At 43.8% G+C, this 122505-nt stretch overlaps 1 protein-coding gene and 1 long non-coding RNA gene across 3 annotated transcripts; both read left to right on the top strand.

The window, feature by feature from the left end:
- The first annotated feature begins 25385 nt into the window (after window positions 1-25385).
- Window positions 25386-27595, top strand: LOC142069944 (uncharacterized). Its single transcript, XR_012665906.1, has 2 exons — window positions 25386-25866; window positions 27238-27595. It is a non-coding gene; the product is annotated as an uncharacterized LOC142069944 (long non-coding RNA).
- Window positions 27596-33207: 5612 nt separating this feature from the next.
- OTUD7B (OTU deubiquitinase 7B) lies at window positions 33208-104122 on the top strand. Of its 2 annotated transcripts, XM_048827989.2 has the most exons (12): window positions 33210-33373; window positions 66691-66841; window positions 74626-74796; window positions 75871-76086; window positions 85750-85851; window positions 88566-88693; window positions 91369-91481; window positions 92850-92977; window positions 93650-93799; window positions 94706-94820; window positions 96649-96733; window positions 98218-104122. In XM_048827989.2, exons 2-12 carry the CDS (start codon window positions 66757-66759, stop codon window positions 99544-99546), a joined length of 2622 nt encoding a protein of 873 aa, XP_048683946.1. In that variant the 5' UTR covers window positions 33210-33373; window positions 66691-66756; the 3' UTR covers window positions 99547-104122. The 2 variants fall into 2 exon arrangements, with proteins under 2 accessions (XP_048683947.1, XP_048683946.1); XM_048827990.2 differs by lacking the exon at window positions 66691-66841 and having other exon boundaries at window positions 33208-33373.
- The last annotated feature ends 18383 nt before the right edge of the window (window positions 104123-122505 follow it).

Below are 122505 nucleotides of genomic sequence, written 5' to 3'. Positions count from 1 at the left end.
CCATAGGCTGTTCCTGCCCCCCCATGCAATCCCCCACCGCTCCTGTAGCCCCCCAGTGCCAAGCCCCCTCATAGGCTGCTACTGCCCCCCTGCTTCTCCTGCACCCCGTGCCAATTCCCCCTCCCCAGTGCCAAGCCCCCCCAGGCTGCTCCTGCCCCCCCCGTGCAATCCCCCTGCTGCTCCTGCCCCCCAGTGCCAAGCCCTCCCCAGGCTGCTCCTGCCCCCCCCCGTGCAATCCCCCTGCTGCTCCTGCCCCCCAGTGCCAAGCCCCCCCAGGCTGCTCCTGCCCCCCCCGTGCAATCCCCCTGCTGCTCCTGCCCCCCAGTGCCAAGCCCTCCCCAGGCTGCTCCTGCCCCCCCCCCGTGCAATCCCCCTGCTGCTCCTGCCCCCCAGTGCCAAGCCCCCCCAGGCTGTTCCTGCCCCCCCCGTGCAATCCCCCTGCTGCTCCTGCCCCCCAGTGCCAAGCCCCCCCAGGCTGCTCCTGCCCCCCCCCGTGCAATCCCCCTCCCCAGTGCCAATCCCCCCCATAGGCTGCTCCTGCCCCCCCCGTGCAATCCCGCTGCCTCTCCTGTAGCCCCCCAGTGCCAAGCCCCCCATAGGCTGCTCCTGCCCCCCCGCTTCTCCTGCACCCCGTGCCAATCCCCCTCCCCAGTGCCAATCCCCCCCATAGGCTGCTCCTGCCCCACCCCCGCTTCTCCTGCCCCCCGTGCCAGTCCCCCCTCCTCAGTGCCAAGCCCCCCCCCGCGCTACAGCCCCCTCCCCCCCGCGGCCTCGCCCTCCCCCCAGTTCCAGCCCGGGCCGTTGGAACCGGCGCCTCGAGCGCGGAGCGGCCGTTGCAGAGCGAAGCTCCGCCGCCTGGGCCGGGTGGGTGCGGGGCGTAGGGCGGGAAGAGACAGGCCTGGGGGGGGGGGGGTGGATATGGGGATTTTCACTATGCCCCCCCCAAATCCCTGGGGTGAATGAGGGAGCTTTGGGAAGCCCCCAAGTCCCTGGGGTGCATGGGGGTGTATGGGGAGCCCCCAAATTCCAGGGGAAGCTCTGGGGAGCCCCCAAATTCCAGGGGTGCATGGGGGCGTGGGGGTTTCACTATAGCCCCCAAATTCCTGGGTGAATGGGGGAGCTGTCAATGCCTCCCAAATTCATGGGGGTGAATGGGGGGATATGGGGAGCCCCTGAAATTCCTGGGGCGTGTGGGGCAGCTATGGGGGTTTCACTGTAACCCCTTAGGAGATAACTAAAGTGGGGGTTGTGAAGGAGTCTCATTATAACCCCTGAAATTATTGGGGTGCAGTGGGGTTTTGCTTAAGCTACTCCCCAGATTCCTGGTTACGAATAAGAGGGGGGGCTGTGAAGGTTTTACTATGCCCCTCCCAAATCTCTGAGTGTGGTTAAGGGGGAGATTGGGGATGTTTCATCCCCACCCATTACATGGGAGGAATTCATGTGAGATCCTCCTGTTGCCACCCCACAAATTACAGGGAGGTAAAGAAGGATGGGGTGAGCTTGTCTTACAGCTTCCTCCACTCCAAATTCCAGGATGAAGACCAGGGTGGGGAATTGGGGTTCTCCCTTTAGCACCCCACCCCCCAAGTTCATGAGGAGTTCTGGTCATCTAGCTCAACTAGTTAGCTCAGCTCCTGGAAAGTGAAGCTATGGACTACCCCCACAAGTACTTATCCAAGGGTCCAGGAGGGTTTGGAAATCCCACACCAAAGCTGATCTATGGATTTTGTTTTACTTAGCTCTTAGAAAAGGACCTGATAGGGTATGAAGGTTAAAAATTGTAGCATCCCTACAAGGAAGGAATAACTGTAGATTGTAGCCTAAACTCATCTCTGTTTCTGATTTCAGGTTCCACTCTCAAAATGCCATTACTTGAAAAACAGGGTAAGTTCAAATCCTTGGATCTATTTATGTAAGGTGTCTCAAACGGCAAGGCGCCAGGCCAAAATGATAGTTGTTAAAATCACTCTTCAGGAATGACAAAATAATCAGTACTTTCCAATCAGTAATTTATTTCCAACATAATATTAGTCAACAAGCAACTACGGATGAGAATTTAGGGTCCAATTCTGCAAGGTGCTGAGCATCCTCAACTCCCACTGAAGGCAGTCTCAGAAGAGGTATTCAACATCCCAAAGGATCAAGCCCTTAAGAAGCCTTAGACCTGATTCTCCATTCACTCACATTGTTGTACATTAGGAATGATTGCATTTAAATAATTGGGGATACATCAGTGTGAGTGAAATCTGAACTCAGGCCCTTGGCTACATAAGTCTCCAGGTCAGTTGAAAGACAAGTTTAAAACAAGCAGTTCATTGTACTGCTTTGACATTGTCTTCCTGCAGACTGTGGCCCTGCTCCTGGAAATTGAGCCACATGGACAGATCTCTGTTCCCACATGGCGCCCCACTGAAGTGAATGTTAGGGTGCAGGGGTCAACCTGCGTTGAACAACTTGCAGGATTGAGCCCTATATAGTTTTTGCTTTAAAGCCGTGGGTCTGTGTGACACTTATTCTGCTGCTATTGTTATTCCTGATGATGACAGTTTTGGAAAAGAGCTATTATGTTCATTAAAGTGTAATAATATAATGTGTGCATGTTTCATACAGAAAATGGTGAGCAGGTGCTGGTGAAAAATGAAACCTATTTGCAAATCTTGTAAGTACCTTTTCTGAGAAGCTGAGCTCTTTCATATGCCGTGCCTTTGTACTTCTAGTTCACTTTTTATTCTGTTTGATTTACACTTAATGTTCATCAAAGTACATTTAAAAATGTGACAATAGTCTAAAATTCCTGTATTTTGTAGGAAAAATAAGGATCAGAGAAAGAGACTTGTCCATGAAATCTGTTCCTTTTTAGACAGCAGTCAGTCTGTAAGTAATACATAACAAACAAACAAAAGGTTCCTGAAGACATTTACATATACATTATTAATGTTCAGTCTGTGAAAACTGAGGTTCGTGTATGTAGCTCAGACTCTGTGAGGTCTGGTCTACACACTGTTTTCAGATTGGTATAACTATGTCTATTCGTGGTGTTATTTTTTTACTAATATAGTTATATTGTACAATCACTAGTGTGAACGCTCTTTTACTAGTATAAAGGTGCCTTATATTTCTATAGCTTATTCCCCTTCCCATATGGTATAACTGTTAAAATAATAATAATAATAATAGTAATAATAATACTGTAATTAATAACAAATACAAATAATAAAGCAATATAACCTTTGTGTGTAGGCAAGGCCGCCTTTTGCTAAAAATGATTCCTCTATTCACCAGATAATGCAACATAAACAATCAGAACCAACAGGAAAGTAATTCTTCTACATGTGAAGGGACACAATCATAGAATACCAGGGTTGGAAGGGACCTCAGGAGGTATCTAGTCCAACCCCCTGCTCAAAGCAGGACCAATCCCCAATTTTTGCCCCAGATCCCAAATGGCCCCTTCAAGGATTGAACTCAGAACCCTGAGTTTAGCAGGCCAATGCTCAAACCACTGAGCTATCAATCTCCCCCTCTGCTGAGTGCAATGAAAGTGCTCAAGCCAGAAAAGTCTCCTTCCCCACTTTCCTTCTGTAAACATGGCATATTCCACTTAGACGCACAGGGAGCAGATAGTAGAGGAGAATCCAGTAGTATCTCCAGAGTGAGACAGATTGTAACAGTCTTAAAATCCCAGTGTATAGTTTGAACAACCAACTAAATCAGACAAGGGCACCTTAGTTGGGAATCAGGGGGGTCAGAAGTTCCCTGTGAATGAGGTCAAGGGATAGGAGGGGGAGTGAGGGGAAGTATTGAGACTTAGGCAGCCAGCTCTTGGCTGGGAAGGTGGGTTCCAGGGGTTGCAAACTTCTCCCAAGCATGTTCCAGCTTCTCTGATTCCCATTCCCTGCTCCCTAGCCTGACCCCGGACCCTGCAGCGACAGCTCCAGCCCCCTGGATCCACCTCTCCCCCTCTGCCCCAGATGCATGCAAGTTTACACAGGGGTGGAGTTCCCACAATATTTCCATTGCAGGGGTGCTAGTCCCCCCTACTTCCCTTCATTCCATCGCCCCTGACCTGGGTCTCTCCTGTTCTCTGACTGTGGCACACAACTATTTAGTCTAACTCAAGTTATTGGGCTCAACAGAGGGGTAGCTGGGTGAAATTGAATGGCCCATGGTACACAGTCGGTCGGACAAGATGATCCAGTGGTCCGTTCTGGTCATAAACTCTATGAAATCTGGATTTGTTGGTAACATGGTTTGACTGTGTGTGTGACATTGAGGAAGGAGTAAACCTCACAATAGTCATTATATCTTTCACTGGCTTCATTTTTGTGATCCATCTGGGTAGTAACATTCTGCTAAATTACATTATACTTTTAAAACAATGGCCCTGTTCCTGGAATATACTCTCTGTGTAGAATCCTGCTCTTGCATGGAGCACCAATGAAGTCACATCGCAGGATCAGAGCCTGTGTGATTACAATATTTATTAGCCTAATGTGATTATCATATTTATTCAGTATCAGTAAACGAGTTAACTTTCTTAAAGTTGTTTACAGCATATACCTAACATATAGAATTAAAAACAGTATTACAGCTGTTCTAAAATTTGACAAGTATATTGTAATAAGACCTGAAAAAGCTGACATTAATTTCAAGATCTACAAAGGTGACACAGATGGTAAAATTTTCCCAACACAATGATTGATATATTTATTTTTCTTTCTTAGGTCCAAGAAATTGATGCTTTGAGGACAGAAAATAGGAAGCTAAAAAATGCGGTATATATTTTACATAATGTATTTCAATTTTTAGGTGGTTAAATGTATGACAGCTCTCTGCAGTTGCTCAGGGAATAATTATAGAAATCACTTTAGCTAATTCTGTTTTTTCAATATACAGAGATTTCAATGTTAATGTTTCTATATTTGTGCCTAATCCCATTTTCATTCTGTTTTGTTTTCATTAGAACTCAAGGCTGCGTTATAAAACTAAAGGTACATAATCTAAAAAGAACCTAGAAGTTTCCCAGCTGGATCATTATAGATATTAGAAACAGAATTGAAGATTAAATGTGTGGGTTTGAAAAGGTTTAGATGCAATATTATGGTAGAAAAATTATGAAAATGAAGAAATTGGATATGTATTGTAAAATTAACCACTGATAAAATGAGTTAGACTCTAAGGTATATATTCTGGCCAAAATGTTTAAACTTAGATTACTTAAATTTAGCATCTAATATGTGTCCTGAGCTTCAGAGGTGCTGAGCACCCACCTTTCACCTTTAAGTCAATAGAACTTTGCATAGAAATCCATGGGCAAGGTATGGCTGTCTTAGACCCCAATGCTGCAACATGTAGCATGTAGACAGAGGACTGCACCTGCATTGAACCACATAGAAAACAACATGTTTCACACCACATTTTACAAGATCAGGGCCCTAAATTGTTTGTAAACAGACTTCGTGAAAGACAAAAACGTCCACAAAAAAGAAATTATCTGTGGGAAAATTTGCATGGATCTTTTAATGTTGGAAAGTAATGGGGACTTGTATGGAGTTTGGTAAACAGAACTTCACCTTTTTTTTTTTGTGTGGAAAAATTAATGACTCCTTTTTTCTCCCTTCTCTTCTTAGATTGGGCATTAAAGAAAGAAGAATATGAAAAGTAAGGTTGATGCACTAGTATTTTCTTACAGAGGGTTTAAAATGGTCCACAACGGTGCTAAAATGTATTTGCTTTCAATAGCACTTCCAAATTTTGCAAAAGGTGGATTCATTCCTGTCAGAGTTCATTTAGAAAAATCGGCTCACTTTTGTGCCTGTTTTCCATCTGAATTCTCCTTGAACCACAGTTTTTGCTTGTTTTCCTTTTTCCTACATGGGATGAAATTAAACAAATGCAAATTTAGGGTGAATAGCAGGAAAACATGGATCAATGGTTGGCAGCCGGTATCAAGTGGAGTCCCCAAGGGTCGGTCCTGGGGCCGGTTTTGTTTAATATCTTCATAAATGATCTGGAGGATGGTGTGGATTGCACCCTCAACAAGTTTGCAGATGACACTAAACTGGGAGGAGAGGTAGAAACGCTGGAGGGTAGGGATAGGATACAGAGGGACCTAGACAAATTGGAGGATTGGGCCAAAAGAAATCTGATGAGGTTCAACAAGGACAAGTGCAGAGTCCTGCACTTAGGACGGAAGAATCCCATGCACCGCTACAGACTAGGGACCAAATGGCTCAGCAGCAGTTCTGCAGAAAAGGACCTAGGGGTTACAGTGGACGAGAAGCTGGATCTGAATCAACAGTATGCCCTTGTTGCCAAGAAGGCCAATGGCATTTTGGGATGTATAAGTAGGGGCATTGCCAGCAGATCAAGGAACGTGATCGTTCCCCTCTATTCGACATTGGTGAGGCCTCATCTGGAGTACTGTGTCCAGTTTTGGGCCCCACACTACAAGAAGGATGTGGAAAAATTGGAAAGAGTCCAGCGGAGGGCAACAAAAATGATTAGGGGACTGGAACACATGACTTATGAGGAGAGGCTGAGGGAACTGGGGATGTTTAGTCGTCAGAAGAGAAGAATGAGGGGGGATTTGATAGCTGCTTTCAACTTCCTGAAAGGGGGTTCTAAAGAGGATGGCTCTAGACTGTTCTCAGTGGTAGCAGATGACAGAACGAGGAGTAATGGTCTCAAGTTGCAGTGGCAGAGATTTAGGTTGGATATTAGGAAAAACTTTTTCACTAGGAGGGTGGTGAAACACTGGAATGAGTTACCTAGGGAGGTGGTGGAATCTCCTTCCTTAGAAGTTTTTAAAGTCAGGCTTGACAAAGCCCTGGCTGGGATGATTTAATTGGGGATTGGTCCTGCTTGGAGCGGGGGGTTGGACTAGATGACCTCGTGAGGTCCCTTCCAACCCTGATATTCTATGATTCTATGAAAACCTCTCAACAATGAGTTCTGGTATACTGTGGAACAACTAAGGCCATTGTTTAAGTCACTGAAAACTAGACATGAGAAACCATTGGAGAACATAAGCCCATCTGACTTAATTGGGACTTAAGCACATGCTTAAAATTAAGAATGTACTTAAGTGCTCTGATAAATTAGGGCCACAGGAAACATCTCTGCATTGGCTGGGGTGAGATGATAGATTAAATTCCCCCAGTACAGATGAGCCAGCTAAAGTTCTATAGCCCATTTAAGCCCTTAGTATGAAACTTAAATGGACTTGTAATTCTGCTGCACAGGGGTGAACGAATTTCAGTTAGATAAATAAATCTTCCCAACTTCTAGCTGCTATGATTCCAATAAACTGATGTAAGTTAATTTTATAAATTAAAATAGTTCTGGTGAGTGACACATCTACTTGCATTTTGCTTTGTTTTCAAAGTGAGATTGAGAGGCTTTCTGGTGAGATATCTAATTACTTAAATGTCACCAATTTCTGGGTGAGTATATCTGTATTACTAACAGTTCGGGGGAGGTCGTTGATGGGATTACCCCTCTTGAGGATGTTGTTGTGCTGTCAGCTAGTGTGATATAAAAATAGTCAGACCAAAGAAAAGAAGCCCAGGGACATTAACTATTCCAATGATTGGAGTTCATTCCATTTGTTTAGAGGGAATAGAAGACTATCAGAGACAGAAAAATTATGAATCCCAAAATGAAGCAAAGAAAGAAAGCAATTATAAATCTTTGTTTTACTTTCTCTGCCTGCATTAGGGAAACAGATGCTAGTGATGCATTTAGGAATGCAGTACTTCTGGTTATGTCCCAAAGTGGATTTTTTCACAAAAATGCCTGACTTTTTCTGATTGACTGAAATGAACTGTCTCTCCTTTAGTATGAAGAGTCAGAGCTTTTGAATGGCTCAGGTATGTTATTTTTAGAGATCTCAAAGAACATTTAAGATAGTTATAAAAGTACTTTCCTCTGTCTGGCTGTCATGTTTATTTGTTTGTTACAAGGCTACTGTAGTGTGTACCTCAGCTATCTTATATCCTGCCATAATTTTCACTGGTTTGTACTGAAAACATTGATCCAATATTAGAGCATGAACAGCAGCATGCTAATTTAAAATACATCACAAAGCAAATAACTTGAGTGCGGTGTTAAGGCTGAGAAATCAAGCCTTAATCAGGAAATTCTAACGTTAGAGAGACCATAATACATTTGTATGTTTAACAGATAAGAGAGCACCGAGGGAATCGACCAAACATGTGAGGTGAGCAATGGAACAGGTGGCATTTACTAGCTACCGTTTGAAAGGAAATGATAACATGAGATAATACCAGGATGTCATCACTCCGCAGACTGTGGAGTTTGACCTGAATAACTCTCAGGTGAACTTTCTGAAAATAGACTGTCTGATTTGCAGAGGTGCTGAGCACTCACAACTCCCATGGACTTCATTCAATGTGCTGGGTGATGAGCATCACTGCAGGTCAGGTCTGTGCTGTCTCAGGACCAGCACCCCAAATTGATAGTCACAGTTGAACCTTTTATCTTTGGCTTTAAAATGTTCAGATGTAGGCTGTAAAATGCATTTTGTGTCTTAAAAGGAACTCTTTCAAAGAAAGTTGCAATTCCACTTCAACATTATTTAACTACACATTTTAATTTTGAAGTACCTACATTTAGCAATAAATTTGTAGGAGCCAAGGGCAAATAGCAAGTTAAACATAAACAGTCTGGGGTTTTGAATATTATAAATACCCAAAAGCTGCAGTTTAAAGGGCTAATCCTGAATGATCAATGGCTTTTTGAAATGATTGTACTTGCATTTGAACTTCTACAGCACTCAGACAGAGGGCGCTCTTGGATCGGAGAAAAGGTAACAGCTGTTCTCTCTATTAATTCATTAGATTGCAGTTCATTAGATATAAACTAATTTAAATGTTGTGTTTTTGTGGTACTTACACTACTGGGATGGTTTCCGTGTTGAATTAAGTGGCCACAGCCTTCCATCCACTGGAGGGATGCTGTAAAGGGCCAGCATTGCCCATAGAGTGGATGATGCTCGCCAGGGCATCCCCTTAGCAGCTTTTGGGAGGATTGGTGAGTAACTCCTAGTGGGATTTAAAACTAGTAAGTACCACAAGCAGTGTCACTACCATGCCCCTCCCTTTGGGTAAATCCCTTATGAAAGAGAAGGGTGTGTCATTTTCATCTCCCCTTGCACTTGGTTTAATGAAGATCTATAGGAGGGAATAATAAGAAAAGGTGAATTTCAAGTTGGTAAATATAATGAGAAGATCTGCTAGACAGAGTCTTTTGGAAATGTTTGGGCAGGATTAGCCAGTCTCAGAGTCCTTTATATATAGCTGTGGTATATGGGTCCCTAAATCTGTGTGTGCATTGAAATAGCAATAAATTGTGAAGGATTCTGCAGCCAACTGTAGTCTTTAGATCTCTTAAGGTGTGAAATTTCAGTGTGGCGTGTTGTGAGTCCAGCCTTCCAGCTGCTTTTACTGTTTGAAAGTTGCATAGCTAAATCTCTGTGCATCTTGCTAAAAATGTTTCTAAGTGTACAACCAGTTCTCCGTATGAGAGTGGTCTATAAATTAGAACCTGGCACTGGGATTCAGGAGTTCTTATTTCTCTCCCTGACTCTGCGCCCCACTCACTGTGTGACACAGGTCAAACCACTTAACTTTCTCATGTCTCATTTTTCCTATCTACAAAATAGGAATAATAATACTAAGCCACCTTTCTAAAGTGCTTTGAGATCCTCTGATGAAAATGGCTATATACATGTCTTTATTGTTAATTTGTCACTAAGACATCTAGTGAATTATCTGGTGATTTATCAGCATCCAACCTTTTTGCCTCCCCATAGATGTGCAAAAGAAAATTTACATCCAGAATAAGATCTACATTGCAAATATCTCAGTTGCATTGATCTGAGGGACCGTTATTAAATAAATGGGGATGGTTTAGTGGTCTGGACATTTGACTTGCACTTACAAAACTCCCTGTCAACACAGATTCAGGTTTTGGCAGGGTTCATACCTGCAAATACTTAGGACTTAGGTGACTGGAGTTAAATTCCCTGCTCTGCAACAGACTCATTATGTGACCTTGGGCAAGTCACTTAATGTCTCTGTGCTTCAATTCCCCATCTGTAAAATGGAGTTAATAGCACTTCCCTGCCTCACAGGAAAATTGCAAGGATATTGCATTAAAGACTTTGTGGCACTCAGTTGGGGGTCATGTAAGTACCTATGACAGACAAGTATCAGAGGGGTAGCCATGTTAGTCTGGATCTGTAAAAGTGGCAAAGAGTCCTGTGGCACCTTATAGACTAACAGACGTATTGGAGCATAAGCTTTTGTGGGTGAATACCCACTTCGTCGGATTCATAAGATGCCACAGGACTCTTTGTCGCTATGACAGATAGAGATAGCTCTTCATTTTTGTAAGCAGGGGTGGGTGTTTTGCTAAATGTGTGATAAAGAAATAAATGACCACAGTTGCTCAGGACCTCAGTTTTTCTAACTATTGGTATCATTTCTGTTCTTCTCTATGGATCTTATTTAAGGAGTGTGTTTGGAAGCATCCCTAGCTTTTATTACTTGCTTTATCTAATTGCTATAGCTATGCTTGGTCTCAGTGGAGTTATTTGCAGCTACATTTGGCCTTAAAATGAATGTGAATCAGTGAAGGGAGTGGGAGTAACCATTGAGCACACACCCTGGGTGTCAAGTGGCAAAGGCATTGGCTGGCACCCTTCTCTAAGCATTTGGCAATGAGGGTTGTCACCTGCTACTTTCCTAATTAATTCTTCAAGAGTGTAAATGTAGGAGCAGCTATAGATGCGACCCTAGCCCAAATGCCATTCTAGTTAGGTATTTCCTGTGCTGAGGATACAGGTAATAAATAGGACTCCACAGTTGGAGGGGGCTTATCAATTTGCTCAGATATCTTGTATAACCAGTTACTGAGACGTCATGCCTAATGAGTATTTCAGCTTGTGCATAAAGGTTCTTCATAAGAGGCAGTAAGCAGAGACTTATCTTGAAACCCAAAGCGAACATTAAACCTAGTGTGAGGAGGATGGGCCTTGAGACGTGTGGAACAAAGGAAAACTCGCCACCGCTGGAACTGGCCCATTGTATCTGTCAGGCAGCCAGCACATACACAAGATTGGTTACCATGTCATAGGAGGAGTCTCTCAAGGAACAGAGTGGAAGAAATCCAAATGTATTTTGAGTAGAGTAGAGACATCCTGAAATCCTTTTCAGCGTCTCTCTTCAGTGTTGTTAAAAAGCAGATTTCTGGGAGCATTCTAGTGTTGTTTCAAAAAGCTATGACATTTCCTTTTGGCCATCAGACATGATGTAAATGAGTAAATCCCTATCAGACAGAAACTTGTACTTTAAAATCAATGGGAATTAGGTGCCTAAATACCTTTTGAGGTTCTGGGCCTAAGTCCAGTTTTTATAGGTGGCAAGGGACTATTGTACTGACTGGTCCACTTATTTCTTTCCTTTGTCAGTTTCTAGTATTCAAGGATGCCTTTTTTGTCCTGTGCTACCTATTGCATCTCATCTGTTCAGTGGTTCCTGGTCAGAACACAAACCATAAGAAAGATAGCATTACAACTTTGTTTTTCTAAGCCACCTGTTGTTTGTTTTTTTATAATTCGTATGTTTTAAAAGCTTTCTCACTCTCTTCTTTTCTGTGCTTCCCTTTCTCACCTCCTCCAACTTCTCTGTTCCTTCTGCCCCTAATTTGAGAGTGGTGCATTCAAACAGCTGCAGAGATATTTTCCTTCTAACCCCTGGAAGTGGCTTTGGCTTCAAACTGTCACCAAAGTGGTTTGTATCAAACCTGAGTGATCAGATTGTTTTGTATGGGGAAGTGGCATGTTCAGCATTGTAACTTCTGTATTACAGGCCTTTATAACTGTCTAAGAACCAAGTGTCTCTGTTACTCAGAACTAAACATGGACGTTAGCGCCTGGAAAATCAGACTGTTGTAGCCCTTGGTTTGGAGTACCAGAAAGGTTTCTGTTTTTACAGGAAAGAAGCTAATACTACTTTTAAAGAATATCAGCTCTGATTCGTTAATGTTGAAGAATAGAGAACAGCTCTTGGTCCTGTTAATCTCAGTGAGAATAGCATTTGGGATTAGAAGCTATTCCTAGCATGAGAGAGCTAAGAAAAGAGGTTAAACATAGTCAATCCAGTGCACCTCCACTATAATGTCACTATTTATAATATAATTTTGAATGGATAAATCCTGCCTTTCAGCTCCAATTAAGCAATTCTCCTTATCTTCATCTTGTAAAATACTTATTTGTTGCCTTTTTAAGCACAGGTGTGATTGTGTTTTATTTCACTTTGCTGATTTATGAGCTCTCGGATATATTCCTGTAAGAACTATTGCAGGCCAAGAAGCTACACACACTTAGAGATCTTTATACTGTACTGTTTTGTATGTTTTTAAAAGATCTAAGCTTTTTCCATAAGAAGGTATTTTCTAAGGACCGATTTTTGCCACTCATACTCCCTTACTCTAGGAGTCAATGGGACGGCACATGGCATAAAGTACTACTCATCATAGCACCAGATTGTAAAATCAGGTCTTAAATTAGGGTTTAATTGCATTTTGTTGTTTTCTGGGCCTGTTTTGGTTTAAAATGCTTTGATAATGTCAGGAAAGCACTTATTTAATTATTTGTTCTGTTTCTGTGGAAATGCTTTCGTAATGATGTCAGCGATGTTACTTTTGACTAAATAAGCCAAGTATGTTGTCTACTCTTTAGAAATTCGTCTTTGTAATCATCCTTGAAAGAATAAGAAATGTCTTTCTGTTCATTCACCGGCTTGTATTGTGTTGGATTTGCCAAAGTGAATTTTAAAAGCTTAAAGTAGATTTGATTTTCTGATCTTAAAACTAATATCTTACTAAAGAAGGATGCAAAAGACATGTAATTAATCTCCTTTTGTTTGTTTTTGCAACACAGGACTGTTGCAACTCAGACTGGTGATGATAGCTCAAGGTACCATATGATTAAACTGATATTTCTTAAAAACATTGCACTTCAGGTGTTAGCAAAGTACTTTGTTTCTTTACATAAGCTCATTGTACATAGGTTTTTACTTAATTTCACATTTAAAGGCTGTGAAATACACCCAAACACTCAAGTTCAAGTTTTTGCTGTTAAAGTATCTTAATCTGGGGCTGGACGACATGGGATGGATCACTCAGTAATTGCCCTGTTCTGTCCAATCCCTCTGAAGCATCTGACACTTGCCACTGTCAGAAGGCAAGATCCTGGGCTCAGTGGACCATTAGCCTGACCCAGTATGGCTGTTCTTATGTAACCACGTCATTGGTATCAAAGGATTTGGTTGCTTCTTTGTATTTTTGGATGCCCAACTTGAGACACCTAGGGCCAGTTTTTCAGAGGTGCTAAGCATCCATAACTCCACTTGAAAGCAACAGGAGCTGCAGGTGTTCAGCACCTCTGAAAATCAAGACTAACGGCGAAACCTTGGCTTTGCTGAAATCACTGGCAAAGCTCCCATTCACTTCAGTGAAGCCAGGATTTCACCCTACATGTTTAAAATCAGACACTCAAAAATGGAGACACCCCAAATTAGTTTTAAATTGTGGCCTGAGCCTTGAGCCTAGCTTATAAATCAACAGTGGCATGATTGGTTTCAGAGGAACAGCCGTGTTAGTCTGTATTCGCAAAAAGAAAAGGAGTACTTGTGGCACCTTAGAGACTAACCAATTTATTTGAGCATGGCATGATTGTGTCTTTTTATGTGTCCTGAAAGCTCTTTGGTCAGGGAATGCCTTTTTGTTTTCTGTGGTGTACAGCACTTAGTAAATGTGGCGCTGGGGCTCCTCCAGGCTACTGCAGTACAAATAAAAATATTTTAAAGTATCTAGCACTCTTTTGGTGCAATACAAATACATAGTCGTATTGATTATAGATTAGAGTCTTACTGAAAAATGTAAGATACGGTAGCAATAATTGTGTTTTGAAAGGAGTGGCATAGTAGTTCAATTAACTAGTTTAGTAGTTGAATAAAAAGGTGGCGTAGATCTCATGCTGGAGATATTGATATCTTGTTTAATTTGTTTTTTTCTTCTAAACCCAGGTGCATAGTTGAAGAGCCCTTGGCAAAGGTAATCAAGATCTCTTGGCTTTACCTCACTTGAATCCAGCAGACTGTAGGCAGGTGCTACGCAAACTTCCTCTTACCGAGTTTTGTCAATGCCCCTCGCTCCTGACCTTCAAAGTAGTCCTGAGCCTGTGCTGTTCAGATAGCATCAGTCAGGCCAAATATCAGTAATATCTGTGGACATACGTTTCAGAGTAGCAGCTGTGTTAGTCTGTATCCGCAAAAAGAAAAGGAGGACTTGTGGCACCTTAGAGACTAATAAATTTGTTTGAGCATAAGCTTATGCTCAAATAAATTTGTTAGTCTCTAAGGTGCCACAAGTACTCCTTTTCTTTTTGTGGACATATGGGAACTAGAGTGAGACCACAAAATTAATTCCTTTGTTACCTCAACTGGAATTTGAACTGAAATCTCCAGAACTTCAAGGCTGCTTTGGTAGGGTCAGTGCTGCAACCCATAGTCGCTCTCGCAAGTAGTCCCATTGAAGCCAACAGACCTACTGTAGTCACTAAAGATTTCTAGAAAAGAATTCCAAGATCAGGCCCTGGGTTTTCCTTAAATACTTTTCCACTGTGGCATTTTTCTAACTGTAGAAGACCGATATCTTAATGCCATTATTGCTTTGAGGAAGAATCAACAAAAACATTATCTAGCTTTTGTGATAAACCAAAGTCCTGCTTAGACTTCCACGGCATAGAAACTAACCATGTTTTATTAACTGGAATTGGTTTATTCTGATCTACTGATTTTCCAAATTAGTTAATAAAGAATATGATAAAAACTTTCCACTGCTACCAGAAATGAAGTGGTCCAAGTTAAAAATAGCTCAGATGGTTCTTTTATTAAACATGCAGAGTGAAAATTTTCATGTACCCTTATAGGAAGTTAATCTTGTTATTTTTAGAAAAGACATTTCCAGCAACTGTTTTGTATTTCGAAGAAATGATAACCATCTTGCCTTCTCTTCACAGGATGAGTCTGAATGGTAGAAGAGCAATTTCACTTTAATATGTCTGGCTGCCGGACAACATGTTTGACATTGTTTCACATTTAACTCTTACTGAACAAATTATTCAAATATATATATATTAAAAATAAAAACCTATTCTAATCCCACTGATGCTTTATTTTAGTTCGGTTACTTTTAAAACATTCTGATGACAAAAGGATTTCTTAGAGCCAGATTTTATACCTTTATTTTGAATGGCACCCTCTCCAATCCCAGTAAAATCAATGAGATTACTGGTGCAGTAAAATGCTATTCAATGTGAATAAACTGATCAGAATCAGGCCCTTGTTATTTAAGAATAAATAGATTTACCTTTACTCATTTTGAAAGGAAGGATGACAGAGGCAGATTCTGCATGGATAAGGGGATTTACTGTTATTTTCTTCAAATAACTTTATTAAATTCTCACTTAAGATAATCGCCTTCCACTAGCTGTACCTTAGCATATAATCCTGGTCCAGTTTTTATAGCTGGTCCATCTCATTAGGTTACAGATTTCTATGCCAACCATTCACAGCAACAAGTTTCCAGATACTGACACAGCAAAGCCTAAGGGATTGGCTTGGGGGTGGTTTCTCCTGATAAGACTGAGACTCCACAAAGTCATTCTTTACATGACATTTATTTTCTTTGAGTAACTTACTTGACCTGTATCAAATAGCTTTCTGCAGCTATAAAATTTACACCATAGATTTTAGTCATACCTTTACTTGTGACATTCATATATAACTGCTCCAGTTGGCTTGTTTGGGAAGTCGTTTATAGGTTTCTGATTAAAGGCAAGAGGTAGTACTGCAAACTATATCTGGGAGGACAAGAAACCATTCTGCACAAAACAAAAACACAGTTACGGAATAACTTTCCATGTTATGTTTATATGTTGCCACTTGAGATGTCATAAACACTGGGATTCACTGTTAGAAAAAAAATTGGATATGCCCACTTGAACCAGCTGTCTCAGTTGTTCTGACATGAGTGTCTGTTTTCCGCTAATATCACATCTGCATGATGAACTGGTTAGCAAATGTACAACATTTCAGCTATCAAGCTCCCATGCCTGCGGGTGGGAAGTACCAGAACTGCAGTGAGACACAGAAGATAATCCTTCCATACATTCTGTCATTGTGTCATGTGCAAAGCTTCTGTTGAAAGCAATGACAGCACGGCATATGAAAGGATTGCAGGATCAGATGTGTGTGTAATCATGCCACACCCAGCATGTTAACCCTGTTGTCAGACTGCTATATGTTAGGAGTGAAATGGGGTGAGTTTCATCTCTGTGAATGATAGAATAATTTTTAAAAGCAGCAGAGTCTTATGATGAGAAATGCATGTTGGAAATGTTTCCTTGGATCTCATTACTGCCTGTCTGTGTGTGTCATGGGAGACTAACCACATTCTAAATATGCAGGTCTCTACATGTCATCAGAAAATATATTTCAGCTCTTGTACTTCTTAGTTTGACATCATGGGCCAAATTCATCTTTGGTGTAACAGGATATAGCTCTGGAGTTCCACTCGCACCAGGTCTGGATCTGGTCCTGTAAATTAATATTTTCAGTGCACAAACAAAATTATTTTCCTGTGATATCACTACGCGGGGGGGGGAGGGGTAATAAGCTACAGTGGATGTAACAGATCACCAGCAAAAGTAACAACTTGTTCAAAGAGCTGCTAATGGAATGGAGCTATAGCTCATGGAAAACTGATACATACAGTAGGTGCTTATCGACAGTAATGTCTCTATGTCCCCTTCTTTGTGATATTTCTCCTTCCTCTGGTTGTCTAGAATATTTACTAGGAAACTTTCTAGTATATTTAATGGGTTCATTTTCCTTAGCTATCTGTCTAAGGTACTCTGATGGGATAGAGCACTGGACTGGGACTCAGGAGACATAGGTTCTAATCCTGGCTCTGCTGCTGGATCCCTCAGTTTCTCCATCTGTAAAATGGGAATAATGATATTGACTTCCTTTGTAAATTGCTTCGAGGACCACTGATGAAAAGTGCTAGATATTATTACATGGCCCCCAGTGGTGTAGTGTCTGTCACCTCTCAATCATTAATGTATTTATCCTCACAGCACCCAGGGGAGAGAACGATTACTATTATCCCCGTTTCCAGATGGGGAACCGAGACACAGTAGCTAAGTGATTTGTCCAAGGTCACACAGGAAGTCTGTGGCAAAGCAAGGATTTGAACCCAGTTTTCAGGTAGTGCAATTACCATCCGATCATACTTATTTCTCTACTGAGCTCCTCATCACAAGGCTGATCCAACTCCCATTAATGTCAGTGGCTAGACTCCTGTTCACTACAATGGGACTTAGATCAAACCCCATCTTTGGAGAGCTGCTGGTCCATAAAGCCATAATATGATTTGTCTTGATATGATGTATTAGATGTCATCTGCCCTTTAAGCCTCTCGTTTTCTGATCTAGTAAATGCATTCGTCGTACCATGAGTACGCATGTTTTTTTTTCCTACCCAGTTATATGTCATTAGTAAATATGAATATCTGTATTCAACTGCCTTGGGGATAGTCTGCATTTATTGAACAGACCTACAGTAAAGTGCGTTTTATGGTTTCCTGCTGGTCATTTGGAAAATGTGCATACTTCATTATCTGGAATGGGCTGCATCACTTCATTATTTTTTTCATAATCTAATTCTTGCTTCCTCTTTTACAGAGAGGAAAAACAAACAAACAAAAGGTCTTTTTCTATCCAGAATGTTATCAAATGCCTTTTGGAAGCCACATAGATATGTCAATTGTATCAAGTTAATTACCCACTCCATGAGCTGTTTGGAAAAAGTCAAGTAAGTTTTAAGGCAAGAAAAGCTTTCACTAACCCAAGTGCATTCCGGTTAGCTAAGGTCCTTATCATCAAGTCACTTCTCATTGTCTTCTTCACAAATCAGTCCAGTATTAACTGCTCGATTCTAATTCAAGCTGAAAAGGCTTCATGGTCCCAACCCCGGTGCTTTGCTGTGATCTTTTTCCCTCCACTGAAATATTTTCTATCCAAAGCACAGACAATAGCAGTCCTAGCTTAACAAATGTCTTCCCTCACCTAGGTTAGTATGTTGGCACACAGACCATCTGTTCCTGTGTCTTTATCCCATTTTACTCAAATCCCTTATCCTCTTCATTGTGCTGTTCTTATACTAATGTCCCCTAACATATCCATGTGATCTCCCACTAGTCATAGCATTGACTCAGGACCTGCAGCTTAATCTCCCTTAATATCCATAAAGGTTCCTGTTTGCCTTGGTGTCAGCCTCTTGTGAAGGTGGTAAGGACAGAAACACCACGCCCTGGGACAGACCACTGGGCCACCAGTACAGTACTTCTGCCAATAGGCAATCCCTGGTGCTCCAAAGGAAGCTGGAAATCTCTATGCTGGGCCTGTTCCATGGAACCTGAGCTTTGAATCTTTATTGCCTGTGGAGCCATGGAATATTGTTATTGAGCAGAGCCTGTTTACATAGCGTCTTAGTAACTGGGAGAATCGAGCTAAAAAGCTTGACTGCAATAAAAAATAGCGGGGGTAACAGCGGGAAGGCTAGGTTGAGATTTGGATATTCAGGGCCAGATCCACAAAGCTATGTAGGCACCTACCTGCAGTTGATTTCAATGGAAGTTAAGAGCCTAAATACCTTTGAGGATCTGGGCCTCAGTTCTCATTAATATTAATAGGAATGGGGCATTCTAAATCCCCTAGGTCACTTGAAATACTGAATCCTACAGTATAAGCAAAAAGCATTTTACGCATACTGACCAATCTCTATTTGCCTTGCTTCTTCTGTATCTACAATGACAACTGAGTCAGATTATCCCTTATAACTCACTCCTCATTCGAGTCCATTTCAAACCCCATTTCTTCAAGGAGCCTTATGAACTACATTTATATCTCATAGATGAAACAGACGTAGTTACCCTCGAGCGGCATTCATTAGTCTCTGAAGTGACCATCTTGTCGGGGCCTCCTGCACTTCCTTCTCCACCCCATATTATTTTCAATATAGATTGCAGACAATCTGGAGCAGGGATTCCATTGTCATCTGCTTTAATTAGTGCCATACATAGAGATCTACAGTGCTGCAGAACTACTAAAAAATAATAGCGTTACCCCCTGGCCCAGTTACAATGTTTAGTGTAGATGGGAATTTAACCAGATTGTGTAGCTGACCTAAAGTCCCAGAAAGTGGCTAAGGTCCCAGATACTCTGCTAATTGGAACTGTGCTGTTACTTAATCTCCTGAATCAGCTGCAAAGCCACAAAGACCTCCTCTTAAGGACAGGGATATAGCCCTCTTGGAAATTAACTGAAACCTACAACTTGTTTCACATCAGATGGGAACAACTTTTAGTAAATACCAACCTGGATTGTAGTTGAACTGGCGACATGGAGACGAGAGGCTCCACATCCCATTACCCACCCCCTGAATTCATCCAGGCAAACTTTTTAACCTGCTGTTATAATATTCAAGGCCACTATGTAATGTACCATATATGAACACTGGGGATTCTCAATCTTATGTCCTTAATTCCCTGAGACCTGCAGTGACCCAAAGGGGAAAGTCCATATGCAGACAGACAGACGAGAGACTAGATTCTCAACTGGAGTAAACCAATGGATGTCCATTGAGCTATGCTGATTTACATCAGCTGTGGATCTGACCCAAAAAGTTATTAACTTCATGCACACACACACCTTCTCTTTTTGTCTAGCTGTGGCTTATAGCAGACAAAGACAGTAGGTCCAATATACCCAAATAAATGCAAACTTGGTGTTTTAGTTCAAAGAACATACTGTTCTTGTGTGTTCTTCATTTTTTTGCTTCCAAGGCATTAAAACTGAAACAAACAGCACCAGCTGTAGCCCAGTTAAACTTAACAGTTCACAGGTGAGCAAGATTTATCCAAATAGATCCGCTGTAGTCTAACATTCGCTTCTCCTTTAGGGGGGTTTGCAAAGAAAAGATCATATGCCAGGATGCTCCTGCTCCGGCAAAACCACCCCAGGCTTCCCCCAGGGTGGCATAACCACCTTGGAGAACTGTAATCTGGCATTTGCCAGGGCAGCCACACCCGGGCATTTTCCATCTTTCTCCCTTGATCTGTGAGGACAATCCAGTTAAAACTAACCAGATGAAGGGTCCAATCTCACCCCAAAGGGCTGGAGACAAGTGAAGATGGAGCGTTGCTTTTAGAACCAGCTGCTTGGCTCCTTCATTTAGTTCGACTCTCCAAAGGGGTTGAAACCTTCTTTTCCAACTGCAGTCACTCTGTTCTTCAGGCAGCATTTCTGTACTTTGTGCCCTGCTTGGGAGAAGCAGGGGAGCAAAGTCCCTGTGGTCGGCCACAAAACCACCTCATTGTCCTCCCTCAAATTCTCCTTTGCTGTGATGCCTGCAAAAAACTTGACACCAGTTGGACAGCTGGTGGGCTGAGACCACTGCCTGTCATGCTAACCAATATCGTCTCATTCTTTTGCTGTAATCCCCGATCTGTCAGTATCCACCTGTTGTTTCTCATCTTTTACTTAGATTGTAAACTCTTTGGGGGTAAGGATAGTCTTTTTGTTCTGTATTTTGTACAGCACCTAGCACTGTGGGTCCTGGTCCGTGACTGGGACTCCTGTGTTACCATAATACAAATAATAATAATGTTTTTCAGCACACCGGCACATTTAGCCTCTAAGCCCCAGTATATCCAGTTCTTTGCCTCTTGATTGAGACTCGATGTCATATGCTGCGCTCCTCTTACAGAGATTACTGTACCATTCATTTTCACATGAGTGATGCTCAGACTATGCAAACCCAAGGGACACAACCAGCCTCTGGTTCTGGCTACGTGGAATTTGGAGAATCAGGGTTGTACTCTTCCAATTTTTAGAGCTTAGAATAAGGCACTGGAAATCAGGACGCCTGGGTTCTCTTCCCAGCTGTGCCACTGACTCACTGTGTAACTTGGGTAAGTCACTTAACCTTGCTGTGCTGCAGGTTCCTCCCCCTGCATCTGTAAAATTGATATAATAAAATGTACTTAGGCAGCATTGAGAGGGTTAATCCATTAACATTTGTAAAGTGCGTGAGATCCTCAGATGAAAGGCCCTTTAGAAGTGAAAAGTATTGTGATCTGGTGGCTACTGAGATGTTTCCAACCAGGAAGCTCCAAAAAAGCTTTCATCTGAATACAAAAATCCATAAAGAATCTTGGCAGGAAAGGAGCAGCCCATTCAGAGCTGGTGTTAGTAAGCGAAACTGTTGAAGACGATGGAGTTGTGCTGACTTACGTCAGGTCAGAATTTGGCCTGGCACGACTGATGGCATCGTGTTGTGTGGTAAGAAGTGACTGATGCAAGCTCTTAAGGAACTCCAGTGCCTTTCATCAGAGACAGCATTGTGCTTCCTGATATCAATAATTTTTCAAGGCAGCTCCATGCCTAGGTGGAGTGTAGGGAGACAGGCATGGATCCTCATTTGTGCTGTCCCTTTCCCGCAACCTTGGTTTCAAGTCCACGGAGGGAGGGGCTGACCTGGAGGGCCTGGTCTTAGTTACTCTATTTTGACACTGGGACCGGGATGGCAGGGTGGGGGGAGTGAAGGTGGTTTTAAGACACATTTGCACTCCATGTACTCTGGGAGGCCCCTGGTGTAAGGTAGCCTTGAGGCTGCACTAACTTATGCTTTGCACCCCGTGGCCCCCTGGAAGCAGAGAATAGTCATAGTATAGTGTTCTCTGGCCATGTCCTTGACCCAGCCTTTTGCTGGGGGCTGGAAGCAAGGCCTTTACATTAACTGCACACCCTCACAGGGGGATCTTCAAAAGGCTCTTTTCACTTCAAGGCCCCTTTATTCTGCCAGAGCAGAAAGGGGCCCACGGGTGACTGAGCGTCAGGCCTGGAGAGTTTAGTGCTTCATGAGTGTCACCCTTTGGGCTGCAACAACACGCCCCTTTTTTTTGGTTACAATTTCCCATCTCTGGTGGCAGCAACAGCGGGCGCTCCCACAACTGCACCAGGGTTGTGCGCGTGACGGTGTCTAGCCCTGCTCACCAGCCCGCCTGCCGTTGGTGCCTCTATTGGGCTGGCAAATGAGAAGGTCCCGCTACTGCACCAAGAAGGGGACTTGCTACTTGAGGTTGTTGTAATGTGACACTTCTGCAAGCAGCAGCAGGGAGCAGTGGGCCAGGCCCATCAAGAGAAATTTGGGGCCCGGTACACCATGTTTACTAGCACCCCAACCCCTCCCATTTCACTTTATTTACACAGATGTTGGGGCGGGGGAGGCCCGGTACAGTTGTCCCCTCTTTATGATTCTCTCAGCAGCCTTGCAGAGCACTACGCTGAGTGGGAGGGAGAGGTTTATAGTGGGATGATGTATGCAGTGGTCAGAGACTGGTCTCAACTGATTAGGGCATTGATTTGCTTCGCTGAATTCTCATTATGGGAGATGCTGGTAGCACACGTTACAGGCTGGTCTGGTAAATACAGTATTGTTATGCCTTGTTATTATTACTAATATTTCCGTAACACCGCCACCTAGAGGCCCCAAGCAAGGTCGGGTCCTCCCTGTGCTGGGCACTGCACAGACAGTCTCTGCCCCGATGAAACTTCCACTGTAAGTGGACAAAGGGTGGGAGAGGGGAAGTGACTTTCCCAAAGTCACGCAGCAGGTTAGTAGCAGAACCAGGACTAGACCCCAGGACTGCAACACGCCAGGTTACTGTGCTGCCCTGCCCTCACTGGCTCCCACTGCACCCTCTCACTGCTTCTTTGGTGAAACAGTGGAAATCAGTCACCAGGTTTGTCATCTGTTTCCAGCCCCAGAATTGATGCAAACACATTTTGGAAAGGGGAACCAACAGAAAATACCTCCTTGGAGGCGCTGTGCATTGAATATTGTGAGAATATTGCCTCCCGCACATTGGACTGCAGTGCCTGAGCTTTTGTTCCTCTGCCATCCCAGCTTGCTCAGGCAGCCCAATTCACCTGGCGTCTCCTGTTAGTTCTGGATTCCAAAAAATCGTTCCCTGGCTCTTGAAATTTACAAACAGGCCCCTTTTCTGCCGAGCCACCAAAGGTGCGAAGATGTATTTTAGGAACCATTCTGCTTCCAGGTTGGCCTCAGTACTGCCAGAGTATCCTCTGACGGGAATGATTGTGATTGCTAGACGTCTACCCGAATCCCAAGACGAGGCTACGTCACCGAAGGGCTTGAATTGCAGTGACAGAACCACAAAGTTGCAGAGCTCCAGACGAAATTGAAGGCGACACCCCGAAGTGTAAATTCACTGGATTGGAGCAGCAGCACTGATGAGATGCACATAGGTAGGTGAAATACGTGCACAGCTGCCGGGGGATGCAGCTCACAGCTTTGCTTCCTGAGCTTAGTCTTCGAACTCTCAGCAGTCTGATTATTAGAGCTAGACATGAGGGGAGCTGCAAAGTTGGCTCCTGGGTGCGCATGTCATTATTACTCTGTGTTATAGGAGGCAGTGTGTAGTGGATAGAGCACTAGATGGAGACCTGGGTTCTAGTTCTGGCTCTGCTGCTGGGTGACTTTGGGCAAGTCACTTTCCCCTCTCTGTGCCTCAGTTTCCCCATCTGTAAAATGGGGACAATAAGACTGACCTCCTGTTCAAAGTGTTTTTAAATCGATAGACGAAAAGGGCTAGGTGTTGTTTGCACTGGAGTAGCGTTTAGGAGCCCCAGACAGGGACCAGGTCCCCAGAGTGCTCGGTGAACAAAGATGCTCTCTGTCCCAAACAGCTTACAGTCTAAGGAGAAGACAAGAGACAACAGGTGGCTAGAAACAGACAGGGAAGCACAAGGAAGCGATGAGACAGTATTGGCCAGCATGGTGGGCTGTAGTTTCAGCATACAAGCAGTCTAACTGTTGTAAAGTTTTTTGTAGGCATCATGGAAAAGGAGAGTTTTAAGGAGGGATTTGAAGGAGGACAAAGAGGTGACTTTGTGGGTGTCTATGGGAAGCTCCTTTTGAGCTTGAGGGGCAGCCTGGGAGAAGCCACAAAGGGGCCTGTTTGCAAGGTCACCCCAAATTCAAGTGGATTGGGGTTAGCAGTTTGGGTCAGCCCATCTGAAAGAGCTATGTTTCTTGGGAACAGTGTTGCACTCAACTGTTCAAATCCTGAAGCTCTTTACACTGTTTGCATCTAGCCAGACGCACATTCGAGTCACCGAAGGGCCTGATTCTCTGTTCCCTTGCATGTTGCACAATCATTTACACCAGGGAAAAATAGATCTAAATGCTACCAGGTCAGAATGGGCAGCATCTTTCACTCACTTTACACCAGTGCAAATGACTGTGCAAGGTGCAGGCCAGCAAAGCCGAGTATGAATTTGCCCTTGTTTCTCAATAGCTATTATTAAAGATTGGTTGGTGATACAGAGACTGGGGCGGGCAGTGCTACAAAACCAGAGTCCCATAAAGCATCAGCTAACAGGGATAGTGACAAGGTGAAAACTGTGCTGGCCGAGTGAAAGTTCAGCATAAAGCTGGTTCCTGCAGGGTTCCCATGCTTGTGCTGACAGCCCTGCTGTGTCATATATTGGAGAGAGCTGCATTAGCAGCAGCTTGACTTCACCTGCCACATATGGCTGAATATTGACCTGCAGCTCCATCACGCTAGATCGCGCCAGAGTGAGACACATGGTGTTGGGAAACAAATGGAGGAAGCTTAGCTGCACTGTGTGCATCTCTGTGTGTGTGTCTCCTCCTGGAACCAATTCAAGGTCTCTCATATTCACTGTGTCACTTGGCCTGGTGCTGTCTCATCTCTTGTGATTCTACCTGACCCAACACGCTAAGCTAGGGTGGGCTTGTTCCCCGTGTGTAAAATGACCTTGCCATCAGTGAGAATCAGGGAGTGATTGATGATGATGATGATGTGTGTGCCGTCACAACAGCTGCTGCGTTTCAGCCCAGAAGTGGCTGCATTTCAGCGGCAGAGTGGAGACGTCCCTCTGTGTGGCCCCTTTAAGTTTGTCAATCTCTTTGGAATGAAAGGGGCTTGGAAATGTAAGCCGATTTTATCTGAACTGGGAGGATGCCCTTTTTCTCTGCTCCCGCTGTGGTGTTGGCGGAGGTGAGTTCATTGACAAAATAATTTCTCCCGGGCTATGCAATCAGAGGGCCTTAAATAAGAACTGGCAGAAAAGGGACAAGCAGACTTTTTATTTTTTCTTACACTCTGAGCCTCTCGCGTTGATCTGTGCGCTCCAGGCTGCTGGAAAGAAGCAAAACCTGCAAGCACTGAGAAAGGAAAATCACACAAAACGCACTAGTGATGGGGAGCTGGGACCATCTGAAATTCTGTTGATTTCTATAAAGTCACTGTCACTTGGGAAGATCTGCCCTTTGCTTAAACACCGCAGTGAAAATCGAACCCGGCCTCACAGGGGCCAGCCTTGAGGGCACAGCCTTTCCTTTCTTTGCTGGACTTTTCTATGCCTCCAACACGATAAACAATCCTTTTGTGTCCGACATAAACAACACCAGGCTGCTGGACAAGAACAAAAGCCGCGATTCATTCCCTGGGTCAGCTGAGCTGTCCACATGACGAGCCCCATCCTGCCTCGACTGCCGTGGATGGTTGCCGCTGAAACAGGCCTGAGAGCAACAGCTCCTCTGATTAGAAGAGCAGCCTTGGATTGGAGAAGGGGGCCCCTCTCTGCATACAATGAGGGTAACATGTTCGTGGGCTTGAAACCGAGGGGGACTGAGAGGGGAGGGTTGATAGAAACCGGAAATATATGGCACAAAGCTAAGAAGCAAAGCTTCACCCCCCATCCTGCAAAGGCGGCATAATGGGCAAAGCTGGTGGGCCTTGTGGGCCTTTGCAGCAAGGCAAAGTGGGGGTGGAAACGCTTTCAGCCAAAATCATGGCGTTTTGCACGCGTGTTGGGCAGGGCCAATAGGCAGTTCTGTGGCTTCCGTGAGACTGCACACGGGAGCAGGGATCAGCCTGTGCAGCCTGTACAGTCAGGTCCCTGGACTGTAAAGCCTAGATCCTCAAAGGTAGTTCGGGACCTAATTCCCATCGACTTCAGTGGACGGTAGGAACCTAAATATCTTTGAGGCTCAGGGTCTACGTTCTTTGGGGGCAGGATGTCACAGCATGGCTGGCCCTTTAAGGGAAGTTGCATCCAACCACAGGTGTGAGGGCTCAGCTATCTCACAGCTGGGGCTGATCAACTAGGGATCAGGTGATTAGAAAAGCCTGCAAGGGGCTCAGTCTGGGGAGCCAGTGACAGGCAGTCCATAGGGGAAGTGCGGGAGAACGATAGCAAGCAGGTTGATGCTAGTGGGAGCCTGGAGCAGGTAACTTTCAGGCAGCCTGTCCAGTGGAAACTAGGAATAGCCAGGCCTCTGCAGAAGACCCCGGATTGGGGGAAGGGGCAGCTGATGTGCTGTGTGAGCTCTATGGAGAAGAAATAGAGCTAAAGCCCTAAGCAAAGGGCCCAAACCGGGCTCTGGGGGGAAGGCTCAGCTCCAGAAGCCTCATGGGCACTGAATGGGTGTATGGTGCCCAATGCAATGGGGCTCCAGTCCAGAAGTGGGCACCTAAGGCTACCTCAACGCTGCATGGCAAAGCTAGGTCCGGGAGAACCTGCACGTGAGGACTTGGTATTTTCGAGTGTCAGCACCTACGCTGCATTGTAAATCTGGGTTTACATGCTAACACATCCACACAGAGCTTCTGATTGGGCATTGTGGCTTGAACCGTTTCCCTGCTGCAAAATGACAGGACTTGAATCACAGTCTCAGTGAGGTTTGGACTCCCCTCCCCCGGTGGGTCCTAAGACCTGGGTCCTGAGCGCTTGCTGACCGGAGTCAGACAGATTTGTGTAGGCATGGGAGTGGGGTTGGGCTCAAACCTGAGTCTGAGTCTACCTTGCAGTGTAGACATACCCTCATGTAATAGAAAATGGAACTGTGCTGGATAGAGCTCTCTGTCTGAAAGACAGCTTTCCCCCTTTATTAATGTTATGAAGGGTCTATTCAGTCCTCAGTCAAGCGGCTGGCAAGGGAGCTGATCTGTTTCTTTGGCCCATAGAAACTGAAACCCATCAAAGCATCCCTGAGATGGTTCCAGCCTCTCGTCACTACTGAGCTGGATTGGACTAGGTGACCTCTGTATCCTGGCTTTCCAGCCCCTTGAACAATACAAGTCTGGCAGCTTTGTTTTGGCTTTCTACAGCAATATGACTGGACTGGAACGTTGACACTGGCATAACGGTGAGGCCCAGTGGCTACGGGGCTCATCCAGGAGTCAAGATAACTGCGTTTGATTCTTCACTCTGCCGCTCACCTCCTGCGTGACTATAGGGAGGTCGCTTTGTGCCTCCGTTTCCCCATGTGTAAAAGAGGGGGGATGATACTGACTTTCTTTTGTAACATGCTTTGGATAAAAATCATGATATAAGAGCTAGACATTATTACAGCCAGAAGCCAAGGTGCTATTCCCCACTATGGTGCTAGGAAAGAGAGGAAGAAAAGGGAGGTGCAGGTGGTAGTGTTAAATTCAGGCTTTAAGTACAAGGCTTGGCTTCATCTCGCCCAGAAGATAACCTGTTACTACTGCTCGTCCTCTAGCCCCAGGGGGAGGGATCTGTGCTTTGGAGCTGAAGGTCTGCAGCTGAAAGCCGACTGGCGTTCCCTAGGGGGAGTTGTAAAAAATAAATTACAGCGATGCTGTCCGGCCCCAGAGCGTGGGATGACACACCCGGGCATCTACTGAAATGCAGCCATTTCTGGGGTGGAACTCTTCAGCCTGACGCAACATTGCCCCTTAATGCAAATGATATGTTGATTAATGTTGGCTGATGGAGGGGCTAGAAATAAGAACTAACTCCACCCCCACCAAACACGCTCACCAAAGCAAATAAAACCGACACCTGGAGAATCAGTCGTGGCAAATCACTTGTGCTACTGTAATGCCTGGATTCTAGAGGCCCCAGCTATGATCACTGTGCACTGCACATCTCCATAGTAAGTGCTTGTCCCTTCCCCTTTCCCCGCCTACCCTCTGCCTCTGCGGATGGGAACAGACACACAGAGAGGGAAAGGGACTTGCCTATAGTCACAACAGGTCGGAGCCAGGAACAGAAACCAAATCTCCCTCCCGAGTCCCAACCCAGTGCCACATCCACCAGATGTCTGCAGGGGGTGGTGTGAAGCCTTGCTGTGGTCTCCCTTGGGCCTGATCAAACCAGTCAGAAACCCAGCCAGTGCTAGGGTCATGCGCAGTCAGAGCACAAAGTGCCGGGGTGACCCAGGCTCCGTAGCTGTGCTGGGATTGTTATGGGCACCCTAGCACATAGGTTTGGTTATAAACAATGCTGGGAATAGAAATGTTTTGGAGATTTTAAGAAGTTATTCTAACCAACAAAAACTAAAGCATTCAGCAATGTGGGTCACCTCAATTATTAGGGACCCAAAATGAGACATCCCCTGCCCAGAAAAGAGCCTGGTTAGCAGGGAGTGGGTGCTCTAGGGAAGCGGAGGCTAGAAAAAAAGAGTATCCGATAAATGGAGGTGCTGGAAGGACAGTCCCGTGGCTACAAACGCTATTCCCTGCCGTGTTTGCTATTAGCAGTGACCCCAGTGCAGAGAGGCATGTCTCTGGATTGACAGCTGATTCTGCTGGTTGACAATTTTCAATCTGAAGTGGCTTTCAATCCACGAAAAAAAATTCACACTAGTCCTGATTCCCAGTCCCTTGCTCCTTGGGGAGTTATTTATGGCAAAGTGCATGCAGAGAGCTAGCCAAGGGGAACGGTAACGTTTTGCGTGGAGGTAAAGGACCGCCCAATGTGCAGGACAATGGAGAATCAGCTTCCCTGCATCCTGCTCTAACCACTAGACCCTGGTGTCTGTTAGTGCCTGCCACTGGCATGCAGAATAACCGCAGCTAGCACATGATGTATTGATTACACCCCTGCTGACCTGCTGTGATGGGTTCTGGGCTAGTGTAGCCCTCAGTGCTTTGGTTTGATTTTAAACTTTGATGTGTCGCTGTAGGCCAGTCGCTCAGCGCAGCCTCATCCCTCGCTCACCAGAGCTTGGGGAAAACGTGGGCCTATTACACATGTGTTGCAGTGAAGTCTCCTTCTCACGTGAAAGTCTGGGAAAGGGTTAGCAGGGTCCTCTCAGCCCTGAATAACTCCCCATCCCTGCAGGACAGATCCTGACCTCAGTCGCACTTGTGCAAATCCAGGGGCCGCTAGAGTTACTCTGGGCCTGTAGCAGAATCCCATGCAGTGTGGCTATGGGAACCTCTGCTCTGCTTTGTGAGGATGCATCCTCCCTGCCTTTAAAAATAAAATGAATGGCAGCTGACGCGGTGCATTTTCAGCATGCCTCGCCTGTGAGCGCTGGCAGCCTACGGCCGGGGGAATGCAAAGCACTTGGTGCCTCTTAGCCCATACGGTACACGCCGTCTCTTTCCTTTCAGGGTCTGAGCGGCAGGGCAGCCCACAGAGCATTGTTCCCTCTGCTCCCTCATCTTCTACGCCCCAGACTTCCTGGGGCACCCAGGCCAAAACTGTTGCAGAGAGGGAGGAAGAAGGAGCTTTTATGATTTCATGGCAAAGGCTTAGGCATTCCCCCTCCCCCTCTTCCCCCCCCACCCAGTGGTTAAAAGGATTCCAGGCTGGAGAGAGGACAGAGTGAGAGACACTGGGTATGAGTCAATGACCTTTCGGAAGGTCCTGCTTAAGGGTCTGATCCTGCCAGGTGCTGAGTTCCTTCAAATCTTATTGACTTCAGTGAGACTGCTTGCCAGAGGAAGGATCTCAGGATGAGGCCATTAGTCCATATAATACAATATCACACTTAAGAGCAACTACATTCCCCCGGGCCTTGGATACTTTCACTAGCTTTGCAATGGGTTGGCCCTAAGGCCCTGCTCCTGCCCCCCAATGAAATCCATAGCAAAAATCCCAGGGATTTCAAGAGGAGCAGGATTGGGCCACCGATCACTTTCCCTGCTCAATCCAGCCCCTCCCCTGCATTTTCACTGCTGCTGGTGCAAGAGCCTCCTGCCATATGGAACGTTCTCCCTGCACTGCGGTACGTCAGCACCGCAGTGACCATTACGCAGCCCTTCCTCAGGGCTCATCCATGTGGTGAGTTAATGTACAGCAAGCCAGGACCTCAATCTACAGAGCCCCACTTTGCTGCTCACGAACTCACCATGTGGACACTGCTACAGTGCAGTGAAAGTCCTGGAGTGATGGTAAGTGACCACACAGTGAGTTAGTGCACGGCCCTGTACATTCACACCCTGGCTTGCGGCACACTAACTCACCACATAGCTGCTGTGGGCAGGGTTGCACTGAGGAACTTCTTCGTAGTGGGTGGGGGCTTCAGGATAGTGCTGTGTTGTTTGTGCACCAGACAGAGGCACCATCAAGTAACAAACTCTCAAGAGTAGCAATTGCCTGCTGTTACCTAGAAGCCGCAACCAACATCAGGGCCCTGTTGTGGTAGGTGCCGCACAGTCACATAACAAGAGACATCCCTGCCACAAAGGGCTTGAAATCTAAATAGGCAAATGAAGTGTTATCCCCTTTTTACCGATGGGGAAATGAGAAATGAAGTGACTTAAACTGGGAGGAGTGGTAGATACGCTGGAGGGGAGGGATAGGATACAGAAGGACCTAGACAAATTGGAGGATTGGGCCAAAAGAAATCTGATGAGGTTCAATAAGGATAAGTGCAGGGTCCTGCACTTAGGACGGAAGAATCCAATGCACCGCTACAGACTAGGGACCGAATGGCTAGGCAGCAGTTCTGCGGAAAAGGACCTAGGGGTGACAGTGGACGAGAAGCTGGATATGAGTCAGCAGTGTGCCCTTGTTGCCAAGAAGGCCAATGGCATTTTGGGATGTATAAGTAGGGGCATAGCGAGCAGATCGAGGGACGTGATCGTCCCCCTCTATTCGACATTGGTGAGGCCTCATCTGGAGTACTGTGTCCAGTTTTGGGCCCCACACTTCAAGAAGGATGTGGATAAATTGGAGAGAGTCCAGCGAAGGGCAACAAAAATGATTAGGGGTCTAGAACACATGACTTATGAGGAGAGGCTGAGGGAGCTGGGATTGTTTAGCCTGCAGAAGAGAAGAATGAGGGGGGATTTGATAGCTGCTTTCAACTACCTGAAAGGGGGTTCCAAAGAGGATGGCTCTAGACTGTTCTCAATGGTAGCAGATGACAGAACGAGGAGTAATGGTCTCAAGTTGCAGTGGAGGAGGTTTAGATTGGATATTAGGAAAAACTTTTTCACTAAGAGGGTGGTGAAACACTGGAATGCGTTACCTAGGGAGGTGGTAGAATCTCCTTCCTTAGAAGTTTTTAAGGTCAGGCTTGACAAAGCCCTGGCTGGGATGATTTAACTGGGAATTGGTCCTGCTTCGAGCAGGGGGTTGGACTAGATGACCTTCAGGGGTCCCTTCCAACCCTGAGATTCTATGATTCCCCCGAAGTCACACAGAGAGATGCTCTTGGCAAAGTCAGAACCCAGATTTTCTGAGTTCCAGCCCAGCATTGTAACCACATGAGCATCCGGCTTCTCAATTACATTCTCAAATTCTCCCTTTGGGCTGAAATGTTCCATGCTTGATCTCAACCTAGAGGCAATACACTGGAGCAAAATCCACAGAGTAATTAATGAGTTAGTGAAACAGTGGAAGTCATTTTTTTTGGGGGGGGGGGGGGGGAAGCGGGGTTAAATTTTAAAAAAAGATGTATTTGCTCAACTAAAATTGAAATATTCAGGTAACCCCTCCGCCTAGAATCTAGAGTCATGGGGCAAATGATCAGGTCTTTGCTGCACATGTGCTAGGATGTAAAATTCACTACCATTTTGCATCTGTCTGTGTCTTCCTCACAACTCCTAGACATCATTATTCCCATATCTTACGCAAAGAAAGACCCCTCACTTTGATTTGTTCATTTGTACTGTTTCAGCGAGTTTTTTTCCCCCAGAAATGCAGTCTCTATACAAACCCCAACCATTCAAAAATCATGAATCAGCTCCCCCCCCCACTATGAAATTGGCTTAAAAATAAGCATTACTGTTAAAATTATTTTTCAAATTAATACTTTTGGGTCTTTCCCTTTGCTTTGTGGTTTCTGAACTTTTAGGCGACAGTTGGGATCATATTTTCCAGCATTTCTCTAGAACCATAAAGGCAAAAAACTTACTGGTTTGTTTGTTTTTTTTATGAAAGCTGGGATTCTCACCCCAGAAGCTGGGGCTCTGAGAACACCAAAGATCATGAGACTTGTAACGAAATCTCAAATTAGCAACCTTGGAAATAAATATTTTTTGGCCTTGTCAGCTTGAGCGAGGGGGCTGATCTAACACGCAGATTGTAAAGGACAGGAGAAGGGTTTCTGTCGGCGGGGGGAGAGAGATACTCCGGGCAATTGCTGCACTAGGATGTTCTGGGGGGTGGGGGGGTGTATTATACGGCAAGGCTTTTTGCACGCTCAGACTTTAAGGCCACAAGGGACCACCATGATCAGACAGTTTGCCCTCCTGTGCACGGCAGGCCAAAGCACCTTACCCACCCCCGCCTGTAATAGACCCCAGCCTCCGGCTGTGTTGCACTGAACAGCGTTGTCATGGGTGTTGTCTCGGGGATGCTGCAGGGAGGAGCTGCACGGGGGAGGGTTGCCATGAAGCCGGGTGCACGCTGGCACGTGGCGAGGGTGCAGGGTGACTGCACGGGGGAAGCGCCGCACGAGGCGGTGCACGCGGGTGGGGGCTGCTGGCGGCGCCAGCTCTCGCGCGCCAGGGCAGCGGCTACCGGCGCCTCGCGCGCGGCCCCGCCTCGCCAAGGCCACGCCCTCCGGCCCCGCCCGTCTCCAAGGGCCGCGCAGGCGCAGCGTGGCGGGTGGCGGCGCCGCGCTGCGATTGGCCCCGGGCCGGAGGTGGGCGGGGCCCGAGTGTCCCGTGTCCCCGGGAAAGACGTCCGGGCGGAAACCCGGCGGGCGGAGGGTTGGGAGCGGCGCACACCCCTCCTCCCCTAGAGGAGAGCGAGCGAGCGAGCGAGCGGCGAGAAGGAGGCGGCGGCGGCGCAGCGAGAGGGTCCCGGAGCGGCCTCCGCCACGCACCCGCCCCCGGGCGGGGACCCCTCAGCGCCGGCCGGGGACCCCGAGCGCGGGGATGGAGCCGGCCAAGGGTAACTCCCCCCCCGAGTTCCCTGCCGAGCCCCCCTCAGTGGCCCCTCCTGGCCCCCCCCGCCGAGCCCCCTCCTTCCCCATAGCGCCCCCACTGCCGAGCCCCTCTCCGGGTCCCCCCCGCCGAGCCCCCTCCTTCCCCATAGCGCCCCCACTGCCGAGCCCCTCTCCGGGTCCCCCCCGCCGAGCCCCCTCCTTCCCCATAGCGCCCCCCCGCCGAGCCCCTCTCCGGGTCCCCCCCGCCAAGCCCCCTCCTTCCCCATAGCGCCCCCCCTCCGGGTCCCCCCTGCCAAGCCCCCTCCTTCCCCATAGCGCCCCCCACTGCCGAGCCCCCCTCCAGGTCCCACTCGCCAAGCCCCCTCCTTCCCCATAGTGCCCCCCCACTGCCGATCCCCCCTCCAGGTCCCACTCGCCAAGCCCCCTCCTTCCCTATAGCGCCCCCCACTGCTGAGCCCCCCCTCTGGGTCCCCTGCCGAGCCTCTCTCAATGGTCTCTCCGTGTCCCCCCAGCTGAGCCTCCTCCTTCCCCATAACGCCCCACCCTCCGTGTCCCCCCTGCTGAGCCCACTCCTTCCCCATAGCACTCCCCTCCCACCGAGCCCCTCCCCCCTTGGGGTCCCCTGCCGAGCCTCCCCTCAATGGCCCCTCCAGGTCCCCCATGCTGAGCCCGCTCCTTCCCCATAGCACTACCCCCCCCCCCAGCCGAGCCCCCTCTCCAGTCCCCACCCTTCTGGGTCCCCTGCCGAGCCCTGTCTCTCTCCGAGACTTATGCATAAGGCCCCCCAGACTTCCATCAGCCCCTCCCAGATCCCTGACTCAGCCCCTCCCTAGCTTCCCCGCCGGTTCTCGTCCTTAGCTCTGCCCCCATGACCTCCTGCCTCGTCGTCTCCCCCTCCACTCCCTTTGCACAAGCCTCCAGCCTCAGCCCCTTCCAGGATTCCCTCCTCCTCCATCTTTCCCCTCATTCCAGGACCCCCAGCCCTGGCTCCCTGCTTCTCCATAGCACTCCCCCCCCCCTTATCTCTGTTCCCTTCCCCTGCAGCCTTATTCCCCGATAGCCCCTGCCCCATCACGCCCAGCTGTATCCCATGGTGCCAACAAGCGGGCCAGCTGATTACGCAGCCCTAAGAAAGGTCCCTCGTCGCCCTCACTCACTCTGCTCTAACTCTCCCTTTCCTCCTCGCATCTCTCCCCTCTCATTACAGCTTCCTCCCTCTTTCCTCTTTACTCCACTGCTTCAGTGCCAGGCAGGGACCAACTCTCCCTCCCCTCCGTCCCTATCTGGCTGATGATTTTCCCCTTCTCAAGTTTTATCTTTCTGTGTTCTCTCCTTGACTCTTATTATTTTTAAAAACACTAAGGGTGACTTTGCTGGACGAACAGCTGCAGGCAGTGTTTGTTTTGTGGACTCACTCTCTTCTGTGATAAGTAGTTAGGGACCCATGTGTCTGAAGCCTGGATGCAAGGTTTAATTTGTTTAATTGGTCTCACTAAACTTTCTCTCTTAGGCTAGTCAGCTCTGATAAATGAGGTTGAAGTTGGGTAACATCTTCCTTAGGCTACACTGGTCACAATGTCATTAGCTTTGAAACAGCTTTATCTTAAGTGCTGTTACTGTATCCTCAGAGGGTTGTTTTGTTTTTCTAATACAGTATCCTTTCAGTCTTGGTATGAAAGGGTGATGAGCTGCCCTCTTGTTTTTAGAGTGCTATACAAGTGCTAAGTTAATATTAGTATTTGGTGAAGCCCTGTGTGTGTGTGTGTGGAAATGCACACAAGATGTACAGCCTGGGACACACACCTGTTAACTTGAAGTTGCAATGCAAACAGAAACTTTAGGAGATGCTGATGACTAAGTAAAGCTGTTAGATTTCCTGTGTCTGTAATTAATAGGTTAACAGTGGGTAGGGGTGAACATAATGGGAACTCCTAGCCCTGTGTGTCTACTACTCTTGTGTATTTTTAGACTGGCTACCCTCAGTGGCTCACAGCATTTAAAGATGGAGAAGCTGTATTATACTATCAAATCCAGGCCTGTCTGCTGCACCTTATCATGCATCCACAGGGTTATAGGTGAATGATCATGCATTCACCTATATCTGCATCATTGGTTCTTCTCTTGAATTCAAAAGGAAAATTGGTGTTTACTCATATTGTAAAGTGTCATTTACTTTCAGTCCTTTTTATCTCTTGATCTTTTGACTAGTTCCAGTGTAGTGAAGAGTTAGTCAGACATGCCTTCAACTGAGGACTTTGCACTGCCCTGGCAGGGAGATGGACTTCATTCAAGTTTCTAACTCTTATGATACATCAGTAATTATTGGCACCCTCAGTATACTAAGCCTTTCACAAACAAAGATGCAGGTGAGGTTCCTGCCCTGAGAACTTTAATAATGACTCCAGGGATATGTTACCTATGTTAAGGCCAGAAGTAGAAAAGTATGCACTTGAACGTCTGTATTTTTCATAAAGATATATTAGATGACCTAGATAAACTGGGAGCAGACTTCTAGCAAACTTGATTAATGGGTTTCCTCCCAAATACTACCCAAGAGAACCTTTTAAAAAAAAAAATCAAATCTTCATGTTTGCACTCTGTAAAATATTTCTTAATTGGGGCATGCTCTGAAAGAGCCTAAGATTCTACTATAATATTTTGTCCTGCCAGAAATGCTAGTGCATGTGGTAATCCTAATGGAAGTCAATAGCTTCATAAACGTCTGTGTCTGAAGTCTTGCTGCTCAGCCAGTGATTTCTAACTTGAGCTTGACTAGGACCCTGGTCTTGCAAAGAGCTCTGCTTTGACAGACTCATAGTGAGGTCAGCGGAGCCCTGTGCAGGCAGAGGGGTCTACCTGTGCAAAACTTATTGCAGGATCAGAGCCAAAGTAGTTTAATAAAGAGCACTAAGGATCTGACCTTGAGTGGTGCTGAGCAATCTCAGTTCCCATGGTGGTCAGTGGAAATTGGGGCTTCTTCAGCACCTTGCAGGTTTAGATTCTTGAACAGAATGATCAACTTTTATTTTCTGCAGGTGGCTGCCAAGTCAACCAAGATGTCATTTTGTTTTATGGCCCTATAGAAATGAAATATAAATATTTTTGCACAATTATATTAATAAGGAAAAGATCGAGAGGGGATAAAGTCACTATTAGAAGTCCAAGAGCGTTGTTCATTTCTCATTTGGTATTTGTCATGAATAATAAATACTACTTTTGAATTACAGTGGCACCCACAGGGCACGATGGTTCTCCATTGTGCTAGGCACCCATTGAACTTATAGATCCTGCCCCAAGGAGCTCATATCTAAGATAAAATGCAGGTGGGGGAATGAGGATAAGGGCAACAGTGAGAGGAAGTAGTGCAGAACTTGCAGGTTTGAGGGTTGCTTTTTAATGATAACAAGCGGGACAGTGATGTCACTGGTTCCTTCTGGCCACCTGCCTCATCATTAGGTTATTAAAATGTTTTCACTTGCAAGGGAGTAATAACTAATCATTTTAATCTGGTTAGGATACTCTGATGTGGACCAAATAGGATTAATATTAACAAACTAGAAATCTATGTGGCTTGCAAATGCCATCTTTGTATGTAAATGCTACTTTCTGATATAAATCAAAATGGACTATGCTATCATCCTGCCTGGTCGCACTAAGGATTTAGTTTTTTTAGAAGGCTATTGTCTGTCACGTGCCTGCTATTTTTAATGGTGCCAAATACAAGATAGAGATGCATCCTGCTGATAAATGTTTGGAAGCAAGGCTTTATTTTGCTGTGCAGCATGCGCTTTGTGTGCGTGAGTATACGGGCGAGAAGAAATTAATTGCCTTGAAGTGAGCGTAGTGAGGCAGTGACACAGGTTTAAAAACAAGACCTGAGTTTACAAGTCCTAATCTGATGAGGAAAGGGAGCTTCTTGCCTTGATAATTGAAGGTTACCTCACTGCAGAACAGTAGATTCTGTGTGCTTTCACTGTGGGTGAGAAGGCTCATGACTCACGGACTTCAACTGTTGAGCAGCTTGGACAAACCCATGCTTACAGGAAACAGTCCTCGCATTGATGTTCGATAGTGGGAGTCACTATGTAAGGAATGCAATAACAGGACAGGTATTCTGTATGGTTTCAGGAGGCAGTGTTGTCTAGTGATTACACTAGGGACACAGGACTCCTGGGTTCTATCTGATGTCTGCCACTGAGTTGCTGTGACAATTTATGATTAGCTTACCTGTCTGTAAAATGGGAATAATACTTAAGCATTCCTGAGCGTTACGGTGTATGAGTGAAACCTTTCCTTTTGCTTTTGTTTGGTGATGAGCTCCTGTGTCCTAATAACCAAATGCTACCACAGGTTAGCAAGAATGGCAGTCTTTGCTCAGGAGATATGTGATGGTGGAAGAGGAGTGTGTTGCTAATGAAAAATAAGATGTCCTGGCAAAGTAGTTGTGTGGCAGCTGGAACAGCTGTTACCTTTTGTATCTTCCTTTGCAGAATGCCAGATTTGAATAATTTTTTAAAATATCTATCAGTTTTTATGTACTAAAGAAGTGGGTGAATTCAGCTGGTAGTGTATTTAAATGGATATATTTTAAAGGTAAATCCAAGGAAGAAACCTGTTATGCATGCACATCTTTAAGGGCTTGTTCCCTTTCTTCCAGTCTTCTGGTTGATCCTGCCATGAAGTCATAGACTCTATTTACAGTTTCCCCATCATTGCCATAGCACCAGACTGTGGTGCTGCAAAAAACAGTATTATAACTTCATTGCAGGATTGAGCAACAGGAAACACTATACTGCGTGGTGGGGAGAGTTATACAAGCACAAGGAGTCAATTATAGAAATTAGGGTTGAGGACCTTTTAGGTCCCATCTAGCTCATCCCCTAATTAACATGGGATTGATTCCCTGTAATATGTTTTCTGATGCATTGTCCAGTTCTCTTGCTTTGGGAGGCTGCTTCATAGTCTAATGCACTTCCAGATACTCAGAATTAACTTTCATTTGTTTAACTTCAGCCTATTTATTTGTAATTATATCCATCCTCCTAAACTGCTTTCCCACCAGTGGATGAAATCCTAACTTCGTTGAAATAAATTGAGTCAGGATTTCACCATTTGTGTTTTATGCATGTGAAATTCCTCCAAACTTAATATAACTGTTTGCAGATATGAGTGGGTTATATTTAGCTCTGTAAACTTTCCTCAGGATTTGGTCTCTCCAGCTCCTTAATTTTTGTTATTCTTCTCCAGAGTTTGCTATTTTTCTGATGAGACCACTTAAAGTTCTGGGCATCCCAGTGCCAGAACCATATATAAAGCAATATCTAATCTTTGCTTCCTGACATGATGCTTTTGCAGTCTAAAATGGCATTGTCTAAAATGGCATTTCTGTCTTTTTGGTCAATATTGGAAAAAGAGATGCTGAATATCGGGCAAATAAATATCTTTGCCTAGATGTTGTTTTCCTCAAGTGTAGCAGCTGTAAAAGTTTCTTTAAACAGGTTGACCATAAGTTACTCTTTAAGATGTCCGGTAAGCTGTATGAAAACCAAAGACCTATCTATACTGTCAAGAAGTTTACTGAATCAAAGATAGTATATGTAAGAGTCAGTGCCTAACAGTGTAGTTAAATCTCTTATGGCTTTATTTTCAGAGGTGCTGAGTGCGCTCAGCTCCTATGGGAGGTCAGTGAGAACTGTGATGGCTCAGTAGTTTTGAAAATCAGGCCACTAAGTATTTCCAGCCTAACCCCCGACTTTTATGCAGGTGCAGTTTTCTCAAGCTTTCTATCTGTGCAGATAGCCAATAAGAAAACTGCTTGTGTTTATATTAGATAAGGGCTGCGTACTTGGCTGAAGTGGAGGAAAGATTCTAACTTGATTCATTATGTATTCTAATTACTGTAATGATCTGTAATGTAACTGTGTGGCTAAGAAACAGTTACAGTTGCATAGGGATCATTCACACCTTGTTTGGCGCCTTTGAAGCTAACTGGCTCTGGCACTGTAAGAACTTGTGTGAGTCTGTACTTACCCATGCTTAGAAATGTAATGAGAGCATACATTGCTTAAGCTGTTTTTGGAAGTGTAAAGTATTTTTTTAAAATTTTTTTCATAGTTTTTTTACAGTGTTTTCTTTTTGTCAAGTTCTAGCATAAAAAGGGCTTAATTGTGTAAAACTTCCAATTCACATGCTCATTTCTGCATTGTCTTCCTCTTGCCAGCACAGCCCTTCACCCTCATGAGGCGGTTAAATGCAACACTGTGAATGTTACAGTATATGGGTCTTTGGGACAAAACCTTACAATCCAGATTTCTGTCTGCACTGCATGGATATTAAAGATCTGATGGCAGTCTTCATAAGAGTTCCGGTTACTCTGGGTGCCTCAGGCCAACCATTCCTCCCCCTTAGGTTGTGCAGCCTCCTGTAGGCTGCTGTTATGACTGGTTGCCGTCCATTCCCCTGCAGATGGCTGCATTGAACATGTATCAGAGTAACAGCCATGTTAGTCTGTATTCGCAAAAAGAAAAGGAGGACTTGTGGCACCTTAGAGACTAACCAATTTATTTGAGCATAAGCTCTCGTGAACTACAGCTCACTTCATCGGATGAGTACTGTGGAAAGTGTAGAAGATCTTTTTATATACACACAAAGCATGAAAAAATACCTCCTCCCACCCCACTCTCCTGCTGTTAATAGCTTATCTAAAGTGACCACTCTCCTCACAATGTGTATGATGATCAAGATGGGCCATTTCCAGCACAAATCCAGGGTTTAACAAGAACGTCTGGGGGGGAGGAAAAAACAAGAGGAAATAGGTTACCTTGCATAATGACTTAGCCACTCCCAGTCTCTATTCAAGCCTAAGTTAATTGTATCCAATTTGCAAATGAATTCCAATTCAACAGTTTCTCGCTTGAGTCTGGATTTGAAGTTTTTTTGTTGTAATACAGCAACTTTCATGTCTGTAATCGCGTGACCAGAGAGATTGAAGTGTTCTCCGACTGGTTTATGAATGTTATAATTCTTGACATCTGATTTGTGTCCATTTATTCTTTTACGTAGAGACTGTCCAGTTTGACCAATGTACATGGCAGAGGGGCATTGCTGGCACATGATGGCATATATCACATTGGTGGATGTGCAGGTGAACGAGCCTCTGATAGTGTGGCTGATGTTATTAGGCCCTGTGATGGTGTCCCCTGAATAGATATGTGGGCCCAGTTGGCAACGGACTTTGTTGCAAGGATAGGTTCCTGGGTTAATGGTTCTGTTGTGTGGTATGTGGTTGCTGGTGAGTATTTGCTTCAGGTTGGGGGGCTGTCTGTAGGCAAGGACTGGCCTGTCTCCCAGGATTTGTGAGAGTGTTGGGTCATCCTTCAGGATAGGTTGTAGGTCCTTGATAATGCGTTGGAGGGGTTTTAGTTGGGGGCTGAAGGTGACGGCTAGTGGCGTTCTGTTATTTTCTTTGTTAGGCCTGTCCTGTAGTAGGTGACTTCTGGGAACTCTTCTGGCTCTATCAATCTGTTTCTTCACTTCTGCAGGCGGATATTGTAGTTGTAAGAATGCTTGATAGAGATCTTGTAGGTGTTTGCCTCTGTCTGAGGGGTTGGAGCAAATGTAGTTGTATTGCAGAGCTTGGCTGTAGACGATGGATCGTGTGGTGTGGTCAGGGTGAAAGCTGGAGGCATGTAGGTAGCAATAGCGGTCAGTAGGTTTCCGGTATAGGGTGGTGTTTATGTGACCATCGTTTATTAGCACTGTAGTGTCCAAGAAGTGGATCTCTTGTGTGGACTGGACCAGGCTGAGGTTGATGGTGGGATGGAAATTGTTGAAATCATGGTGGAATTCCTCAAGGGCTTCTTTTCCATGGGTCCAGATGATGAAGAGGTCATCAATAGAGCGCAAGTAGAATAGGGGCGTTAGGAGATGAGAGCTGAAGAAGCGTTGTTCTAAGTCAGCCATAAAAATGTTGGCATACTGTGGGGCCATGCGGGTACCCATAGCAGTGCCGCTGATTTGAAGGTATACATTGTCCCCAAATGTAAAATAGTTATGGGTAAGGACAAAGTCACAAAGTTCAGCCATCAGGTTAGCCGTGACATTATCGGGGATAGTGTTCCTAACGGCTTGTAGTCCATCTTTGTGTGGAATGTTGGTGTAGAGGGCTTCTACATCCATAGTGGCCAGGATGGTGTTATCAGGAAGATCACCGATGGATTGTAGCTTCCTTAGGAAGTCAGTGGTGTCTCGAAGGTAGCTGGGAGTGCTGGTAGCATAGGGCCTGAGGAGGGAGTCTACATAGCCAGACAATCCTGCTGTCACATGTACTGTATGTATATAGTTTGTGCAGAACTTTGGCAACCTTTGGGCCTATCTCAGTGCTGGTGCTATAGAAATCATCCTAAAGGATGAATGGTGCTAAATAATACTGTTGAAACTTAGATGGATGCAAGTATTGTTCAAAAACTAGTCACTGAACACGCATAGTTCACTGCTTTTAGTATGAAACACTGCACTTTAATAATAATGCATATTAACATGTACATTATTTAAGATTCAGTCCTTGCTGCATTTTTGGTCAGTTACTCTGTCTTGGCAGTGCTCTGAAACTGAAAGCTAGAGTTTTTAATTTAACCTGAGAGAGAAACACTTTAGAATTAATAAATACAATTAAGGGTGAAGTCAGTCGTGCATTTACTGGATAGTGGTGATGTGAGTAGGACTTCGGAGTTATTCAGATAGCCTCCTTTTTGTGCCGAGACCTCTTCGCGTTTCATACTTTGAGGTTTAACCTCTAGACTCTTTCAAACCCACTTGGTCTGAAGCGCCTTATGCTATCAGCCTTAATGCTGAAAGTGGTTTGGTCATATTTTAATTCTAGCACAAAAATACAATTAATTAGGAAGATGCCACTTATAAAAAGCGTAGTTGCTGTTTTTACAAAAGTTAAAACTTCCTTAATTTAGAAACGGGGGGCGGAGGGGCACTTCTGTTTCAAAATGTTTTGAAACTACTTACTTTTAGCATTGTTGCTATTTTGGCTTAGCAGCTGCTTTTTGTAATGTGCATGTAGATTTTGGACCCAGGATATTCAGTTAAAAATGTCTTGCCTCCTGTGTCTGAAAACCCCACCTGGGGGGAGAATACAATTTGCTATCCTGCAGTAGCTCACCTCATGACAAACAATAGTCATTCAAGTTGAAATTTAATACACTTTGGCTTTTTGGATGTCTCAGACTGGGACAGGTCTTCACTTGGGCTATCTGAACTGATGGGTATTTGTCAATGGGAGGAAAATAGGTATCCTTCCTCGAGGCTGCCCAATAATCAGGAATTATTTGTATCTTGTCTTTTATACAGTGCTAAGCACATAGCCAGCACTTAGCAAATATAATAAAGGTGTTGGGTCACATCAGGCTCATTGTGTTTGTGTCTGCAGTCTCTGTATTGTGTTACTAGTCTGGCTTTGGTGTGCGTTGGCTATTTGAGAGTATATTAGACACCCAACCAGTGTTGCATATGTCTGATCAGCAATGTGCTTGGGAAGGAAGAGAGATGTCCAAAAGCCAAATGTGGCAAAAGTTAGAAACCACCCTGAAAGACTTGGATCTCATGTGTCTGGATGAAGGGCAGTTGTGTAGTTTGCTTTGTGAACAGCTATTTTGATAAGGAGCAGGGTTTGGTCAGTACAGGTGTTGGGCTGCTTAGCGCACAGCATTCTGTCCTGCCTAGCCTAAGGGTTTTATCCTGAATATTCCATTCAGGCAGGTTTTCAGTGCAAGTCTAGGGAGGCCATGTGGGGTTTCACAATACACCTCTTTAGGGTGATTCCTTCCGTGTAACTGTACGTGGTGATAAGGGAGGAAGAAAATGTCGCACAGGGCTTGAATCCAGATACATCTTTGCTCTTTAACTGATGAAATGGAGTCCCGATGGCATGTTGTGTTGTCTCGTGTTCAGGGCCTTCCTAATAGGGTAGTGGTATGGGTGACACAAGTCCTATTTCAGAATTAAAAATGTTTCAATATTTATTTAAAAATGATGTTGGGCACTTTCAACTTGGTCAGCCTCCAAAGCTGTCCCAAATTGTAGGTCTTGTTCTTGTAGGTGTGTGTTATAGCTCACAGTTTGTTTATTTTTAAAAAGTTACATCTTCTGTCATGTCATCTGAGGATCTCCAAGCACTTTGCAAACATTTAAGCTTCACAGTACGCCTGTTTAAAAGGCTCTCATCCAAGTTTTATGGTTGGGGGGGGGCGGATATTGAGGCACAGAGGACAAACAGTGAGTTCATAACAGAAATGGGACTACAGCCCTGAAGTCCTGGCTCCCAGCCCCATGGTCTATCCACTAGTCTGTGCTTCCTCCCACACAAGAAGATCACACAGTAAAGCGGGGGAAGGGGTCTACAAGTTTTAAGTTTCATGTTCCTAATGTATTTCTTTGGAGATATTTTTCTGGATTTAGCTAAAATGTACAACATAGGGTTGCATTTAAGATCAATATTAATGCTTGATTTTGGCAGTGGCCCTTATGAAACCATAAACTACTACTTTCCAGTAAAATTTAAAGTTCTAACAAAGCAGCTGTTCTTCTCACTTCATTTTCTTTGTTTTTAAAGTGTATATTTGATCATGTGAAAACTCTCAAGTTCTCAATCCTAGAACTAGTGTATTGGGTGCAGGCATGAGCAGTTTGATACAGTGGATTTTATTTGTGTCCTGGTAAGATGCTTGGTAAAATGTGATACTTGGTTCATCATGCTCTGGAAGACCCAAGTGACTTTAAGAATGTATCTAATGTGCTTAATTTACAGTAAGTGAATAAACATACTTCATCAATTGCATTTTTATTCTTTTCCCTTTCTCTTTCTTTTTGTCTGTTCTCATGTTGAATGTTTGTATCATTTAGTCTGAGATCTTTGGGGCAGGGACCATGACTCTAGTCTCTGTAAACTGCCATGCAAAATTATGGCTCCGTATATGTATATATGTTTTTGATTGTAGCATGCTAATTAGTATCAGCATTTTTAAATCTTATTTTGCTACATAAACAATTGCAAGGTACCACTATTATGGTAACAGCAAGTACTGTGTGTGCCTAACACTGTAATTCTGTTGCATATCTTTATGGTTTGGAAAATAAGTCCTTTTCTCAGAAAGTTTGGCTGGCATGGGACATGTCTCATAAATGATCAGAAAAAGCAGACTAGCTCAGAAAGACAGACAGATCAGCCTTGATTTATATTTGGGGCTGTATTTTTATGAATGCTATTCAATTCTTTCTGAGAACCTGGCTCTAAACATTAGTGAATGGAATATGAGCTTCATATATAACACACTGATTATTGGCAGTTTCCACGGTATGCATCCGATGAAGTGAGCTGAGCTGTAGCTCACGAAAGCTCATGCTCAAATAAATTGGTTAGTCTCTAAGGTGCCACAAGTACTCCTTTTCTTTTTACTGATTAAAGGGTTGCCTATACTTGTGAATAGTTTGTTTGGTTTGAAGGTGGGATTGTTCTGAGGACAGCAAGTTCCTCATACAAACTATTAACGGCTTTTTCCTCTCTTGGACTCCAAAGGAGGATGATCAAGATTTTTGATTTTTTTTTTTGTTTTGGGTTTTTTAAACTTGTCTATGGCCAGATCTTCATTAAAAACTTTTGCTAGTATAATTTTGATTAGGGGTGTGATATTTTTAGGACACTTCTGTACTGGCAAAAGTCATCGCGTAGACACAGTGTGCTGTCAAACACGTTTTTTATATTGGCATAACTCATGTCAACATTCACATTAGCATAGCTGTACTGGCAAACCCTCCTAACTTGTCTAGTATAGACATTGCCTGATTACAATATGCTATGCTACAGTTTTGCAGTAGTTCAGTCCTGTATGTACTGCATGACTCAACTGTGTCTTTGTTTTTAACCATCCAGGGACACTACTACATTTATAACTGTCCTTGCAACATGGTTGACTTTTGCTGGGGGCTGCAAAAGTGGGTTAACTTCTGTAATTGTCTTGGGCGCTTAAGCTTTGCGTGAACAGTGTAAAGATTTTGAACACTTAAATACTTGACCTTATCAATATAGCCTTGTTCATACTAAAAGTTGAAATACAATTCAACCCAATTTGGCAGTCCTGTGGGCTTGTCTCTTGCACTGTCTACTGTATGAGTCCAGAGAGGAACCCTATGGTTAATACTGAATGCTGTCTGCTTTCTGAATGATCTGATTCATACAAATTGTTTTTCACCTTCAGTTCAGCGATTAGCAGCTACTAGACCTGTCTGTGTTTTCCTGATAGGTTGGCCCAGCTCCTCACTTACATGGTTCCATTGGGGTATGGTTACAGCTAAAGGCGATGTCTCCTTTTCTGTGCAGTTACATATCTATTGCTTCACTGCTTAGAAGAATGAGGGAATTAAACTTAGTAGTGATGAATATGGATGTTCTTAATGTGACTTAGTACTTATGGCATTCGGTTTCTGTGGGTGTGGTGGCCAAGCAAGGAGTATTATTCATGTAAGGACCAGGTTTATTATACATCAGAGCTACATGTGGCTCATAGTTCAGTGTAATCTTAATATTGTTTTCCCAATGCTTCTGTGTAATAACATTTTGAACCACAGTTTAATTTGACTGCAAACCCTATGTTTAAGTAGTGATCATTTGTTAAATAGTGCACACACAATTTGGGGTGAAGGAAAAGAAGGGGTAAAAATGCAAGAGATAAACTTAAATGTTACTCTTAGCTTTGAAGTTGCTAGCATTAGAGTGGTATCATGACTTAAATGTCATGGTATAGGTTTTGTGCCTAACTGTTCCCCATATTTAAAAAAATCCTATATTATGTGAGCGTAGCAGGGTGCTGCTGAAAAAACGCCTAATTAGCCCCTACTCAGCCAGCTCCAATCAAGAGAAATAGATTGGGGCTGGTGTAACAGGCATGATGCCTGGCCTGGGGATTGACTCCACCTGTGGGCCTGACAAGCCAGCAGTTTGAGGGCTGGGAGCCAGTATGAAGGGGGGCTGCCAGGAGAACGGGCAGTTTCCTGGCTGCAGGATGACTGCTAGCCAAAGAGGGAACTAACCCTGTAAGCCTTGTAAATAGCTCAACACTGGTGGTGGGAGAACTGTGTGTGTAAATAAAGCCAGGGGTTCTGCATAACCGGAAGCCTCTCTGAGCTTTATTGGGGCAGTCAGCGGGCCCCAGGAAGAGGAGCGGGCAGAGGACCCTGTCACAGTGAGGTTAGAGAATGCACTAGTAATTAAAAAAAATTGGAATCATAGGCACTGGAGATGGATTAGGACCCACTTAATCTGCTTCCTGCCCCACTATCCCCTGGTGTACATTTACTAATGTTAAGTCCATCTGCATGAAATTCTTCCGTTCTACCTCACAGCCCAGACCATCTTATGACATAGTATTTCTGACATTTGACACACCCAAGCCCTGTTAAAAACAGGCTTCTGTAACTGGGCTGGGAACTGCACAGACCCATCCCAATTTCAATGTACATATTTTTATTTTAAACAGCACAAGAAACATTTGAATGTACTTGAAGTTAGGATAGACGTCAGGTTTGGCTGCTGTTAAAGTAAAATCACCTTTAAAAATAAAAGGCAAAGTCAGATAAACAACTTTAAATTCTTTGGCAAATGAAATATATTTCTTGGGCTGTAACTGCAAAGATCCCTAATGTGGTGTTGGGTGTTGTATAAACAAATCACCTGTGTGATCATGAGTTAATAGGAAATTGACATCAAGTACTGTAAAGAAATAGGTGTGCACATCCTATGAATTTCATAGTTCTTTTAAGACAAAAATGCTTTCTTGGGCATTTTTAAGAGCCTGATCCTGCAACACTTACCTGTATGAGCAGTCTCTTTGACTTCCGCGGGGCTGCTGGATTTGACCCAAAAATTGCATAGTCAGTGTACAGGCTCAGAATCCTTTAGCATCCTTTACAAATGTTCTTTCTTGAAACCTAAACCTTGAGAAACCTTAAACAAAACGTGTCCATGTGTGCACTCAGTCTTTTCAGGAGTAGTTATTTAAGGTTGGGCAAAAATAAATACCAAACCTTTTTTTCCCTGTTCAGTCTACTAGGGTTGTGCCAGAATCAAGATTGGATGCTATCCTACTGGCCTTGATAAGATTGCCCAGTTTTCTGAAGGTCGACTACTTATAGGAGCCGAATTATTAAAATTCTTAAAGAATTGTAATGCAAGAGTCTCTTATCAGTGGTGTTGAAAGTGCAGTTGCCAATTTGAGAATCTGTAATGTTTTGCTTTCATATTTGTGTACAACCAATATAGCATCTGGCACACTGATCTGATTCAGTGCCAAATGCAAACCTGGGAACAGTCTTTAAAAACAAAGTTTGGTATAGAGCTTTTTTAATTTGACGAGTGGTATTGACAAGGCAAATGACTCCAGTATTGTAGGCTGTGGACATAAGGACTCTGTCATTGTTGGCAGAAAAGTTCTGTAGTGTAACTCAATATAGTATTTTGCATAAACCTATATGGGGGCTTGATCTCTCCAGAGACCCATAAGAGACCACAGAACTATTCTGAATTTAGCAATGTGTTCATTAGAGACTTGGGTAAAATACCAGATATACTTCGCTCCTGACCAATAAAAATGGCTTGGTTATAACTTTTTATGTGTGTGTAATGCTTTGTAAATTATAAATAGGGGTGACTTTACCCACTGCTCAAATGCAGGTGTTTCTGGGGTGTTTTAACAGCACAAAACTTTGCATGGTGGTTCTCTCCATCGGCATAGGAGTGTTCTCATCTAAGCACTGCACCTGTGCCGATGCAGTGTTTTTCACACCGAAGCAGTGCAAGATCAATGGAAGAATTCTTCTGTCGACCTAGCTACGCCGCTTGGAGAGATGGATCACCTGTGCATAGCTAAGTTGACGGAAGAATTCTTCCATTGACCTTGCACTGTCTACGCCAGGGGTTAGGTCAGTATAGCTACATGTCTCAGAGGTGTGGATTTTTCACACCCCTGAGAGAGATGTAGCTACACTGATGTAAATTCCCAATGTACAGCAGTCCTCACTCAGTTTGCTAATCTCTGCTTTGTGAGAGATCTGCCTGGAGCACAGCACAAGGTGGTCAGCTACAAGCCAGTATCAGAGGAAAGTGCTGAACTTTTAATGACTGATTTAAAATATACTCTCATCTAGGGGGAAAAAAAATCAACCATTTCAAATGTCACAAACTGAATTCCTAAAGGGAATCTGGATTTGACCACACACCTCCAGAGATTAATCCGAGACCAGGCCTGATTCATTCATTCAGCATCGCTGCCATCCTGTCCCTCCCTTTTATTTAGTGCACTGCAATTTATTTAAAAAATGATGTATGACTCTGGAGAAACTGGTTTCCTCAAAAGGAGGTTATTGGTGCCTGAATATCACTCTTGCAGTATGACAATATGTACAGAGTAGGACAAACCAAGTTAAAAATCCAGTAACCAAAGATCCAATCATTTTCTATCAAAATACAAAGGAGTGATCCATGAATCAGACTGGAACCCTCAACATGTAGTTCTATGATATATAATTAATTATACGCCATGTGCTGAAATACCTATGTGCAACGGGATAAGTGCAGGATGTACTAATAACATTTATTCTACTCTTTTCCTCATTCTTGTTGACCCTGTGGTGGTTACATTTTAGAAGTATTTCATTTTTTTTTCTTTCAATGCCAATAATAATTCTTTAACTTCATTGTGGGGTAGAATTCTTTAAACCTAATATACTAAGAGTAGAATTGTGTCCAGATAATTCTTTTTTGAACACCCACGGAGATTTTAGTTAGGGCTTGTCTACACCATGCAGCTTTTTTGACACAGCCTTGTCACTAAAAGTCAGCATGTGTAAACACTCTTTGTCGGCACTCTGTCGGCTCTTTTGCCGACTAAATACTTCCAGCCCCACGAGTGGCGTTCACTTTGTCCGCAGGAGAGCGCTCCTGCCAACAAAGTCGCAATCACTCTGCCACTTGTGTCCGCAAAACTTTTGTCTTTCACTGGGGGGGCTTTTTAAAGTACCTATGAAAGACAAAAGTTTTGTTGACAACTTTGCAGTGTAGACATACCTTTAGAGGAGCAGAGAAAAGCGATTGAAATTGAACTGACGCACTTTGCGCCTGGTCTTTGGAGGGGTCGAACACTTATCAGGACTGGATTTCCCCCCCTGATTGACTAACTTAAACAACTGTAGATTTAAGTCTGGCTAAATATTCAAGTCTCAACCTGATACAATCCAAGTCATAAACTGCTTAAACAGGATGTGATAAAAGTTGAGAAGACCCTCTGTAAAGGTGATTTGCTACTATAATTCAGTATCAACTGTAATAAGATCAAGCTTGTGTGTGTGTACTTGTAAAAATATTCTTTGTTTCATATTTTGCAGTAGAAGTTGAATATTGAATAAAACCAATTCCTGTGTGTACTAAGATAATAGGACTTCTGTTTTCCCAACTTTTTTCTTGAGTTGACTTTGCTTTTGAAAAATGCATCATGGAATGTTGTCCAGAGGTTTGACCAAGGTACTGAAATTGAGGTTTGTTCTTGACTGTACCTCATGCTCTCGCTGTGTGAGAGTTCCCTTGTGTTCTCAGTTTCTCCTCTGCAAAATAAGACAGCAAATACTTACCAATGTGTCCTAATAGTGAAGTTAATTAGCCTTTTTATAGCTTAGCTAATGTCTGTAAAATGCTAAGTAGTCATCATGACATCCCTATGAGGTGGGTATTTTCGTTCTATTAGGATAACTAACTGATGTCTGTAAAACACATGAAGATCTGTGTAGGCAAGGATATATTTATATATAATATTGGGGTCACCTATCCTGCATCATAATCAAGGTTGAGCCATGCTCCCACATTAAGAGCAGATGTTTGAGTGCTATAAACTCCACATGCATTCTTTGATTGTTTTGAGAATTGGTATGCCTCGCTGAGGCCTGGAATAGGGTTAGCGGAGCAAGTTTGGGGACATTTGGTCAAGAGGTTTCTCAAGATATAGCTACACCTAAAAATGATCTGGCTTTTAGAATTTTCAGTTCTTCTAACATTTCTTGGGGCAGAGCTAGGAAAAACAGTTAATCTTTGACCCTCGTAAAACTCATATTGCTGTACTGCCTCTGGGCTCAGCTGTTCAGTTGAATGAAGGACCAATTCAGAAATATGTCAAGGTATTACTGTACAAGAGCCTGAGCACCTTAGCTTAACAGTGTCAGCTGTAAGTGCAATTTTGAGGAGGGTCAGCAGCCTATAAGCATATCCCCGATGCTATCTAGCTGTCTGAGCCTCCCCTTGGGAGAATTTCATGGGTGGTACTGTCTGTGGTATGAAGCCTGGTACAGTGACCTGGTGCTAGGCTGCCATACTGAAAATGAGATGAGAGATGTACCCAAGAGTCCTTGACAGGATGAAACTGTGCCAGGAGGGGTTCGCTGAACTCTGCAGCACCAGACACCACAGTCTGAGTCTGCAGGGAGGTAAGAACAGGGCTGTTTGGTGCCTGACACAGGGATGCAGTGCTGAGATTGGACTGGGGAACTGAGAACAGGCATGCTCAGTGCATGCTACAGTCATGCAGTATTGAGGGGAGATGAGACTGTTGGGCTTGTCTACCTGCACTGCAGTTCAGACCAGGGGTTCTCAACCTTTCTGAGCACCCCCCCCCATGCTATAAAAAGTCCACGGTCCACGTGTGCCACAACAACTGTGGTTTTTTTTTCCATATAAAAGTCAGGACCAGCATTAGGGGGTAGCAAACAGGGCCATTACCTGGGGCCCTGCAAAGCTAAGTTGCTCAGGCTTCAGCCCCATGCAGTGGGGCTTTGGCTTTCTACCCTGGGCCCCACCAAGTCTAATGCAAGCCTTGCTTGGCGGAGCCCCTGACACCTGCTTGTGGCCACTGAGGGGGTCTGGGGTCCCTGGCTGAGAACCACCGGTTTAGACTACAGGGGTGCAAATTGTAGAGCGTGCCAAAATGTTGCGCTCTATCTGCAAAATGTGGACTGTGTTAACACAAACTAGGTACCTTTAGGTTTCAGAGGAACAGCCGTGTTAGTCTGTATTCGCAAAAAGAAAAGGAGTACTTGTGGCACCTTAGAGACTAACCAATTTATTTGAGCATGAGCTTTCGTGAGCTACAGCTCACTTCATCAGATGTTCATCAGGTACCTTTAGTTTGCAACAGCAGCATCCACAAAGGGCTGTTGGAGTGCAGCATTTTGGTGCACTCTGTGTTCACACCCCTGTAGTCCGTAATGTGGTAGAGTGTAGATAAAATGGCTAAGTGGATGCCACAGGCACATACCCCTGAATTCAGAAGGGGAGGGAGAACTCCCATTGAGATGAATGGTACAGTTTACATCACTTAGAGCTGTTGTTTCAGGCTATATACATCTCCATGTGGAGCTCTCATTCTGCTGAGAACATCTCATGGAGATGAATGAGCCACTTTGCACCTCTGAGCTTATTTGGGGTGCAGTGTGTGTTTGGGGGGGGAGATGGTTAAATGTATGTTTTGGGGTTTTCAGAGGCTTACAGTAAAGTTTATCGATCCTTCACCTTCTAGAAGGGCACAAGGCAGTGCTAAGCAACCTTACGCCTTATGTCTGATTATGAACAAGCAAAGTTATGAGAAGGCATAAAAAGCAATCCCTCCTGTGATCCGATGAAGTGAGCTGTAGCTCACGAAAGCTCATGCTCAAATAAATTGGTTAGTCTCTAAGGTGCCACAAGTACTCCTTTTCTTTTAACCAGACTTTAGTAAGCTTAACAGCAGCTTTGGGTAGTAGAGACCACACTGGGGCTGAACGGACTTACTGCCCTTTTGTAGTGAATAGGAAGAGTGATAAAATTAAGTCATAATTTAGTTCTAGCTTTTAAAAAACCTGTTCGTGAAAACATACAGATTTCATAGAGGTGTCCTGAGATACTTCATCTGCTCAATAGGCTGCCTTGAAGAACTAGCCAGTTGAACTTACTGCAATGAGCTGTCATGTTAATATGCTTATAATAGGTGTCCATGTGGTAGACAGTCAAGATAAAAAGAATGAGAAGTCCTTGTGGCACCTCAGAGACTAACAAATTTATTTGGGCATAAGCTTTCGTGGGCTAAAGCCCACTTCATCAGATGCATGCAGTGGAAAATACAATAGGAAGTTTCAAGCTCCACTGTATTTTCCTACTGTATTTTCCACTGCATGCATCTGATGAAGTGGGCTTTAGCCCACGAAAGCTTATGCCCAAATAAATTTTAGTCTCTAAGGTGCCACAAGGACTCCTCATTCTTTTTGCTGATCCATACTAACACGGCTACCACTCTGAAACCAAAAAGAACAGGAGGACTTGTGGCACCTTAGAGACTAACCAATTTATTTGAGCATAAGCTTTCGTGAGCTACAGCTCACTTCACTGAAACCTGTCACTCTGAAACCAGTCAAGATAAAGAGGCTGGTGGTAAAAATACATTAGCTTACAAATTGATTTTCATTGTAATGTGCTACTGAAGCTTGAGGTCCTGACAGGAGCTGAATACTTTGTTTTGCATACACTTCTCATCTGCAGAGATGTAAAAGCGCACCTCTATACTCATCCTAACATGCCTTTCAGAAACAAATGCTCAGTGGTGCTAATAAATAGTATTTCCGCTTAAACTCCTTAAAACAAAATTAGATTTTTGTAAGCAGCGTTGTTGTCATCTTGTCAAGGTGAGCAGCGCTTATCTAAGTTTTATTTATTTATATATATTACCAGAAAAAGGTAATTCTGTGAACCAGCAGCATTGGGCATTCCCTTACAAGTTACTTCAATATTTAGCAAAGTTCTGAAGCTGATTTGATGTCTTTATAGTGCCCTAATTTGTTTGGCATGTCTAAAAATTAGATTAAGTTTAAGTTATAGTGGATCCTTCTGTTTCTTGCTATTTGGTGTTTGTCTGCTATCGACTTGGACGTTTTTGCCAGTGTTTGTCTCAAAGAGGGATTTTCTTAATCAAGAAGCGCAAGAAATTTTATCAGCCTGACTCTACACTGATCATTTCTCTTGTTTTTTGCATGCATATTTCAGAGTCTGCATCACAGCAGAAGAGGCGTTGAACTTTGAGAATTCCTAACAGTCTTGGACGTTGTGGTTTTAAAATGAGTAGTCATGCTCCATTCGAGGAAAATATTGACATCTTTCTCAATAGTCTAAAATAAGGCTGGGGGGGTGTTTACATCTCTAAGTCTCCAGTTGTTGAGATGCTAGTGGCATTGCTGCTGCCACATCTGTGGGAGGTTTGTTTTTCTTGTTTTTTGTTAAAACAGCTCCTCTTTTGACTCTGGGGATTACCTTTTTAATCAAACTTCATTGCATTAAATCTTTTTTTCATGGTTTTCCCCTTTGATTTTGAAGGCTGGAATTTAATACATACTGAACTGGTATCTTAGACTTGGAAGGACTTGTTGTATTTTGAAATTAGGCAGCATTTTAGGAAAATGTATGAAAGCTGTGTTGAGGAAATACTTAACTTACAGTATTTTACAAAGGTAAAATCTTCTGTGCCCTGAAGATCTGGTAATCTAAGTAGATAAAGCAGAAGAGCACAGGACAGCGGTTGAAAAAAGATATTGTGATGGGCTCATTGATTATGGGGGATTGCTAGGAGAGATTTGAAGGAGGGGGAAGATAGTGTGTTTGGGGACAAGGGGAGACTGCTCCAGGGGCTGCCTGAAACAGAATAGAGGAAGACAAAACAGTAAAACAAGAGAATTAGAGTGAGCATGTATGGAACTTTTGTGTGAATATCATAATTGCAAGATGTACCTGCCAGTGCCAGGTTCTGAAACTGAATTTTAGTGAGACTTGTTATACCAAATTGTGGGATTGTATACAGTAGGATTTGAGTCTGTAAGATCATAAATTCAAGCAAGACTTAAAGGTTGGAGGAGGGGAAATGTCTAGACAAATAAACTATTCCTGTTTTGAAGTGTTTGACCAAGAGGAAGTAGGGTTTAAAGTTGCTTCCGTGAATGTATTATTCTAGTGGGAGGGCACTTCCTGGTAAGTGGTTATGGTGGGCTCTATGGTCCTCCGCTATGGTCCTTTTTGTCAAACAAGTCAATAATTTACCATGAAATGTCTGATCTAGTGGGGTGGTTATTGTTGGCATAAAAAGGTGGATAATAGCGAAAATGTCAAGAAAATAAAGTGGCTTAAAAGTTGCAAGCTGTAAAGATGTGATCTCAATAGTAACCAATCAGTGAGCAAAAAGAAAAGGAATACTTGTGGCACCTTAGAGATTAACCAATTTATTTGAGCATAAGCTTTCGTGAGCTACAGCTCACTTCATCGGATGCATACTGTGGAAAGTGTAGAAGATCTTTTTATATACACACAAAGCATGAAAAAATACCTCCCCCCACCCCACTCTCCTGCTGGCAATAGCTTATCTAAAGTTATCACTCTCCTTACAATGTGTATGATGATCAAGTTCGGCCATTTCCAGTACAAATCCAGGTTTTCTTCCCCCCCCCCCCCCCCCCCCCCCCAACACACACACAAACCCACTCTCATTTGTGCTGGAAATGGCCCACCTTGATTATCATACACATTGTAAGGAAAGTGGTCACTTTAGATAAGCTATTACCAGCAGGAGAGTGGGGTGGGGGGAGGTATTTTTTCATGCTTTGTGTGTATATAAAAAGATCGTCTACACTTTCCACAGTATGCATCCGATGAAGTGAGCTGTAGTTCACGAAAGCTTATGCTCAAATAAATTGGTTAGTCTCTAAGATGCCACAAGTACTCCTTTTCTTTTTGCGAATACAGACTAACACGGCTGTTACTCTGAAACGAATCGGTGAGCATTACTGTGGTCTCTGTATTCCATTAGAGTTGTAATTTACTGCAATTTCAATGTCCTGGTGACAAACTCTTTTTCCTGTTTTCATTACGTAAGGTTATACCTCAGTTGTTTTAATGTGCCTAACACAGAAATGTACCAGACCGAGTTCACGGAACATAGATCTCAGTGTCGTGCCATTGACAAGCAATAGGTCAACTGGAGTGCATGTGAGAACAGTCACAAAAGTAGGATGGCAGCAAGGCTGCTAGCCCTTGTATTTTAATACAGTTGTGACAGGATCCCATGTGGAGAACAAGGGCTGGTCTACAGTAGAGTTAGGTTGGCTTAAAGTACATAGCTCAAGGCTGTTTAAAAAAAAATAAAAATTCCCTTCCTGTCCAATGTACTTATGCCAACCTGAGCCCCAGTGTAGACATTGCTAGGTTGGTGGAAGAATTCTCCTGTCAAGGTAGCACAGCCTCTCGCAGGATTTACTGTAGTGACAGAATTCAGAGGAGCAGCCGTGTTAGTCTGTATGCGCAAAGAGAAAAGGAGGACTTGTGGCACCTTAGAGACTCACCACTTTAACCAATAAATTGGTTAGTCTCTAAGGTGCCACAAGTCCTCCTTTTCTTTTCACAAATTTATTTGAGCATAAGCTTCACTTATGAAGTGAGCTGTCGCTCACGAAAGCTTATGCTCAAATAAATTTGAGAGTCTAAGATGCCACAAGTCCTCCTGTTCTTTTTGTAGCGACAGAAGAAGTCATTCCATCGCTGCCATAAGTGTCCATGCTACAGCAGTACAGCTGCAGTGTTTCTAGGGGGGATGTACCCGAAGACTGGAAGGGGAGCAGAGCAAATTTGAACGGGGTTGCTTTAGAAGGAAAGAACTGGGCTTGTAATGGCTGAAAATGAGAATAGAGACTAGAGGGCCAAAGTAGAGGAGACTATAATAGCCCATAACGTTTATGAACTGAAGGCCCAATGGCCCATTTAATTTAATTGCTAGAATGATCTCTGTAAGTTGCTTGTCTGGAATGCAAAGTGCTTCCTAAATTGGCTACAAATGAAAGGCTGATTTAGGTGGAGCTGGATAGGAGGGAGCGGAGATAACTGTAGAAACATTAACTTGTGTTGATTTTAATGTCATGTATGCTAAGATCTCCCGAAACCAATATACCATGGCTTTTCGTTGAGAAATAGCATACTATCACTTGGATTTACAGTTCTTGCAAATCTGAAGGTCTGGTTATGGTATTTATGTGACAGTTGCACCCAAACTGTGCTGAAACTGTACAGAGTTTCTGGAAGACTTTCTGCCACAAAAAGCATATTATCTAAAATTTCAGGAAACTGTATCTGAGGATAAGTAATAGACATATAGCTATACATTTAAAGCAGTCTGGAAAGCTTATATTTATTGTGCCATTCAAACCATAGGAAGTATTTTCACACTGACTTCGCGATGCAGCTCTTTACTTCTAAGGTGATCTGACTGTTGAAGTCTTTATTCCATGCAAGTTTCCAGATGGAAGGTAAACACTTCCTGTGAGGTCCAGTTTAGAATTAAATTTTTCAACCTCTGTGTAAAGGGCTCCCCCACTAGGGGAAAATCAATAATGCACCATTCTTATACATCCTTCCAAATGAGGATTTCAAAGAGTTGTAAATATCAATGAATTAAGTATCCCAACTACTTCATGAAGTAGTTGCCCCTCCTGTTTTTAGATAGACTGGCCAACTTGAAACATGAAAATATCTGGCACTACTACCAAGTCTGTGCCAAGAAACCCACAGGTATCTAGCCTAGGGGTGAAATAGATATGATTTGTAATGTTTGATGGCTTTGGTCCCAGAAATCTGTTTACAAAGCAGGTGCCCCCCAGGGGGCATTGTGTTTGACAGTTTGGGTTATTTTATCTGAGTGTTCATCCTGGATTCTTTGGGCACAGGGTTTAATATCCATACCAAAAGGAGTGGATAAGAGCCTTTTGCTCCTAGGCAAAGAATTGTTGGGAGGGAACCGCTGGCTCTTTTCACCGCAAGGAGGGTTATTGTAAGGAATTCTCACCTGGTGCATATACTTGATGCCCATTTTTAAATTCTGTGAAATACTTGTTTAATATACCTAGGGTAATCAGTTATGAAGCTTCACTGATTCTGGTCTCTTTGTAAACCAAACCTAGGCCTCGTCTACATTTAAAAGTTCAGCTGACATAGCTACAGCACTCAGTGTTGTGAAAAACTCACACCCCAGAGCTCTGCCAACCTGATTTCAGGTGTAGACGCAGCTAGATCAATGGAAAAATTCTTCTGTCAGCCTAGCTGCAGCTGCTTGGAGCAGTGAATTACCTACAGGAATGGGGAAAAACCTCTTCCGTCGCTGGAGAAAGCATCTATGTTACAGTGCTACAGCAACTGCGTTGTCATTGCTGTCCGTAATACAGACACGGGCTTAAATCTTCCGAGGCTAAACCTTTACGTTGGTGGGAATCATTTCAAAGTGTTTCAAAATAACAAACATCCCTGGTTCGGAAAATAAAATGTGCTAAGGAACTGCCTTTTATGGCTGTCTGCAAATATAATTTGGAAAGCCAACATGCTTCCCCCTGATGTTTAAATAAATTGCTTACTCCTAGAAAGCTCAACAGTGAAATTAAATGAGTAGAGAGAAACCTATTCAGGAGAAGCATCAATGGGATAGTTTCATATCTCCCAAAAGAATATAGAGCTTGGAGAACGTTCACGAGAAGAAAAAAATTCTGTTGGAAAAAAACCTGGCCAAATCGTTAGGACACTTGTTTCTGCCTAAATTTTATCTATTTTAACTATTTGATCAGTTAGGAATCTTAGCAACTCAGGCCTTTAAGACCGTGACTAAGACAGCGGACCGCACTAAGGGAGAATTTGAGAACTGTGTTTTCAAATTATTTTTGTTTTGCACAAAACTGGAAACACGTTTTTTCACACACACAGCACTCTAGTTTACAAACCTATAATGGTCTCGTCCCGAAAGGCTTCAAATTCTAAGTAGCCAAACAGAAAAATATTTTTTCTCAATTATTAAATATGTTGAGTATTTGTAGAATTCAGAGGGATAACTTATAACAATTGAATGTCTATTATACAGTGAGTTTTGCAAATCAGAAATCCTAAATGTGACTAATTATAACCTGTTGTAATATCAAAGAAACTAAAAAAAAAAAAAGCCAGTCAGAAACCCAATATGCTTTAATCCCTGTGTGCATAAAACAGACTAAATAAAGCAAACTAATACATTGTAAGAATAAATATAAATTTAAAGTGGAATTTTGAAAAGTGCCTTTGTAATTTGATTGCGTATCCCATTGACTCAAGTCACTTAGAAGCAGGGTCCCACTGAAGTGCTTTTTAAATTTCACCATAATTTTTACACAGCTTGTTTTCTTATGATTCGTAAATTTTTCTGTAGTTATGTGCTTGGGTCATAGCATCCAGGGAAACAAATTATGCCTTGGGTACTAAAGACTATTGATTTGATTCTCAGTTACGTTAATACCCCTTTACACAGCTCTGGCATTGTTAAAGTGGTGTAAGGCTTTATCTACACAGTTACACTGGTATAACTTAGGCCTGGTCTACACTGGGGGGGATTGATCTAAGATACATCTACTTCAGCTACGAGAATAACGTAGCTGAAGTTGTGTATCTTAGATCGACTTAGAATCACTTACTTTGCGTCCTCGCTGCATGTGATTGGTGGCTGCTGCTCCCCTGTCGACTCCGCTTCCGCCTCTCGCTGTGGTGGAGTTCCGGAGTCAACGGCAGAGCGATTGGGGATCGATTTATTGCGTCTACACTCGATGTGATAAATTGATCCCCGATAGATGGATCACGACCCGCCAAATCGGCGGGTAGTGTAGAACATGGCCCTAAAGTGTGAATTTAAAACTAGTATAACTAAACTGATGTAAATGTCTATGTGGACACTCTTATAAGCTAGAGCAGGGATTGGCAACCTTTGGCACGTGGCCCATCAGGGAAATCCACTGGTGGGCTGGGATGGTTTGATTACCTGCAGGGTCCGCACATTCGGCCGATAGCCAATGCGGATTGCTGTTCCAGGCCAATGGGGGCTGCGGAAAGAAGTGGCCAGCAAATCCCTCGGCCCATGCCACTTCCCGCAGCCTCCATTGGCCTGGAACGGTTTGCAGCCAGTGTGAGCTGCAATCTGCCGAACCTGTGAACGTTGCAGGTAAACAAACAGTCCTGGCCTGCCAGCGGATTTCCCTGATTGGCTGTGTGCCAAAGGTTGTCGATCCCTGAGCTAGAGGAAGGCCATGTCTACACACACTGCCACTTACATTGGCAAAACTTACAGGGAGTGTGGAAAAAACACCTCCTGAGCAATATAAGTTTCGCGGGCATAAGTGGTAGTGTGCACAATGCTATGCTGGCGGGAGAGCTTCTCCGTTCGACATAGCTACTGCTGCTTGTGGCGTGTTTGTATTATGTCTACAGGAGAGCTGTCTCCTATCGGCGTAGAGCGGCTACACGAGCGATCCGCATTGGTACAGCGGGGCTGCTGCTGTAAGCTCAGTGTAGACGTGGCCTAAAACTGGTTTTCTTCGGTTTCGCTGAAGTTGGTTGGAAACACATTTACGTTAAACCAAACAAGCTACTCTTTTACCCAGTTTTTGTACTAGTACAAATATTTTGCATAGGGATGTGAATGTTTTTTACCCAAATAGTTATACCAGCTCATCTAGTATAGAAGCTGTTACACTGGTTTAGCTTTATTCCTTTTCCTGCACAGGAAAAGCTATACTGATAGAAGGCACTGCATCCGCCCCAGGGGGAGAAGGGGAGGTTGTACTGTTTACAAGTGTAGCTAACAATACAATTTCTGTGTATAGACGAGCTTTTACACTGAAATGATTGTCCACACAGGGGTTTGCACTTGTTTACTTAAACCAATTTAATTAAACTGATGCAGGTTTGTGTACAGATAAGCCCTAAGTATTGTGATGAATTCTCAATCACTGGAATCTTTTAAATCAAGATTGGATTTTTTTAAGAGCGAGATGGTATAGTTTGAACAGGAATTATTTCAGGGATGTTTGACCTCCTGTATAACACAGGCTGTAGGACTAGAATAAAAGATCAGTGGTTTCTTCTGGCCTTAGAATCTGTCTCTATATGTATAATTAATCTAAGACTTGGTCTAAACTGAAAAATATATCCGCATAGGTATTTTGGCCCGGGTTATGGAAGAAAAATACCAATGTAGCACAGCACCAAAAGGCCCGGTCGAGACATATCTATGTTAACGAAAGAGGGCTTCCGTTGACATAGCTAACTTCATTTGGAAAGGCGGTGTTCCTATACTGACCAACTCCTGTTGATGTAGGCTGAATCTATGCTATAGGGCTGTGCCAACACATGGCCGCATAGTCTCCGTAGTGTAGACATGCCCTCACTTTAAGGCCCATTTACGCTGCCAGAGTGGTGTAAAGAAGCCTTGGAGAAAATGCCTTTGCCTTTAGGTGCAAACTGCTAGGCCATTGGGTCTTCAGAGAACTTGACATGTCAACTGGAGAAGGAAAATAGGTTCTATAAAGAACTTTGAGGGAGGATGTTTATGTTCAGCTGCTGCATTTAGTGTTGGTTTTGAAGACGCACTCCTATTACAGGTGGCAGAAAACAGAGGAAGTATTCCTCAGCCCCTTAATATTTACTGAGCACCCTTCACGTATATGGCAGCACCATTTGTTCATCTTTCTGAAGTATTGAATATGCTTGTCTGGAGATCAAGGAAGCTATATTCATCGCTTTACCAGTACTATTCGTTCGTGTCCATAAGAGGATTTTTGTTTGGTTTTTTTTTGCCTATCCTGCATTTGACAGGAAGACAAAACAAAGCCTCACTTAATTTTATTATTTCTCTTACAATGTAAGCTTATCCTTCTGGCCATTCAGAAGCTAACAAAAACTTGCTTTTTTTTTTTTGCTTTTTAAATTGTCTCGGCTGATGTAGCTCAGCATGCTGAAGAGGTCTGATGCTGTGTTTCCTGTGCTTTATTCTCAAATCTTCTGCTGCATCTGAAATTTTCACTGCATTGGAAATCTTGACAAGGATGAATTCTGGAGCTGATTAACCTTGAAAGACCTGCAAGTGGGGGGGCGGGGGTGTGTGTGTGTGTGACTACTTGTATCAACAGTACAAATGGTAATAAATGCATCTGAGCATTGCTGCATTTATACAGTCCTGCACAGCTGTTTCATTGTAAAAGGCACATTGGTTCCAACCACAATACAAAAAGCTACTGTGTTGGGGGACCTAGTTACAGCGCAGCTGGGAGTTGTGGTTTAGGCCCTTGTCTAAATTCAACTTGCGCACTGGCTTAATTAAAGGTGTGATTATTTTTTTCTAAATCCATTCCGTTAACTTAGTTCAAAAGGCTCTGTGGATCCTCCTAATTGGATTTAAACCTGGTTTATGTGGGTTTAGCTTGTATTAGTAAATTATAGGTGCAAGCTAAACAGATCTAACCAGTTTTAGATTTTTGGAAATCTTGACAAGGATGAATTCTGGCGCTGATTAACCCTGAAAGATCTGCAAGTGGGGGGGGTGGGGTGGGGGGAGGAGGTGACCACATAAAGGTTTGCCCTAGATTTTAATCTGATTTTAAACGGCTGCTGTTTGTCTGTATGCCAGTCCTTAAATGAGGTTGACCTGTGTAGTAACTAGGTGTACAGTGTAGTTGTAACTAGGTACCCCAAGAGGTCTGCTTTCTATAGAATAAGCAGAATAAACTACGTATTCATTGTAAAAGGTGAAAAATCAAGGAAAGACACGAAAAGCATGGTGTCCCATAATGGCTTATTAAGAGAAATAGCTTCTTTAGGTGTGAATGTTTTGGCTGTAGGAAAGCCTCCAACAGTTCCATTTAATCTGAGTGTGTGGGTAATCGTTGTTTGTCAGTAATTCCTCCTCTTATATTTGTGGGTGATCAGAAAGATGTTTTTCTTTTTTCATTGCAAGAGGTAGCACTATCTCTCAATGAGTGAATGAGACTGATATTGATCTCTGCATGCAGTATTGTAACCATGTTGGTCCCAGGATATTTAAGAGACAAGGTGGGTAAGGCAATATCTTAGACCAATTTCTGTTGGTGAGAGAGAGACACTTTGGAGTTTACACAGTGCTGGAAACAATCGCTTAGCAATTAGTGAGGAACTTGACGTGCTAGAGGTTAACCTCTGTGACTGTCTGGTTTAACTTCAGTGTTGGCTCACTTTAGACAGAAGTGATGGTGTCCTATCTCACTCAAGGCAAATTTGGGTTCAGAAAGTGAATTACGATAATATTTGAGGTATAGCCGAATCTGAAGCCAATAATAGAACAGGTCTCAAATACTGATTTATCTGAAGCTTTTCTGATCCTGTTTACAGTGTTAGTCATATCAATCTAACAGAGAAACACTAATGGGAGTGGAAGGGAGGGAAGAGATTGGATAGTTTTTCAAAAGATGGGCCTTGTAAAACATTTAACACATGATGAAAATAAGTTTATCTTGAATTTTAAAAAAACCCAAACAATAGTGAAATGTTTGCATTTAACCCACTTCGGTGTTTTGGTTGTGGTCACTACTTCAGCATTGTGCTCATGGTTCTTCAAAGTGAAGCTAACTTTTATTATGCAGGACAAATTCAGTGTGGTAAGTAAAACTGCATACATAGGGAAAAGTATTTTTTTTTTTAAGGACATTTAGAATTTTTTAAACAGAATCTCAATGTTATGCTGACTCATTCCCATGTGGATTTCTAGTGAAGTGTGTGTTAGGTAAAAACTAGATTTTTGAAGGGAAGAGATTTAAAACAAAATGTTCCCTCTGAAGCATCTCTGATTCTGTGGATGAGCTTCCAGGGAGTACAGAAAGGATTTAGAGTAGTAGTCGTGTTAGTCTGTATCCGCAAAAAGAAAAGGAGGACTTGTGGTACCTTAGAGACTAACAAATTTTATTTGAGCATAAGGTTTCGTGAGCTACAGCTCACTTCATCGGATGCATTCAGTGCTGTAGCTCACAAAAGCTTGTGCTCAAATAAATTTGTTAGTCTCTAAGGTGCCACAAGTACTCCTGTTGTTTTTTTTAGAAAGGATTTAGCGTACATTGGTGCAACCTGAAAGCATTGTAGATGTTGTACATGTTAAAACCAGTCCTAACACTTTTTTTTGCATTAGTGTTTGTTGCTTTTACAGCAAGCAGGAAACTCTACCCATGGTTTACATTCCTCAGTGGAGCTAATCTGATTTAGACAATATGTGTAGATGAAGCGATAGTAGTTCTTGTGTTCTGAGACACTGACTGGGAATCAGGAGATTCTAGATCTGCCACAAGCTTCCAGTGTCACCTTGAATCAGCCACCAAATCTCTGTGCTTTGGTTGTCTATCTGTTAAATTGGGGGAGAAAGGGTTGAAAAGGGGGGGGTAGTTCTCTGCCTCACAGGAGGTGTTGAGGATGAATATATTAATACTTGTGAAGCAATCCGATAATTTTGCAGTTAAACAAATAAGGTCAATGGCTGGAAGTTGAAGCTAGTCAAATTCAAATCAGAGTGCGCATTTTTAATTGTAAGGGTAATTTAACTGCTGAAACAATTCACTCAGTGATATGGTAGGTTCTCCATCAATTGACATCATTAAGACAGGTTTCAGAGTAACAGCTGTGTTAGTCTGTATTCGCAAAAAGAAAAGGAGGACTTGTGGCACCTTAGAGACTAACCAATTTATTTGAGCATGAGCTTTCGTGAGCTACAGCTCACTTCATCGTGAAGTGAGCTGTAGCTCACGAAAGCTCATGCTCAAATAAATTGGTTAGTCTCTAAGGTGCCACAAGTCCTCCTTTTCTTTTTATCATTAAGACAGACATCCAGGCTTGATTTAGTGATGTGCTGTAGCTCAACTACAAGTCATCAGGCTGGATGTAGTAATTACGGGGTGAAATTCTATGACCTGCGCTAAACAGGCTGTCAGACTAGCTGACTACAGCAGTCCCTTCTGACCTTAATCTCTGTATGAGCTCTTGCTTTTAAGGCTAGCGTGTGTGTGCTTGTGCTTCAGGTCTTTGAGGTATTTGTTGTAAAAATATTGGGCATTGCTGCGGTGAGTAGAAAGCACTCTCTTATCCTAAACAGAGTTTTGAGACCTTGGTCTCGTTTTGTCTGGATTATGAGATAGCGCCCTCTAGGCTGCATGGTGCCGCTCCAGCTTGCCCTTGCTGTAACAGCCACAGTGATGGTGAAACCACAAGCAGATGTGCTGCATAAAAACACAACCCGAAAACTAATGAGGGTGTGGATGTTTCTTCATTTGAACCCTGGCAATTAGTCTGCTTAAAGTTCATTGCTGTGTCTTCAGAACTGAAGTTTTCCATCAGTTTCACCTCTGAGATACTGACATTCGTTTGCATGAGGCAGTTTTCGAAGCAACTGTAAATGCTCTGGGTGAATGGGTGTAGGCTGGTTTTGCTTCTTTTTTCTACATTTCAAAGGTCAGTGCTTTGCTATGTAACTTTTTTAAAAATTGCTGAAACCGTCAAAAGGAAATATGAGATTATCTTTGGTTCCAACAATATACAAGCTCTCCTCTAAAAGCTGTGTAAACACTGAATATAGCATCTGTCAGAGGTTAGGTAGCATGTAAAGGATGAGTGTGTGACCCAGAGCTAGAATGTAGAGACGTTTCTATACCTGATTACCATAACCACAGCAATGGTCCCCACGTATTGACAGCAAAAAACTTGCTTTATACTTGCATATTCTAATGTTTCTATAGCCTACAAATGAGGACAGTCCAGAAATTGCATAAGTGATAAAAAATATTATGGCTTTTCCATTGTGATTAGCAAACACAAACAATTACATTAAGCTGATAAACAGAAAATTCAAATATAATGCTTGCTTGTTTGCTTACTTTAGTTAGAGTTTGAGATCTTTATGCCATTTTGCAGTTTTGCTCATCTTTCATAGGCCTAGAAATTTTTGACATTTGGTAGGGTAAATGGGTTAGTCTGTCTTGGTAGGGTACTGGAAATATCTTAATCAACCTTACACACACATTCTCCCCCCCCGCCCCGATTTGCATAGGAAGTTTCAGTTTAGAATGATTTTTTCAAACTGTTTATATGCCCTGAAAATAGAGCTTTGAAAATAGCCCCTTAGCTACAGTGCTGCTTAATCTCTCCAGGATATTTGCTTGGTCCAAACTTCTGTGGATGCATGCATTGATTTCTGGCCTAGAGGAACATAGCAAATCCAGATTTGCTATGCCTAAGTAGGAGCACACACCTTGCATATCTCTCCAACTCTTTGGAACTGTTTACATTTAGATTACATAAATCTTGTGTCTGGACTTAAATTTTTAGGACTGGCTTGTTTGATTCCTAGGAAGAGATTTAGCCATTGGAAGGATCTTTTTCAATACACCTCTTTCCAGAGGCCTTTCACTGAGGAGAGTAGTGACTTTATGGGTAGAAGGAGATCTTACATAGAAAATTGCAAAGGCTGCTAAGCTGATTCATATTTCCACCAAGCTGAAGTCCATCATCATTATCTTTACAAGGTGGACTTGGCGGGTTTTATAACTGCAAAATCTGAATGGAAAGTTTTGCAAATAAAGCTGTTCACCAGCTATTTCATAGCTTTATTAGCGGTTGGTTGTTTTTAAAGCAAGTGCATGCTGAAGTGGTTTCTGCCTAGTACAAAGTTTGATTGGTCAACTATTCTAGTCCAAAGGAAGGATAATTTTTTAACCTGAAAAGTAGTTTGTTTTGTACAGACTGCATCTACTAATAAAAATCAGTTCTCATTTTTTTTTTCTTGTGAATTACAAACATGCTTTGAAGAGGAATGTCTCTAGATGAGAGGTCAAGGATGTACTGGTTTCAGTACAGATATCGAGATATCCTGCGAATTCTCTAGATAAACTAATTTATTTTGCTGACTACTTGTCTACTGTTTTGAAATAAGTCCTGCTGACTAAAGGAATGGCTTTTCTTAAATTAGTCAGCTTTTGTATTCCTTTAATTAGTAAAGCTACTTCTCTGTACACTGAATATTCTTTGCCTCACGCTGTGTTTCTGGTTTTGCATAACGTCTCATTTTTAAGTTTAGTTAAAAAGTTCTGGTATCACAAGCCATCACAGTTCCTGTCACATAATTTAGGTGTATTGAAACAATTAGGGTTCTGTTCCAGGAAACAAGAATAGCAACATAATTCATATGCTCTATCAATTAGTGAATAGTTAGGCAAGCAGCCACCTCTAATCCTGAAACAAAATTAGTTTTTAAAAGATGAGAATGAACCATCTGCTATTGGATACTTCCCAGTTTGCTCATAGCCTGCATTGCCAGGCTAATTATTTTATACTTTGTAACATGAGCTGTGTACATTTCATTCTTAGATTGAAGACTAAGCTTTGATCTATGTCCCAGCTGTTTCCAACTGCCTGCAAGGAATTCATGATCACATGACCCTGGATATGGATGTCGTCTTGTCGGATTTTGTTCGCTCAACGGGGGCAGAGCCAGGACTGGCCAGAGACCTACTTGAAGGTAAAGAGTGAGTGATGGGGTAGGAACAGTTAATTCTTCAGTAGGTTTTGTGTTGGTATAGATGATAGAAAAAGGAGTCGATCGAGAGGGGTAGGTAGGCTGTTAGTGGGGGTAGTACTGCACGTATTAAGATTACCTTTGTAGTTCAATTAGTGAAATCTTGGCTTGATCTCATGTTCCATGTCAATACAGTAACAAACCTCAGCTGATTGCTAGGGATAGAATGCATAAAACAAAAGTATAGTGTTGGAATATGCCTTTTTATTCTTGCGTGATGCACACCATAAGCAATCATCTCAAGGGCTAACAAAAATTGGTGTTTGATCAGAGGTGTTTTCTAAAGCTTGAACAACTTGTACTGGGAAAAGAGCCTTTAGTGTACTCTACCATATGGTTATTTCAGAATTTTGTGAGTGATTATGTTGTAGAGGTGTGAATTTCACATGTGCCCCTTTTGCCTCTGAACTACTCACTTGTAAACTTTTTCTGCTATTACTTTGCCATAACCTTGATCTTGGATTAAGACTTGAGACAAATTCACTGCATCTGTATTATCTCTGATTATTTAATCTTCTATGCATTAAGTAGGCAGACAGCTTTTATCATAAAAATTGCAGCTTTCAAAACTGTACACAACCCTGGGGATGTGTTGTGCTTTAGACATACAGATCCCAAAGCAAATGCAATCTGAATTATAAAATCTAATTTGGAATCGTTATTTCTCATTAAATTAATTCTACATTTCTGATCAGTGTATGAATATTAGCTCTTGCCTACATAGCAGTTCTGATAGCATACAATTTTTTTTTCCATAGGAGCATAGGTCAGTGGTTCTTAACCAGGGATACGCAAACCCCTGCAGGTGTGCAGAGGTCTTCCATGGGTACATAAACTCATCTAGAGATTTGCCTAGATTTACAACAGGCTACATAAAAAAAAAAGCACTAACAAACTCACTACAAACTAAAATTTCATACAGACAAGTTGTTTATCACAGTATTTATATTCCAGTGGATTTATTTTATAATTATATGGTACAAATGAGAAAGTAAGCAATTTTTCAGTAATAGTGTGCTATGACCCTTTTTTTGGTATGTTTGTCTGATTTTGTAAGCAAGTGGTTTTTAAGTGAGGTGAAACTTGGGGTACAAAAGACAAATCCAACTCCTGAAAGGGAAACAGTAGTCTGGAAAGGTTGAGAGCCACTGGTGTAGGTTAATCGTCTATCTTTGTTATGAAAATAACTGTGTTTATAATTTTTGCTGTTTAAAATGACATCACACTTCAGTCCAGTCTCCCATCTAATATTTATAAACACTTTCAACCTGGTGGCAGAGTACTGAGGGGGAAAATGAGCAAGTCTTCTCCCAATCTCTGTCAATCTTAACTATAGATATTTTAACAATTCCAGTTTTGGGTAGATAGTACTTCAGTGTGGGTTTTTTAATGTTCTAATCAAATTAAGATGCTAGCATGCAACTGTTTTTTTTGTTCTTTAATGGGACATGCTGTCGGTTTACTACTAGTGCTAACGAAGATGGGACCAGCTGCCGATATTTTTACTGCTGTCATGTAGCCCACTTAGAGAAAAACTAGCCAACATTTCAAGAACATCTACATCCAACTTGCACTAGTTTCTCTGCGGTTACTACCAGTTTGGATCTACAACAGTAATGAGGTACAGGCCCTAAAGTTGTCAGTGTAGATCCAAATTCCTTCACCTCTTAGCTTCCGTTTCCCCCCTTGATAATGCCCCTTGAGGGCTGAGGATTGGCTCATATTCATATAGAGAGCTTTTGCTCTTCAATTACTTTGGGTGATGGGCAAAGTTCCCATTTACTTTACTGGAGCCAGGATTTCACTTTGTGTTTACAGATGGTAATATTGTCGAGAAGGAAGTCTGTCGAGTGTGGGTTTTGTGGTGTTTATATATCTTCTGGTTTCTAATTTAAGTTAGTGTTTCATTTTAAGGATTTTGAATGTTGTCTTTCAGGGGAAATACTTTAGCTTGAGATGGAGAGGTATTTTATAATTTTTCTCTCCCACTCCAATACTTGTGTGGTTAGCTATTTTGACAGCTGTAATCTTAATTAATTTTCATAATTCACTAGCAGAACTGCAGTCTTATATTTTTTTTATTTGCATTATCATAGTGCCTAGGAGCCTCAGTCATGGCCCAGAATCAGAGTTGCTAGGCACTGTACAAACACAGAACAAAAGTAGTCAGAGTTTACCATCTGAGTATAAGATGAGATAACAAAGGGTACAGAGAGACCAGCGGGAAGGTTCAGGGAAGCAATAAGACCATGTGGGTCAGCATGATAGACTGTGGTCTCAGCACACAATCCATCTAAATGTTGTCCAATCTTTCTGTTGGCCTGGCAGTAAAGGAGAGTTTTGAGATGGGTTTTTGAAGGAAAATGAATTTGTTTTGTGGATGTTTGAGGCACTCCTCACAAGTGTGAGGAGTAGCATGGAAGAAAGCATGAGGTTGCCTGTTCGAATATATAACAAGCAAGTGATGGAGGCTGATGACAGACCGGAGTTGACTTTTTGATCCTGAATGAGAGAAAAGTAGGGTTGGGAATAGGCTGTGAAGGGCCTTGCAAGTGCAAAGAGGTAGATTGTTTGATATGTTGGAGAAGAGGGAGCCAGTGGAGGGATGCAAAGAGAAGAATGACCTAGTTAAAGCTGCGGGTAGGGAAATTATCCTGGCAGCAGCATTCTGAGTGGATATGATGGGGACAAGATTGCATTTGTCAAGACCAAGGAAAAGGATGTTGCAGTAATCGAGATGTGAGGTGGTGAGAGTTGTAGCTGTGTGGATGAATAGGAAAGGAGATATCTTAGCGTGAGATGTTATGCAGTGTGTAGTCTGTTAATAGAAGATCTCTTTTAACTGCATTTGCCAATCAATGTTTGAGAGGTGGGGCAAGGCAGCTAGGCTGATTTGTGGGGCGGGGGGATTCGTATGGTTCTACTGTATGCTTTTTGGAACAGGAATATTTTATAAAGTTAAGTTATCCAAAACCTTGACAATTTAAGAAGGGTGAAAGTATGCAATGTGGCCCCTTTTGTGTATAAAGAGCCATATGCTTGTGTCAGCTATACAGAGCTGAACATATGAATTTCAAGCTGTCTGACTCTGATTACACATTATCCTGTATCTTGATTACCTTTCCTACACACAGTTACAGTTTTTTATACCTGCTTTGTAGTTTGATTAGAGTCTAACTTTACTAATGCTGTTAAGTGTAAATGGCTTTGCTTGGCAAGACCTGATGTTAAGTTTCAGGTGTAAGGATTTCAATACAAAAATAAAGAATCTGGAAAATACGTCATTTGGAAAGATCATCCAGGCTTTGTCTTCCAGTTAGAATGTGCGCTTGTTAGATTTTCTTTTTGTGGCCTCCAGAAACCAAATATTCTGCAGAAATAGTTGACAGATCTCAGTTGTCCATGGTGAATTTCCTTTTTGTCTCCACTGAAGTTCTAGCCTCTGGAATACCCCTTTATTTTCAGTCTGGTTATTCAGATGTCAATGCAGGATGGTGTGTGTGTGAAATCTGATTAACGCATGTTGCCATTTGCTTTCAAAACCCATATGGGTCTGAGCTATACCTAAACCACACTCGCTTTTCAATGAGAATTTACTTTATGCTCTACTTAAATACTGCGTTGTCATTCACAGAAATGTATATTCAGTTATAACAGAATATTTAAAGATTAGTGCCCAGTGGAGCACCCTTATCTACAAAATAACTGCATGCAAAATTTAGTGTCTACAGTATTTATTTACATGTCTACCAAAATTGCTTTGTGGTGGTGTAGCTGTGTCAGGCCCAGGATATTAGACAAGGTGTGTGAGGTAATTGGTCCAATAAAAGATATTACATCACTCATCTTATCACTCTAAATTTACTTTACTAATATGTTTATAGTAAGAGTTTATTTATATAAATATCTGATATTAGTGGTGGTAGATTAAAAATGGCAGTGTTGTGATGAGGTCAAATCTAAGACCTGACTGCTAATCCAGGGACTGCTACAGTTTGAAAGATTAGTGGCACGACTGTCTCTTCCAAATAGTTTGGGAATTTATAAGACACCCTGAAGATAATATAAAATATCATAACCAGAGTTTGTTTGTTTTTTTCTTGGCTTCCTTATCTGGCTCCTTCCCATCCTTGTCTAGTTCAATATTTTATGTATAAGATGAAATGTACTTTTTCAATAATAAAATTTGTCTGGAGTAGAGTTGTGTAAATCTACTTATATTAAGAGGTTCATTGTACTGGGTAAATCTGATGACGTGAAGGAGCTGTAATGTTTCTTGTATAGGATCTATTAAGTTAGCGTATCTGCTCTCATCAATTTGAGCAGTTTGTATGTTAGTGATGTATTACATATGTGAAGTTTCTTACAATTGTGGGCATATGGAATATAGGGTTGGTGTGAATTTTTGTCTTGGATTTTTTTCAGTATATTTGGACAACTTTTTAGTTCTTGAACTAATTAAAGTAAAACGTGAGCAGTTGATCATATCTGGGTGTGGTTAACAGGCACTTGTGTAGCTGAACTAAATTTTATCAGTCCTCATGTAGGCTTTTATTTAGAAAGGAGAAATGCAGTTTGTAGCAGCAGAATATAAAATTGTTCGTGCAGTACTAGGGTAACAGAATTATTGTAGTAACAGAAATGAGCACGCTTATCTCCTGCAGGTTAAATTCTAAATTTTGCTTTTTTTAAACTTAGATATTTCCAAGTTTTAGGAAATAATTACTCAATATTGAAGAATGCTGGTAACCTATGTAGTTGCTGCTAACTGCAGATGAGGCTTTGAGTGAAAACACTCATGACTATTTTTTTTTCATAATATTTTCAGTGGGTATCAGTCTGATTCAGATAGAAAATTTGAACCATTATTTCAGGCAGTCTCAGTGATTTAAGGATAACTGACTTTTTTTTGTAAGAGGATACTCTACAATAAACAATACAGTGGTTGCTATTCTTAGTTTTTAAGCTGTTTAGTGTTGATCTATAAAATCCTTTATAGTCTTTGTTTATATGTATATCAAACTTCCTCTCCTTGTATTTTAACCTAACCGCTATCATTGGCTGGAAGACTTGGGTTGACAATACCTACATATTTGTTTGTAGTGTTGTAGCTGTGTTGGTCCAAGGATATTGGAGACACAAAGTAGGTGAGGTAATTTATTAGACCAACTTCTGTTGGCAGAAGGGACAAGCTTTGAATTTCACAGAGCTCTTTTTCAGGTGTGAGGATGGTAACCAGAGTATCAAAGCTAAATATAAATTGGGACTTTTTTTTTGAAGTGATCTCCTTCATGTGTGAATCCCCTTATGCTTTATCTATCCCAACTTGTATTTAGCTTGGACACTCTGGTTACCTTCCCCAGATATGAAGAAGAGCTCTGTGATGCTTGAAAGCTTGTCCTTTCCACCAGCAGAAGTTGGTCAAAAAGCACCCTTCCCTACCTTGTCTGTCTCAATCCCTACAAATGTATGTCTGTGGACAGGGCCCTTTACTCTGCCTTTTTCCTTAAGGGCTTGTCTACGCTACCGCACGGGGTCAATCTAAGATACATAACTTCAGCTACGTGAATAGCATAGCTGAAGTCGATGTACTTACCGCGGTGTCTTCACTGCGGTAAATAGACAGCTGACGCTCTCCTGTCGACTCCGCTTGCGCTTCTCATTCTGGTGGAGTACCGGAGTTGATGGGAGAGTGCTTAGCGGTCGATATACTAGACGCGATAAATAGACCCCCGCTGGATCGATAGCTGCCCGCCGATCCGGCGGGTAGTGTAGACAAGGCCTAAGTCTGACATAGCTAGAGTTTCATCTTCAGGGCATGCGTGCAAGGCCTGATTTAAAGGTGCCGAGTTCCTGCAGCTTCTATTTGAAGCCCAAAACAAGCCCCTAGGCTCTCGCATATTTGGGTTTTTATTCAGGGGAATTACTGTGTGAGTTAATATTAGTTTAGCTGACTTCACAGTTTATTCACTTGTTTTAAATATAAATGAAGTTTGACCAACAGCCGCATCTCATAAATAAATCTGGTGAAAACTTTGTTTGGGCAGCAGTTTCACTGTATCTGTCTCCATCTAGAATAATGAAGTTGTTCAATGCTGAGTCCACTTAAAAAAATAAAATACACTAGCTCTAGCTATTGATTTTGCTTTTAGGAAACAGAACATCACTATAAATCTGTGAATACTTAAGAATCCTCACAACTGGCACCACATGGGATCCTTCCATATAAACTTAATGTCGTCTTTGTGAAAATAGGGGAAAAAACATTTGGTGAATTGTTTGGCTAATATAGAAATTCAGAAGTTGTAGTAATAGTTGAGTATTCACAGATGTGTATTGCTTCTAGAACTCAGAAGTTTGAGCAATGTAACAGTAGAAATTGTTGGGTTTGTATGTTTGCGAGTGAGGCAGATTTTGACTTGTGATTGCAAATTAAATTTTGATTTAATGGGTCAGTAAATTCCTGATGCTGATGCTTTTAAATAAAAGCTTGGCTCAAAAAAGTGATCATTTACCAAGCAGGTTGCTGTGCAGTCAGTCACTAAACATTATCAATTTATATCTCTCTCAGAAGAAGTTTAAACCCTCCAGAAACATATTTGCCTTGGGAAATTAGATATTGTGACCCTTGTTTTGATTTGGCTTATAATAGATCATGGACAATCAGCAATTTAAGTATTCTTGTAGAGAATGTACTGCATATGTTGGCTTTCTTTTAAAGCAGTAAATGAACAATGTATTAAGATTCTGGGTAGGTTAATAAATCCTCAGTATTGCAGGTTCAACATACATCATAACCCACTTGGTGGCATCTGTTTTTTCTATATCTAAAATGACAATTGTTTCTAAAAGGTCAATTTATTGCATGCTGAAAGATTTACATGGTTTAATTTTATATTGATAAATCTTATCTGGGATCCTTTCAGATTGGTGGATAGTATTAAAATTAAGAGGACTGACATTAAAGATGCCGTCAATCCCACTGAAGTTGCTGTTGAGCGACATTGTCTCTCATTCAGTTAGTAGCGCATCTGATTCTTCTATAAAATGTCCCAGCTAACTAGTGTGGCTGGCAACTCTCATGCTTTCATACTTTAGTTTTGTCTCCTCTGGGGAGAAATCTTTTCCTCTCCCTGACATGAATGATCAGAACCATAAATTCCAAATAAATTGTCAATTTTTAAAAGAACTGAATTTGACCATGTATGACTATTTGATCCTTGTGTTGCCCTACAGTAATGTGAATATCGAATGGAAAGCTCTGTGCTATTAGCTTTATTGGAGAGCAAATGGGGCTTACATTGTAATAAATTTCTGAAATACAGTAGAAGAGGCTTACAAAACAATATTAAGTATGACCTCAATCAGCTGACAAATTGGTCTGCATAGAAAGTGCTTGTTGAATGTGAAAGAAATCTGAAGATCAGTGCAACTTTACAGACAAAATAGGCATCTTTCAAAGTGTGAAATTAACGTAAATACTAAACTGTTAGAGGCTTTCCCCTGTTCTATCTTCTACTCCTAAGCATATACAATGCATACTTTTGAATTTCAGGCTTGATGTCTGTTCCATCACATGGTCGTCTTGGTTTATTTCCAGGTTAGAGTCAGTGTTTTGATAACAAGTTGATAACTTGCATTTAAGGCATTCCTCAGGGGCGCATGTTCCAAAAATGGTTTAACTCTCTTTCTCTAATGCTGAGTTTTCATTATACTTTCCAAACTAGGTAAAAACTGGGATGTGAATGCAGCACTAAGTGACTTTGAACAGCTGAGGCAAGTGCATGCTGGGAACCTGCCGCATTCCTTCAACGAAGGGCGCAACTTTAAATCCTTGGAAAAAGAAGCTGCTCGACCGGTGCGGCCACCGCTCCAGCGGCAAGATGACATTGTTCAAGGTAAAGCAACGTTTCTAGATGACTTTCAGCTGGATCATATTCACACTGTCATGTGTCAGAGGAGAATGAAATCCTTTCTAAAACACAGTGGAACAGATTCTTTCCCCTGCTTTGGCAATATAGGGGATGGAATCTAGCTAGGGGAAAACTCACCTGAGGCAGACACGCATTGTAGGGCCACTAGAAGTGATCCTAAGTTACTCCTTAGAAGCCTCAGCACAGGGTGCTTGCTGGGGAGTGCTGCACCCCTGGATTCAGGGCTGCACTGGTCTGTAAGCAGCCGAGGGTGAGATACTGAAAGTCAGAGCATTTGAGCAACCAGGGGCCATTCCAGCTTGTGTCTGAGGCTGTTTCAGTACCTGTAGCAGCCCAGAATTCACAGGTTGCAAAAGGTGGTGGCAAAGCCATATTTGCACCCCACTTCCATTGGCTATGCCTTTGTGGAAGTGAAATGTGGAAACTGGGCCTAGTCAGTCTTCAAGTGGTTATTTGATAACAAGCTGAGTGCCGAATCCAGAGCAGAGCGTTGTTGCCTCTTCCTTTTAATCTTCAAGCTGGAACCACTAGTCCAGGCTGCTGTTAGGCTCTGTACAGTCCTGGCAGTTTGAAGGGTCTGAGAATCACTTCATTGCAGTTTCTTTGCACTTTCGTTGCACTTTCCATCTGAAGATCTCAAAGCACTTTCATGAATAAAGCCTTAATTCCTGGTGGATGAAGGCTTTAACTTCAGTGTTGGATGTGGAAATCGAGACAGAGAAATGAAATGACTTGTCCAGGGTCACATGCTGAGGTAGGGGCAGAGATGGGAGCAGAACTAAGGACAGAGTCAAGAGACCTGTGGTTTACAAGTAGGTTATGGTCCTTCTCCACAACCCAGTTTTGCTTTCCTTCCTTCCCTTTTGGAATTAGAAGTACTTGTCAGTTCTATATGCTAGGGCAATTCAGATGCTTGCCACAAAACTAAAATACTAGTTGAAGACTATGTAAAATGTTTTTACTTCGAGGGAAAGTGGGCCAGGAAATATGCAAAGGCCTTATCTTCACATCTTAATGTTTCTTCTCTTCTTCCTTCAGAGAAACGTCTGTCTCGGGGCATTTCCCATGCTAGCTCCACCATTGTCTCTTTGGCCCGCTCCCACGTCTCCAGCAATGGTAGCAGTGAACATCTGCTGGAGATGCCCATTTGCACTTTCCAGTTACCCGATCTCACCGTGTACACAGAGGACTTTCGCAGTTTCATTGAGCGAGATCTCATTGAGCAGTCTATGCTGGTAGCATTGGAACAGGCTGGTAAGTGTTTCCCTGATTTTTTTTTTTTTTGTTCTTGACACTAATTTGGTGCAGCGGTAGCAATTTTGTGCCAATGCCAACTGGAATGCTCTGGTTTACAAGCTTCTGGCTGTAAAGAACGGAACATGCACTCCGTATCTACAAAGGATAAAGTTGTTTGATCCTCTCTCTAGCATGAAAACAAACCATAGAGTTGAGAGAGAAGTCTATAGAACAGGCTTAAAGCTGCTTTGTTTTTATGCGTAGGCACTGTATGTACGTGATCTGTTCGTGTTGTTTCTAAATATTACTGTGACGGGGCTCCTGCTGGTCGTCTTGGGGATTAGCTCCAAAGGTATGCCCGTTCTCAGTGGTGTCTCACCTGCCGTCATGTCTGCTACTGGACCCACGTCACTCCAAAGACTGCAGCATCCTCTTCATGACACAGCCCTCTGGCCATGCCACAATCTGTGCTCTGCCCTTCCTGGGGGGCCAGTACTGCAGTCCAGCTGTCCAGCCACCCCATGGGGGGGGAAACCTGGACCCATCCACTACTCCAGGTCCTGGCCCAGGGACCCTCTAGGTGTCAGCCACTTTGTGTTCCCTCCAACCTCACAGTACATTTCCCTGGGCCATTTTCCTGTGGCCCCAGCACCTTTTCACCCTTACCTCGGCCTTGGCGTGCCAGTCTTAGCAGCCAGCCAGGAGCTCTCTCTAGGTTCCCCAGTCCCTGCTCTGTCCAGGGTGCTGGTTCCTCTTTTAGGAGCCTGATTTTCCCTCCTTGAGCTCCAGGCAGTTACTGACTCTGCTCTGCCCTGCCCTGCCCTGCCCTGCAGCTCTTCTTATATGGCCCTGATTGGCTGCTCTGCACAGCCTTGCCTCCTATTGGCTGCTTTTCGCACAGCCTCCCTAGGGCTCATTAACCCCTTACAGGCCAGTGTGGGGTGGATGCCCCATCACAGTTACCTAGCAGTACTCCCTACTTCTCCCTCACCTAAGATTTCATTTCTGCTGTGTACTATTTCTTCAGTTATTGATGTGAGAAAGGCGGGAGAGGTTTTTACCCAATATATACAATAGCAGATGACAACAGATGACCGTCAATACATTTTGAAATGCACAATTTGAAAAAAGATGCATGGTAACTACCTTAGTGCAGCAACCTGAAAATGCACATGAAACTGATGCATAAGTAGTGCAAGAAGAGCTGCTTTCTAGAGGGTGGAAGCATGAAATGTATAAACCAGCATGTATAGTATTATTTATTTATTTTGTATTATTGAAGCACCTAGGAGCCATAGTTGTGGACCAGGACCCCATTGTGCTAGGTGCTCTACATATACAGAACAAAGACAGTCCATGCCCTCAGGAGCTCATAATCTAAGATAACGAGAGACAACAGGTGCATACAAATAGACAGAGTATAAGGAAACAATGAGACAGTATTGGTCAGCATGATGGACATTGATCTCCACATTCCTGCAGCCAGAAAATTTATGTTGAATATAATCACTACCAGCAGTGTAGACATTTTTTATGTGTGCGCACAGGGCAGAGTCTATATCTCAGACAGTGGTGGATGCTTAATTCAGATATTGTACGGCTTTAATAAAAGCATTTGGATTGGGGTGTCGTAAACCTTGATTAAAGTAGGAGAGGGGACTCGTGAAGTCTGTTTTAGGAGCTTATTACAACCTGGGTGAATCAAGCTAATAAACTTGAGATTTCTTCAAAATCCTCCTCTCTTTAAAAGGAGTCCTGGTCTGAGCAGAAGACTTGAAGATAAGGTCTTCCAAATTCTAATCTGGTTCCAACACCCACTTCCTGTGTGAATTTTTTTTTTTTAAATCTCTGCACTCAATCTCACCATTTTTTGCCTGCACCACCAATACACATGTCTAAATAAGACTTTTTCCTCAGTAGGTAACATAAATTTTAGGGTAAGTCAAATTTTAGACCTAATCTGCTTGAGTGTCTCTGTAATAAATATTCTGTGGTTTTGGAAATTGACACTTTATAGGAGTGATATTGTTACTTGTGGCTTTGCCATTTAGCAGTAGTGAAGCCATCTTTTCTAATGTGAATAAATTTCATGTATCCTAGCCTGGGGTCATATCTAGGTGGATCTGAGATATGCATTTTTTAATATGGAATGTGTGTTGACACACAAATGATTGAAGAGGATTTTATTTCAAAATGTAACTGGGTAACTCAAATATATTTTATTCAAATGATTTTACAGATCTTTTATACCCTAGAGCACATGTTGCATATCTAATGGTGAGACCAATGACCTGAGAGTGAGAACTCATGGATTCTTTCCTGAATTACTATGGTTATAGGTAGTAGAAAGATTCCCATTGACTTCAATAGAGCTGGAGCAGATCCTTGACTGTAATAGGACAATACCTATCAGATTGGAGGGGTGATGGATTGAATTAATAGATGTCTAAAAGTGCTTTGAAGATGAAATGCAACTACATTCTGTATTTTTTTTATTTTTATTTAAATACTGTAGGTATTTGTTTTAATATAGAAATATCCTGTATAGTAAACAAAATGTTAAATGTTCCAAGCTTAGTTCAGAGCAACATTTGAGTTTCATTGTCAGATTTTAAATTAATTCCTTTATTATGAGGTTTTAGTGGGCAGTATCCTTAGTGGATGACATAAGCTTAAGGTCTAATTCTCAGTTACATAAAGGACCCTTTGCTCTACTGGTTGTGTAAAAGGGCAGTGTAATTTACACCACTTTAAAGCTTCGTTACGCTGCCAGAGTAGTGAAAACAGGCCTTATTGTAACTGAGGGCTTGTCTAGACTTAAAACAATGCAGCACGGTAATGAAGACACTACCAATGCTAACGGGAGGGGTTCTCCCAGTGGTGTAGGTCAGTGGTCCCCAAACTTTGGAGGGTCATGCACCCCCAACCCCGTCCTCTCCTTTCCACTCCACCAGGGGCGGGAGCAGAACCATGGCTCTGGCAGGGGAGGGGATGCAGACAGGATAAGGGGGTTGCAGCTGAGGGTAGGTCTGGGGCCGGGAATGGAGCCGCAGCCAGGGGCTGAGGCTGGGGGTCGGAGCGGGGCTGGGAATGGAGCCGCAGCCAGGGACTGAGGCTGGGGGTCGGAGCGGGGCCAGGAATGGAGCCGCAGCCAGGGGCTGAGGCTGGGGGTCGGAGCGGGGCCGGGAATGGAGCCACAGCCAGGCCTGGGCCACAGAAGTTCTGGGCCCTGGCCAGATGCAGAACTTCACCAAGGCTGGGGATGGGGCCAGGCACAGGGACAGGAATTGAGGCTGGTGGCGGGGCTGGGTGGTGCTCCCTCCCTGAGCCCATGGGAGCTGGCCTGGGCCCGCTGTGTCCCCCTGTATTTTCCTCCATGCCCCCCCCACAGGGGTGCACCCCACAGTTTGGGGACCTCTGGTGTAGGTAATCCATCTCTCCGAGAGGCAAAAGCTAGGTCAACAGGAGAACTTGCCCATCGACAGCACTGTCTACCCTAGGGGAGTAAGGTTGGTTTAACTGCGTTGTTCAGGGCGTGTGGATTTTCACACCCATGAGCGATGTAGTTATACTGACCTAATTTCCTAATGTAGACCAGGCCTGAGATCAGGCCCTTTAATATTCTTCCTACTGAGCATCCTGAAGTGCTTCATAATGCTAATGTACTGAGTCTTAGTACACACCTCGGAGGTAAGGAAGTATTTTCCTTCCTTTGCAGCTGGAGGTGAAGTTACTTGCTCAAGGTCGCATAGAAAACTGGAAAAGCAGGGAATAAGCTCCAGATCTTCTGTCTTCCAGACTTGTGCCTTAATCACATGACCATCAGTCCTCCCTAGAGATCAGTTGAGCAATGCTGAGTAGCTTTTTTAAAAAGCCCCACCGCATATTGGCAAGAGAACTTCTGCTTTCTTCTATTTATAAGTTACGGTAATACAGCTGTGAATTGCCATCTGTAGGCAGACTATTAGAAATTGCTGTATGATTTTTAGAACTAAGCATGTCCTGTGATTGAATGCAATTTACCCTACTGATGAAGTCAGTGAGTGAATGGCAAACCAGATGCTGTATGCTCAGAATAGAAACCTCCCATTTGTTAACGGGTGATAAGAGAAATCAATACAAGACTTCCACTGGCCTTAATAAAGGTCACTTTCTATCAGGATATTACCTTTTGCCTAGGTTTAATATACAAAAAATGCATACATGTTTCTCCAAGCCATCCCCCAAAGCACTACGTATCATGCATTTTCGGCTTTCAGAGGTTCTGCAAATATTCTGGCTAGTATGTTGTTGACTAAACTGGCTGTTACTGGAGGTAGGTTCACAGTTAAGTCAGATTCATTGCTAGTTCAATACTGTTCCAAAGGGTTTCTAATGGCTCTCTGGGGATTGGATCACTCAAGGAATTTGTAATATATAATAGCCTCTCCAGGTTTTTGCTGATCAGGTGCCCACGCTGCAAACCCCACCCCTCCGTCCCCGACCGCCTTTTGTGCTAATTGGACCCTCTGTTGGCATTCTCAGTGGAGAGGCCAATGATTGAATGCGCCCTGACATGGAATTAACCCTATAGAGATGGTTCCTCCAGGGTTAAGCCACATTGGTCAAGTTGCAGGTTTGTACTACACCATTGCCGCTACTCTACATTTTCTATAGATACAGGACTTGTGTCTCTGGGGCTGTCACTCAGCACCTTATATGAGCCTTAAATTCACATAACTTTCTGAAAGGCAGAAAAAGCCCTGTGCTCAAGGAGAGAGCTAATTGTAAATGCATCAGTACATTGGAATAGGCTCTCATCATAGCTGTCAACTTTCAAAGGTAAAAATGTTCAGACTGTCAAATCCGTTTTGTGTGGGCTTTCTTAGTTTTCATTAGGAGAATCAGTGGGTGAGTTAACTAATCTATTTAATATATAATCAAGAACTATGAAAAAGCAGAAGCTATGATTAATATTTAAAAGAACTCAGCTCAGTATAGACACCAGTTCTCTTAATTGCACTTTCCAAGCTGTCCCCTTTATTCATTTCTTTGCTCTCTTAACCTACTTTGCATTTTGATTCCACCCAACACACCCAGTGCTCAGTGATTTAGTAGGAGGAAAACCTGTGCTCAACAGTACATGAGCGGTGTGGTGGTGGGTGTTTGATGTTAAATTGATACGCGAAAGGACAAGTAACTCGTGGTGTTACTGTGTGCTCTAGTTACAGAGGAAGGATGGTCTTGTGGCTAAGGAAGTGGGACTGGAGTGCTGCATTCAGTCTCTGGCGCCGCTACAGATTCTGTGGACCATGAGCCGCTCCCTTGATTTCTCTGTGGCTCAGAGAAATTGGGAGTGGCAATGTCTGTCTTTCCGCCCCACCCTTTCTTTATCTTAGGGGTGGGCCAGCTTTGTGGCCCGAGGGCCACATCTGGGTATGGAAATTATATGGTGGGCCATGAATACTCAAAAAATTGGGGGTTGGGGTACGGGAGGGGATGCAGGCTCCGCCTGGGGGTGCGGGTGCTAGGAGAGTTGGGGGTGCAGGAGGGTGCTCCAGGCTAGGATTGAGGGGTTTGGAGGGCAGGAGGGGGATCAGGATCAGGATTGGGGCATGGGAGGGGGGTAGGCTCTAGGCAGTGCTTACCTCAAGCAGCTCCCAGAAGCAGCGGCATGTCCCCCCTCTGGCTCCTATGCAGAGGCACAGTCAAGCAGCTCTGCACGCTGCCCTGTCCACAGGCGCCACCCCTGCAGCTCCCATTGGCAGCGCTTGGGGCAGGGGCAGTATGTGGAGCCCCCTGGCTGCCCCTACGCATAGGAGCCAGAGGGGGGCATGCTGCTGCTTCCAGGAGCCGCGCGGATCAGGACAAGCCCCAGACCCCCACTCCCCGGTAGGAGCTTGAGGGCTGGATTAAAGCATCTGGAGGGCCAGATGCGGCCCCTGGGCCGTAGTTTGCCCATTCCTGCTTTACCTGGTCTATTTAGTTTTGGGATAGGGACTCTCTTACAATGTGTATATATCACGCTTAGGACAAGAGGGCCCTGATCTCAGTTGGAGCCTGTAAGTGCTACTGTAATACAGTAAGACCATAAGAATGGGTCAGACCAATGGTCCATCTAGCCCACAATCCTGTCTTCTGGCAGTCGCCAGGGCCAGATGCTTCAGAGGTAATGAACAGAACAGGGCAATCATTGATGATCTTCTGTCATCCCATTTCAGCTTCTGGCTGTCAAAAGTTTAGGGACACCTGGAGCATGGGGGCGGACAGGGGTGGGGGCCAGGCTGTTTGGGGAGGCACAGCCTTCCCTACCCGCCCTCCATACAGTTTTGCAACCCCGCTGTGGCCCTTGGGTCAAAAAGTTTGCCCACCCCTGCTCTAAAGCCACTAGCTACTGCAATTCTGGTGACAGGTGGTTTGAGTGATGGCACTTTTTAGGTTCCTGTGGTTACTCTCTCCCTGCACTTAAGTCTGCCACGGTGTTCAACTACCTATTACCTGAAATCCATCTCTAGACCATGGTAAGGCAGGATAATAGCTCTGAGGCTGGAAAAGAAGAGCAAACTGGGATTTTCACTGGAAGTACAAAATAAACTATTCCTGGGTTATTGTTAGCTGTACTTCTCTGTGCTCATATTCATTTGACTTGCTACCCAAAGCCACTTGTAGTGTAATTGTATCTCTGAAGCTAAGCTAAGGTTTCAGAGAGAACTGGCCTGCTTTTGGGTTAGCGCTGTGCACAAAGCTTCTTAAGATAGACTTCTCGAATTGTGTGGATATCTTGTTTTCAAGTCTTTTAGCAGGTATCTTGGCCTTTTCATCACCTTGGAAAAGGCATAACATTTCCAAAACCTGTTTCTGAATGTTTTAAGGGAATGGAGTTGAGGTGCGCGCTTTTGCATAACTCGGTGCATGTGGGAATAAGTACAAATTGCTACTCATGCGTCCCTTTGGAGGTACATTGCAGCCTGTAATCGAGACATGCTAATAGAAAATGCCTCTCTAAAGTGTGTCCTCTGACTTGAAACTGATGTTGCAGTGCGAGAGGCCACGTCTACACTATGGGCACTACAGAAGCAGAACTATGGCGCTGAAGCTATGCTTGCTGTAATGCTGTAGTGTAGACCCTTACTACAGCAACAGAAGGGGTTTTACTGTCACTGTAGGTAATCCACCTCCCCGAGCGGCAGTAGCTAGGTCAATGGAAGCATTCTTTCATCTACACTGGAGGCTAGGTCTGCATAGGTATGGCTCTCAAGGGTGTGCAGTTTTTCATACCTCTGAGCAGTGTAGCTATGTTGATCTACATTTTATATGTAGCCCAGGCCTGAGACTGCACAATCTATTCAGACACTAACCAGAGTTACAGTTAAAATCCAGGAAAGTTAACTTCCTTGTACACATTAAAGTTTAGTGGCTGAAAGGAGAACAAATTCCCAGGAAAACATGTGAAGTGGACAAAAGGCTTAAGAGTCACTACAGTGGTGTTAAATTTTGTTTAGCTTTTGTCAGAAGCTGTTTTGTTTCTCAATTTACTCTTCTGGCACCATTCCACCTGGCGAAGGGTTGTGACTTCGCTGTGCCAGAAGCTATATTGACTGAAAATAGCCTGTTTTTCTGAGTGGAGCCATTGTCTTGAGAGGTTGTGTACTAAACCATTTTCATCTAGCGTGGATTCCTTTTCTAGTCCCAGGAAAAGAAATTTCTGGCATCAGATTGCAGTTTGCACTCCATTTTGTGCTTTCTCTGTTTATCCCTTTGTGGTGTTAAAACTTCATTTAGTTCTTCTGCATCTGTTGGTGAGACTGCAAAGAGAAATCACAAGAAATGTAAAAAGAAAAGGAGTACTTGTGGCACCTTAGACTAACAAATTTATTTGAGCATAAGCTTTCGTGAGCTACAGCTCACTTAATTGGATGCATGCAAGAAATGTGTTCCTAACTTTTAAGTGCTGTCTGTGTCTAATATCTAGCAGAGATTCTTCACTGACTCTATAGACTAGAAAGCTAAATTGTAATGCTGGGAAGAGACCTAGTTTTTCTAAAGACGGGTTCACATGCTGATTCAACTTATTTGGAGTATGAATAGAGGCACGCCAGCCTATTGCCTGCAGATTGACATTCAGTTGGTCTATTGTGGAGAAGTTAACAGTGGTCATTGGGAGCTGGGGAACACGTTGTTTAGAGGACATGGTTTAAAGCTGAATCCTGCTTAAAGGTGGCTTGGAACATTTCTGTAGGTTTGTCTCTGCTGGATACTACTGTAAACTAATTTTGTTTTCTTCATAGAAACAAAGATTCAACTTCTTCCAGTTATGCTACACATGACCACAATTCTTAATATTAATTTTTCAAAGTCAGTTTGCTTTTCAGATGATCCGAGAGGCCATATCTTGATTTGCAGTGATTCAAATGCTTTATACTACCTGAGAGCTTGGATTCCCAGTTTTTAAACTGTCAAAAGCACTAATCTGACAGTTTGTATATTGATTGCTAAAATCACTTTCAAAGCTGCTTAGTTGGTGAGATATGTGAATTTTCCCAAGCACTGTTCCTCAACTGGTGAGCAGACAAAAAGAACATTGTACAGTATATGTCTGCATGCTTAAGATATGAATGATGAAACCACCAGGAGAAACTAAAAATAGCATTTTGCAGTTGAAGATCGGCAGAAAAATCGCTAAAGGCTAAAGCGCAGGACTGGGAGCCAGGCCTTCCGGATTCTGTTTCCAGCTCTGCCCCTTAGTTCATGTGACCTCGAATAAGTCACTTCACCCTCTCTGCCTATGTCCTCAGCTGTAAAATGGGGCCGATCTAGTAATCTACCTCAAATGGGTGTTGTATGATTTTAATGTATTGTATTAAAGCTTGTAAAGAACCTTGACATCTGATGAAAGACACTGTAGGTGTTTTGAGTGTCTTGCAGAATGGATTTGCTTGGCGTACATGTTAGTAGACTGTAGTTGGCTGTGCATTCACCTTCCGGAAAAGATGATAAACCCCACCATCCCTGTACTCTCTCCTATTATCCCCTGTCAGTGTAGCCTAATGTACTTATTGCTTACAGCAACTCTTATTCCTTCCTTTTACATCTTTCATATGTTTACAGATGGTAAGGCTTGGCTTTCCAGAGTGGCCAGGGACGTTTGTCTCTGATACTGGAGATTCCAATTGCTATTTTTGTTTAAAGTGCTATAGGGATCTTTAACTTCCACAAGGGCCCTCATCAGACCCAGCCAGAGAGAATACTAATGTCTCATTCAAAAGCCGACACAGCCGGCAGTATGGGCCACCTCGATCTATTTAGGCATAACTTGAGTTCCACATCCTTCTGGCTCAGATTGATTATCAACTGAGCCATAGTAGCGCTTTGCCTTATTTGTTCAGCTACTACTGTAAGTGGGTTTACTTGTTACTTTGAGTTCCTTCCTTATTTTTTTCTTCGGAGAGATTTGTTCTCTGCTGAAAAACAGATTGGGGGGGAGGGTCATCTGTCAGAAAATGCAATGAAATATGTTTGTTCCCCTCTCCCTTCCCCACTGGCAAGTAGATACATAACTGCTTATTCCTGTTTGCCGGGTGCTCGGAGACAGGCCAAGATACAATCCGTTCCACCTTTCGCCTTTGAACAGGCAAAGACAACGATTGCTCTTCCTGTGTCAAGTATGAGCTTACAGTGGGGGACTCTGCAATATTTCCACAGGTCGCCTGAACTGGTGGGCTAACGTTGATCCCAGCTGCCAAAGGCTACTTCCTTTGGCGACGACAGGCGACGGGAACTGCCTGCTTCATGCTGCCTCCCTCGGTAAGACCTCAAAACAATTCATGGTGAAGTGAATAACAGTTGTGACTGATCAGTTTTTGACACTTGAGTATCAACAGATCCAGAGAAGTTTTGCAGGCACAACTTCCAACCACTCACTTGATTTTTACCTCCTCCCTTAATAGCATAGTATGTTATAAAGGAAATAAAGGGAGGGTCATTAAGGAAGGGAAATAAAACTTGTTACATTTCAGAGAGGGAGATGATCTAAGTACAGGAGTTAGTCAGGAACTTGATTTATAATCCTAGATTTGTAGCTTTTGGCACATCCCTTCACCTCTCTGTGCTTCCATTTTCCATCTGCTTCACAGAAAGGTGACAAGAACTAAAGTTTGAAAGGCCCTATGTAAGTGTGTGTGTTATTCCCTTCTTGAAAACCTACATAGTCCAGAATAACCTAGGATGGGGCAGTGAATTCTGGTTTGTGCATCTGTCTGCCTTTTTCTGAACCCATCCCTAAAAGAGCTTTATTCTTTCCTCAACAGTGTTAGCTTGCATCAGCCTGAAAGGACTAAGCCTGTCTTTCACTTTTAATGGTGCCCCCTCCCCCCGCTTCAGGTGAAGGATTTGTATCCTCAGAGTAATGAGGTAGATACGCAGCTGTGGGGAAGTTTCCATGAAAGAGATGCAGCTGAACTGGTGTTTCCATGAAAGACTGAACTAAGAGCAGAAGGGAGTAAAAAGTTCCTATAGTGCCCACATCCCTACTTGAGAAGGACTATTTCTGGGTTGGGTTTTTTTTTAAGTGAAGCATGTAGCATTTCCCCACTTTGTCCTAGTCCCATTATTTTAAAACCTCTGGTTCCCCCACCCCACCCCAATGTCTCTATTTTTAGACATGGATTTCTAGACGAAATGTGTGAAGGGTAAATCTGTTCTCCGACTATGAAAGTGGTTTTTTGGTAGTAAATGAATATCCTTAACACTGTTTAGAACAGGGGTGGGCAAACTGTGGCTCGGGTGCCACATCCGGCCCTCCAGACATTTTAATCTGGCCCTGGAGCTCCAGCTGGGGAGCAGGGTTGGGGGTTTGGCCAGCTCCGTGCGGCTCCCAGAAGCAGTGGCATGTTCCCCCCACCCCCCCCCCCCAGCTCCTACATGTAGGAGCAGCCAAGGGACTCCACATGCTGCCCCTTCCCCAAGCACCTCCCCCCCGCAGCTCCCATTGGCCAGGAACTCAGGCCAATGGGAGCTGCAGGGGCGGCACCTGCGGACAGGGCAGTGCTCAGAGCTACCTGGCCATGCCTCCACATAGGACCTGGACAGGGGACATGCTGCTGTTTCTGGGAGCTGCTTGAGATAAACAGGACCCTCTTCTGCTTTAGGATAGCTTATCCTCGGGTTTTTAATCCATTTTATTCAGAGAGAAAAGGGTAGTCTAGTGGTATGGGGACCTAGGCTGGGCCTTTGGAGATCCAAGTTCAAGTCCTCTGCCCCAGACTTCCTGTGTGGCCCTGGGCAGCTCATGTAGTCTCACAGTGCCTCAGTTGCCCATCTGCAAGGTGAAGCTAATAGCAAGAATGCTGTGAGGATAAAGACATTAAAGATTGTGAGGTGCTCAGATTCTCCTGTGATGGTGGCCAGATAAACACCTAAGATATCAGAAGCTTGAAAATGATATTTGTCTCTACCCTTCCCTTTGGCAAAGCTTACTCATATCTGCAAAGGGAATTTAAAGTAGCAGAGCCACCCGTTCTTACCCCTCACACATTTAGTATAGGGATGCTGCCTCCTGGTCTGGGACCATTTTAGAAGCCCAACTTTTAGTCCCCAGTGATCTAATCTTCTCAGTGTTGGTATAATATTCTGAGGTTAAGTCAACAGAAGTTAAGTATTTCCTACATGGGACTGGTGCCGTTCATAAGTAGTGAAGCCAGCCTGCCTCATGCAAATGTTATCCTGGCCCCCTGATTGATTTCAAGTAATTTATGGACACGATACTTTACTACCATTGATGGGTTTTTTGGAATTTTAAATTAAAAGTGTCAACTTTATCTCGAACTTCCACATTTCTTTGCTACAGAAAAATGCTATACAGCTGTTGTCTTGTGGATAAGCTAGGGGCTTGGGGTCAGGATTCCTGGGTTCCATTCCTAACTTTGTCACTAACTCTCAATGTCCTTAGGCAAGTCACTTTATCTGCCTGCCTTGGTTTCCCCATCTGTAACATGGGGATACAGTAGAACCTCAGTGTTACGAACACCAGAGTTACGAACTGACTGGTCAACCACACACCTCCTTTGGAGCCAGAAATACGCAATCAGGCAGCAGCAGACACCCCAAAAAACAAAACAAAAAGAAAAAAAGCAAGTACAGTACTATGTTAAATGTAAATCACTAAAACAGAAAATTTGAAAAAATATTTGACAAGGTAAGGAAACTGTTTCTGTGCTAGTTTCATTTAAGTTAAGATAGTTAAAAGCAGCATTTTTCTTCTGCATAGTAAAGTTTCAGAGCTATATTCGGCCAACGTTCAGTTGCGAACTTTTGAAAGAACCACCGTAATGTTTTGTTCAGCGTTACGAACAACCTCCAGTCCCGAGGTGTTCATAACTCTCAGGTTCTACGCACTTCCCTACTTCACAGGGCTGTGGTAAGGCTTTAGTGTGACACATCTTCAGAAGGCGGAGGCTGGAGAAAGGCCAGCGGCTATTAATGCTTTTCTTTTTCTCCCCCGCTCCCTTCCCACCACGTAGGTATGTGGGGTTTCCACGATCGAGATCTCATGCTGCGCAAATCGCTTTACACCTTAATGGATAAAGGTGTGGAAAGGGAAGCGCTCCAGCGGAGGTGGCGGTGGCAGCAAACACAGCAGAACAAGGAGGTAGGAGGCGAAGGAACGAAGACTGAGCTCTTAGTTGTGACTCGAGGAGGCATGTCCAGGCATAATTCTAGTTGGCTCTGGGACCTGCTTCCTCTTCTGGTAAAAGCTGAGCTTTTTAAAAAATGTTAACGTAAATTTGGGGCAAACCCATAATGTACAATGAATTGGCTCACTCCGAAGGGAAGTAGCCATCCATTTGAAGTACAGTTGTGAAACTTTTGAAGAAATTATTTTCCTATGGTAAGGATGTTCTGTTGACTTGTATCTGTGTTTGCAATATTGATGTGTTAGGCTCCCAAGTGAGAGCCAGTGTAAATGGGATAATACAACGTGACCGAAAGCTCATACTTTCCCGTATTGTTACATTATGATTTTGCTGCAGCCATTCCTACTGTGCCTACATTAGGGATCGCATCCTGTCACTACCAACAAAACAGTTCTTTCAGAGAAAAGAAATGCATCATACCCTGTGTAGGCTTCTCTTGTGATAAGATCGGAGAGACACTTCTCAGTCTGAGCGCTGTGTGGACTTTACCACCAAAAAAGGAAATTCACACTCACCACATTAAAAGACCATTACAGTTGTGACACTAGCCCCAGAAAGCAAGGACATATGTTTGTCAGGATGGAAAGTTACCAGATGTCTTTGAGTAGCTAGATAGAATACCATTGCGTGTAGGGTCTAAAGAACACAGTAAGTTTTCCTTAGGGCTGTTTGATCTTTCTTAAAAACATAATTCGTAAATAAGAGACTTTAGATTAATATTTCCCAGTTTAGAAAGAGAGAGCCATCCTTGTTAAAACTGAATATTTAAAAAACCAAATTGACTTTTCATCATTAATGTTAAAAGCGCAGATTTCAGCACCTCATCAGTCTGTGGCATCTGAGTGCTGTCTCCAGCTGTAGCCTGCAAATAAAGCATAATTATCCTGTGCTTTAATGACCTTTAGTGTTATGAAAGGCAGGCTTGTGCTAGTCCCTTTGTTTGGAAAATCTGTCTGTTCACCTGGTGACTGACTGGCATTCCAGAGTTCAGGTGATCTCTGCCACCAGTTCTTCTGTTCATGAGTAAAAGCCCTGGTTGAATTGGGGAAGCATGTTCTCCAACAAGCACAAACATTCTTTGGGTGTAGAGTAAGACACTAAAATAGCGTTGGTATCTCTGAGTGGAATGACTTCATTTCAGTGGAAGTGGAGTGTCCAGTTTGAAATATTAAAGGTGCAGTTGAACTGTTGACTTGTAAGTTGGGGTTTGGATTGAAAAAGATTAGTGGTGCAAGCTCCCCGCTCCTCCTCAAAATAAGATCACTGTAATGAGGTGTACGTTGTAGATGCTCAGTTCAACTGAAATACTTAACAATGTTGATGATTAAATTATATCATCATTAAGCTTCTGAGTTAACACCTCCCCTGAGACCAGCAGGGGCAGACACTGCTGCACTGGTTACTCTTGGTTCACATTTTGAATGATTTCATAAGACTAGTGATTTAATTTTCTAAAACTGAAGCTCAGATTCTGGAGCACAAGATGGCAGAGAGGTATGAGTACACCAGGCTCCCATGCAGTCCCGCATTCCAGTCCTGGGAAATTGGATTTCTGAAATCTGATTTAGTAAGTTTGGCATAATGTCTTGTGTAGTCTAACTTCAAAATCAGTCTGACTTTTTTTTGTTTTTGTTCTTTTAGGGCATTGTGATGGTTTCTGGTTCTTTTTACCTTAAATTGTCACTCTTTTTGTGGGCATGTTGGGCGTTAACATAGCAACCTACCAGCTTCAGCCAAGAGAGCAGGTTGAAGATTCCTTATTCCCAAAATATAATTTACTGAATGATATGATTCTGAAGACCACAGCTAATGAAAACATAGTAAAGGTGGCACCTGTGTAATGCCACTCGCCAATAATCTTTTTGGATTATCAGCTTTTCAGGGCAAGGATTGCGCTTTCATATGTGGTTTTTTTTGGTAGTGCTCAGCCCACTAGGGCACCAATCTATTTTGAAAGACCCCTGGGTACCGCTGTAATATAGATATTTCAGAATCGTGCAGTACATCATGTGAGACCAATCTGTGCTCATAACTGAAATGAAATGAATAAATGAAAGCACTTGTGTGCAGACTAAAATGAAAGTGGGATTGAAAATGTAAACTCAGTTTGATTGTAACACCTCGAAGAATCACTAACAGCTGAAAATCTGCCCTTATGTGGGATCTTTCTGGACACTTTGCTGCTGGCTTGTTCGGTAGGAAGGGAAGATAAACTTCTTTCTAAAGCAAAACCTGGATGTCTGCTAATCCAGTTATAATTTCCTGCTACTGTCTCTCAATAGTTTATGCAATCTGTAACGCTTAGAATCAAGATGACTTCAGTGTAATATTGGGATATTTAAGTTGTAGTCCAATTCTCCAGCTTTAAATATTTGTTCATATTTCCAGTGCATCAGAAATGTATTTATCTTTCACATGAGTGGTAGATTCTGAATCTAACCCTATTATTGTGTGTTCTGGTTACTTGGTAGATGTCCAGATCATATCACTGTATGCTCTTTTGCATGAAATATATTGGCAGCTTTTGCAAAATTCTGTAGAGGAAATTGATGCTGGGGCAAATTAAAGCAGCTTGCTTCAGCGAATTGATAAACCCTTATTCTGTGTGGGTTTTTTGTGTTTTGTTTAGTCTGGCCTTGTTTACACAGAAGAGGAGTGGCAAAAGGAATGGAATGAGCTAATCAAGCTTGCATCCAGTGAGCCCCGCATGCATTATGGTACAAACGGTGGCACCTGTGGAGGGTAGGTAGAAGACACCTGTGTAAAGATGCCAGATGCCACAGGGGTTTGGCGGCCCAGTCAGATAATTCAGTAGTCCTTTTTTTATTTTTTTCCCCCCTTCTTTCTTTCCCCCTGAGATGCCCTCAGTTCAAAAACAAAATAGTTTAGTGGTCTCGTAAAACTCACTGGACGTCATTGGTGCGTGACTTGCAGTAATTGCTTGTGGGGAGCTCAGGACTGGGACCAGAAGGTGCTGTAGGCGCAGCCCTACTTAAACGGTGAACTTTTGGGGCAAGGCGTCATCTCTTTATGCTGTGTATATGGAGGGCCGATCACAATGATCCATGACGGGGAACCTCTTCAGTGCTACTGCCAGCAGTACCTCTCTGTGTACTCTGGTTCTAGCCAGTGTTTTGTCTCATTAAAACGTACTCACAAATACTAGCGAGGGGCTTGTCTGTACAAACATTTAGGTTGCAGCAAGCTGGAGTATGAATCCACGGTGCGTAATGCACATCAGCAGGGTCTCCACAGACAGCCTGCGGCAGGCTAGTGCAGGTAGATTCGCGCCCCAGCTTGCCGTGAACGAGTTGTTTATGTAGGTGAGCCCTAAACCTTAAATATTAACCCTCACTCATGAGTAAGGCCCAGATGAATTAGTTGATGCCCTCTAGTGTTTGCAATTCTCATTTATCGTCTAACCTCTCAGCCAGATGACAGAGGCTAAAGTAAAAATAGCCACACACCAAGTTTAACAAAGAAGAGGAAAAAAATTTAATCTTCTATGTATTTGTGTTCCTAAGATTAATGTCTCTACAAAGGCTACCATGAAATCCTTGTTATGTTCTGATGTTGGAGCACACTTTCTCTTCGCATTGGACAACATTTAAGGATGCGTGTCTCTACTTTAGCAGGATCTTGTTGGCTCACAACTCGTGTTTGTCTAACCTTGTCCCAGCTTTCTTCTGCAGTAGAACTCTGGTGCTTCAGAAGAGCACTGCAGCACCGGCTGAGGTTGATGCTCCATGTGGCAGGGAAGTTCATCAACACTACAGCCCCCTAACTGGTTTAGGGATTGGCTGCCTCCATTTCCCATCTGAAAAATAGGAATAATAGCCACCTTTTGAGATCCTTAGGATGAAAGACCTTTAAAAGTGCAACATCTTAGTATTTTTGGAGATGACTCATTGTCACGTTGTTTGGATTGGGATCCATACTGGCCCAAAATTCAAATCTGTTTAGTCCCTGCTTGCACCCGTTTCTGATCTGATATTAATATGAGCTGTGCGGATGCTTTATATAAACTTTGTTCAGAGTCTGTTTGTAAAGCAAGTAATTTAAAGGTGCAAGAGGTGAAGGGCTGATCACATTTCTCCATTATTTCCAAAGTGTTGACAGCTCTGAAGAGCCAGTGTACGAGAGCCTGGAGGAGTTCCACGTCTTTGTTCTTGCCCATGTGCTGAAGAGGCCTATTGTAGTAGTGGCAGACACTATGCTGCGAGACTCTGGAGGAGAAGGTAAGTCCCACAGGTCTGCAGTCCCCTTCGCTCCACTGCCAGGCTGCTTTTATTTATTCAAATGTATGTGGTGCAATTTAGTGGAATGCTTCCTTCCGCCCTTCACTCAGTTCCACAGGGGCTTTTTTTGCCTCTAAATTGACAAGGAGAAAAGATGCATTGCACTGGCTCTGGTTTATGCAGAGCTGCTGCAGTGAACCAGCTTGGTTCCGATGGAAGCTCTAAGGCATACCACTGAACACCTTATAATATGAGGTCTCAAAGGCATTGAGACAGCATGTACGTGATGTTTTTTTCCAAATTTGCCCCCATGTACTCATGTGCAGAAGGGAAATTCCACTCCCCATGAACATAATTTTCCACTAGCAGACTTTTTCATTTCCTGTCAGAAAAGATGAATCAATTACTGATCTTGTGTGTGTAAGTTTTGGGTATTTGTGGAGAAGAAAAGAAGGGTGTGTAGATAGATTTAATTCCGCAACTGTGCACCTCTGATTGTTTTTTATCCTTTCTAATGTGGTGGTATCTGTTACCTCCTCCCCGATAAAATAATTTAGATAGGACGGACCTAAGGTGAAGGTGAAACAAGCTGGCTCAGTCTGTCAGAGGTTTCAATACAAATGGTTCTTAATAACCTATTCTGAAAAATAACGCACTATACATTCTTTTCAGCATTTGCTCCTATACCGTTCGGAGGCATCTATCTGCCCCTGGAGGTTCCAGCCAACAAATGTCATCGTTCTCCTTTGGTACTGGCGTATGATCAAGCCCATTTTTCTGCACTAGTATCCATGGAGCAGAAGGAACCCATAAAAGATCAAGGTACCTTATAGGGCTTCTGATTTTTGGTTTTCACCAATTAATGCCCCCAATACAAAAAAAGTCTTTTTTTAATCCAGTAGACACAAGAAAAACTCCGGAAATGGTTGGGTGTGTCAAAAGGCTTGTCTTCATGGAACAGTCATGTGGACTATGGGGTGGGGGTGATTTCTAAAGAGCACTACTGTATTGCGTGTTAATTGGTCCATGTAGACCCTGCTGGTGCGCGTTAAAGGTTCCCTCGTGTGTTTTTAGTGGGGTACTGTTTGAAGCAGTACTACGTTAAAGCACACTAAGGAATGCTGCAAACAGATTACTCAGTACAGTATATACAAAGAGAGCCCTGGGGAAAAAATAATTTTTAGACATCTACATATAGAACTCAAAAATTGCTTAAAACACACCCCCACCATCCCCAAATTAAATTATAAACCCTGAAAAACAGAATCTCTATTTATAGAACAAGACTGGTGACTTTAAGTTATGAGCAATAAGGCTGCCAGTCTAAGAGACGCTGCAGGTCCCAGACTGTGGGCATGTTTTGGCATTACACAAGCCACCCTCAAAATTGACACCCTCCTCAGTAGTGTAAGTCAAAGGCTGAGCCAGAGAGACACTGAATCACTCTGACTGCTAAGGGTGACGCTCCCAGGATAGGGTTTCGACAACTGGAGCGCTTGGTGATATGAAGGAAGCTTAATTTGCCCATGCTGTACCTACTCTGTAGATAAACATTTGGCTTCACCCTCCAGAGCTTTTCACTAACACTCTATTCACTTTCCAAAGAAAATGATGCCCTGTAGAAATAGTAAACTGTGATTTGCCATTTCCGCTCCCCATTACCTCTGTCCACTTCCACCTTGTTGCCCAGGCCCTACACAAGCTGTGTTATTCCTCTTTCCATTGCAGCAGTGATCCCTCTGACTGACTCTGAACACAAACTGCTTCCCGTGCACTTCGCTGTGGATCCTGGGAAAGAATGGGAGTGGGACAGAGATGACACTGATAATGTCAAACTAGCAAGGTGAGTTCTCAGCTGGAAGTTAAACTCCCTGATTCCAGCTGCTCTGTCGCTTAGTATCCCCTAGCTAATAACTTAAATTTTAATTATTAGCATCTTGTTTCAAACTTGTGCTTGGTGTGTGAAAATCATCAATAGAGATGTAGTAGCCCTTTTTTTCAAATGCTGTCAATTATTGTAAGGCCGTAGGACTGTATGGGCAGAAGTATTTAAGATCAAAGTACTTAAGGTAGGTGCAGGTTTATGTATGTACTATATTATATGGAACAAGTAACCTCTCTAAAGTTATCAATCTAGAGCAGGTAGAAAACTTTTTAGCAGTGTATTTTCAAGGGCCAGTTGCTTTTTGACCAAATAGACATTTTTGTGAAAAAATGGCTTTTGATGAAATCAGTCATATTTTTGTGGAGGGAAACGCTTATTTCCCAACCAGCTGTATTTAGATTTTTTTCTGTGATACCTGCTTCAGGAATAAGTGCACATCATGTACAAATGACTGGCCTTTTAACATTATTACAAAAATAATCCTGTATGCCAAATTAATACAGAGAAATATTTTTGAATTTGGCCACATTTCACATGCAGTCATTTAATTTTACATAATTACAGTACAAAACCGTTTCTGCTACTAAATCTCATTGAGGCCCTTGGAAGCTTACAGAAAACTCAATGGCACTAGTTAACTTTCTACAGCTCAGTCTTTTGTCTATTCTTGCACAGGGTTAAATAAGCCTTATTTTATTCAGTTCCAGAACTTCAAATGGGTTTATTTTTAAAGGGCCCTCTACTGGACAAAATTAACTAACCTTTGCTCTTTAAGACCCTTTAAGTGTGGTCAAGTGTCTTACATGTTACAGTCTCATAAACTTCAGCCAGTTAAAAGATAGAGCTCTCCTGAATAATTGAAGACATGATGTATTTGTTCTTTGACTTTGCATGTGCATGTTTGCTGTAACCTAATCCCTGCTTCCTCAGAATCTCTTAGGTGGTTTGTTAATTTCATAGGAATTTATCTCCTGGTATGCCAAAGAACAGCATAACTCCCCTTTCTGTGTAGGCAGGAACAGAGCCATGATATGTCTGCGTGCTACTAAGGTTGAGTTAGAATGCTGGATGATGCTCTGTTTTCTCTTGTATTGCTGCTACCTCTTAAAGGGACACTGACAAGATAGAAATCCATATGCAGCAAATGTATGTGACCACTTCATTTTTTCAGCTTCAGTTAACTGAGATCATTGTGGCCAATATTCAACTATTTTCTTTTATGAAAAGAATATGTAGAATTTGTTTATGTAAAATCAGAAAAATGTAAATTTCTAAAGATACATTTATCTTTAAAGAGATGAGAAAATTGCTGCCTTGTTTCGTTGATAAAACTGCTGATAAAAATAAAGTTTTTAGTGTGTGGTCAGTTTTCCTTTCTGGTTCTCATGCACTTGTTTTGTCCAAGTTTCCGGACCTGCAGAAGAATCTGAATTTAAAAACTTAAGTGAAATAACTTTTACAACACTAGTGTGAACAGAAGTGTTTTTCAGAAATTCCTTTTACACAAATCCTGAATATGGGGCTTAAATGAAGCTGATTTGTCCCATTAACTTTTTACATAAATGCTAGTCGTATAAGGAGGAAATTCATATAAAAAAGTCCAGGTATCACTCCAAGGTATCTTTTGATCCAGTTATTACATTATAAAAATTAGCAAGCAATTTTTAATAGAAGAAAAAGGCAATTAAAGTGTAATTAAATCTCCATGTATGGAAAATAGAACCGCAGTTACTAAAAAGATCCTGGATCGGTACTTTGTTTCATATCTTTTTTTTTTTTTTTTTAGTGTGACATTATCATTGGAAGCAAAACTACATTTGCTGCACAGTTACATGAATGTTAAGTGGATCACCTTGCCGTGTGAAATGCAGGTAAAGAAACAGGAAATATTTTATTCCTTTGAACACAGTGATGCTTCCTTCCCACAGAGGACTAGACGGGGGGTGGACTTTTGCTTTCATTCTTGTACATTTCTTTAACCTGCCATTAGAAGGCCTGGATGTCATTGATTTGATCAGAAAGAGCAGAGAAATGCCATTCAGATGTACCTCTTAGATTCTGTGCACACTTTAGTAACAGTTTACATTAAATGTTAAAGCTCAAAATACACAGAGCCGCCAGTTCAACTTACTGCACTACACCACCTGGGATGTTCTGTACGCTGCGGGGTCTGGACACTTGCTTTACAGCCACCAGAAAGTGAATCAAGATATTAAGGTGATTCAGCTATAACTTCAGGGCCTTAAACCTTAAGGGGTCATATGTAGGGTTCTGAATACTTCAGCATGCTCCCGAAATCCCTATGCTGTCATATCGCCAAGTCATGGTAGCTGCATTAACAGTGAAAACATGGCTTAGACTCTTCCAGGTTCATAAATATATATATATATTTTTAAAGGAAGTTGTGGGGTTGGTATAATTCAGGACCTGGAATGACTCCTCCAAATTCCGTGTGAATTGTTAAATTTCAAGCTTGGATCATTTCCAAGAACAAGGTGCTGCCAAGGTGTGATGTGTAAGGAAAAAGCTCAAATGACTGCATTTAAAAGTAACAGTTCTCCTTCTGTCCCCCCCACCATTCCTGTCCCCCCCCCCCACCCCACCCCCAGATTGTCCACAATACTTGTGAACCTATATCCTCTCTAAATCCTCGCCTGCCATGATGTGCCCCAGGTCATGACAAGTAAATTACATTAGTGAACTATGGGGGTATAGTGCCCCCTAGTGAAATGGGCTGCAGCTCTGAGCTTGAGCAATAGCTACCATTTTATTGTGGTGTCTTCTTGATTGTGGTTACTACTTCCAGAATCCAAACGGCTGCTCCTGTATCCCATACAAACACACTATAAAGAACCACCCCACTATGCTCCTGGGTTGTTTTATTAGGTGGGCTACATACATTCCTGCATTTGTCCTTCGTGGTGACCTTATAAGGGCTGTTTCCAGAATGCATCCAGAATAGCTTTTGTAGCTGGCCAGAAGGGGATAGGTCGCCCTAGTAGAGCACATCCCTGGTTAAGGTCTTGCTTTCCCCCATTTAAATCTTGCACTAAGTTGATGCGTCTGCGTCAATGTATTTTTAGGGATGTATTTTAACCGAGTGGGGGCGTGCTATGGAGTACACAGTGATGTAAGTGCAGCCTTGTGGCTCAGCGTGTTCCTCTGCAGCTCCTGTCACGGAGTAGCCTGTCCGCGGCTTTTGGGAGAGCCAGCATTGGTGTGGAAAAGGCTCTCCCTGGTGCATGTTCAGGCCTTTCTAGTGAGCACCTGTGCTGCATCCACTCAGAATTTGGCCAGAAGACTGCAACTGCTGAACTAATTGACATTCTCTGATGGATGCTTTCTTTCTCCTTAGGCCCCTCTAGCCCAGCCAGAATCCCCTACTGCTTCCGCCGGAGATGATGCCCGCTCAGCTGCGGAATCCGGGGAGTCAGACAAGGAATCTGTCTGCAGTAGCACCGCCAGCAACAGTGGCAGTAAGAGCAGCAAGGACAAGGAGAAAGAGAAGCCGAAGAGAGACCGAGAGAAGGACAAAGACAAGGAGAAAGAGAAGAAACGGGCCGACTCGGTTGCTAATAAGCTGGGCAGCTTTGGCAAGACTTTGGGAAGTAAGCTAAAAAAGAACATGGGTGGCTTGATGCACAGTAAAACTGTCAAAGGAGGAGTGAGCAATGGGCAGGGGGAAACCTTGGAGAAGAAGAAGAAAGGATCCTTAAAGGCGAGGAAAGGCAGCAAAGAAGAAACTTCCCAAGGGGATTTGTCGGCCTCTGCTGAGAAGACCTGCCCAGGCCAAGTGAGCACCGAGAAGCAGTCGGATCCCTATAAATACAGCAACGACGTGAAACTTAGCCTAAGCATCCTGCGAGCAGCCATGCAGGGTGAGCGGAAGTTTATCTTCGCTGGCCACCTCAAGACCAGCAACCGGCACCAGTACCAGGAAGAGATGATCCAGAGGTACCTTTCTGATGCCGAGGAGCGCTTCTTGGCTGAGCAGAAGCAAAAGGAGGTAGAGAAGAAGGCCTTTGCAAACGGCGGTACTGCCGCCAAGAAGCTGGAACCGGAGGCTAATCTTCACAAAAGTGAGGATGTGCTACTGAATCCATCCTACCCCCAGTTGCCTCCTAGTTATAGCAGCCAGACCTCGGAGCATGTCATAGGAGCTAAAATGACAGCTTTTCCTTCCAGCTACTCGGGGGTCTTTACCATTCCCCGGCCCGCTGTGGTCAACTGTGTAGAAGGCGCACATCCCCCCAGCTATCAAGATACCAGGAGGCAGGTAGCAGGTGGGTCCTGCAGCAGCCTTCCTCCCTATGCTACCTTACCCAGACATTGCACTCAGGGGCGGCCTCACCCGTACCAAACTAGCCCTTCCCACCTGGGACGGCTCTCCCCAACAGAGATGGATGTACCCCCAAATTACCCCGTCGAGTGCGACGGCCCTGCCTGCATGGCCCCCCACAGCAACGGCTGCAGGGACCCCCTAGAGCAGGACAGCTTGCAGAAGGGAGCATGCGGGGACAAAAGCAAAAGCCGAATACTTTATAACGTTCAGCAGACCAAATGCAAGCAGCCGACCTGCAGTTTTTACGGGCATCCGGAAACTGGGAATTTCTGCTCCTGCTGTTACAAAGAGGAGCTGAAACGCAAAGAGAGGGAACGAGAAGCACTAATACACAGGTTCTAAAGAGTCTGGCTAGCGCTGCCATCTGGACCCATGAAGTATGGGGAATGCAATAATAATTATTTTCCATGCTCCTCTCTCCCTCTTCATAGGAGGGTGGGGACGGCTGGCTGGGGTAACAAATGTGATCCCACTCCAGTGTTCTAGTGGTGATCCATTTAAACGGAGCGGGGGGAACAAACCTTTCCTTCCAGGAGAGAGGGGGATGCTATCACAGCTTTCTTCTGGCAAAGGGTGACTAAGATTAGCAAGCCCCTGGAGGAGGCATGCTTGGGTCAGAGCACATGGTGAAGCAGGGAATAAGACACCAGGTTCTTAAAATGATCAAATCAACAAGACCAAAGCTTTAAGTGAAGGCATGTGGAGAATACTGTGACTGTGTCCTTTTAGTTGGATTCCAACTTAAACTAATTTAAAATAGCTTTTCAGAGGAGTTAGCAAAACAGCCCAGCAATTTTAGTTTAAATATCGTGGACCTTTTTAAGAAGAGATTTTAACATTGTTTTTATTCTTTGCTGGTACTGAAAAGAATTTAAAGTTGGAACTGGATGGTTTCAGTGTAGTGGCTCTGAAGGGGGCCCTCACCTCCAGATCCATCTCCATCCTATGTCTTCTGAGCGTGCCTCTTAGCAGCAGGCTCAGGACTCTACCCTTTAGATGGGCTTGACTATATTTTTTAAATTTTATTTTTAAACTTTTTGTGGGGGTGGGAGGGCTGCAATACCGAGTGTTTGCATTTTCTTAAAGAAGTACTGTGCAAAATGATTCTGTTAGGGATACAGTCAAACCTACTTAGTAAGAATCAATGTGAAAATGAAGTCGATGTCTCCACCCAGCAATAACCATCAGTGTGGAGAAGTAGAAGTGGAAAGGATGTATCAAGCACCCTGCAGCACTGGAAGCTAAATCTATACCAGTTTGCTGCTATTTTTACACACACGCACACTCTTTCTCTCTAACTTGATTTTTCTACTTGAGCAAGTTATTTCCATACTACCTCTGTTGTGCTGAATAGCGTTAATTTGGCTCTGTTTTGTTGAGCCATAGCTGACATTTGAACAATGGGTAATAGATATTTTTTTTGATAACAGGGCTAAAGGAACTGTAATAAGTACAGCATAGCTATTACATAATTTTAAACACACTTTTATTACGTGGTCCACAACTTTCCCTCCCTACCCTCCCTGAGTCCCCTGCAGCATTAGCGTGGACGGGACCTTTATGTCCACATGTTATTTTGCGGGCGGGCAGAACTTTGGCACTGCAGTGTTTGCACAGACATTTGTAAAGATAGAGCCCAAACTGGAGCTGTCCTCATTCCAGTCTTGTACAGAGCAGGGATGAACATTTGAAATAAAATTTGAATTGTAATGATAAATTAAAAGCTTTACAACGTTCCCTTTTTGATTTAAGAAGGCATAACTATGCAATTTTCCATTTTAAGTCTGCCCATTGTCCTTAACTTGGGGGAGGGAAGGATCAGCAAAGAAGGTGAAAGTATACTTATACTGGAAAATGACCTTCGGGCCTTATTCTCTTTTACACCCAGGTTGTGTCTGAACATGCAAGTTGCACCAGTTTAATGTAAGTGTGTTTTTAAATGACTGATGCCTTGTCTACAGGGAAAAGTTGTACCAGTTTAACTAAAGGTGTGCTTTAAAATGGACGGACTCTTTTCCCATTAGGAATCAGCTTATGCTAAACCAAAAGAAGCTGCTCTTAAACCAAAAGAAGTGTCCACACAGGAGTTTGCACTGGCGTAACTTAACTGATTTGTTAAACCAGTGTAACTTTCTTGCGTAGATAAGGCTTTATTTAAAATGGTACTAACCCCCTGTGGATATTATTTTGGCTGGAATGCCTTATTTCTGTTTAGCTTAAACTTCTAATTGACTGAAGCTAGAAGCCAGGTGACTAGTGACATGAGTGTCCACTCGGCCTCTTCCACTGGCTTCACTAAATTGATTTTAAATCACACCTTTAATTAAACTGGTACTGCTTTGTGTTTAGACAATCAGAAGCCCCTGTACACAGCTGTGGCAGTATAAAGGGCCCCACAAGTAGGGTAACTATAATTGACAGATACCACTTTACACTGCCAGAGTGGTAGATCCGAGCCTGAGTGTAACAGAATAATGCCCCAGGTGTTTAGTTTGTGTTTGTTTCCTGGCTGCGTTTTTCTTTCCCAGGAACCAAAACAGCAGCTCCACATTTGCTATGCTGATAAAACATCAGCCTTCGGTCTTATTTCCTTTTCTATAAGGGTATCCGCCTCCCGTTCTGGGCTGATTCCTGTATGTTATCAGCATTGTTCCATCCAGACCAAACTGATGAAGGAACAATGTCTGTTCTCCCTGCTGTCAGGTAAATGAGTCTGCAGCATGCTTCATGAGGGTGATGTAAGCCAAGGTTTTTCAGAAGTGCCTAGTGATTTTTGGGCACCCAGCCAAGGCCTTGTTCTCAGAAGCACGTTCTCAGTCAGACCCCTCTAAGGTATCTGAAGTTGGGCCCCCAAGACTTGAGATCCAAAACCACTAGTTGCTTCAGAAAATCTTAGCCGTACAGAGTAAATTGAAATTAACCAACCGGTTTCAGGGCAGCTTCACTTATTTTGTAAGCTGACATCCACACACGCAATACTAGTTAAAAATAATAGACTAGCTAGGAAGATGCGAGTTACAAACACTGAATCAATTCACTCTTCTAAAAGGAATTAATTTGAAATCTCTTGAGTTTTTGCTACAAAGATTCACTGCTCTTTAAAAACAGCTTAGCTGGGTGCTTTAATTCTCCAGTGGCAGCATTCACTGACAGTATATTCTTATTAATGAAGTTTGACTGTATTGTCCTCTCTCTCCGAAGACTGTTTGAACCCAGCTTGCTGTACTGTGGTGTGAATGTAAACCTGTACATAGTGGATAGGAGTCTGAAAGCGTGAAAGAGAAACACACAAAGTCAGACTCTCATATGCCAGGATCTGATTGCTCAGTAGTTTGGCAAAGAGATAGTGGAAGTTTAGCAGGTAAAGGGCAAGTTTCCTCAAACATTTGTTCTCCCATTAAACCCAGCTCTGCAATTTTTGCACAAGAAGAGCTCCCCTTAACTACCCTGGGAGCTGAGACTGCAGGATGGGGCCCTGACAGCAGGCGCTGCTGCTTGTGTGTCGTCCGTTATTAGACAGAGGTTTCTGTAGGATCTTACCCTTGCGGTCAGTTTCTGGCATTTGCTTGTCTGCCATTTTTTTTATTGCAGTTTAGGTATAGTTCATAGCTTTTTTTAATCAAAAAAGAAAAATTTGAACTTCAAACAAAGTTAAGTTTCCAATAAAAAAAAAAATTTGAAGAGTATTTTTTCTATAAACTACAGAGTTTCAACTATTACCCTGAGCATAACTGATTCCAAAGCTTTCCCGCCTTAATATGTCATAATGAATTGACTAGAGAGGTATCTATTGAATTTCTGTAGAGCTGCTAGGATTTTTTCAGGTCATTTATGTTTCCTTATAGTGAGTGTTGTGTGTGTGTGTGTGTGTGTGTCTTTTAAAAAGGGATGATTAAATATACATTTTATATTTATTGAAAGACAGTATTAACCGTCAGTTTTCCTTTGCATAAACATACTGAATCGATTGCCCACACAGCATTAATCTTCCTGTGGTGGGGCTGAGTATTTTACGGTACTTTATTTTTTTTAAAGGGGATGGGAGTGGGTTGGGAGGGCGGGAGGAAGGAAGAGTAGCAGTGTGGACTCCAAAGCACCTTTGTTTTAAAACGAGCACCAAACACTCCGCTCTTCCAAGAACCAAACAGGAGGGGGCTTTTCTGTGTCTGCTGGCCTGGCGGGATTCCCACGGAGACTAGTGGGGACGATGCGCACGCACCAGAGGCAGAACAGGCTCCTGGAGGACTTGCATAAGAGACGGAAAAAGGGCAGGATGCCATTTGATTTGGTCTTAAAACAAGTGCACTTAGGGGTGCAGTTGGAAGAAACGTTGCTTGCCGTTGGGACCTGGATAGCCCCGGGCAGCCTCTTATTCTGCACTGCCCTGGCTCCTGAGAGACACTAGCGGCTTTTTTATAGGTTAAAATATTTAATGAACCATTTAAAGAGCATTTCAACTGCCCTACACCTTTGTTTTACACTCCAGCTCTGTTGCAGGGAAGGCACCGTAGGATATGTCGTTCTAGTATTTCACCGGCTAGACTTTAATTCTACAAGATCTGCGGCATCATTTGATTTTAAAGACCAGTTTTTAGAGCCATGGATGTGACTAGCAGGCCCGGAGAATCTCCATAGAAAGGTTGCAGGCCCGGAGAATCTCCATAGAAAGGTTTAGCACATAGCCTGGTTTTCATTAGTCATAAAAGAAGTGACCTGAATTAATTCTTCAATTGCTTATTGATAAACTTTTTTTTTAATTTAATTTAAATATTGGGTTGGCAACTTTTTACTCTAGTTTAAATGCACTGCTGTAATGAACACTAGATGGCGCTTTGTAATCAGTCTTATTACATGGTATACTTTCATTTATGCTACCATAGATTTCACTGACCAATAAAAAGAAAAGTTCAACTAATAACCACTGAGAAGCAGCTGTGGCTGTTTTGTCTGCTTCTTTCTTGGATTGCTAAAACCAGATCTAAGGGATACAACTTTGCAGCTACACAAACCAACCGGCCTGTGTGTGATTATTTATTGGTATTGCAGGAGAGCCCTAGTTGTGCTTGGCACTCTACGAACAGAACAAAAAAGATGGTCCTCCTGACCCAAAAAGCTGACAGTGTGGAGGGCTGTCAACCTCTTGCATAAGAACATAAGGAAAGCCGTGGTCCATCAAGCTCACTATATTGTCTTCCGACGGCGACCAGAGAGAATGAACGGAACAGGGCAATTATCAAGTGATCCATCCCCTGTCATCCACTCCCAGCTTCTGGCAGTCAGAGGTTTAGGGACACCCGGAGAATGGAGTTGAATCTCTGACCATCTTGGCTAATAGCCATTGATGGACCTGTCCTCAATACATTTATCTAATTCTTTTTGGAACCAAGTTACACTTTTGGTCTTCACAACATCCCCCTGCAACGAATTCCACAGGTTGACTGTGTGAAGTAGTACTTCCTTCTGTTTGTTTTAAACCTGCTGCCTATTAATCTCATTGGGTGATTCATAGCTCTTGTGTTACATGAAAGGGTAAATAACACTTCCCTAGTCACTTTCCCCACACCGTTCATGATTTTATAGACCTCTATCATGTCCCCCCTCAGCCATCTCCTTTCTATGCTGAACAGTCAGTCTTCTTAATCTCTCCTGTGGAAGCTGTTCCATCCCCATAATCATTTTTGTTGCCCTTCTCTGTACCTGTTACCATCTCAAAAGAGAATTGGGTGACCAGAACTGCACACAGTATTCAAGGTGTGTGTACACCACAGAATTATGTAGTGGCATTATGATTTTTCCTGTCCGGTTATCTATCCCTTTCCTAATGGTTCCGAACATTTGCTTTTTTGACTGTTGCTGCACATTGAGCAGATGAGTTCAGAGAACTAGCCACAATAGCTCCAACCAAAATTTTTCATGCTGGAATTGTAGTGAATTCTCTTAAGTAGATATTAGAATCAGAGAAATGAAGGCCAGGAAGGGACCTTGCAAGGTCGCCAAGTCCAGCGTCGCGTCGCCCCCCCCCCCCCCACGGTGAGGCAGGAACAAGTAAACTTAGGCCATCCCTAACAGGTATGCGTCCAATTTGTTACAAATCTCCAATGGTGTGGTTTTCTCAGTCTCCCTTGGAGGCCTATTTAGAGCTTAACTACCCTTAGAGTTGGAAAGTTTTTCCTAATATCTAACCTGAATCTCCCTTGCTGCAGATTAAGCCCATTACTTCTCCATGTCCACTGAAGGCAGGACAAGAACAATTCATCACTGTCCTCTTCATAACAGCCCTTAATGTATTTGAAGACTGTTTTCGAATCTCCCCTTAGTTGTCTGTCTTCAAGACTAAACAGAGCCAGTCTTAAAACTTTTCTTCAGAGGTCACCTTTTCTAATCCTTTTGTCATCTTTGTTCTGCTTTAGACTCTCTCCGGTTTGTCCACATCTTTCCTAAAGTGTAGTGCCCAGAGTACAAATTTTGCCCAGAGCAATTTTCTCCTGAATGGTTTCAGAGTAACAGCCGTATTAGTCTGTATTCGCAAAAAGAAAAGGAGTACTTGTGGCACCTTAGAGTCTCTAAGGTGCCACAAGTACTCCTTTTCTTTCTCCTGAATGTCCGTTCGTGGCACTAACTTCTGTGAACATGGATTTAGAGGTGTATCAGGTCCTTGCACTTCCCCTTGGCACCTTTTCAAACTTCCACCTTAACCAGTCTGTGCCACACTGCTTTTGTACCCATTTTCTTCACTTCAGTTGCTGGCTCTTTGTAAGTATGTAATGTAGCCTCACATTTTGGACTAGCTGACAGTGCTATATAGGATTGTGCTAAACTTCCGGTTTCCCTTTATTTGAGTAACAAATTTTGTTTTTTCTACTAAAAACAAGCCAGGGGAAAGGCTTCCAATTGCCACTACATAAATACTTCTGTGCAGGTGTTTGAATTAAAAGGGGTTTTGAATGTAAACTGTCCCCTGACATGTTAGAAGCTTAACCACAGCAGCGCAGGCGCCAACAAGAACAAGAAGGTGAAATGGACTTCTCCATCCCAACTGAGAGGAATGCAGAAAAGTAAACCATATAAATCTGGGAAAGGAGTCCATTTTTTTAAAAAATAGTGTCGAAGATCTAGGGATGGCTTTAGTGATGAGAGAAAGATTTAAGGCCCTGAGTCAAAAAAAGCACTTAAGTGCATCTTAACTTTAAATAATGCTTAAGTGCTTTGTTGACTTGGGTGCAAAATTAATTCCTTTGGCTCTGTCCTGTGTGTTCCAAAGTCCATTGAAATCAGTTGATTTCTGCTCAATGTAATGGGCTTTGAGTCAGGCCCGTAAGAAGTAACCAGGGGAAATGGCCTTGGGTTTACCATGAGTTTCTTTTGCAAATGCTTTCAGATGACTGTTTGAAAAATCCACACTTTATCTTATTTTAGTTTTTATTATTCTTTGTCGAGGATTGTCGACAATTGTGCTGGAATCTGCTTAACTGAGTCAGAATCGTGCCCACTGTTAGCTGGGTTAAATTAAAAACACAGAGCATTAATAATGGAAGGTCTTCATGGAATGCCAAGATTTCCTGCCCAAATCCTCCCACTTTTTCAGATGCTGATGTTGCCTGCATGGAGCATGCTTAGATGCATTTGCTTAGCAGCACACCTCTCGTTATTTGCCAGTGTCTCCTAACTTCCTGTTTTGCCTCCATACCTGGTATTGGTTTTACATTATATGACTTAATAGTTTAGTAAAAGAATAAAGTATGTTGGCTTTCTAGTTGATGTATCAAATGAGCCACCACTTTCCATTGTTCTCTTAAACACTCATCCTGGATTAGCACTTTGGGATTATCCCATGATGTTTATCCCTAGACTTTTTTTTTTTATTCTCACTGGTCACTTTCTCACCCATCTTTAAGACTGGAGAGGGATTGGCCTCGACCTCTTGCAGACACAAAAGCAAACTTCCTAAGCATCCCAGCGTACATCTATGCTGCAAAAAATCAGATCAAAACCTGTGGCAGCAAGCCTCAGAGCCCAGACCAGCTGACTAAAAATAGCAGTGTAGATGTCCCACTCCCGCTGGAAACTGGGCTCTGAGATCCAGCAAGGGTGTGGAGGGGAGGGGGTCTCAGGCCGTGGGTTCCAGCCCAAGCGGGAATATCTACACTGCTTTTCAGTTGACCCAGGATCTGAGAGACTCCGCCATGGGTCTCTCCCCCAGAAACCTGCCATGTATCAAAGCTGCATCCTCTCGCTTTGTGGTGTCAGAGCTTCATGTTAACCGCTCTGTCCTTCTGGTTGGCTACTTCTTCCGAAGCCCTCACGTGCTCGTGTGGTGGTCACACAGGTGGCCAGAGAGAGGTCCTGGTTCCCTGACCCAACCAGAGCATAGTGTGATGATCAAGAACTCCTTGCTATTATTGGCTTCTGACTAAACTCCTAGAGGCCCACAAAGTTGTTTTTTTTTCCATCCAGCCCAACGTCTCCTTGACTGTTCTGTGCATCTCCAGCCACTCTCCCCTGTGCTGCTTAGAGTGAGTATTCATGACAGCATCATAGATGTTTCAGCTCAATCTGACCATAACTAAACATCCTCAGCTCCATGGTCTCTTCTCTCTCTCTGGATTCTACTTCACCTCCAAAAGCTGGAAGTCCCGCAAATAGTGGATCTGGATTATTGCTGGGTATCCTTGCTTCCCATAGTTACACTCCATCTAGCTTGACTTGACGGGCAAAAGTCCCAGCCCGTGCTGTGTGTCAAACTGAAACAGCTGTCAAACATTGGTGTGCACCCTCCCCAAACCATGCTACTGATTCTCTCTGGGCAGGCACGGGAAAGGACAGCATGGCTGCTATAGCGGCTGAGTGGCCGTGATTTTCCAAGCCTGAAAGTGGAGATGTTGAAACATACTTAGGCGTCTTGTGTGTGTGAATTCTCCCCCAATAGGAACATGCTAAAGTGATATGGAAATCAAGCATTTCAGCTGCTTCGAGTGGCCGCACGCAAACATTTGAGCACAGCTGAGAGGATCGCAAACGGCACAAACCATTTTTTTATCATCACTTCACTTCCTGTCTCCCCACCCTCTGGTGCAAAAATAATCTTCTGAATTGATCCCTTTTTCTGAGGACTGGATGATATTAATTTTATGGAACGCAGCATGGTTTCTTTCCATAGCTGTGAACTGAGTAAGCCTAAAAAAACAACACCCCCCGCACAATAATACCATTATAGCTGTAGAAATTCAGGCCCTGTAAAAGAGATTCAGCATCTGTTGTGTGTTCATGTATAAATACTGTCTTGTTTGTTCATTACACTTTGCACTGTGCTGATCTGGGTTTAACACTTACTGTAAAATCTATTTGAACTTCAGCATCTGAATTTAGGATACAATACTCCGAACAGTGACATTCCAGTTTTCTACTCAGTGCAGTTCATTGGAACTGTGGAACTCCTTGCCACAAGATATCAGTGAAGCCAAGAGCTTCACCGGATTTAAAACGGGACTGGACGTTTATATGACTAACAAGAATATCCAGATTGACAACAGTAAATATACTGGTAGGGGTATATTTGGAAGGGATAATAAACCCTCATGTGTCAGAGCATATGCCAGTGGCTATCTATTGGGGGCTAGGAAGAAGCTTTCCTTGTGGGTAAGTTATCCTATAAATGCCTTCTGCAGGTGTTTTACAGCTTCCTCTGAAGCAGCTGGTGTTGGCTACTCAGACACTGGACTAGATGTAGTGCGGTCTAGTGGTTAGGGCACTGGGTTTGAGAAGCAGGACACGAGTTCTATTCCTGGTTCTGCCTCTCTCCAGCTGAGTGACCTTGGATGAGTCATCCCCCTTCTCTGCCTTTGTGTCCTCCCATCCTTTATCTGTATCCCACCCTTCAGCTATTTGTCTAGTTAAGTTCTTTGGGGGCAAAATCTGTGGGTCTGGGCAGCGCCTGGCACAACGGGGCCCTGATCTCAGTCGGGGCCTCTAGGTGCTACCATAGTGGACTATTGTAGTGTGGCAGTGGCTCTCAACCTTTCCACACTCCTGTCCCCCTTTCAGGAGTCTGATTTGTCTTGTGTACCCCAAGTTTCACTTCACTTAAAAACAACTTGCTTACAAAATCAGACCTAAAAATACACAAGCGTCACAGCACACTAGTACTGAAAAAGTGCTGACCTTCTCATTTTTACCGTATCATTATAAAATAAATCGATTGGCATATAAATACTGTACTTACGTTTCAGGGGATAGCCTATAGAGCAGCATAAACAAATCTGTATGAAATTTTAGTTTGTACTGACTTTGTTCATCTTTTTTTATGTTGCCTGTGATAAAACCAGGCAAATATCTAGATGAGTTGTGTACCTGCCTCGTACCCGCAGTGTTGTGTCCCCCCCAGGGCTGTGTCCATGCCCCGTTGAAAACCATTGCAGTATGGCAATTCCATGCTCCTGTTGAAGCCAATGGGAGTCTCACCACTGACTTTAATAAGAGCAGAAACAGGCCTTTTGGTACATGCTCTTGGGCGCCCTGTACCTCTGTGCGCTCTCTGAATTGGTCTGAGAGTTATAGAATTTAAGGCCAGAATTGGCCACTGGGTCATCTAATCTGACCTCCTGCCACTAACCCATGCTGCGTTACCCTGGCACAGAGACCGATAATTTAGCAGAGACTAAAATATTACAGCCCAATTAGTGGTGGTATGGGAATTTCCCTTAGATTCCAGCCTGAAGTGCAGAATAAGCCCCCACGGTCTTCATATTGCACTCGTGGCATTGAACCCTTGTGAGAGAGGGCTGGGTTTCTCCAGCTTGTGTAGAAATGATTGAAAAGAATGCTTTGGCTTTATAACCCTGGAGGAAATTCCTCTTTCGCAAGGTGCCAGATTCTTAGCTAAGTTCAGACAGCATCCAAGTTCTCCCTCAACAAAAAGTGGAATGGCTGGAATTGACTGGAGATTTCATAGTTGGCATAAGTCATTGGACTGTCAATTTCCTTTTTGTTTTGGTTTTTTTTTTAAACGAGTCTTTGCTTCAGTCCCCTGCCCTGGCTTTAATGATCTCCTGCTGCTTGAATGCTTGAACAGAGTCAAAACTCATACCAAGGCATCTGGGAGCACAAGCCTAAATAAAAGGAATATATGCAGTCGATACTGGTGGAAAAACCTTCACACTAAAAGCAAGCTAGGATAAGGGAGAAACGATCTTAAACCTTCCACCTGTTCCTTCATTGTCCTAGCTTGCATTCCATCTTCACGCCATCTGGCCATGGCTCCTCTACCAAAGCCAGAGATGACCAGATACAATTTCCCTTCTCTGTGTGCCTTGACTGCCATTTTGCTACTCGAGTTTAGACTGACCCCTGCACTCTGGATGCTGTTGACCGGCTTCTTCACGCTGTGATACGTGCAGTGACGTTTGTATGTTCTGATGGATCACCCTGGCTGTGGGCCTGGCTCGGCCAGCTGAAAAGTCGCAGTAACTTAGTATCAGATGCGTTGGTGCACTTACAAAATGTCCCTCTGCAAATCTCAGGGGTGGGGTGGTATGGGCTAGTGGCCAGAGCAGCATCTGGGACTCAAGGGAGCTGGCTCCCAGACCACTGCTCTGGGCATTTAAACCTACAGATGCCTTGCTGGGCTTGAGGAGTAATTGTGTCTTGTCTGTACAATGGGGCTTGGCATTTATTGACTGCCTAAATGCAAAGGGCAGCTTGCTGTTGCAAGCAAGAGGTCTTCTGTTCCAGCTGTTTGGCTCATAAAGAACAAGATCACTGAGATACTTCCCCATTTGCAATCTACCAGCGGTAAGGTCTCGTCTAAACACTTAGTGTCCCAGTGGTCTAGACTGGTACAGTTAAAGCAGTGCGACCACCTTCATGTGGATGCAGTCAGATCAGTATAAAGGGGTTTATACCAGTGTAGCTTATTTCCATATGGGAAGGGAAATAACTTATCTGGCTATAAGGTGCTTGTATGCCAGTGTAACTGTATCCACACGTGAAGTTGTACCATTATAACTGTATCAGTGAAATTAATCACCACCTAACCCACATAGTTATCCTGGGACAAAAACGGTGTCTACCAGGCCTTTCTGCTTCAATCTGCCTCAGTCTTGTGCTGGCAGACACGTTCGTGGTAGGTGAATAAAGCCGTTTGCGTTACCAATCTGGGGTCCAATGCACCCAATTTCTGCAAAGCGGTTGACTGCTTGAGCTCTAAACGCCATTACCCGTCTTTGACTACAGGAAAGAACCTTTTGTTGAGGTAATGGTACTAAATGCACCTCCCTGTGCGAAAGAACAAACATCTCCAGAAATTCCCCCCGCATTGCTGATTTTTTTTTACAGGGGAAAAATCTCTCCTAACTGCATCCCTTCTGGTAGCTGTTGGCCTAGATTTAAATCTACAGCTGGTCTGTGTTGTACCAATAAATTAAAAACCAGCAGGATCTTATTAAAGGGAAAAAGGCAAAATACCACATTTATTGTGAATACAGAAAGAATCCTAGTAAGCAGTTAGTTATAGCTATAACATTCCATTCAATCTCATATTTATTCACACATTCATTCATATACACACACAGGTTCTGCAAGGTTGTTATCATAGTTACCAGCCTTAGAGTTGCTCATGCCAAGCCACTGGCCAGGTGGACTGGACACGAGGAGGGAGCAGGGCCTTGTCAGATGCTCACCTGATGCTCCTGGAAGTTGGTTTGCAGAATCGGACCCCAAAGTTCTCACTTTCTAGAGTCCATTTTTATAGGAATTTCTTCCTATGCCAGTCTGTGGGAATTGCTTCATCATGCTGTTGCTGAATCAATCAGCAGATGGCACATTCCTGACGGCTCCGTGCTGCTAGATGTTATCTTGTTCTTTGGTTCTCCCATTCTTGAGGCTGTTGGGTGGATTCCAGACTGCCCTCCGGGGGGTGGGGGGGGTCGGGTCCTCTGGTTATTTCCACTTGACGCATTCTTCAGCTGATGGACACTGGATTCTTAGGCTGGCACCTCCCTGGTCATTCAGTTATTATCCACACCAAGCATCCATCCACATACGTCCTCTATCTCTATTTTAATCACAATTGTTAATACAACAAAAGGGCGGGGAGTCTCTGGGTGCTGTTTCTGTTGTTAGAGTATTGCTTTGAGTCTCTCTCTCTCTCTGTGAATTGCTTTGAGAACAGACTCTGTCTTAGAATGTACTAACGCAATTAACAGCTTGCAAGTTTCACACATAGAGGGAGAGAAACAGTACCAAAAACCAAGAGACCTCTTAATTAGTAATACCCTGGAATTTAAACTATGGGGAATCAAACTCATTTGTGATTTTAATTCAGAACTTCTTTAATATGATCCAACATATCAACCTTGAGTTCCAATTCAGGGCTGAGTTCACGCTCCATTGACTCTTATCTATGGGATTTTTACTGATCATGAAGTTTGAAGGATGAAGTTTAGCAGGGTCTTTGGGTGAACTTTCACAGCTAGTTTGCTGGCTGATCTCAGAGGGGCTGGTCTTCAACTTTTTGCCTTTGTTCCGATTCTCGTTGAAAACACGGGTAGTGGTGTAAAGCTGCACTGACTGGCCAGGGCCGGCAGAGGCTTGTGTCCAGATACATTAGAGTATTAGGTGGCATTTCAGAAGTAAAGCTTGAATTTTGAACAGGGAATCCCATAGGCAGGACCCAAAACAAGTCAATAAGGCAGATTTCACAGCCCGGAACGAATAACTGGGAGAGGTTTAAGTGCAAGAATCTTAACTTTTAAAAAACCTGCACATGATTGATTGACCTAAAAGGGGAAGGGAAAAGAATAAACTAGGGTAATTAAAACACTAGTTCTAATGCTATTCCGGTAGCACCTGGCCCTCCCCATGGTGCTGGCTGGTGTCCAGACGTACAGGGTACATCTTCCCCGCAGAGCTAGCATGCGTGTGAGCAGCCGCACTGCCCTGCCCTGGCGGAGTCACCCCATCCTCACTAGCGCTGCGCTTTCCCAGTGTGTGTCGCTAGGGCTTCTGGGCCACAACCCCTTGGTTCATAGCGCTCAAACAAGCGTGTGACGCTGAGTCTCTCCCAGTGAATTGTGGGAGAATTTCTCTCCTCTTGGGCCCACTGGGGAGGGGCGGGACTGGCAAGACACTGGGGGACTCACCTGTAGCCCCACCTGTGCCCGTTGGCCTGGGTTGAAAGCACAATCAAACTTGGGTGAGAGGGTTTGGTGTGTGGACAGGCGTGGGGTTAGGAGTAACCCCTAGCTCTGCAGTGACGTCAACCCCCTCGTGTGAGGCAGTCTCTGCACCGAAGAGTTCCCGATCTAAACAGACAAGCCAAAGGGGGAAGAGAAAGGAGGGGTTATACCCATATTACAGATGGGCAGCTGAGGTATTGAGACTTGATGTGACGTGACCAAGGTTGTGGGAGGAATGTGTGGCAGAGCCCACACTGAACCCAGAGTTTTTTGAGAGCTGGTCCAGTGTCTTGTCGTCCTTCCTCTCTCAGTACTTCAGTTCCTGGTTTGGGCCTGGTGCCCCTCGTGTTCTGCTGGCATCCTGCAGCAGAATGTGTGTTGATGATGCCACTTGCAAGGTTAAAACAATTCAGTGGCATTAATCCCATCAAGTCAATGGGATTTCCCAAAAGCTTTTAAAGGTGTTTTGCAAAGGAGGGATCCCCTGACGTTCCTGGAGTGGAAAGGGAGAGATTTCCCTCGTCACGGACATAGAAGCAAATATCCTTCCTGCCCCTGCAGGTTGACAGGTACCAGCAGCCTATGGTCCCTTTTGCAGGACAGGGGGAGAGAAGCACCAGGAGCTCTGAACCTAGCAATCCGAGACCCTGAGGGAAGGGTCCTTGACTAAACCAGAATTTAGCTCTTGCTCCATGCCCCTGCAAGCAGCTGGTGAGGGAGTATGACCAGAGCAACCTATTTGCCTTCATCCTCCTGAGAGAGCTGCAGCCCAAGGGGCCAGCCTCTCTGCTAGCCGTTACAGTTTCACCTCGACTCCCCAGGCCTGCTGCATTTCAGCGCCAGGCCTTCACTGTTGTGATCTGCGATAGCAATTTGGTGAGGCTCTAAAAGGCTGCTTTGGTGGTGACTGATACCTGATCCGCGGTCCGGTGCTGGAAGAGTGGGCCGTCTAGACTGTCCCTCGAGCAAGCCCCATCGGAGCAGGGGTACAGAGAAATGCCTGCTGCATTCCTACCATTCCCTCTGTGCTCAGGCTGCCTGGTGCTGTAGCCCCCCCCCTCTTTTTTTTCAAATTGGAAATGCTTTCCTGGGAGTGCGGGCTAGTGGTTAGAGTAGTATACAAGCTGTCAGGACTCCTGGGTTCTCTTTCTGTCTTGGGGAGGTGAGTGTGTTGTGTAGTAGCTGGAGCAGGGCACAAGGCATCAGGAATCTGGGGTTTCTATTCCTGAATCGGGTGGGGGGGGGAAGTGTGTGGTCTAATGGTTAGAGCAGAGTGGCTCCTGGGTTCTATTCCTGACTCAGGGAAGGAAATGGGTAGACCTGGGAACGGGACTTGGGACGCCGGGGTTATGTTCCCAGGCTGTGGGACGAGTGTGTTGCTAAGTATTTTAGTCTTCAAATGGTTAATCCCTTTCAAGTTCTTTTCATCGCACGGTTGGTTTGGACGAATGTTTTTGACGCAACCTTTCTCCCTTGAACGCCCCAGCTCCTTTGATCCGCTGGCCATAATAGGCCCTGCTTTTAACATTCAGCTCCATGGGGCGCGCTGCAAAACCTTTCTAACCCTCTCCGCTTCCAGCTGAATGGTTTCCTCCTTTTCTTCCATCTTCATTTGGAGCGAGAGGCTGCTATGATTCCCCAACGCCTTCCAGCAGTTGAAGGGGACGGGATCTCCTCCCCCCCCCCCCCCCCCCCCCCACCACCACCACACACACACACACCCCGGGAGCCATTCCCCATCAGCTGAAATGACTTTGCCTGCAGTCAGCTTTTTTCCACCCTGGTTCTTGGCAGCCGGCTTCGCTGTGCTGGGTGGGAGCCATGCCTGAGAACTGTCTGTACCGAAGCTTCCTGCAATTTCCAACAGATGGTGTCTTGCAGACTAGCCCCCTTCACTGAAGCCAGGCCTGGGATTTCCCTGGGCTAGTCTCTCTCCGAAGTGGCTGAAATGCACCTTTTTGATTCGGCAAAGGAAGCTGAGGCGGAGAGGGGCAGCCCAGGACATGCGGGATCAGGGCCTGTGTTCCACTCACCTCTCGCTTGAAGTAACCTCTTCATAGCTGTGCACGTAATGGCATAGGGCTTGTCTACACTAGGGTGCGGCTATGGCCCTATACCCCCCCATAGTGTAGACACATCCTACAATGATGGATGGTTTTTTTTGTTCCTCTAGGTACTCCCCGCCACCCCCAGGTGCCAGTAGCCAGGTTGCCGGCAGCTTTCTCCCATCAGCCTAACTGTGTTTACACTTGGTGTTATGTGGGCCGAGCCGTGGGGATTTTTAGGACCTTGAGCTATGTTTTTAAGTGTAGACTAGGCTTTAGTTCTCATTGCTGCCATAACTGACCAGAGAACGCCTGAGCTGGGCCTCGCTTAACAGGAGAAAAAAAAGCTTTTGCTGGGTTCCAAAAACAAAATGGCGGCTGAGTGCCAGATGCTTTGAGATGATGGCGGCTCTTAGTTTAAGAGACCTAGTTCAGGGGACGGGGGTCCTAGTCCCTGCTCTGCCCAAGCGGGGCCAAGTTACTTCCTAGCTCCATGCCTGTTTCCCCTCCCATCTTTTCCCTTGTCTGTTTAAACTGTAAGTCTTTCATCCATCATGTTGTCTGTACAGCCCCTAGTACCAGTCTCAGTTGGAGCCTCTAGGCGCTATGGTAATAAATTCCCCTAGGTCTTTAACTTCCAGAGTGCAAGTAGCATCTCTCTTAGCCCCCCAGCTCCTGTCTCTTTCCCCTGAGCAGAACCGCCACAAGAAAATTCCAGGGTCCTGTGTGCTCTGAACCCTCGTGTTTGCCCATCTCCTCTGGACCTCCTTCCACGTCCCCCGTGCTTGTTTCTGGGTGCTTGAGATGTCCGATCAGCCAATAAAATGAAGCCAGGTGAAGGAAATTTGCCAGGCGTGACTCCTGCAGATGAATCTCCCTGGGTTGTTGGTGGAAGGCTCCAAGGTCGCTTTGGGGAGGTTGAGGAAGCTAATACGTGTCGAACAGCTCAGGTTGCCAGCACTCATCCTACATACAACATGGATCTGCAGTTTAAATGGTACAAGCTGTTCCTGTGCTTACATCGAAGGTACCTTGCCATCGGTTAGAGCAGTGTTGTAGGGGAGGGGCGTTGGGATAGTGGGGCTGTTAACGATCCTTGTGCTTTGGGTAGTCAGATTTATAGTGTGTGTTCCACCTGGGGCTCTTCTCCCAGTGCTTTCTCAGCATGACGGTGTGGTACCGGACTCTGTGTATCAATGAGATACTCCAACCCGGGCTCAATAGCCGGAAGCGGCTCTTGAGTGCGGCTCTTTGCAGCACGTGATATTAAAACACTGTGTGGTTTAATTATTAACTAATCAGGCTGCTTTTACTGTGTTAACTGATTGATTGTAGTTGAGAAAATGTGGTCAGTCCTCTTGCAGTGAGAATTTATATATATACACACTAAATATTTCTCCTCATACTGTTTCAATATGAATGGATAGTAAATGAAACAATGAATTCATACTCCTGTGGCTCTGTTGGGTACTGTTGATCACTAATTTGGCTCCTGAGGCCTGAGTATCACTACTGTGTATCAAAAAGATCAAGAGTTGACTTGATTAGTGTATAAGACTCATAGACTTTAAGGCACGAAGGGACCATTGTGATAATTTAATCTGACCTCCTGCACATGGCAGGCCACAGATACTCACTCACCCACCCACTCCTGTAATGGACCCCTAGCCTCTGGCTGAGTTACTGAAGTCCTCAAATCATGGTTTAAAGACGTCAAATTATAGAGAAGCCACCAGTTACACTAGTTCAAACCTGCAAGTGACCCGTGCCCCATGCTGCAGAGGAAGGCAGAAAAAAAAAATCCCAAAGGCTCTGCCAATATGACTTGGGGGAAATTCCTTCCCAACCCCAAATCTGGCCATCAGTTAGACCCTGAGCATGCGGGCAAGACCCACCAGCCAGACGCTTGGGAACGAATTCTCTGCAGTAACTCAGAGCCCTCCCCAGCTAGCGTCCCATCACCAGCCACTGAAGATAGTTGCTGCGGGCAGTCGCAGATCAGTTACATGCCATTGTAAGCAGTCTCCTCCTACCATCCCCGCCACAAACTTATCCAGCTCAGTTTTGAAACCAGTTATGTTTTTTCCCCCTGCACCCTGCTCCCCTTGGAAGGCTGTTCCAGGACTTCACTCCTCCCATGGTTAGAAACCTTTGTCTAATTTCAAGCCCGAACTTGCTGATGGCCAGTTTTATCTCCATTTGTTCCTGTGTCCACATTGGTCTTAACTTAAATAACTCCCCTCCCTCCCTAGTATTTATCCCTCTGATGTATTTATAGACAGTAATCAGATCTCCCCATAGCCTTCTTTTGGTCAGGCTAAACAAGCCAAGCTCTTTGAGTCTCCTCTCATAAGGCAGGTTGTCCATTCCCCAGATCATCCTAGTTGCCCTTCTCTGCCCCTGCTCCAGTAGGGTTAGAATATACCAGGAACTAAAGGGCTCTTGAATCTAGCCGAAGAAAGCAGAACAAGCACCAGTGGCTGGAAGTTGAAGTTAAAGCCAGACAAATTCAAATAAGAGCCCAGGCACCCATGTTTACCAGTGAGGGCATTAACCAGCGGAACAAAGTGTCAAGGGCAGATGGGGGATTCTCAAGCTCTTGATGGCTTCAGATCCAGACTGGCTCCCTCTCTGGAAGATGCTTGAGCCTAATACAAGATATTGAGTTCCATACAGAGATAATGGAGGGATTCTCTGGCCCATGCTATGCAGGAGGCCAGACTAGATGATCGAATGGTCCCTTGTGGGCCTAAAAATCTGTCTATACCTGGCCTTCATCCTTGTAATATCTGAGGCCAGGTCTATGCTACAGAGACTCTAGCCGCAATAGCTACAGGACTATACAATGGCACTATGCCATAGCCCCCTAGTGTAGATGCAGCGGCGGAAGGGGGTTCCCCCAGCGTTGTGGGAATACCGCCTTCTCGTGTGAGAGTAGAGAGGTTGATGGAAGCATTCTGCCACCCACCCACCTACCTGCATCTATGCCTAAAATTTAGGTCAGCCTCGTGCCAGGGCTCGAGCGTGGATTTTTCACACCCCCGTGCAGCGTAACCGGGCCCACCTCACTTTTAAGTGCAGACCAGCCCTCAGTAGCTCGGTGTCGCTCATAATTGCCCTTGTCACCTCCCAAGCGCTTCGAGAGCCCCAGCTGTGCCACATTACGGAAGAGCAAAATAGAATTCGAACTGGAGTTTTACTGTGATTTTTATAGCACAGCAGCGCCTGCCTTTGGTACCTTGTTCATTGGGGAAACTCACCTGCTGACCACGCCCGCTGCTATTTATAGCTCTGTGTTTACTCTGTTGCTATAACCTGCTGCAACCCATCTAGAATGCTACACCGTCACTGGGCTGGCCTCTGGGGCAAGTGACATTGCAGTTGTGTTGCAGTAACCGAGCAAAAATAAGGTTCCTAGCTGAGGCCTAGAAGTGCTTTCCTCTCGCTCACAGCCGGCAGCCCTGTAGACAGCTCAGCTATGCTGCCAGTGTAGCTTAGGAACTCTGCCTTGAAGGATGGTCTCTTAGTTGGTAAACGTGCAGCACCTAGCACGGCGGGGCCCTGATCTCTGTTGGAGCCTCGAAGCGCTACCATAATAAACAAGAGTGCCTGCCACTTGTGCGTTAGGACATCTGGAGCTGTTTTTAACCCACAGGCTGCTCGCTGACCCTCCGTGAACAGAGCTCTCATGGCCTGGAATGCATGCGGCCCCATTGCTGAATCAACCCCTTCCTTTGTGTCTTAGGCCTTTGTCTTATGTCCTACATCGTGTGTCACTCCCACTCTCCCCCTTAACCAGACTGCTCCCCCACACGCGCACACTGCACGGCCTTTGAAGCGTCATCTCCTGTTAGCTCTCACCCATGCGCTGTGGCCGTAATAATCGGTTTCAGACCATAATTGGGCAGCATCTAAAATGTTCCCTGCTGGGGCCAGCTTTGCAACAACAGGGGAACATAAAAGAACAGAAGCTCCTCGTGGGGTTTTTGTTTGGAGCTAAGTTTCTTTCAAGAGAATGCAGGCCCAGGGCTGGGGGAGTTTCTCTCTCTATGGGAACAAACCCCTCTGTGCCGTTAGAATTTACGGTCGAACGCTGATTTGCAGCAGATGTTGCATATGGCAAGTGACTGCCTGGCTTCTTCACAGGGGCTTGCCTGTCTAGAATTGGAGCAGACAATATTTGTGTAAGCTGGGAAAACAATGTGGGTATTTTCCTTTCCAAAAGGCAGAGCTAAATAAACTTGAGTCTGAAACTTATTTTACCCTTTACTCTGCCCCGCCCTCACCTCACCCTGAGGGACATTTTTGTGGCTGGAAATTTTCTTTAGTTTCTGTTTTAAGTTTTGTATTTATTTTTTAAATATACAAGATGGAGCAAAGCGGGAGAGTGCATCTAGTAGGGAAATAATAAACAGATGGACTGGGCTAGGCAGTAGCTTTGAAAGCCCTGGGAGCTCAGGTTGAGAGCCCGGCGGAGTTGACTAAACCCTTCTTCATGCTAACTTTAGTAGCTGCAGTTTGACATCCTCCTGCAATACTAGTGGAATGGAAAGAGTGTTAGCAACATCATGTGATGTGACTGTCTTTTTCCCCCTAATACAGAACAGAAATATTTGCCTTTCCTGCATTATTACTGACAATCCTATCATTTCCATCTAGTAATGGACCGATATCATTGTCAGAATTATTTTTGTCCCTACTATACTTTAGAAACTACTGCTCGTTGTCCTTAACTCTGCTGGCCATAGATTTCTCCTTGTATCCCTTTGATAAGGGAAACAATCTTCTACACTTCCTAGCTTCTGCTTTATATTCAATACTATCCACTTCCCCTTTCTTCTATTTGTTAAATATTATTTTTATAGTTGGCTTTACTTCCCTCTAAATTGTTTGTTTGTTTTTTAACCAATATGGCCATTGTCCTCAATTGTGGCTTTTTGGGCATCTAAAAGTCGTCTTGAACAATTCCCAGGGATCAGTAACAGTTTTCTGATTAAATTCTTCCTCCCAGCAGATCTGGCTCATAATTCTTTTCAGCATTGTGAAATGGTCCCTTTTAAAGCACCCAGTGTCTCGACGTATATATAATATTACTGCTCTGGACTTTATTCTGTTTGCACATCACAAGTGTGATCAGGTCATGACCACTTGTACTTAGGCTACCGGTAATTTTCAGCTCGGTGAGCAGCTCCCTTTCAGCCATCAAGACAAGGGCTGATAAAGAATGCAGGAGGCTCTTTGGGAAGAAGAGTAAAATCCGTACAGGCACAGGTGGCCGGAATTGTAACCGCAACAGAGTGCTACGTTCAAAAGAGGTCTCATCAGGTCGGGGTCAGGGTCTGGGGCATGAGCGGCAGGGGTAGGGGCCGGGAACCGTGGGGTCTAGTCTTGACTGTGCACTGCCTTGCTCTGTGGACATGGGCAAGTCGCTTGAACCCTCTAACTGGGTACAAATGCTCATCTAACAGAGCTTCATCGTAGTTAAGGCCAGCAGGGACCATGTGATCTCTCAGGCCAGAGAATTTCACTCGGTTAGCTCTTTACTGAGCTCAATAACCTGTGATGGCTTCTGCTCTGTTCATTGCTAGCCATGCCGTACTCGATGCATGCGTCTTAATGGAAAACAAGATCAAAATCTTTATCATTGTACTCTCTCCCCTTCTTGGCTAATGAACTAAGCTCCAGAACTTCTCTATTTACAGACATCATGGACCCAGCCTTGGGGGGTGGGGGCTTGAATTGGCATAGTCCACTGCTGTCCATCCGTCCGTACTCACTTACAATAGTCTTGGGAGTATCTCTCTGTGCACTAACCAGCTAAATGATCCTGGTGGAAGTGACTGCTGCAGGGGCAGTGTGATAGAAAGGGCATGAGCCCACCTGGGCTAAAGACAGCCAGAACTGGGGTAACAAAATAGCCGGGGGAGCCCAGGGCCGTGCGTCTACAGTGGGGCTTTGAACCACAGCTGCTCCGTGGCACCAGAACCAAACACCCCAGCGGAGCTACTGTGCTTGTTCACACCCTGGAGCCTGTGCAAATAAGCTGGGCTTATCTGCTCCCAGGGCTTTGCAGCATCACAAGGCCAGTGCTGCTTTGGTGCATGGCATCTCCTCCGTTAGCAAATCTGGTGCATGGCCTTCTAGTTTTCAGGCCAATAGCTCCTGAAGTGAGCACAAGCAGACACTGGAAATGACCTCCCTCTGTGTTGGATTAGAGAATGAAATCGCTAATGTGAACATTAGAACCACTGCCAGGCTTCAAAGTCAGTGTTGCATTCAGATAAAAGAGGATTGTTCACACCTGAGCTATTGCTCCAAGATCTCTCCAGCTGCTGGTCTAGGCATGATACTTTATCGACGGCGTTGCTGTGGGGCTGTAATGCTGTAGCCATCGGGAGTGGAGCTAGGGGTAGAGCAAGGGCAAAAGGCAGGCCCTGAGTACCTAGTGAATTGCCCAGGGGCAGTCGTGACCCGGTTTTATTGCACTTTTCCAGAGGAGTGTCTGCCAGAGTTACCAGCTTAACAAGCTAGAATGCAAGCTCCTGTCTTACCTAGCCCTGGAATGCAGTCACCATGGGACCAGGTCCAGAGCTCACTGCGACCGGGCTATCCATTATTAGTCATGTTCATTAAGGTAGCGCCTAGGCCGCAATCAAAAACACGGCCCCTTGTGCTGGCGCTGCACAATCACAGAGTAGGAGATGGCTCCTGCCCCAGAGAGACCAGACCACCAGGGTAGGGGAGAGAGATGGAACAGACAAGGAATGACAGGAACATATGAGATGAGCTGATTTGACATTTGGCCAGGACACCAGGGTTTGCATCCTTACTCTCCCCATTCGTCCCAGGGGATGTTAATTATTATGGGATGTCAGGCCCTTTGGCTTTGTCTCAGTTGGGAGGGGGTGTCTCCTTCTGCCCGGTGGCTCTGTGGTACCATGACGGGCCTTTGGGTTCAGTACTGAGACGGGGAGATGCACGCGAGACGGGGAGCCTGCCTTTCGGTTTACAATGTAATTTCATGGCATGCTCTATTTCCCCTGGGACGGCACGCTGGAGCCGGCTGATCTATATTGCATGAGCAT

This window comes from Caretta caretta, chromosome 24, assembly GCF_965140235.1.
Source record: "Caretta caretta isolate rCarCar2 chromosome 24, rCarCar1.hap1, whole genome shotgun sequence".
Classification (NCBI taxonomy): domain Eukaryota; kingdom Metazoa; phylum Chordata; order Testudines; family Cheloniidae; genus Caretta; species Caretta caretta.
The sequence above is the reverse complement of the archived record's forward strand: the minus strand, read 5'-3'. Positions and strand labels throughout refer to the sequence as shown.

Coding starts and splice junctions, on each gene's coding strand:
- OTUD7B (XM_048827989.2), top strand. CDS start 66,757: ATGACCCTGGATATGGATGTCGTCTTGTCGGATTTTGTTCGCTCAACG. Junction 76,087..85,749: donor GGTAGCATTGGAACAGGCTG/GTAAGTGTTTCC, acceptor ATATTTCCACAG/GTCGCCTGAACTGGTGGGCT. Junction 94,821..96,648: donor GATAATGTCAAACTAGCAAG/GTGAGTTCTCAG, acceptor TTTTTTTTTTAG/TGTGACATTATCATTGGAAG.